The sequence below is a fragment of the Camelina sativa genome, chromosome 8 (genome assembly GCF_030686135.1).
Source record: "Camelina sativa cultivar CO46 ecotype springtype chromosome 8, ASM3068613v1".
NCBI classification, from domain to species: domain Eukaryota; kingdom Viridiplantae; phylum Streptophyta; class Magnoliopsida; order Brassicales; family Brassicaceae; genus Camelina; species Camelina sativa.
This window is the reverse complement of record NC_141887.1, coordinates 13,626,331-13,770,509: the sequence shown is the minus strand read 5'-3', so window position 1 is coordinate 13,770,509 and position 144,179 is coordinate 13,626,331.

Below are 144,179 nucleotides of genomic sequence, written 5' to 3'. Positions count from 1 at the left end.
TACGGCCTAATGGCCTAACGACCTGGCCTGTACGGACGCTTGTATGGACGTTCGTACGGACGGCCTTATTATCAAGTCCTCGATCAATAGAAAACATTGATTCAAAGCAGTAAACAGCTATGTTACTGTTTCTAGGGTCAGAATGTGAGTTTGGGTTGAACTTGGAGTGTTTAGACAACAGTTATACTCATTTTGTCCCAAAACAGGCTAAAACCGAGAAAACATGGATTCGAAGCAGTAAACAGCTTTGTTACTGTTTCTAGTGTCAGAATCTGTGACATCCCATTGCATTTGACTAATTTTAAGAGTTTAGGATGAATTTGGAGTGTTTAGACAACACATAAACCTGTTTAATCCTAAAACTTGCTTAAAACGAGAAAACAGGCTAAAACCGAGAAAACATTGATTTGAAGTAGCAAGGAACTTTGTTATTGTTTCTAGGGTCAAAATATGTAACAATCCAATGCATTGGACTAATTTTAAGAGTTTGGATTGAATTTGGAGTGTTTAGAAAACACTTATACCCATTTTGTCCCGAAAAAGGCTAAAACCGAGAAAACATTGATTCGAAGAAGTAAACAGATTTGTTACTGTTTCTAGGGTCAGTATGTGTGACAATCCAATGCATTTTACTAATTGTAAGAGTTTGGGATGAATTTGTGGTGTTTAGACAACACTTAAACCTGTTTTATCCCAAAACAGGCTAAACCCGAGAAAACAGGCTAAATCCGAGAAAACATTGATTCGAAGCAGTAAATAGCGTTGTTACTGTTTCGAGGATCAATATATGTAGCAATCCAATGCATTTGACTAATTATAAGAATTTGGGTTGAATTTAGACAGCACTTATACCCATTTTGTCCCGAAACAGGCTAAAACCAAGAAAACATTGTTTCAAAGCAGTAAACAGCTATGTTACTGTTTCTAGGGTCAGAATGTGTGAGATTTCAATGCATTTGACTAATTGTAAGAGTTTGGATGAATTTGGAGTGTTTAGACAACACTTAAACCTGTTTTATTCCAAAACAGGCTTAAACTGAGAAAACATTGATTCGAAGCAGTAAACAGCTTTGTTACTGTTTCTAGGGTCAAAATATGTAACAATCCAATGCATTTGACTAATAATAAGAGTTTGGGTTGAACTTGGAGTGTTTAGACAACAGTTATACCCATTTTGTCCCAAAACAGGCTAAAACCGAGAAAACATGGATTCGAAGCAGTAAACAGCTTTGTTACTGTTTCTAGTGTCAGAATCTGTGACAACCCATTGTATTTGACTAGTTTTAAGAGTTTAGGATGAATTTGGCGTGTTTAGACAACACTTAAACCTGTTTGATCCTAAAACTTGCTTAAAACGAGAAAACAGGCTAAAACCGAGAAAACATTGATTTGAAGCAGTAAGGAACTTTGTTATTGTTTCTAGGGTCAAAATTTGTAACAGTCCAATGCATTGGACTAATTTTAAGAGTTTGGGTTGAATTTGGAGTGTTTAGATAACACTTATACCCATTTTGTCCCGAAAAAGGCTAAAACCGAGAAAACATTGATTCGAAGAAGTAAACAGCTTTGTTACTGTTTCTAGGGTCAGTATGTGTGACAATCCAATGCATTTTACTAATTGTAAGAGTTTGGGATGAATTTGTGGTGTTTAGACAACACTTAAACCTGTTTTATCCCAAAACAGGCTAAACCCGAGAAAACAGGCTAAATCCGAGAAAACATTGATTCAAAGCAGTAAATAGCATTTTTACTGTTTCGAGGATCAATATATGTAACAATCCAATGCATTTGACTAATTATAAGAATTCGGGTTGAATTTGGAGTGTTTAAACAGCACTTATACCCATTTTGTCCCGAAACAGGCTAAAACCAAGAAAACATTGATTCAAAGCAGTAAACAGCTTTGTTACTGTTTCTTGTGTCAGAATCTGTGACAATCCATTGTATTTGACTAATTATAAGAGTTTAGGATGAATTTGGAGTGTTTAGACAACACTTAAACCTGTTTTATCCCAAAACATGTTAAAACGAGAAAACAGGCTAAAACCGCGAAAACATTGATTCGAAGCAGTAAGGAACTTTGTTATTGTTTCTAGGGTCAAAATATGTAACAATCCAATGCATTGGACCAATTTTAAGTGTTTGGGTTGAATTTGGAGTGTTTAGACAACACTTATACCCATTTTGTCCCGAAACAGGCTAAAACCGAGAAAACATTGATTCGAAGCAGTAAAAAGCGTTGTTACTGTTTCTATTGTCAGAATCTGTGACAATCCAGTGCATTTGACTAATTTTAAGAGTTTAGGATGAATTTGGAGTGTTTAGACAACACTTAAACCTGTTTTATCCCAAAACATGCTAAACCCGAGAAAACAGGCTAAATCCGAGAAAACATTGATTCGAAGCAGTAAACAGCTTTGTTACTGTCCTTAGGGTCAGTATGTGTGAAAATCCAATGCATTTGCTAATTGTAAGAGTTTGGGATGAATTTGGAGTGTTTAGACAACACTTAAACTTTTTTTGTCCAAAAACAGGCTTAAACCGAGAGAACATTGATTCAAAGCAGTAAACAGCTATGTTACCATTTCTAGGATCAGAATGTGTGACAGTTCAATGCATTCGACTAATTGTAAGATTTTGGGATGAATTTGGAGTGTTTAGACAACACATAAACCTGTTTTATCCAAAACAGGCTTAAACCGAGAAAACATTGATTTGAAGCAGTAAACAGCTTTGTTACTATTTATAGGGTCAATATATGTAACAATCCAATGCATTTGACTAATGATAAGAGTTTGGGTTGAACTTGGAGTGTTTAGACAACGCTTATACCCCTTTTGTCCCAAAACAAGCTAAAACGGAGAAAACATTGATTCGAAGCAGTAAACAGCTTTGTTACTGTTTCTAGTGTCAGAATCTGTGATAATCCATTGCATATGACTAATTTAAAGAGTTTAGGATGAATTTGGAGTGTTTAGACAACACTTAAACCTGTTTTATCCCAAAACATGCTTAAAACGAGAAAATAGGCTAAAACCGAGAAAACATTGATTCGAAGCAGTAAGGAATTTTGTTATTGTTTCTAGAGTCAAAATATGTAACAATCCAATGCATTGGACTAAATTTAAGTGTTTGGGTTGAAATTGGAGTGTTTAGACAACACTTATACCCATTTCGTCCCGAAACAGGCTAAAACCGAGAAAACATTGATTCGAAGAAGTAAACAGCTTTGTTACTGTTTCTAGGGTCAGTATGTGTGACAATCCAATGCATTTTACTAATTGTAAGAGTTTGGGATGAATTTGTGGTGTTTAGACAACACTTAAACCTGTTTTATCCCAAAACAGGCTAAACCCGAGAAAACATTGATTCGAAGCAGTAAATAGCGTTGTTACTGTTTCGAGGATCAATATATATAACAATCCAATGCATTTGACTAATAATAAGAATTCGGGTTGAATTTGGAGTGTTTAGACAGCACTTATACCCATTTTGTCCCGAAACAGGCTAAAACCAAGAAAACATTGATTCAAAGCATTAAACAGCTATGTTACTGTTTCTAGGTTCAGAATGTGTGAGATTTCAATGCATTTGACTAATTGTAAGAGTTTGGATGAATTTGGAGTGTTTAGACAACACTTAAACCTGTTTTATTCCAAAACAGGCTTAAACCGATAAAACATTGATTCGAAGCAGTAAACAGCTTTGTTACTATTTCTAGGGTCAAAATATGTAACAATCCAATGCATTTGACTAATGATAAGAGTTTGGGTTGAACTTGGAGTGTTTAGACAACAGTTATACCCATTTTGTCCCAAAACAGGCTAAAACCGAGAAAACATGGATTCGAAGCAGTAAACAGCTTTGTTACTGTTTCTAGTGTAAGAATCTGTGACAACCCATTTCATTTGACTAATTTTAAGAGTTTAGGATGAATTTGGAGTGTTTAGACAACACTTAAACCTGTTTTATCCTAAAACTTGCTTAAAACGAGAAAACAGGCTAAAACCGAAAAAAAAAAATTTGAAGCAGTAAGGAACTTTGTTATTGTTTCTAGGGTCAAAATATGTAACAATCCAATGCATTGGACTAATTTTAAGAGTTTGGGTTGAATTTGGAGTGTTTAGACAACACTTATACCCATTTTGTCCCGAAAAAGGCTAAAACCAAGAAAACATTGATTCGAAGAAGTAAACAGCTTTGTTACTGTTTCTAGGGTCAGTATGTGTGACAATCCAATGCATTTTACTAATTGTAAGAGTTTGGGATGAATTTGTGGTGTTTAGACAACACTTAAACCTGTTTTATCCCAAAACAGGCTAAACCCAAGAAAACAGGCTAAATCCGAGAAAACATTGATTCGAAGCAGTAAATAGCATTGTTACTGTTTTGAGGATAAATATATGTAACAATCCAATGCATTTGACTAATTATAAGAATTCGGGTTGAATTTGGAGTGTTTAAACAGCACTTATACCCATTTTGTCCCGAAACAGGCTAAAACCAAGAAAACATTGATTCAAAGCAGTAAACAGCTTTGTTACTGTTTCTTGTGTCAGAATCTGTGAAAATCCATTGTATTTGACTAATTATAAGAGTTTAGGATGAATTTGGAGTGTTTAGACAACACTTAAACCTGTTTTATCCCAAAACAGGCTTAAACCGAGAAAACATTGATTCGTAGCAGTAAACAGCTTTGTTACTGTTTGTAGGGTAAAAATATGTAACAATCCAATGCATTTGACTAATGATAAGAGTTTGGATTGAACTTGGAGTGTTTAGACAACAGTTATACCCATTTTGTCCCAAAACAGGCTAAAACCGAGAAAACATGGATTCGAAGCAGTAAACAGCTTTGTTACTGTTTCTAGTGTCAGAATCTGTGACAACCCATTGCATTTGACTAATTTTAAGAGTTTAGGATGAATTTGGAGTGTTTAGACAACACTTAAACCTGTTTGATCCTAAAACTTGCTTAAAACGAGAAAACAGGTTAAAACCGAGAAAACATTGATTTGAAGCAGTAAGGAACTTTGTTATTGTTTCTAGGGTCAAAATATGTAACAATCCAATGCATTGGACTAATTTTAAGAGTTTGGGTTGAATTTGGAGTGTTTAGACAACACTTATACCCATTTTGTCCCGAAAAAGGCTAAAACCGAGAAAACATTGATTCGAAGAAGTAAACAGCTTTGTTACTGTTTCTAGGGTCAGTATGTGTGACCATCTAATGCATTTTACTAATTGTAAGAGTTATTGATCTAGAGCTTGAGAACAAGACCAGCCGTACGAGTGTCCGTACGAGTGTCCGTACGAGTGTCCGTACGAGCGTCCGTACAGCTTAGGCCTTTAGGACATGGTTCGGTTTGATAAATAAGAAGAGAAGGCCTTGATCAATATTGAAGCCCATGGAAAGAAGGATTTAGAGGAGAGGAGAGCAAAATATCTAGGAAGTCACATGTCTACCTTGGGAGCAAGTGGAAGCGAGTCGACCAAGGGAAGGAGATGTCACTTTCATCATTAAGGCCGATTGTACTATGAACTCTCTCCTTCCTTTTATATCACCAACGGCTACATACACAATGTTCCTATATATATAGTTATGTAACAAACATATGAACGATTCTAATTAAGCCTTTTGAATTCACATTCTCTTTTATCTCTTATTCTCTTATTTCTCTCCATTCTTCCTTTGCTCATTCCGCAATTCTAACAAGAGTTTGGGATGAATTTGTGGTGTTTAGACAACACTTAAACCTGTTTTATCCCAAAACAGGCTAAACCCGAGAAAACATGCTTAATCCGAGAAAACATTGATTCGAAGCAGTAAATAGCGTTGTAACTGTTTCGAGGATCAATATATGTAACAATCCAATGCATTTGACTAATTATAAGAATTCGGGTTGAATTTGGAGTGTTTAGACAGCACTTATACCCATTTTGTCCCGAAAGAGGCTAAAACCAAGAAAACATTGATTCAAAGCAGTAAACAACTATGTTACTGTTTCTATGGTCAGAATGTGTGAGAATTTAATGCATTTGACTAATTGTAAGAGCTTGGATGAATTTGGAGGGTTTAGACAACACTTAAACCTGTTTTATTCCAAAACATGCTTAAACCTAGAAAACATTGATTCGAAGTAGTAAACAGCTTTGTTACTGTTTCTAGGGTCAAAATTTGTAATAATCCAATGCATTTGACTAATGATAAGAGTTTGGGTTGAACTTGGAGTGTTTAGACAACAGTTATACCCATTTTGTCCCGAAACAGCCAAAACCGAGAAAACATTGATTCAAAGCAGTAAACAGCTTTGTTACTGTTTCTTGTGTCAGAATCTGTGACAATCCATTGTATTTGACTAATTATAAGAGTTTAGGATGAATTTGGAGTGTTTAGACAACACTTAAACCTGTTTTATCCCAAAACATGCTTAAACCGAGAAAACATTGATTCAAAGCAGTAAACAGCTTTGTTACTGTTTCTAGGGTCAAAATCTGTAACAATCCAATGCATTGGGCCAATTTTAAGTGTTTGGGTTGAATTTGGAGTGTTTAGACAACACTTATACCCATTTTGTCCCGAAACAGCCAAAACCGAGAAAACATTGATTCGAAGCAGTAAACAGCTTTGTTACTGTTTCTAGTGTCAGAATCTGTGACAATCCATTGCATTTGTCTAATTTTAAGAGTTTAGGATGAATTTGGAGTGTTTAGACAACACTTAAACCTGTTTTATCCCAAAACATGCTAAACCCGAGAAAATAGGCTAAATCCGCGAGAACATTGATTCGAAGCAGTAAACAGATTTGTTACTGTCTCTAGGGTCAGTATGGGTGAAAATCCAATCCCATTTGCTAATTGTAAGAGTTTGGGATGAATTTGGAGTGTTTAGACAACACTTAAACTTTTTTTGTCCCAAAACAGGCTTAAACCGAGACAACAGGCTAAAACCGATAAAACATTGATTCAAAGCAGTAAACAGCTATGTTACTGTTTCTAGGATCAGAATGTGTGACAGTTCAATGCATTCGACTAATTGTAAGAGTTTGGGATGAATTTGGAGTGTTTAGACAACACATAAACCTGTTTTATCGCAAAACAGGCTTAAACCATGAAAACATTGATTTGAAGCAGTAAACAGCTTTGTTACTATTTATAGGGTCAATATATGTAACAATTCAATGCATTTGACTAATGATAGGAGTTTGGGTTGAACTTGGAGTGTTTAGACAACGCTTATACCCCTTTTGTCCCAAAACAGGCTGAAACGGAGAAAACATTGATTCGAAGCAGTAAACAGATTTGTTACTGTTTCTAGTGTCAGAATCTGTGACAATCCATTGCATATGACTAATTTAAAGAGTTTAGGATGAATTTGGAGTGTTTAGACAACACTAAAACCTGTTTTATCCCAAAACATGCTTAAAACGGGAAAACAGGCTAAAACCGAGAAAACATTGATTCGAAGCAGTAAGGAACTTTGTTATTGTTTCTAGGGTCAAAATATGTAACAATCCAATGCATTGGACTAATTTTAAGTGGTTGGGTTTAATTTGGAGTGTTTAGACAACACTTATACCCATTTTGTCCGAAACAGGCTAAATCCGAGAAAACATTGATTTGAAGCAGTAAATAGCGTTGTTACTGTTTCGAGGATCAATATATGTGACAATCCAATGCATTTGACTAATTATACGAATTCGGGATTAATTTGGAGTGTTTAGACAGCACTTATACCCATTTTGTCCCGAAACAGGCTAAAACCGAGAAAACATTAATTCAAAGCAGTAAACAGTTATGTTACTGTTTCTAGGGTCAGAATGTATGAGATTTCAATGCATTTGACTAATTGTAAGAGTTTGGATGAATTTGGAGTGTTTAGACAACACTTAAACCTGTTTTATTCCAAAACAGACTTAAACCGAGAAAACATTGATTCGAAGCAGTAAACAGCTTTGTTACTGTTTCTAGGGCCAAAATATGTAAGAATCCAATGCATTTGACTAATGATAAGAGTTTGGGTTGAACTTGGAGTGTTTAGACAACAGTTATACCCATTTTGTCCCAAAACAGGCTAAAACCGAGAAAACATGAATTCGAAGCAGTAAACAGCTTTGTTACTGTTTCTAGTGTCAGAATCTGTGACAACCCATTGCATTTGACTAATTTTAAGAGTTTAGGATGAATTTGGACTGTTTAGACAACAGTTAAACCTGTTTAATCCTAAAACTTGCTTAAAACGAGAAAACAGGCTAAAACCAAGAAAACATTGATTTGAAGCAGTAAGGAACTTTGTTATTGTTTCTAGGGTCAAAACATGTAACAATCCAATGCATTGGAGTAATTTTAAGAGTTTGGATTGAATTTGGAGTGTTTAGACAACACTTATACCCATTTTGTCCCGAAAAAGGCTAAAACCGAGAAAACATTGACTCGAAGAAGTAAACAGATTTGTTACTGTTTCTAGGGTCAGTATGTGTGACAATCCAATGCATTTTACTAATTGTAAGAGTTTGGGATGAATTTGTGGTGTTTAGACAACAATTAAACATGTTTTATCCCAAAACAGGCTAAAGCCGAGAAAACAGGCTAAATCCGAGAAAACATTGAGTCGAAGCAGTAAATAGCGTTGTTACTGTTTCGAGGATCAATATTTGTAACAATCCAATGCATTTGACTAATTATAAGAATTCGGGTTGAATTTGGAGTGTTTAGACAGCACTTATACCCATTTTGTCCCGAAACAGGCTAAAACCAAGAAAACATTGATTCAAAGCAGTGAACAGCTATGTTACTGTTTCTATGGTCAGAATGTGTGAGAATTTAATGCATTTGACTAATTGTAAGAGTTTGGATGAATTTGGAGTGTTTAGACAACACTTAAACCTGTTTTATTCCAAAACATGCTTAAACCGAGAAAACATTGATTCGAAGCAGTAAACAGCTTTGTTACTGTTTCTAGGGTCAAAATTTGTAACAATCCAATGCATTTGACTAATGATAAGAGTTTGGGTTGAACTTGGAGTGTTTAGACAACAGTTATACCCATTTTGTCCCAAAACAGGCTAAAACCGAGAAAACATTGATTCAAAGCAGTAAACAGCTTTGTTACTGTTTCTTGTGTCAGAATCTGTGACAATCCATTGTATTTGACTAATTATAAGAGTTTAGGATGAATTTGGAGTGTTTAGACAACACTTAAACCTGTTTTATCCCAAAACATGTTAAAACGAGAAAACCGGCTAAAACCGAGAAAACATTGATTCGAAGCAGTAAGGAACTTTGTTATTGTTTCTAGGGTCAAAATCTGTAACAATCCAATGCATTGGGCCAATTTTAAGTGTTTGGGTTGAATTTGGAGTGTTTAGACAACACTTATACCCATTTTGTCCCGAAACAGCCAAAACCGAGAAAACATTGATTCGAAGCAGTAAACAGCTTTGTTACTGTTTCTAGTGTCAGAATCTGTGACAATCCATTGCATTTGTCTAATTTTAAGAGTTTAGGATGAATTTGGAGTGTTTAGACAACACTTAAACCTGTTTTATCCCAAAACATGCTAAACCCGAGAAAACAGGCTAAATCCGCGAAAACATTGATTCGAAGCAGTAAACAGATTTGTTACTGTCTCTAGGGTCAGTATGGGTGAAAATCCAATCCCATTTGCTAATTGTAAGAGTTTGGGATGAATTTGGAGTGTTTAGACAACACTTAAACTTTTTTTTGTCCCAAAACAGGCTTAAACCGAGACAACAGGCTAAAACCGATAAAACATTGATTCAAAGCAGTAAACAGCTATGTTACCGTTTCTAGGATCAGAATGTGTGACAGTTCAATGCATTCGACTAATTGTAAGAGTTTGGGATGAATTTGGAGTGTTTAGACAACACATAAACCTGTTTTATCGCAAAACAGGCTTAAACCATGAAAACATTGATTTGAAGCAGTAAACAGCTTTGTTACTATTTATAGGGTCAATATATGTAACAATCCAATGCATTTGACTAATGATAAGAGTTTGGGTTGAACTTGGAGTGTTTAGACAACGCTTATACCCCTTTTGTCCCAAAACAGGCTAAAACGGAGAAAACATTGATTCGAAGCAGTAAACAGATTTGCTACTGTTTCTAGTGTCAGAATCTGTGACAATCCATTGCATATGACTAATTTAAAGAGTTTAGGATGAATTTGGAGTGTTTAGACAACACTAAAACCTGTTTTATCCCAAAACATGCTTAAAACGGGAAAACAGGCTAAAACCGAGAAAACATTGATTCGAAGCAGTAAGGAACTTTGTTATTGTTTCTAGGGTCAAAATATGTAACAATCCAATGCATTGGACTAATTTTAAGTGGTTGGGTTTAATTTGGAGTGTTTAGACAACACTTATACCCATTTTGTCCGAAACAGGCTAAAACCGAGAAAACATTGATTCGAAGAAGTAAACAGCTTTGCTACAGTTTCTAGGGTCAGTATGTGTGACAATCCAATGCATTTTACTAATTGTAAGAGTTTGGGATTAATTTGTAGTGTTTAGACAACACTTAAACCTGTTTTATCCCAAAACAGGCTAAACCCGAGAAAACAGGCTAAATCCTAGAAAACATTGATTTGAAGCAGTAAATAGCGTTGTTACTGTTTCGAGGATCAATATATGTAACAATCCAATGCATTTGACTAATTATACGAATTCGGGTTGAATTTGGAGTGTTTAGACAGCACTTATACCCATTTTGTCCCGAAACAGGCTAAAACCGAGAAAACATTAATTCAAAGCAGTAAACAGTTATGTTACTGTTTCTAGGGTCAGAATGTATGAGATTTAAATGCATTTGACTAATTCTAAGAGTTTGGATGAATTTGGAGTGTTTAGACAACACTTAAACCTGTTTTATTCCAAAACAGACTTAAACCGAGAAAACATTGATTCGAAGCAGTAAACAGCTTTGTTACTGTTTCTAGGGTCAAAATATGTAAGAATCCAATGCATTTGACTAATGATAAGAGTTTGGGTTGAACTTGGACTGTTTAGACAACAGTTAAACCTGTTTAATCCTAAAACTTGCTTAAAACGAGAAAACAGGCTAAAACCAAGAAAACATTGATTTGAAGCAGTAAGGAACTTTGTTATTGTTTCTAGGGTCAAAACATGTAACAATCCAATGCATTGGACTAATTTTAAGAGTTTGGATTGAATTTGGAGTGTTTAGACAACACTTATACCCATTTTGTCCCGAAAAAGGCTAAAACCGAGAAAACATTGACTCGAAGAAGTAAACAGATTTGTTACTGTTTCTAGGGTCAGTATGTGTGACAATCCAATGCATTTTACTAATTGTAAGAGTTTGGGATGAATTTGTGGTGTTTAGACAACACTTAAACCTGTTTTATCCCAAAACAGGCTAAAGCCGAGAAAACAGGCTAAATCCGAGAAAACATTGAGTCGAAGCAGTAAATAGCGTTGTTACTGTTTCGAGGATCAATATTTGTAACAATCCAATGCATTCGACTAATTATAAGAATTCGGGTTGAATTTGGAGTGTTTAGACAGCACTTATACCCATTTTGTCCCGAAACAGGCTAAAACCAAGAAAACATTGATTCAAAGCAGTGAACAGCTATGTTACTGTTTCTATGGTCAGAATGTGTGAGAATTTAATGCATTTGACTAATTGTAAGAGTTTGGATGAATTTGGAGTGTTTAGACAACACTTAAACCTGTTTTATTCCAAAACATGCTTAAACCGAGAAAACATTGATTCGAAGCAGTAAACAGCTTTGTTACTGTTTCTAGGGTCAAAATTTGTAACAATCCAATGCATTTGACTAATGATAAGAGTTTGGGTTGAACTTGGAGTGTTTAGACAACAGTTATACCCATTTTGTCCCAAAACAGGCTAAAACCGAGAAAACATTGATTCAAAGCAGTAAACAGCTTTGTTACTGTTTCTTGTGTCAGAATCTGTGACAATCCATTGTATTTGACTAATTATAAGAGTTTAGGATGAATTTGGAGTGTTTAGACAACACTTAAACCTGTTTTATCCCAAAACATGTTAAAACGAGAAAACCGGCTAAAACCGAGAAAACATTGATTCGAAGCAGTAAGGAACTTTGTTATTGTTTCTAGGGTCAAAATCTGTAACAATCCAATGCATTGGGCCAATTTTAAGTGTTTGGGTTGAATTTGGAGTGTTTAGACAACACTTATACCCATTTTGTCCCGAAACAGCCAAAACCGAGAAAACATTGATTCGAAGCAGTAAACAGCTTTGTTACTGTTTCTAGTGTCAGAATCTGTGACAATCCATTGCATTTGTCTAATTTTAAGAGTTTAGGATGAATTTGGAGTGTTTAGACAACACTTAAACCTGTTTTATCCCAAAACATGCTAAACCCGAGAAAACAGGCTAAATCCGCGAAAACATTGATTCGAAGCAGTAAACAGATTTGTTACTGTCTCTAGGGTCAGTATGGGTGAAAATCCAATCCCATTTGCTAATTGTAAGAGTTTGGGATGAATTTGGAGTGTTTAGACAACACTTAAACTTTTTTTGTCCCAAAACAGGCTTAAACCGAGACAACAGGCTAAAACCGATAAAACATTGATTCAAAGCAGTAAACAACTATGTTACCGTTTCTAGGATCAGAATGTGTGACAGTTCAATGCATTCGACTAATTGTAAGAGTTTGGGATGAATTTGGAGTGTTTAGACAACACATAAACCTGTTTTATCGCAAAACAGGCTTAAACCATGAAAACATTGATTTGAAGCAGTAAACAGCTTTGTTACTATTTATAGGGTCAATATATGTAACAATCCAATGCATTTGACTAATGATAAGAGTTTGGGTTGAACTTGGAGTGTTTAGACAACGCTTATACCCCTTTTGTCCCAAAACAGGCTGAAACGGAGAAAACATTGATTCGAAGCAGTAAACAGATTTGCTACTGTTTCTAGTGTCAGAATCTGTGACAATCCATTGCATATGACTAATTTAAAGAGTTTAGGATGAATTTGGAGTGTTTAGACAACACTAAAACCTGTTTTATCCCAAAACATGCTTAAAACGGGAAAACAGGCTAAAACCGAGAAAACATTGATTCGAAGCAGTAAGGAACTTTGTTATTGTTTCTAGGGTCAAAATATGTAACAATCCAATGCATTGGACTAATTTTAAGTGGTTGGGTTTAATTTGGAGTGTTTAGACAACACTTATACCCATTTTGTCCGAAACAGGCTAAAACCAAGAAAACATTGATTCGAAGAAGTAAACAGCTTTGCTACAGTTTCTAGGGTCAGTATGTGTGACAATCCAATGCATTTTACTAATTGTAAGAGTTTGGGATTAATTTGTAGTGTTTAGACAACACTTAAACCTGTTTTATCCCAAAACAGGCTAAACCCGAGAAAACAGGCTAAATCCTAGAAAACATTGATTTGAAGCAGTAAATAGCGTTGTTACTGTTTCGAGGATCAATATATGTAACAATCCAATGCATTTGACTAATTATACGAATTCGGGTTGAATTTGGAGTGTTTAGACAGCACTTATACCCATTTTGTCCCGAAACAGGCTAAAACCGAGAAAACATTAATTCAAAGCAGTAAACAGTTATGTTACTGTTTCTAGGGTCAGAATGTATGAGATTTCAATGCATTTGACTAATTGTAAGAGTTTGGATGAATTTGGAGAGTTTAGACAACACTTAAACCTGTTTTATTACAAAACAGACTTAAACCGAGAAAACATTGATTCGAAGCAGTAAGGAACTTTGTTATTGTTTCTAGGGTCAAAATATGTAACAATCCAATGCATTGGACTAATTTTAAGTGGTTGGGTTTAATTTGGAGTGTTTAGACAACACTTATACCCATTTTGTCCGAAACAGGCTAAAACCAAGAAAACATTGATTCGAAGAAGTAAACAGCTTTGCTACAGTTTCTAGGGTCAGTATGTGTGACAATCCAATGCATTTTACTAATTGTAAGAGTTTGGGATTAATTTGTAGTGTTTAGACAACACTTAAACCTGTTTTATCCCAAAACAGGCTAAACCCAAGAAAACAGGCTAAATCTGAGAAAACATTGATTTGAAGCTGTAAATAGCGTTGTTACTGTTTCGAGGATCAATATATGTAACAATCCAATGCATTTGACTAATTATACGAATTCGGGTTGAATTTGGAGTGTTTAGACAGCACTTATACCCATTTTGTCCCGAAACAGGCTAAAACCGAGAAAACATTAATTCAAAGCAGTAAAAAGTTATGTTACTGTTTCTAGGGTCAGAATGTATGAGATTTCAATGCATTTGACTAATTGTAAGAGTTTGGATGAATTTGGAGAGTTTAGACAACACTTAAACCTGTTTTATTACAAAACAGACTTAAACCGAGAAAACATTGATTCGAAGCAGTAAACAGCTTTGTTACTGTTTCTAGGGTCAAAATATGTAAGAATCCAATGCATTTGACTAATGATAAGAGTTTGGGTTGAACTTGGAGTGTTTAGACAACAGTTATACCCATTTTGTCCCAAAACAGGCTAAAACCGAGAAAACATGAATTCGAAGCAGTAAACAGCTTTGTTACTGTTTTTAGTGTCAGAATCTGTGACAATCCATTGCATTTGACTAATTTTAAGAGTTTAGGATGAATTTGGACTGTTTAGACAACAGTTAAACCTGTTTAATCCTAAAACTTGCTTAAAACGAGAAAACAGGCTAAAACCAAGAAAACATTGATTTGAAGCAGTAAGGAACTTTGTTATTGTTTCTAGGGTCAAAACATGTAACAATCCAATGCATTGGACTAATTTTAAGAGTTTGGATTGAATTTGGAGTGTTTAGACAACACTTATACCCATTTTGTCCCGAAAAAGGCTAAAACCGAGAAAACATTGACTCGAAAAAGTAAACAGATTTGTTACTGTTTCTAGGGTCAGTATGTGTGACAATCCAATGCATTTTACTAATTGTAAGAGTTTGGGATGAATTTGTGGTGTTTAGACAACACTTAAACCTGTTTTATCCCAAAACAGGCTAAAGCCGAGAAAACAGGCTAAATCCGAGAAAACATTGAGTCGAAGCAGTAAATAGCGTTGTTACTGTTTCGAGGATCAATATTTGTAACAATCCAATGCATTTGACTAATTATAAGAATTCGGGTTGAATTTGGAGTGTTTAGACAGCACTTATACCCATTTTGTCCCGAAACAGGCTAAAACCAAGAAAACATTGATTCAAAGCAGTGAACAGCTATGTTACTGTTTCTATGGTCAGAATGTGTGAGAATTTAATGCATTTGACTAATTGTAAGAGTTTGGATGAATTTGGAGTGTTTAGACAACACTTAAACCTGTTTTATTCCAAAACATGCTTAAACCGAGAAAACATTGATTCGAAGCAGTAAACAGCTTTGTTACTGTTTCTAGGGTCAAAATTTGTAACAATCCAATGCATTTGACTAATGATAAGAGTTTGTGTTGAACTTGGAGTGTTTAGACAACAGTTATACCCATTTTGTCCCAAAACAGGCTAAAACCGAGAAAACATTGATTCAAAGCAGTAAACAGCTTTGTTACTGTTTCTTGTGTCAGAATCTGTGACAATCCATTGTATTTGACTAATTATAAGAGTTTAGGATGAATTTGGAGTGTTTAGAAAACACTTAAACCTGTTTTATCCCAAAACATGTTAAAATGAGAAAACCGGCTAAAACGGAGAAAACATTGATTCGAAGCGGTAAGGAACTTTGTTATTGTTTCTAGGGTCAAAATCTGTAACAATCCAATGCATTGGGCCAATTTTAAGTGTTTGGGTTGAATTTGGAGTGTTTAGAAAACACTTATACCCATTTTGTCCCGAAACAGCCAAAACCGAGAAAACATTGATTCGAAGCAGTAAACAGCTTTGTTACTGTTTCTAGTGTCAGAATCTGTGACAATCCATTGCATTTGTCTAATTTTAAGAGTTTAGGATGAATTTGGAGTGTTTAGACAACACTTAAACCTGTTTTATCCCAAAACATGCTAAACCCGAGAAAACAGGCTAAATCCGCGAAAACATTGATTCGAAGCAGTAAACAGATTTGTTACTGTCTCTAGGGTCAGTATGGGTGAAAATCCAATCCCATTTGCTAATTGTAAGAGTTTGGGATGAATTTGGAGTGTTTAGACAACACTTAAACTTTTTTTGTCCCAAAACAGGCTTAAACCGAGACAACAGGCTAAAACCGATAAAACATTGATTCAAAGCAGTAAACAGCTATGTTACCGTTTCTAGGATCAGAATGTGTGACAGTTCAATGCATTCGACTAATTGTAAGAGTTTGGGATGAATTTGGAGTGTTTAGACAACACATAAACCTGTTTTATCGCAAAACAGGCTTAAACCATGAAAACATTGATTTGAAGCAGTAAACAGCTTTGTTACTATTTATAGGGTCAATATATGTAACAATCCAATGCATTTGACTAATGATAAGAGTTTGGGTTGAACTTGGAGTGTTTAGACAACGCTTATACCCCTTTTGTCCCAAAACAGGCTGAAACGGAGAAAACATTGATTCGAAGAAGTAAACAGCTTTGCTACAGTTTCTAGGGTCAGTATGTGTGACAATCCAATGCATTTTACTAATTGTAAGAGTTTGGGATTAATTTGTAGTGTTTAGACAACACTTAAACCTGTTTTATCCCAAAACAGGCTAAACCCGAGAAAACAGGCTAAATCCGAGAAAACATTGATTTGAAGCAGTAAATAGCGTTGTTACTGTTTCGAGGATCAATATATGTAACAATCCGATGCATTTGACTAATTATACGAATTCGGGTTGAATTTGGAGTGTTTACACAGCACTTATACCCATTTTGTCCCGAAACAGGCTAAAACCGAGAAAACATTAATTCAAAGCAGTAAACAGTTATGTTACTGTTTCTAGGGTCAGAATGTATGAGATTTCAATGCATTTGACTAATTGTAAGAGTTTGGATGAATTTGGAGTGTTTAGACAACACTTAAACCTGTTTTATTCCAAAACAGACTTAAACCGAGAAAACATTGATTCGAAGCAGTAAACAGCTTTGTTACTGTTTCTAGGGTCAAAATATGTAAGAATCCAATGCATTTGACTAATGATAAGAGTTTGGGTTGAACTTGGAGTGTTTAGACAACAGTTATACCCATTTTGTCCCAAAACAGGCTAAAACCGAGAAAACATGAATTCGAAGCAGTAAACAGCTTTGCTACTGTTTCTAGTGTTAGAATCTGTGACAACCCATTGCATTTGACTAATTTTAAGAGTTTAGGATGAATTTGGACTGTTTAGACAACACTTAAACCTATTTAATCCTAAAACTTGCTTAAAACGAGAAAACAGGCTAAAACCGAGAAAACATTGATTTGAAGCAGTAAGGAACTTTGTTATTGTTTCTAGAGTCAAAATATGTAACAATCCAATGCATTGGACTAATTTTAAGAGTTTGGATTGAATTTGGAGTGTTTAGACAACACTTATACCCATTTTGTCCCGAAAAAGGCTAAAACCGAGAAAACATTGACTCGAAGAAGTAAATAGATTTGTTACTGTTTCTAGGGTCAGTATGTGTGACAATCCAATGCATTTTACTAATTGTAAGAGTTTGGGATGAATTTGTGGTGTTTAGACAACACTTAAACCTGTTTTATCCCAAAACAGGCTAAAACCGAGAAAACAGGCTAAATCCGAGAAAACATTGATTCGAAGCAGTAAATAGCGTTGTTACTGTTTCGAGGATCAATATATGTAACAATCCAATGCATTTGACTAATTATAAGAATTCGGGTTGAATTTGGAGTGTTTAGACAGCACTTATACCCATTTTGTCCAGAAACAGGCTAAAACCAAGAAAACATTGATTCAAAGCAGTGAACAGCTATGTTACTATTTCTATGGTCAGAATGTGTGAGAATTTAATGCATTTGACTAATTGTAAGAGTTTGGATGAATTTGGAGTGTTTAGACAACACTTAAACCTGTTTTATTCCAAAACATGCTTAAACCGAGAAAACATTGATTCGAAGCAGTAAACAGCTTTGTTACTGTTTCTAGGGTCAAAATTTGTAACAATCCAATGCATTTGACTAATGATAAGAGTTTGGGTTGAACTTGGAGTGTTTAGACAACAGTTATACCCATTTTGTCCCAAAACAGGCTAAAACCGAGAAAACATTGATTCGAAACAGTAAACAGCTTTGTTACTGTTTCTTGTGTCAGAATCTGTGACAATCCATTGTATTTGACTAATTATAAGAGTTTAGGATGAATTTGGAGTGTTTAGAAAACACTTAAACCTGTTTTATCCCAAAACATGTTAAAACGAGAAAACCGGCTAAAACCGAGAAAACATTGATTCGAAGAAGTACGGAACTTTGCTATTGTTTCTAGGGTCAAAATTTGTAACAGTCCAATGCATTGGACTAATTTTAAGAGTTTGGGTTGAATTTGGAGTATTTAGACAACACTAATACCCATTTTGTCCCGAAAAAGGCTAAAACCGAGAAAACATTGATTCGAAGAAGTAAACAGCTTTGTTACTGTTTCTAGTGTCAGTATGTGTGACAATCCAATGCATTTTACTAATTGTAAGAGTTTGGGATGAATTTGTGGTGTTTAGACAACACTTAAACCTGTTTTATCCCAAAACAGGCTAAACCCGAGAAAACTGGCTAAATCCGAGAAAACATTGATTCGAAGCAGTAAATAGCGTTGTTACTGTTTCGAGGATCAATATATGTAACAATCCAATGCGTTTGACTAATTATAAGAATTCGGGTTGAATTTGGAGTGTTTAGACAGCACTTATACCCATTTTGTCCCAAAACAGGCTAAAACCAAGAAAACATTGATTCAAAGGAGTGACCAGCTATGTTACTGTTTCTATGGTCAGAATGTGTGAGAATTTAATGCATTTGACTAATTGTAAGAGTTTGGATGAATTTGGAGTGTTTAGACAACACTTAAACCTGTTTTATTCCAAAACATGCTTAAACCGAGAAAACATTGATTCGAAGCAGTAAACAGCTTTGTTACTGTTTCTAGGGTCAAAATTTGTAACAATCCAATGCATTTGACTAATGATAAGAGTTTGGGTTGAACTTGGAGTGTTTAGACAACAGTTATACCCATTTTGTCCCAAAAGAGGCTAAAACCGAGAAAACATTGATTCGAAGCAGTAAACAGCTTTGTTACTGTTTCTTGTGTCAGAATCTGTGACAATCCATTGTATTTGACTAATTATAAGAGTTTAGGATGAATTTGGAGTGTTTAGAAAACACTTAAACCTGTTTTATCCCAAAACATGTTAAAACGAGAAAACCGGCTAAAACTGAGAAAACATTGATTCGAAGAAGTAAGGAACTTTGCTATTGTTTCTAGGGTCAAAATTTGTAACAGTCCAATGCATTGGACTAATTTTAAGAGTTTGGGTTGAATTTGGAGTATTTAGACAACACTAATACCCATTTTGTCCCGAAAAAGGCTAAAACCGAGAAAACATTGATTCGAAGAAGTAAACAGCTTTGTTACTGTTTCTAGTGTCAGTATGTGTGACAATCCAATGCATTTTACTAATTGTAAGAGTTTGGGATGAATTTGTGGTGTTTAGACAACACTTAAACCTGTTTTATCCCAAAACAGGCTAAACCCGAGAAAACAGGCTAAATCCGAGAAAACATTGATTCGAAGCAGTAAATAGCGTTGTTACTGTTTCGAGGATCAATATATGTAACAATCCAATGCGTTTGACTAATTATAAGAATTCGGGTTGAATTTGGAGTGTTTAGACAGCACTTATACCCATTTTGTCCCAAAACAGGCTAAAACCAAGAAAACATTGATTCAAAGGAGTGACCAGCTATGTTACTGTTTCTATGGTCAGAATGTGTGAGAATTTAATGCATTTGACTAATTGTAAGAGTTTGGATGAATTTGGAGTGTTTAGACAACACTTAAACCTGTTTTATTCCAAAACATGCTTAAACCGAGAAAACATTGATTCGAAGCAGTAAACAGCTTTGTTACTGTTTCTAGGGTCAAAATTTGTAACAATCCAATGCATTTGACTAATGATAAGAGTTTGGGTTGAACTTGGAGTGTTTAGACAACAGTTATACCCATTTTGTCCCAAAACAGGCTAAAACCGAGAAAACATTGATTCAAAGCAGTAAACAGCTTTGTTACTGTTTCTTGTGTCAGAATCTGTGACAATCCATTGTATTTGACTAATTATAAGAGTTTAGGACGAATTTGGAGTGTTTAGATAACACTTAAACCTGTTTTATCCCAAAACATGTTAAAACGAGAAAACCGGCTAAAACCGAGAAAACATTGATTCGAAGAAGTAAGGAACTTTGTTATTGTTTCTAGGGTCAAAATATGTAACAATCCAATGCATTGGACCAATTTTAAGTGTTTGGGTTGAATTTGGAGTGTTTAGACAACACTTATACCCATTTTGTCCCGAAACAGCCAAAACCGAGAAAACATTGATTCGAATCAGTAAACAGCTTTGTTACTGTTTCCAGTGTCAGAATCTGTGACAATCCATTGCATTTGACTAATTTTAAGAGTTTAGGATGAATTTGGAGTGTTTAGACAACACTTAAACCTGTTTTATCCCAAAACATGCTAAACCCGAGAAAACAGGCTAAATCCGAGAAAACATTGATTCGAAGCAGTAAACAGATTTGTTACTGTCTCTAGGGTCAGTATGTGTGAAAATCCAATGCATTTGCTAATTGTAAGAGTTTGGGATGAATTTGGAGTGTTTAGACAGCACTTATACCCATTTTGTCCCGAAACAGGCTAAAACCGATAAAACATTGATTCAAAGCAGTAAACAGCTATGTTACCGTTTCTAGGATCAGAATGTGTGACAGTTCAATGCATTCAACTAATTGTAAGAGTTTGGGATGAATTTGGAGTGTTTAGACAACACATAAACCTGTTTTATCCCAAAACAGGCTTAAACCGAGAAAACATTGATTTGAAGCAGTAAACAGCTTTGTTACTATTTATAGGGTCAATATATGTAACAATCCAATGCATTTGACTAATGATAAGAGTTTGGGTTGAACTTGGAGTGTTTAGACAACGCTTATACCCCTTTTGTCCCAAAACAGGCTGAAACGGAGAAAACATTGATTCGAAGCAGTAAACAGCTTTGTTACTATTTCTCGTGTCAGAATCTGTGACAACCCATTGCATTTGACTAATTTTAAGAGTTTAGGATAAATTTGGAGTGTTTAGACAACATTAAAACCTGTTTTATCCCAAAACTTGCTTAAAACGAGAAAACAGGCTAAAACCGATAAAATATTGATTTGAAGCAGTACGGAACTTTGTTATTGTTTCTAGGGTCAAAATATGTAACAATCCAAAGCATTGGACTAATTTTAAGAGTTTGGGTTGAATTTGGAGTGTTTAGACAACATTTATACCCATTTTGTCCCGAAAAAGGCTAAAACCGAGAAAAAAATGATTCGAAGAAGTAAACAGCTTTGTTACTGTTTCTAGGGTCAATATGTGTGACAATCCAATGCATTTTACTAATTGTAAGAGTTTGGGATGAATTTGTGGTGTTTAGACAACACTTAAACCTGTTTTATCCCAAAACAGGCTAAACCCGAGAAAACAGGCTAAATCCGAGAAAACATTGATTCGAAGCAGTAAATAGCGTTGTTACTGTTTCGAGGATCAATATATGTAACAATCCAATGCATTTGACTAATTATAAGAATTCAGGTTGAATTTGGAGTGTTTAGACAGCACTTATACCCAATTTGTCCCGAAACAGGCTAAAACCAAGAAAACATTGATTCAAAGCAGTAAACAGCTATGTTACTGTTTCTAGGGTCAGAATGTGAGTTCGGGTTGAACTTGGAGTGTTTAGACAACAGTTATACCCATTTTGTCCCAAAACAGGCTAAATCCGAGAAAACATTGATTCCAAGCAGTAAACAGCTTTGTTACTGTTTCTTGTGTCAGAATCTGTGACAATCCATTGTATTTGACTAATTATAAGAGTTTAGGATGAATTTGGAGTGTTTAGACAACACTTAAACCTGTTTTATCCCAAAACATGTTAAAACGAGAAAACAGGCTAAATCCGCGAAAACATTGATTCGAAGCAGTAAACAGATTTGTTACTGTCTCTAGGGTCAGTATGGGTGAAAATCCAATCCCATTTGCTAATTGTAAGAGTTTGGGATGAATTTGGAGTGTTTAGACAACACTTAAACTTTTTTTGTCCCAAAACAGGCTTAAACCGAGACAACAGGCTAAAACCGATAAAACATTGATTCAAAGCAGTAAACAGCTATGTTACCGTTTCTAGGATCAGAATGTGTGACAGTTCAATGCATTCGACTAATTGTAAGAGTTTGGGATGAATTTGGAGTGTTTAGACAACACATAAACCTGTTTTATCGCAAAACAGGCTTAAACCATGAAAACATTGATTTGAAGCAGTAAACAGCTTTGTTACTATTTATAGGGTCAATATATGTAACAATCCAATGCATTTGACTAATGATAAGAGTTTGGGTTGAACTTGGAGTGTTTAGACAACGCTTATACCCCTTTTGTCCCAAAACAGGCTGAAACGGAGAAAACATTGATTCGAAGAAGTAAACAGCTTTGCTACAGTTTCTAGGGTCAGTTTGTGTGACAATCCAATGCATTTTACTAATTGTAAGAGTTTGGGATTAATTTGTAGTGTTTAGACAACACTTAAACCTGTTTTATCCCAAAACAGGCTAAACCCGAGAAAACAGGCTAAATCCGAGAAAACATTGATTTGAAGCAGTAAATAGCGTTGTTACTGTTTCGAGGATCAATATATGTAACAATCCGATGCATTTGACTAATTATACGAATTCGGGTTGAATTTGGAGTGTTTAGACAGCACTTATACCCATTTTGTCCCGAAACAGGCTAAAACCGAGAAAACATTAATTCAAAGCAGTAAACAGTTATGTTACTGTTTCTAGGGTCAGAATGTATGAGATTTCAATGCATTTGACTAATTGTAAGAGTTTGGATGAATTTGGAGTGTTTAGACAACACTTAAACCTGTTTTATTCCAAAACAGACTTAAACCGAGAAAACATTGATTCGAAGCAGTAAACAGCTTTGTTACTGTTTCTAGGGTCAAAATATGTAAGAATCCAATGCATTTGACTAATGATAAGAGTTTGGGTTGAACTTGGAGTGTTTAGACAACAGTTATACCCATTTTGTCCCAAAACAGGCTAAAACCGAGAAAACATGAATTCGAAGCAGTAAACAGCTTTGTTACTGTTTCTAGTGTTAGAATCTGTGACAACCCATTGCATTTGACTAATTTTAAGAGTTTAGGATGAATTTGGACTGTTTAGACAACACTTAAACCTGTTTAATCCTAAAACTTGCTTAAAACGAGAAAAGAGGCTAAAACCGAGAAAACATTGATTTGAAGCAGTAAGGAACTTTGTTATTGTTTCTAGAGTCAAAATATGTAACAATCCAATGCATTGGACTAATTTTAAGAGTTTGGATTGAATTTGGAGTGTTTAGACAACACTTATACCCATTTTGTCCCGAAAAAGGCTAAAACCGAGAAAACATTGACTCGAAGAAGTAAACAGATTTGTTACTGTTTCTAGGGTCAGTATGTGTGACAATCCAATGCATTTTACTAATTGTAAGAGTTTGGGATGAATTTGTGGTGTTTAGACAACACTTAAACCTGTTTTATCCCAAAACAGGCTAAAGCCGAGAAAACAGGCTAAATCCGAGAAAACATTGATTCGAAGCAGTAAATAGCGTTGTTACTGTTTCGAGGATCAATATATGTAACAATCCAATGCATTTGACTAATTATAAGAATTCGGGTTGAATTTGGAGTGTTTAGACAGCACTTATACCCATTTTGTCCAGAAACAGGCTAAAACCAAGAAAACATTGATTCAAAGCAGTGAACAGCTATGTTACTATTTCTATGGTCAGAATGTGTGAGAATTTAATGCATTTGACTAATTGTAAGAGTTTGGATGAATTTGGAGTGTTTAGACAACACTTAAACCTGTTTTATTCCAAAACATGCTTAAACCGAGAAAACATTGATTCGAAGCAGTAAACAGCTTTGTTACTGTTTCTAGGGTCAAAATTTGTAACAATCCAATGCATTTGACTAATGATAAGAGTTTGGGTTGAACTTGGAGTGTTTAGACAACAGTTATACCCATTTTGTCCCAAAACAGGCTAAAACCGAGAAAACATTGATTCAAAGCAGTAAACAGCTTTGTTACTGTTTTTTGTGTCACAATCTGTGACAATCCATTGCATTTGACTAATTATAAGAGTTTAGGATGAATTTGGAGTGTTTAGATAACACTTAAACCTGTTTTATCCCAAAACATGTTAAAACGAGAAAACCGGCTAAAACCGAGAAAACATTGATTCGAAGAAGTAAGGAACTTTGTTATTGTTTCTAGGGTCAAAATTTGTAACAGTCCAATGCATTGGACTAATTTTAAGAGTTTGGGTTGAATTTGGAGTATTTAGACAACACTAATACCCATTTTGTCCCGAAAAAGGCTAAAACCGAGAAAACATTGATTCGAAGAAGTAAACAGCTTTGTTACTGTTTCTAGTGTCAGTATGTGTGACAATCCAATGCATTTTACTAATTGTAAGAGTTTGGGATGAATTTGTGGTGTTTAGACGACACTTAAACCTGTTTTATCCCAAAACAGGCTAAACCCGAGAAAACAGGCTAAATCCGAGAAAACATTGTTTCGAAGCAGTAAATAGCGTTGTTACTGTTTCGAGGATCAATATATGTAACAATCCAATGCGTTTGACTAATTATAAGAATTCGGGTTGAATTTGGAGTGTTTAGACAGCACTTATACCCATTTTGTCCCGAAACAGGCTAAAACCAAGAAAACATTGATTCAAAGGAGTGACCAGCTATGTTACTGTTTCTATGGTCAGAATGTGTGAGAATTTAATGCATTTGACTAATTGTAAGAGTTTGGATGAATTTGGAGTGTTTAGACAACACTTAAACCTGTTTTATTCCAAAACATGCTTAAACCGAGAAAACATTGATTCGAAGCAGTAAACAGCTTTGTTACTGTTTCTAGGGTCAAAATTTGTAACAATCCAATGCATTTGACTAATGATAAGAGTTTGGGTTGAACTTGGAGTGTTTAGACAACAGTTATACCCATTTTGTCCCAAAACAGGCTAAAACCGAGAAAACATTGGTTCAAAGCAGTAAACAGCTTTGTTACTGTTTCTTGTGTCAGAATCTGTGACAATCCATTGTATTTGACTAATTATAAGAGTTTAGGATGAATTTGGAGTGTTTAGATAACACTTAAATTTGTTTTATCCCAAAACATGTTAAAACGAGAAAACCGGCTAAAACCGAGAAAACATTGATTCGAAGAAGTAAGGAACTTTGTTATTGTTTCTAGGGTCAAAATATGTAACAATCCAATGCATTGGACCAATTTTAAGTGTTTGGGTTGAATTTGGAGTGTTTAGACAACACTTATACCCATTTTGTCCCGAAACAGCCAAAACCGAGAAAACATTGATTCGAAGCAGTAAACAGCTTTGTTACTGTTTCCAGTGTCAGAATCTGTGACAATCCATTGCATTTGACTAATTTTAAGAGTTTAGGATGAATTTGGAGTGTTTAGACAACACTTAAACCTGTTTTATCCCAAAACATGCTAAACCCGAGAAAACAGGCTAAATCCGAGAAAACATTGATTCGAAGCAGTAAACAGATTTGTTACTGTCTCTAGGGTCAGTATGTGTGAAAATCCAATGCATTTGCTAATTGTAAGAGTTTGGGATGAATTTGGAGTGTTTAGACAGCACTTATACCCATTTTGTCCCGAAACAGGCTAAAACCAAGAAAACATTGATTCAAAGCAGTGAACAGCTATGTTACTGTTTCTATGGTCAGAATGTGTGAGAATTTAATGCATTTGACTAATTGTAAGAGTTTGGATGAATTTGGAGTGTTTAGATAACACTTAAACCTGTTTTATTCCAAAACATGCTTAAACCGAGAAAACATTGATTCGAAGCAGTAAACAGCTTTGTTACTGTTTCTAGGGTCAAAATTTGTAACAATCCAATGCATTTGACTAATGATAAGAGTTTGGGTTGAACTTGGAGTGTTTAGCCAACAGTTATACCCATTTTGTCCCAAAACAGGCTAAAACTGAGAAAACATTGATTCAAAGCAGTAAACAGCTTTATTACTGTTTCTTGTGTCAGAATCTGTGACAATCCATTGTATTTGACTAATTATAAGAGTTTAGAATGAATTTGGAGTGTTTAGACAACACTTAAACCTGTTTTATCCCAAAACATGTTAAAACGAGAAAACCGGCTAAAACCGAGAAAACATTGATTCGAAGAAGTAAGGAACTTTGTTATTGTTTCTAGGGTCAAAATATGTAACAATCCAATGCATTGGACCAATTTTAAGTGTTTGGGTTGAATTTGGAGTGTTTAGACAACACTTATACCCATTTTGTCCCGAAACAGCCAAAACCGAGAAAACATTGATTCGAAGCAGTAAACAGCTTTGTTACTGTTTCTAGTGTCAGAATCTGTGATAATCCATTGCATTTGACTAATTTTAAGAGTTTAGGATGAATTTGGAGTGTTTAGACAACACTTAAACCTGTTTTATCCCAAAACATGCTAAACCCGAGAAAACAGGCTAAATCCGAGAAAACATTGATTCGAAGCAGTAAACAGATTTGTTACTGTCTCTAGGGTCAGTATGTGTGAAAATCCAATGCATTTGCTAATTGTAAGAGTTTGGGATGAATTTGGAGTGTTTAGACAGCACTTATACCCATTTTGTCCCGAAACAGGCTAAAACCAAGAAAACATTGATTCAAAGCAGTAAACAGCTATGTTACCGTTTCTGGGATCAGAATGTGTGACAGTTCAATGCATTCAACTAATTGTAAGAGTTTGGGATGAATTTGGAGTGTTTAGACAACACATAAACCTGTTTTATCCCAAAACAGGCTTAAACCGAGAAAACATTGATTTGAAGCAGTAAACAGCTTTGTTACTATTTATAGGGTCAATATATGTAACAATCCAATGCATTTGACTAATGATAAGAGTTTGGGTTGAACTTGGAGTGTTTAGACAACACTTATACCCATTTTGTCCCGAAACAGCCAAAACCGAGAAAACATTGATTCGAAGCAGTAAACAGCTTTGTTACTGTTTCTAGTGTCAGAATCTGTGATAATCCATTGCATTTGACTAATTTTAAGAGTTTAGGATGAATTTGGAGTGTTTAGACAACACTTAAACCTGTTTTATCCCAAAACATGCTAAACCCGAGAAAACAGGCTAAATCCGAGAAAACATTGATTCGAAGCAGTAAACAGATTTGTTACTGTCTCTAGGGTCAGTATGTGTGAAAATCCAATGCATTTGCTAATTGTATGAGTTTGGGATGAATTTGGAGTGTTTAGACAGCACTTATACCCATTTTGTCCCGAAACAGGCTAAAACCGATAAAACATTGATTCAAAGCAGTAAACAGCTATGTTACCGTTTCTGGGATCAGAATGTGTGACAGTTCAATGCATTCAACTAATTGTAAGAGTTTGGGATGAATTTGGAGTGTTTAGACAACACATAAACCTGTTTTATCCCAAAACAGGCTTAAACCGAGAAAACATTGATTTGAAGCAGTAAACAGCTTTGTTACTATTTATAGGGTCAATATATGTAACAATCCAATGCATTTGACTAATGATAAGAGTTTGGGTTGAACTTGGAGTGTTTAGACAACGCTTATACCCCTTTTGTCCCAAAACAGGCTGAAACGGAGAAAACATTGATTCGAAGCAGTAAACAGCTTTGTTACTATTTCTCGTGTCAGAATCTGTGACAACCCATTGCATTTGACTAATTTTAAGAGTTTAGGATAAATTTGGAGTGTTTAGACAACATTTAAACCTGTTTTATCCCAAAACTTGCTTAAAACGAGAAAACAGGCTAAAACCGAGAAAATATTGATTTGAAGCAGTACGGAACTTTGTTATTGTTTCTAGGGTCAAAATATGTAACAATCCAAAGCATTGGACTAATTTTAAGAGTTTGGGTTGAATTTGGAGTGTTTAGACAACATTTATACCCATTTTGTCCCGAAAAAGGCTAAAACCGAGAAAACAATGATTCGAAGAAATAAACAGCTTTGTTACTGTTTCTAGGGTCAATATGTGTGACAATCCAATGCATTTTACTAATTGTAAGAGTTTGGGATGAATTTGTGGTGTTTAGACAACACTTAAACCTGTTTTATCCCAAAACAGGCTAAACCCGAGAAAACAGGCTAAATCCGAGAAAACATTGATTCGAAGCAGTAAATAGCGTTGTTACTGTTTCGAGGATCAATATATGTAACAATCCAATGCATTTGACTAATTATAAGAATTCAGGTTGAATTTGGAGTGTTTAGACAGCACTTATACCCAATTTGTCCCGAAACAGGCTAAAACCAAGAAAACATTGATTCAAAGCAGTAAACAGCTATGTTACTGTTTCTAGGGTCAGAATGTGAGTTCGGGTTGAACTTGGAGTGTTTAGACAACAGTTATACCCATTTTGTCCCAAAACAGGCTAAATCCGAGAAAACATTGATTCCAAGCAGTAAACAGCTTTGTTACTGTTTCTTGTGTCAGAATCTGTGACAATCCATTGTATTTGACTAATTATAAGAGTTTAGGATGAATTTGGAGTGTTTAGACAACACTTAAACCTGTTTTATCCCAAAACATGTTAAAACGAGAAAACAGGCTAAAACCGAGAAAACATTGATTCGAAGCAGTAAGGAACTTTGTTATTGTTTCTAGGGTCAAAATATGTAACAATCCAATGGATTGGACTAACTTTAAGTGTTTGGGTTTAATTTGGAGTGTTTAGATAACACTTATACCCATTTTGTCTCGAAACAGGCTAAAACCAAGAAAACATTGATTCGAAGAAGTAAACAGCTTTGTTTACAGTTTCTAGGGTCAGTATGTGTGACAATCCAATGCATTTTACTAATTGTAAGAGTTTGGGATGAATTTGTAGTGTTTAGACAACACTTAAACCTGTTTTATCCCAAAACAGGCTAAACCCGAGAAAACAGGCTAAATCCGAGAAAACACTGATTTGAAGCAGTAAATAGCATTGTTACTGTTTCGAGGATCAATATATGTAACAATCCAATGCATTTGACTAATTATACGAATTCGGGTTGAATTTGGAGTGTTTAGACAGCACTTATACCCATTTTGTCCCGAAACAGGCTAAAACCAAGAAAACATTGATTCAAAGCAGTAAACAGTTATGTTACTGTTTCTAGGGTCAGAATGTATGAGATTTCAATGCATTTGACTAATTTTAAGAGTTTGGATGAATTTGGAGTGTTTAGACAACACTTAAACCTGTTTTATTCCAAAACAGGCTTAAACCGAGAAAACATTGATTTGAAGCAGTAAACAGCTTTGTTACTGTTTCTAGGGTCAAAATATGTAACAATCCAATGCATTTGACTAATGATAAGAGTTTGGGTTGAACTTGGAGTGTTTAGACAACAGTTATACCCATTTTGTCCCAAAACAGGCTAAAACCGAGAAAACATGGATTCGAAGCAGTAAACAGCTTTGTTGCTGTTTCTAGTGTCAGAATCTGTGACAACCCATTGCATTTGACTAATTTTAAGAGTTTAGGATGAATTTGGAGTGTTTAGACAACACTTAAACCTGTTTGATCCTAAAACTTGCTTAAAACAAGAAAACAGGCTAAAACCGAGAAAACATTTATTCGAGGCAGTAAGGAACTTTGTTATTGTTTCTAGTGTCAAAATATGTAACAATCCAATGGATTGGACTAATTTTAAGTGTTTGGGTTTAATTTGGAGTGTTTAGACAACACTTATACCCATTTTGTCCCGAAACAGGCTAAAACCAAGAAAACATTGATTCGAAGAAGTAAACAGCTTTGTTACAGTTTCTAGGGTCAGTATGTGTGACAATCCAATGCATTTTACTAATTGTAAGAGTTTGGGATGAATTTGTAGTGTTTAGACAACACTTAAACCTGTTTTATCCCAAAACAGGCTAAACCCGAGAAAACAGGCTAAATCCGAGAAAACACTGATTTGAAGCAGTAAATAGCATTGTTACTGTTTCGAGGATCAATATATGTAACAATCCAATGCATTTGACTAATTATACGAATTCGGGTTGAATTTGGAGTGTTTAGACAGCACTTATACCCATTTTGTCCCGAAACAGGCTAAAACCAAGAAAACATTGATTCAAAGCAGTAAACAGTTATGTTACTGTTTCTAGATTCAGAATGTATGAGATTTCAATGCATTTGACTAATTTTAAGAGTTTGGATGAATTTGGAGTGTTTAGACAACACTTAAACCTGTTTTATTCCAAAACAGGCTTAAACCGAGAAAACATTGATTCGAAGCAGTAAACAGCTTTGTTACTGTTTCTAGGGTCAAAATATGTAACAATCCAATGCATTTGACTAATGATAAGAGTTTGGGTTGAACTTGGAGTGTTTAGACAACAGTTATACCCATTTTGTCCCAAAACAGGCTAAAACCGAGAAAACATGGATTCGAAGCAGTAAACAGCTTTGTTACTGTTTCTAGTGTCAGAATCTGTGACAACCCATTGCATTTGACTAATTTTAAGAGTTTAGGATGAATTTGGAGTGTTTACACAACACTTAAACCTGTTTGATCCTAAAACTTGCTTAAAATGAGAAAACAGGCTGAAACCGAGAAAACATTGATTTGAAGCAGTAAGGAACTTTGTTATTGTTTCTAGGGTCAAAATATGTAACAGTCCAATGCATTGGACTAATTTTAAGAGTTTGGGTTGAATTTGGAGTGTTTAGACAACACTTATACCCATTTTGTCCCGAAAAAGGCTAAAACCGAGAAAACATTGATTCGAAGAATTAAACAGCTTTGTTACTGTTTCTAGGGTCAGTATGTGTGACAATCCAATGCATTTTACTAATTGTAAGAGTTTGGGATGAATTTGTGGTGTTTAGACAACACTTAAACCTGTTTATCCCAAAACAGGCTAAACCCGAGAAAAAAGGCTAAATCCGAGAAAACATTGATTCGAAGCAGTAAATAGCGTTGTTACTGTTTCGAGGATCAATATATGTAACAATCCAATGCATTTGACTAATTATAAGAATTCAGGTTGAATTTGGAGTGTTTAGACAACACTTATACCCAATTTGTCCCGAAACAGGCTAAAACCAAGAAAACATTGATTCAAAGCAGTAAACAGCTATGTTACTGTTTCTAGGGTCAGAATGTGAGTTCGGGTTGAACTTGGAGTGTTTAGACAACAGTTATACCCATTTTGTCCCAAAACAGGCTAAATCCGAGAAAACATTGATTCCAAGCAGTAAACAGCTTTGTTACTGTTTCTTGTGTCAGAATCTGTGACAATCCATTGTATTTGACTAATTATAAGAGTTTAGGATGAATTTGGAGTGTTTAGACAACACTTAAACCTGTTTTATCCCAAAACATGTTAAAACGAGAAAACAGGCTAAAACCGAGAAAACATTGATTCGAAGCAGTAAGGAACTTTGTTATTGTTTCTAGGGTCAAAATATGTAACAATCCAATGGATTGGACTAACTTTAAGTGTTTGGGTTTAATTTGGAGTGTTTAGATAACACATACCCATTTTGTCTCGAAACAGGCTAAAACCAAGAAAACATTGATTCGAAGAAGTAAACAGCTTTGTTACAGTTTCTAGGGTCAGTATGTGTGACAATCCAATGCATTTTACTAATTGTAAGAGTTTGGGATGAATTTGTAGTGTTTAGACAACACTTAAACCTGTTTTATCCCAAAACAGGCTAATCCCGAGAAAACAGGCTAAATCCGAGAAAACACTGATTTGAAGCAGTAAATAGCATTGTTACTATTTCGAGGATCAATATATGTAACAATCCAATGCATTTGACTAATTATACGAATTCGGGTTGAATTTGGAGTGTTTAGACAGCACTTATACCCATTTTGTCCCGAAACAGGCTAAAACCAAGAAAACATTGATTCAAAGCAGTAAACAGTTATGTTACTGTTTCTAGATTCAGAATGTATGAGATTTCAATGCATTTGACTAATTTTAAGAGTTTGGATGAATTTGGAGTGTTTAGACAACACTTAAACCTGTTTTATTCCAAAACAGGCTTAAACCGAGAAAACATTGATTCGAAGCAGTAAACAGCTTTGTTACTGTTTCTAGGGTCAAAATATGTAACAATCCAATGCATTTGACTAATGATAAGAGTTTGGGTTGAACTTGGAGTGTTTAGACAACAGTTATACCCATTTTGTCCCAAAACAGGCTAAAACCGAGAAAACATGGATTCGAAGCAGTAAACAGCTTTGTTACTGTTTCTAGTGTCAGAATCTGTGACAACCCATTGCATTTGACTAATTTTAAGAGTTTAGGATGAATTTGGAGTGTTTACACAACACTTAAACCTGTTTGATCCTAAAACTTGCTTAAAATGAGAAAACATGGATTCGAAGCAGTAAACAGCTTTGTTACTGTTTCTAGTGTCAGAATCTGTGACAACCCATTGCATTTGAGTAATTTTAAGAGTTTGGATTGAATTTGGAGTGTTTAGACAACACTTAAACCTGTTTGATCCTAAAACTTGCTTAAAACGAGAAAACAGGCTAAAACCGAGAAAACATTGATTTGAAGCAGTAAGGAACTTTGTTATTGTTTCTAGGGTCAAAATATGTAACAGTCCAATGCATTGGACTAATTTTAAGAGTTTGGGTTGAATTTGGAGTGTTTAGACAACACTTATACCCATTTTGTCCCGAAAAAGGCTAAAACCGAGAAAACATTCATTCGAAGAATTAAACAGCTTTGTTACTGTTTCTAGGGTCAGTATGTGTGACAATCCAATGCATTTTACTAATTGTAAGAGTTTGGGATGAATTTGTGGTGTTTAGACAACACTTAAACCTGTTTTATCCCAAAACAGGCTAAACCCGAGAAAACAGGCTAAATCCGAGAAAACATTGATTCGAAGCAGTAAATAGCGTTGTTACTGTTTCGAGGATCAATATATGTAACAATCCAATGCATTTGACTAATTATAAGAATTCAGGTTGAATTTGGAGTGTTTAGACAGCACTTATACCCAATTTGTCCCGAAACAGGCTAAAACCAAGAAAACATTGATTCAAAGCAGTAAACAGCTATGTTACTGTTTCTAGGGTCAGAATGTGAGTTCGGGTTGAACTTGGAGTGTTTAGACAACAGTTATACCCATTTTGTCCCAAAACAGGCTAAAACCGAGAAAACATTGATTCCAAGCAGTAAACAGCTTTGTTACTGTTTCTTGTGTCAGAATCTGTGACAATCCATTGTATTTGACTAATTTTAAGAGTTTAGGATGAATTTGGAGTGTTTAGACAACACTTAAACCTGTTTTATCCTAAAACATGTTAAAACGAGAAAACAGGCTAAATCCGAGAAAACATTGATTCGAAGCAGTAAGGAACTTTGTTATTGTTTCTAGGGTCAAAATATGTAACAATCCAATGCATTGGACCAATTTTAAGTGTTTGGGTTGAATTTGGGGTGTTTAGACAACACTTATACCTATTTTGTCCCAAAACAGGCTAAAACCGAGAAAACATTGATTCGAAGCAGTAAACAGCGTTATTACTGTTTCTAGTGTCAGAATCTGTGACAATCCATTGCATTTGACTAATTTTAAGAGTTGAGGATGAATTTAGAGTGTTTAGACAACACTTAATCCTGTTTTATCCCAAAACATGCTAAACCCGAGAAAACATTGATTCGAAGCAGTAAACAGCTTTGTTACTGTTTCTAGGGTCAGTATGTGTGAAAATCCAATGCATTTGCTAATTGTAAGAGTTTGGGATGAATTTGGAGTGTTTAGACAACACTTAAACTTTTTTTTGTCCCAAAACAGGCTTAAACCGAGAAAACAGGCTAAAACCGAGAAAACATTGATTCAAAGCAGTAAACAGCTATGTTACCGTTTCTAGGATCAGAATGTGAGTTCGGGTTGAACTTGGAGTGTTTAGGCAACAGTTATACCCATTTTGCCCCAAAACAGGCTAAAACCGAGAAAACATTGATTCAGAGTAGTAAACATCTTTGTTACTGTTTCTTGTGTCAGAATCTGTGACAATCCATTGTATTTGACTAGTTTTAAGAGTATAGGATGAATTTGGAGTGTTTAGACAACACGTAAACCTGTTTTATCCCAAAACATGTTAAAACGAGAAAACAGGCTAAAACCGAGAAAACATTGATTCGAAGCAGTAAGGAACTTTGTTATTGTTTCTAGGGTCAAAATATGTAACAATCCAATGCATTGGACCAATTTTAAGTGTTTGGGTTTAATTTGGAGTGTTTAGACAACACTTATACCCATTTTGTCCCGAAAGAGGCTAAAACCGAGAAAACATTGATTCGAAGCAGTAAACAGCTTTGTTACTGTTTCTAGTGTCAGAATCTGTGACAATCCATTGCATTTGACTAATTTTAAGAGTTGAGGATGAATTTGGAGTGTTTAGACAACACTTAAATCTGTTTTATTCCAAAACATGCTAAACCCGAGAAAACAGGCTAAATCCGAGAAAACATTGATTCGAAGCAGTAAACAGCTTTGTTACTGTTTCTAGGGTCAGTATGTGTGAAAATCCAATGTATTTGCTAATTGTAAGAGTTTGGGATGAATTTGGAGTGTTTAGACAACACTTAAACTTTTTTTTGTCCCATAATAGGCTTAAACCGAGAAAACCGGCTAAAACCGAGAAAACATTGATTCAAAGCAGTAAACAGCTATGTTACTGTTTCTAGGGTCAGAATGTGAGTTCGGGTTGAACTTGGAGTGTTTAGACAACAGTTATACCCATTTTGTCCCAAAACAGGCTAAAACCGAGAAAACTTTGATTCAAAGCAGTAAACATTTTTGTTACTGTTTCTTGTGTCAGAATCTGTGACAATCCATTGTATTTGACTAATTTTAAGAGTTTAGGATGAATTTGGAGTGTTTAGAAAACACTTAAACCTGTTTTATCCCAAAACATGTTAAAACGAGAAAAAAGGCTAAAACCGAGAAAACATTGATTCGAAGCAGTAAGGAACTTTGTTATTGTTTCTAGGGTCAAAATATGTAACAATCCAATGCATTGGACCAATTTTAAGTGTTTGGGTTTAATTTGGAGTGTTTAGACAACACTTATACCCATTTTGTCCCGAAACAGGCTAAAACCGAGAAAACATTGATTCGAAGCAGTAAACCGCTTTGTTACTGTTTCTAGTGTCAGAATCTGTGACAATCCATTGCATTTGACTAATTTTAAGAGTTGAGGATGAATTTGGAGTGTTTAGACAACACTTAAACCTGTTTTATTCCAAAACATGCTAAACCCGAGAAAACAGGCTAAATCCGACAAAACATTGATTCGAAACAGTAAACAGCTTTGTTACTGTTTCTAGGGTCAGTATGTGTGAAAATCCAATGTATTTGCTAATTGTAAGAGTTTGGGATGAATTTGGAGTGTTTAGACAACACTTAAACTTTTTTTTGTCCCAAAACAGGCTTAAACCGAGAAAACAGGCTAAAACCGAGAAAACAGGCTAAAACCGAGAAAACAGGCTAAATCCGAGAAAACATTGATTCAAAGCAGTAAACAGCTATGTTACTGTTTCTAGGGTCAGAATGTGAGTTCGGGTTGAACTTGGAGTGTTTAGACAACAGTTATACCCATTTTGTCCCAAAACAGGCTAAAACCGAGAAAACATTGATTCAAAGCAGTAAACAGCTTTGTTACTGTTTCTTGTGTCAGAATCTGTGACAATCCATTGTATTTGACTAATTTTAAGAGTTTAGGATGAATTTGGAGTGTTTAGAAAACACTTAAACCTGTTTTATCCCAAAACATGTTAAAACGAGAAAAAAGGCTAAAACCGAGAAAACATTGATTCGAAGCAGTAAGGAACATTGTTATTGTTTCTAGGGTCAAAATATGTAACAATCCAATGCATTGGACCAATTTTTAGTGTTTGGGTTTAATTTGGAGTGTTTAGACAACACTTATACCCAGTTTGTCCCGAAAAAGTCTAAAACCGTGAAAACATTGATTCGAAGAAGTAAACAGCTTTGTTACTGTTTCTAGGGTCAGTATGTGTGACAATCCAATGCATTTTACTAATTGTAAGAGTTTGGGATGAATTTGTGGTGTTTAGACAACACTTAAACCTGTTTTATCCCAAAATCATGCTAAACCCGAGAAAACAGGCTAAATCCGAGAAAACATTGATTCGAAGCAGTAAACAGATTTGTTACTGACTCTAGGGTCAGTATGTGTGAAAATCCAATGCATTTGCTAATTGTAAGAGTTTGGGATGAATTTGGAGTGTTAGGACAACACTTAAACTTTTTTTGTCCCAAAACAGGCTTAAACCGAGAAAACAGGCTAAAACCGATAAAACAATGATTCAAAGCAGTAAACAGCTATGTTACCATTTCTAGTATCAGAATGTGTGACAGTTCAATGCATTCAACTAATTGTAAGAGTTTGGGAAGAATTTGGAGTGTTTAGACAACACATAAACCTGTTTTATCCCAAAACAGGCTTAAACCGAGAAAACATTGATTTGAAGCAGTAAACAGCTTTGTTACTATTTATAGGGTCAATATATGTAACAATCCAATGCATTTGACTAATGATAAGAGTTTGGGTTGAACTTGGAGTGTTTAGACAATGCTTATACCCCTTTTGTCCCAAAACAGGCTGAAACGGAGAAAACATTGATTCGAAGCAGTAAACAGCTTTGTTACTGTTGCTAGTGTCCGAATCTGTGACAATCCATTGCATTTGACTAATTTTAAGAGTTGAGGATGAATTTGGAGTGTTTAGACAACACTTAAACCTGTTTTATCACAAAACATGCTAAACCCGAGAAAACAGGCTAAAACCGAGAAAACATTGATTCAAAGCAGTAAACAGCTATGTTACCGTTTCTAGGATCAGAATGTGTGACAGTTCAATGCATTCGACTAATTGTAAGAGTTTGGGATGAATTTGGAGTGTTTAGACAACACATAAACCTGTTTTATCCCCAAACAGGCTTAAATCGAGAAAACATTGATTTGAAGCAGTAAACAGGTTTGTTACTATTTCTAGGGTCAAAATATGTAACAATCCAATGCATTTGACTAATGATAAGAGTTCGGGTTGAACTTGGAGTGTTTAGACAACGCTTATACCCTTTTTGTCCCAAAACAGGCTAAAACGGAGAAAACATTGATTCGAAGCAGTAAACAGCTTTGTTACTGTTTCTAGTGTCAGAATCTGTGACAATCCATTGCATATTACTAATTTAAAGAGTTTAGGATGAATTTGGAGTGTTTAGACAACACTTAAACCTGTTTTATCCCAAAACATGCTTAAAAGGAGAAAACAGGCTAAAACCGAGAAAAAATTGATTCGAAGCAGTAAGGAACTTTGTTATTGTTTCTAGGGTCAAAATATGTAACAATCCAATGCATTGGACTAATTTTAGGTGTTTGGGTTTAATTTGGAGTGTTTAGACAACACTGATACCCATTTTGTCCCGAAACAGGCTAAAACCAAGAAAACATTGATTCGAAGAAGTAAACAGCTTTGTTACTGTTTCTAGGGTCAGTATGTGTGAGAATCCAATGCATTTTACTAATTGTAAGAGTTTGGGATGAATTTGTAGTGTTTAGACAACACTTAAACCTGTTTTATCCCAAAACAGGCTAAACCCGAGAAAACAGGCTCAATCCGAGAAAACATTGATTTGAAGCAGTAAATAGCATTGTTACTGTTTCGAGGATCAATATATGTAACAATCCAATGCATTTGACTAATTATACGAATTCGGGTTGAATTTGGAGTGTTTAGACAACACTTATACCCATTTTGTCCCGAAACAGGCTAAAACTAAGAAAACATTGATTCAAAGCAGTAAAAAGCTATGTTACTGTTTCTAGGGTCAGAATGTGTGAGATTTCAATGCATTTGACTAATTGTAAGAGTTTGGATGAATTTGGAGTGTTTAGACAACACTTAAACCTGTTTTATTCCAAAACAGGCTTAAACCGAGAAAACATTGATTAGAAGCAGTAAACAGATTTGTTACTGTTTCTAGGGTCAAAATATGTAACAATCCTATGCATTTGACTAATGATAACAGTTTGGGTTGAACTTGGAGTGTTTAGACAACAATTATACCCATTTTGTCCCAAAACAGGCTAAAACCGAGAAAACATGGATTCGAAGCAGTAAACAGCTTTGTTACTGTTTCTAGTGTCAGAATCTGTGACAACCCATTGCATTTGACTAATTTTAAGAGTTTAGGATGAATTTGGAATGTTTAGACAACACTTAAACCTGTTTTATCCCAAAACTTGCTTAAAACGAGAAAACAGGCTAAAATCGAGAAAACATTGATTCAAAGCAGTAAGGAACTTTGTCACTGTTTCTATGGTCAAAATATGTAACAATCCAATGCATTTGACTAATGATAAGAGTTCGTGTTGAACTTGGAGTGTTTAGACAACGCTTATACCCATTTTGTCCCAAAACAGGCTAAAACCGAGAAAACATTGATTCGAAGCAGTAAAGAGCTCTGTTACTGTTTTTAGTGTTAGAATCTGTGACAATCCATTGCATTTGACCAATGTTAAGAGTTTAGGATGAATTTGGAGTGTTTAGAAAACACTTAAACCTGTTTTATTTCAAAACATGCTTAAAACGAGAAAAAAAGCCAAAACCGAGAAAACATTGATTCGAAGCAGTAAGGAACTTTGTTACTGTTTCTAGTGTCAGAATCTGTGACAATCCATTGCATTTGACTAATTTTAATAGTTTAGGATGAATTTGGAGTGTTTAGACAACACTTAAACCTGTTTTATCCCAAAACATGCTAAACCCGAGAAAACAGGCTAAATCCAAGAAAACGTTAATTCGAAGCAGTAAACAGCTTTGTTACTGTATATAGGGTCAGTATGTGTGACAATCCAATGCATTTGCTAATTGTAAGAATTTGGCATGAATTTGGAGTGTTTAGACAACACTTAAACTTTTTTTGTCCCAAAACAGGCTTAAACCGAGAAAACAGGCTAAAACAGAGAAAACATTGATTCAAAGCAGTAAACAGCTATGTTACCGTTTCTAGGATCAGAATGTGTGACAGTTCAATGCATTCGACTAATTGTAAGAGTTTGGGATGAATTTGGAGTGTTTAGACAACACATAAACCTGTTTTATCCCAAAACAAGCTTAAACCGAGAAAACATTGATTTGAAGCAGTAAACAGTTTTGTTACTATTTATAGGGTCAAAATATGTAACAATCCAATGCAGTTGCCTAATGATAAGAGTTCGGGTTGAACTTGGAGTGTTTAGACAACGCTTATACCCCTTTCGTCCCAAAAAAGGCTAAAACCGAGAAATTATTGATTAAACAACTTTGTTACTGTTTCTAGTATCAGAATCTGTGACAATCCATTGCATTTGACTAATTTAAAGAGTTTAGGATGAATTTGGAGTGTTTAAACAACACTTAAACCTGTCGTATCCCAAAACATGCTTAAAACGATAAAACAGGCTAAAACCAAGAAAACATTGATTCGAAGCAGTAAGGAAATTTGTTATTGTTTCTAGGGTCAAAATATGTAACAATCCAATGCATTGGACTAATTTTAAGTGTTTGGGTTGAATTTGGAGTGTTTAGACAACACTTATACCCATTTTGTCCTGAAACAGGCTAAAACCGAGAAAACATTGATTCGAAGAAGTGAACAGCTTTGTTACTGATTCTAGGGTCAGTATGTGTGACAATCCAATGCATTTTACTAATTGTAAGAGTTTGGGATGAATTTGTAGTGTTTAGACAACACTTAAACCTGTTTTATCCCAAAACAGGCTAAACCCGAGAAAACAGGCTAAATCCGAGAAAAAATTGATTCGAAGCAGTAACTAGCAGTGTTACTGTTTCGAGGATCAATTAATGTAACAATCCAATGCATTTGACTAATTATAAGAATTCGGGTTGAATTTGGAGTGTTTAGACAGCATTTATACCCATTTTGTCCCGAAAAAGGCTAAAACCAAGAAAACATTGATTCAGAGCAGTAAACAGCTATGTTACTGTTTCTAGGGTCAGAATGTGTGAGATTTCAATGCATTTGACTAATTGTCAGAGTTTGGATGAATTTGGAGTGTTTAGACAACACTTAAACCTGTTTTATTCCAAAACAGGCTTAAACCGAGAAAACATTGATTCGAAGTAGTAAACAGCTTTGTTACTGTTTCTAGGGTCAAAATATGTAACAATCCAATGCATTTGACTAATGATAAGAGTTCGGGTTGAACTTGGAGTGGTTAGACAACAATTTTACCCATTTTGTCCCAAAACAGGCTAAAACCGAGAAAACATGGATTCGAAGCAGTAAACAGCTTTGTTACTGTTTCTAGTGTCAGAATCTGTGACAATCCATTGCATTTGACTAATTTTAAGAGTTTAGGATTAATTAGGAGTGTTTAGACAACACTTAAACCTGTTTTATCCCTAAACATGCTTAAAACGAGAAAACAGGCTAAAACCAAGAAAACATTGATTTGAAGCAGTAAGGAACTTTGTTATTGTTTCTAGGGTCAAAATATGTAACAATCCAATGGATTGGAGTAATTTTAAGAGTTTGGATTGAATTTGGAGTGTTTAGACAACACTTATACCCATTTTGTCCCAAAACAGGCTAAAACCGAGAAAACATTGATTCGAAGCAGTAAACTGCTTTGTTACTGTTTCTAGTGTCAGAATCTGTGACAATCCAATGCATTTGACTAATTTTAAGAGTTTAGGATGAATTTGGAGTGTTTAGACAACACTTAAACCTGTTTTATCTAAAACCTTGCTAAACCCGAGAAAACTGGCTAAAACCAAGAAAACATTGATTCGAAGCAGTAAACAGCGTTGTTACAGTTTGTAGGGTCAAAATATGTAACAATCCAAGGTATTTGACTAATTATAACAGTTTGGGATGAATTTGGAGTGTTTAGACAACTCTTATACCCATTTTGTCCCAAAACAGGCTAAAACCGAGAAAACATTGATTCAAAGCAGTAAACAGCTATGTTACCATTTCTAGGATCAGAATGTGTGACAGTTCAATGCATTTGACTAATTGTAAGAGTTTGGGATAAATTTGGAGTGTTTAGACAACACTTAAACCTGTTTTATCCCAAAACAGCTTTAAACCGAGAAAACATTGATTCAAAGCAGTAAACAGCTATGTTACTGTTTTTAGGGTCAAAATATGTAACAATCCAATGCATTTGACTAATGATAAGAGTTCGTGTTGAACTTGGAGTGTGTAGACAACACTTATACCCATATTGTCCCAAAACAGGCTAAAACCAAGAAAACATTGATTCGAAGCAGTAAAGAGCTTTGCTACTGTTTCTAGTGTCAGAATCTGTGACAATCCATTGCATTTGACTAATTTTAAGAGTTTAGGATGAATTTGGAGTGTTTAGAAAACACTTAAACCTGTTTTATCCCAAAACATGCTTAAAACGAGAAAACAGGCCAAAACCGAGAAAACATTGATTCGAAGCAGTAAGGAACTTTGTTACTGTTTCTAGTGTCAGAATCTGTGACAATCCATTGCATATGACTAATTTTAAGAGTTTATGATGAATTGGGAGTGTTTAGACAACGCTTAAACCTGTGTTATCCCAAAACATGCTAAACCCGAGAAAACAGGCTAAATCCGAGAAAACATTGATTCGAAGCAGTAAACAGCTTTGTTACTGTTTCTAGGGTCAGTATGTGTGACAATCCAATGCATTTGCTAATTGTAAGAGTTTGGGATGAATTTGGAGTGTTTAGACAACACTTAAACTTTTTTTTGTCCCAAAACAGGCTTAAACCGAGAAAACAGGCTAAAACCGAGAAAACATTGATTCAAAGCAGTAAACAGCTATGTTACCATTTCTAGGATCAGAATGTGTGACAGTTCAATGCATTCGACTAATTGTAAGAGTTTGGAATGAATTTGGAGTGTTTAGACAACACATAAACCTGTTTTATCCCAAAATAGGCTTAAACCGAGAAAACATTGATTTGAAGCAGTAAACAGCTTTGTTACTATTTATAGGGTCAAAATATGTAACAATCCAATGCATTTGACTAATGATAAGAGTTCGGGTTGAACTTGGAGTGTTTAGACAACGCTTATACCCCTTTTGTCCCAAAACAGGCTAAAACCAAGAAAACATTGATTCGAAGCAGTAAAGAGCTTTGCTACTGTTTCTAGTGTCAGAATCTGTGACAATCCATTGCATTTGACTAATTTTAAGAGTTTAGGATGAATTTGGAGTGTTTAGAAAACACTTAAACCTGTTTTATCCCAAAACATGCTTAAAACGAGAAAACAGGCCAAAACCGAGAAAACATTGATTCTAAGCAGTAAGGAACTTTGTTACTGTTTCTAGTGTCAGAATCTGTGATAATCCATTGCATTTGACTAATTTTAAGATTTTATGATGAATTTGGAGTATTTAGACAACGCTTAAACCTGTTTTATCCCAAAACATGCTAAACCCGAGAAAACAGGCTAAATCCGAGAAAACATTGATTCGAAGCAGTAAACAGCTTTGTTACTGTTTCTAGGGTCAGTATGTGTGACAATCCAATGCATTTGCTAATTGTAAGAGTTTGGGATGAATTTGGAGTGTTTAGACAACACTTAAACTTTTTTTTGTCCCAAAACAGGCTTAAACCGAGAAAACAGGCTAAAACCGAGAAAACATTGATTCAAAGCAGTAAACAACTATGTTACCGTTTCTAGGATCAGAATGTGTGACAGTTCAATGCATTCGACCAATTGTAGGAGTTTGGGATGAATTTGGAGTGTTTAGACAACACATAAACCTGTTTATCCCAAAATAGGCTTAAACCGAGAAAACATTGATTTGAAGCAGTAAACAGCTTTGTTACTATTTATAGGGTCAAAATATGTAACAATCCAATGCATTTGACTAATGATAAGAGTTCGGGTTGAACTTGGAGTGTTTAGACAACGCTTATACCCCTTTTGTCCCAAAACAGGCTAAAACGGAGAAAACATTGATTCGAAGCAGTAAACAGGTTTGTTACTGTTTCTATTGATCAAGGTTGTGTCCGAGGCTCGATCGTACGGACGTACGTACAGGTTCACAATAAGGCCGAATTCTCTACCTAAGACATAAGAGCAAGGGAGGAAAGGAAGCTAGGTCCATCAAGCCCATTAAGTGTTCTAGAACACTCTAATCTAGCCGTTGGAGATCGGTGAGAAGAAGGAAGAGTCACGTGTGCACAAGTTGACTTAGGAGATGTCACTATCGCTTGGAAAACGCTCCTTCCTCTCTCTTAATGTCGACATCCTATGTTTCTATTCTTGTAAAAAGGGGTTGCCCTATTTTAGTTCTCTATTTAAGGTTGTAGACATAAGTTGTAAGAACTAATTCTAGTGGAACCGATTCTTCTTCTTCTTATTCTCTTTGTTCACCTAAACTCTCTCTCTCTCTCGATTCTATTCTTCTAAACTCTCAAGTCTTTCGCTAATTCTAACATGGTATCAGAGCTAGGTTGTTGTTCTTGACAATCTAACTCCACTATTCTCTTATTCTCCAACTCTTCTTACTTGACTTCTCATTGGTACCGTTTTTATTCTCCGGGTAAACGTTTTATCCAACGGTCCATAGCATTCAAACCATGGAAAACGCTAAGCCCATTGTTACACCGGTTGTTCTTAAGGGAACAAACTACTTGCTGTGGACAAGAACCACACGAACCGCCCTTGGAGGCCGTGGTCTTCTGAGTCACGTCGAAACCGACTATGTTCCGAAGCAAAACCTCAAAGGAGAAGATGAAGGCGCTTCCAAGGTGGAAGTAGAGGAAGAGAGCGAGAGGAAGGCCAAGTGGTTTCAAGAAGACCAAGTTGTCCTATCTATTCTCCAGAACTCTCTCGATACGCCAATCCTTGAAGCCTACTCCTATTGCGAGACGGCCAAGGAGCTTTGGGAAACGCTTAAAAGCGTGTATGGTAATGTCTCTAACTTGACCCGAGTCTTTGAAGTTAAGAGAGCCATCAACAGCCTGAGCCAAGATGACTTGGAGTTTACTAAGCACCTTGGTAAGTTCAGGGCCCTTTGGTCGGAGCTTGAGGCCTTACGGCCAAGTTCCCTAGACCCGATGGTCCTTAATGAGAGGAAAGAGCAAGATAAGATCTTTGGTCTCCTACTCACGCTCAACCCAGCCTTTAACGATCTCATGAAGCACATTCTAAGAGGAGACAAGCTTCCTAGCTTTGAAGAAGTGTGTTCCCAAGTTCAAAAGGAACAAGGCTCACTCGATCTATTTAGCGGTAAGGGGGAACTAGTCACGGCAAATAAGGGAGTGTCCAAGCAGGAAGATAGGAAGGTCTGGGTGTGTGACCACTGGAAGAAGAAGGGTCACATGAAGGACAAATGCTGGATTCTTCACCCCCACCTTAAACCAGCAAAGTTCAAAGCAAATCTCTCCAAGGAAGCGGTAGGTGAAAAAGGGGTCGGGCCATCGAGGCAAGGAGAAGAGACGGTCATGACTGCGTCCTATGGGGAGGTGGTGAGGAAGTCTGATATAGAGGCCCTTATTCGTTCCATTGCCTCACTCAAAGAATCCGGTAACTCGTTTCTTGCTTCTAAACCAAGTAGGTCTCTTGTTGTTGACTCGGGTGCCTCTCACCACATGATTAGTAACCCTAGTCTAATTAACAACATAAAACCGGCTTTAGGGAGTGTTATTATTGCTAATGGAGAACAAATACCTGTGAAAGGAATAGGGGACTTGAAACTGTTTGATAAAGACTCAAAAGCTTTGTTTATGCCTACCTTCACTTCTAATCTTTTATCGGTTAAGCGGGCCACTAATGATTTGAATTGCTATGCTATCTTCGGTCCTAATAGTGTTCATTTTCAGGATATTGAGACTGGGAAAGTTCTTGGAGAAGGACAAGGGAGTGGAGATCTCTATGTCCTAGAGAAAACTTCACCAAACTTATCTACATCTATTAAATCTTGTTTTGTTGTTAATTCGAATATGGTGTGACATGCTAGGCTAGGTCATCCACATTCTCGTGCTCTTGGTTTAATGTTTCCTAGTGTTTCTTTTGATAACTCAAGTTGTGAGTCTTGTATCCTTGGAAAACATTGCAAGTCTATTTTTCCAAAGTCAACTACTAATTATGAGCATTGCTTTGATTTAGTTCATTCGGATGTATGGACATCACCATGCCTATCTAGGGATAATAACAAGTATTTTGTGACATTTATTGATGAAAAATCGAAATATACTTGGGTCACATTATTACCATCTAAAGATAGGGTGTTTGATGCCTTTGTTAATTTTCAAAATTATGTTACTAATCACTTCAATGCTAAACTTAAAGTGCTAAGGTCGGATAATGGTGGGGAATACACAAGTCACAAGTTCAAAGAACATCTATCTAGGCATGGTATTCTCCAACAAACTAGTTGTCCCTATACGCCTCATCAAAACGGTGTGGCCGAGAGGAAGAACCGACACCTCATGGAAGTTGCACGATCAATGATGTTCCATTCACATGTTACAAAGAGATATTGGGGGGATGCTGTGATGACTGCATGTTACTTGATCAACCGGATACCAACCAAAGTTCTAAATGATTTGTCACCATTCGAGGTATTAAACAAATTTAAACCATCTCTCGATCAATTATGCGTTTTTGGTTGTGTTTGTTTTGTGTTAGTTCCTGGAGAGCAGCGAAGTAAACTGGATGCGAAAAGCACAAAGTGTATGTTCATCGGTTATTCAACGACTCAAAAGGGGTACAAGTGCTATGACCCAGCCACCAGTCGGTTATATGTCTCTCGAGATGTTCGGTTCATGGAGAATATTGGCTACTTCGATAACAAGGACTGGAACAGCCTTAAGGATCTCTCACATTCACCAAATGACCGGGCCTCCAGCTTAAAGTTTCTTCTAGATCATCTTGGTCAACCATCTCCACCGACAGGCCCTATCCGGTACGCGCCCCGTCCGCCACCTACTGAAGGGAGGCAGGATCATGCTACTGTCCCAGAGGATGACTCCCTTTCAGACCACATTATTCCTGAGCCGAGCCCACCCTTAGCTGGCGACCATGGTACCCCTGCCCCTATGCCGCCTACCGCAGAACCCTTGGCCGGTACCGAGGGTCACTCGGATGGGGCCACTACGGACAGAGGCAGTATTGGGTCCCCTGGCGTCGCGCTGCCTACGCAACCAGCCCTACGAAGGAGTGACCGTGTTAAATCTCATCCGTCCACCTGGAGAGACAAGCGCGTCTACTACAACAGCCAAGCCGTTGCCCATCCTATCCAGGCCGTCTAATCACTTGAGCTGCTCCCACGTGATCACCAAGCTTTCTTTGGCCAAGTTGACGCTCACTGGGTACCTCAAACCTATGACGAGGCTAAGAACCACAAGGAATGGTTAGAGGCTTTCGACGACGAAACTGGTGCCATGATCCGGAACCACACGTGGGACGAAGCCGACCTTCCCAAAGGAAAAAAGGCCGTGAGCTCCAAATGGGTTTTCACCATCAAGTTCCTAAGCACCGGCGCCATTGAACGACATAAAGCTCGGCTGGTCGCACGTGGCTTCACCCAAACGTATGGTGCCGACTACACGGAGACGTTTGCACCGGTGGCCAAACTCCACACGGTTCGGGTCGTGCTTTCCCTTGTAGTCAACCTCTCATGGGATTTATGGCAGATGGATGTCAAGAACGCGTTTCTTCAAGGCGAGTTAGACGAAAAAGTTTATATGACGCCTCCTCCGGGCCTTGAAGACTTGGTTGCTCCCGGGAAAGTCTTGCGGCTTCGTAAGGCCATCTATGGACTCAAACAGTCTCCGCGTGCCTGGTATCACAAACGGAGCTCCACCCTCAAGACTCAAGGTTTTCGCCGATCGGAGGCCGATCACACTCTTTTTACACTTCAAACCTCTCTTGGCCTTGTGGTGGTGCTTATCTATGTCGACGACATCATTGTGACTGGTGATGATAAGGCTGGTATTGAAGACACGAAACAGTCCCTCAAATCTGCCTTTGATAGTAAGGACCTAGGGGAACTCAAATACTTCCTTGGCATTGAAATCTGTCGATCTCCGGAGGGGTTCTTCCTTTCTCAACGCAAATATACTCTTGATTTATTGGCTGAAACGGGCAAGCTTGGCGTGTCTCCGGCTCCTACACCACTTGATGAGGACTACCAGCTCAAGCAAAAGGGGGAGAGCATTCGGGCAAAAGAAGGTCAACCAAGGGAACCCATGGACGAGCCGTTCCCGGACGTCACGCGCTATCGCCGGCTTGTAGGTAAGTTGATATATCTTACCATCACGCGACCTGACATATGTTATGCTGTGAATCAGGTCAGTCAACACATGAAGGCTCCAACCAAGTATCAATGGAGCATGGTCGAGAGGATTCTCAGCTATCTCAAGGGCAGTCCGGGTCAAGGCATATGGATGGGCAAGAATGATAACACAGAGATAGTGGGCTACTGTGATGCGGACTACAATGGAGATACCTTGGATAGGAGGTCAACCACTGGATATTGTACTTTCATTGGTGGAAATCTAGTTACATGGAAGTCGAAGAAGCAAAAGGTGGTATCTTGTTCAAGCGCTGAGGCCGAGTATCGAGCGATGCGGAAGCTAACAAACGAGTTGACTTGGTTAAAGGGGCTGCTCAAGGATCTTGGTATTGAATCAAAGCAACCGATCACTATGCGTTATGACAATGAGGCTGCAATACACATAGACATTAACTCTGTCTTTCATGAGAGAACCAAGCACATTGAAAGCGATTGTCACAAAGTTCGGGAAAAGATTGAAGAAGGAGTGGTCTTACCGTGTCACACTTGGAGTCAAGATCAGTTTGGCTGATATATTCACCAAGTCTGGAAGTCCTAAGGTTTGTGACTACATTCATAACAAACTAGGGCTTGTAGACATCACAAGACCTTGATCGACTTCTCTACTCCGTGGACAGCACACTCATTTTCCCTTGGCTTAGTTTTGTCCCATGAGGTTTTCTAAGTCAAGGTTTTTAATGAGGTGCTGCTTCACGGGGTCCAAGCTTAGCCATTGCATTCGACTCAGCTTGAGGGGGAGTATTGATCAAGGTTGTGTCCGAGGCTCGACCGTACGGACGTCCGTACAGGTTCACAATAAGGCCGAGTTCTCTACCTAAGACATAAGAGCAAGGGAGGAAAGGAAGCTAGGTCCATCAAGCCCATTAAGTGTTCTAGAACACTTTAATCTAGCCGTTGGAGATAGGTGAGAAGAAGGAAGAGTCACGGGTGCACAAGTTGACTTAGGAGATGTCACTATCGCTTGGGAAACGCTCCTTCCTCACTCTTAATGTCGACATCCTATGTTTCTATTCTTGTAAAAAGGGGTTGCCCTATTTTAGTTCTCTATTTAAGGTTGTAGACATAAGTTGTAAGAACTAATTCTAGTGGAACCGATTCTTCTTCTTCTTATTCTCTTTGTTCACCTAAACTCTCCCTCTCTCTCTCTCGATTCTATTCTTCTAAACTCTCAAGTATTTCGCTAATTCTAACATAATTGTTGTCTAAACACTTCAAATTCAACCCGAAGTCTTATAATTAGTCAAATTTATTGGATTGTTACATATTTTGACCCTAGAAACAGTAACAAAGCTGTTTACTGCTTCGAATCAATGTTTTCCTGGTTTAAGCCTGTTTTCTCGGTTTAAGCTTGTTTTGGGATAAAACAGGTTTAAGTGTTGTCTAAACACTTCAAATTCATCCAAAACACTTACAATTAGTCAAATGCATTCGATTGTCACACATTCAGACCCTAGAAACAGTAACAAAGCTGTTTACTGCTTCGAATCAATGTTTTCTACGTTTTAGCCTGTTTCGGGACAAAATGGGTATAAGTGTTGTCTAAACAATTCGAATTCAACCCAAACTCTTCTAATTAGTCAAATGCTTTGGATTGTTACATATTTTGACCCTATAAACATTAACAAAGCTGTTTACTGATTCGAATCAATGTTTTCCTTGTTTTAGCATGTTTTCTCAATTTAAGTCTCTTTTGGGATAAAACGGGTTTAAGTGATGTCTAAACAGTCCAAATTCATCACGAACTATTACAATTAGTCAAACCAATTGGATTGTCACACATTCTCACCCAGAAACATTAACAAAGCTTTTTACTACTTCAAATCAATGTTTTCTCGGTTTTACACTGTTTCAGGACAAAATGGGTATAATTGTTGTCTAAACATTCCAAATTCAACCCGAACTCTTATAATTAGTCAAATGCATTGGATTGCTACATATTTTGACCCTATAAACATTAATAAAGCTGTTTACTGATTCAAATCAATATTTTCCTTTTTTTAACAAGTTTTCTCAATTTAAGTCTCTTTTGGGATAAAACGTGTTTAAGTGATGTCTATACAGTCCAAATTCATCACGAACTATTACAATTAGTCAAATGAATTGGATTGTCACACATTGATATGATCATGAGACCATCCAAGACGACCCTTGAGTCTTGCTCAACACGAACGAAGTCAAAGATCAAATCTTCCTACCAAACTGCTATTTGGGATGCATTCTTACCGCATCTAGAGCATATCTCGAAGTTGAATCAGTCCAATCAGAGTTTAGGTGAAGGAGTTATTCATTTTACAAATCAGGTGAACTCATGGCTACGCGACTTAGACCTACGAGCATTCAAAGGAGGATTCCGACCAAGCCAGAAGTACTCAAGCTATGAATAAAACTGTTCTGAAATATTGATCCATCCTAGAACGACTGAGAATTGGAAGCACGTTAAAATCAGTTCATACTTGAAAGATATGGATATTTCAAGTCAGTGGATCTGTCCTAGTTCCATTTTCGCGTCTGAGCCAAAGATCGTGTTACACAGACCAACTCAGAATCAATTTGGACACGAAATCAACTGGAGGATGTCAATGGATCTCTTATGTTTCCAACAAGCTCAAGAACACAAGATTAGGCCAACAAACCACAAAGTTACGTCCCATTTGCCAAAGGAGGTGGATCTATTTCTTAACTTGATGAGTTTTAGGTCCAGTTGGTTTAAGAGCTTCCAGAATTATGTTTGGCAACCAGGAGTTGTTTTCTACTAAGTCCAAGATGAAGAAATGATACAGCCCATGTTGTTTCTCATCAGCAAATTGGATCAAGGAGTCAAAGAGAGTTAAAAAGATCAAGGACGTACTTAATGGGCTAATACAAGAACTTATGGCAAAAGAGAGCATGGAAAATTATTTTGGGGATGATACCTATCAAGTCCAGCCCAGTTTGAGCCTAATTCAAGTCCTAAATAATCACTTTATTTTGTGGTCAAAGAGAAGTGACGAAAATTGGAGTTCAACTCACCTTGGGAAGGAAACCTTGGGAAGACAAAATTCAAGAGTTGAATCTTCATTCAACTATCTATCTTTATTGTTTGTAGTTTCAAGAATAATATTTGGCTTTGTTACCAAGTTTTCTTATCTTATATAAACTCATGTAAGAGTAAAGAAATAATCAACAATCCAACTTTTTATCAAAACCTTTTCTTTTTTAGAGTGATTCTCTTCTGTTCTTTGTGAACAAAACCGATTGCTTGGTGTGATTCCAACAATCAAAACCGACTACTTGGTGTGATTCCGATAGTCAAAACCCCGATCTCTTTGGTGCGAGGCTCAGAGATCCGATCTTTTTGGTACGAGGCTGAAAGATCAAACCGGTATATCAAGAGTCTTTCCACAACTCTTGTGCGACCATTCATTCCACCATCCTTATTCTTGAGGCTTTGTCGTCTTTAGAATCAAGGTGTCTCTATCAACCAACTCGAAGGTGCCGAATCCTTGGGAGGATCATATCACACATTATCACCCAGAAACATTAACAAAGCTTTTTACCACTTCAAATCAATGTTTTCTCGGGTTTTACCCTGTTTCGGGACAAAATGGGTATAATTGTTGTCTAAACACTTCAAATTCAACTCGAACTCTTATAATTAGTCAAATTCATTGGATTGTTACATATTTTGACCCTAGAAACAGTAACAAAGCTGTTTATTGCTTTGAATCAATGTTTTCCTTGTTTTAGCCTGTTATCTCGGTTTAAGCCTGTTTTGGGATAAAACAGGTTTAAGTGTTGTCTAAACACTCCAAATTCATCCCAAACATTTACAATTAGTCAAATGCATTCGATTGTCACACATTCTGACCCTAGAAACAGTAACAAAGCTGTTTACTGCTTCGAATCAATGTTTTCTCGGTTTTAGCCTCTTTCGGGACAAAATTGGTATAAGTGTTGTCTAAACAATTCAAATTCAACCCGAACTCTTCTAATTAGTCAAATGCTTTGGATTGTTACATATTTTAACACTATAAACATTAACAAAGCTGTTTACTGATTCGAATCAATGTTTTCCTTGTTTTAGCCTGTTATCTCGGTTTAAGCTTGTTTTGGGATAAAACGGGTTTAAGTGATGTCTAAACACTCCAAATTCATTACGAACTCTTAGAATTAGTCAAATGAATTGGATTGTTACACATTCTCACCCATAAACATTAACAAAGCTTTTTACTACTTCAAATCAATGTTTTCTTGGTTTTACCCTGTTTCGGGACAAAATGGGTATAATTGTTTTCTAAGCATTCCAAATTCAATCCGAACTCTTATAATTAGTCAAATACATTGGATTGCTACATATTTTGACCCTATAAACATTAACAAAGCTGTTTACTGATTCGAATCAATGTTTTCCTTTTTTTAACATGTTTTCTCAATTTAAGTCTCTTTTGGGATAAAACGGGTTTAAGTGATGTCTATACAGTCCAAATTCATCACGAACTATTACAATTAGTCAAATGAATTGGATTGTCACACATTATCACCCAGAAACATTAACAAAGCTTTTTACAACTTCAAATCAATGTTTTCTCGGTTTTACCCTGTTTCGGGACAAAATGGGTATAATTGTTGTCTAAACACTTCAAATTCAACTCGAACTCTTATAATTAGTCAAATTCATTGGATTGTTACATATTTTGACCCTAGAAACAGTAACAAAGCTGTTTATTGCTTCAAATCAATGTTTTCCCGGTTTAAGCCTGTTTTCTCGGTTTAAGCTTGTTTTGGGATAAAACAGGTTTAAGTGTTGTCTAAACACTCCAAATTCATCCCAAACATTTACAATTAGTCAAATGCATTCGATTGTCACACATTCTGACCCTAGAAACAGTAACAAAGCTGTTTACTGCTTCGAATCAATGTTTTCTCGGTTTTAGCCTCTTTTGGGACAAAATGGGTATAAGTGTTGTCTAAACAATTCAAATTCAACCCGAACTCTTCTAATTAGTCAAATGCTTTGGATTGTTACATATTTTAACACTATAAACATTAACAAAGCTGTTTACTGTTTCGAATCAATGTTTTCCTTGTTTTAGCCTGTTATCTTGGTTTAAGCCTGTTTTGGGATAAAACGGGTTTAAGTGATCTCTAAACACTCCAAATTCATTACGAACTCTTAGAATTAGTCAAATGAATTGGATTGTCACACATTCTCACCCATAAACATTAACAAAGCTTTTTACTACTTCAAATCAATGTTTTCTTGGTTTTACCCTGTTTCGGGACAAAATGGGTATAAGTGTTGTCTAAGCATTCCAAATTCAACCCGAACTCTTATAATTAGTCAAATGCATTGGATTGCTACATATTTTGACCCTATAAACAGTAACAAAGCTTGTTACTGCTTCGAATCAATGGTTTCTCGGTTTTAGCTTGTTTCGGGACAAAATGGGTATAAGTGTTTTCTAAACAATTAAAATTCAACCCGAACTCTTGTAATTAGTCAAATTCTTTGGAAGGTTACATAGTTTGACCCTATAAACAATAACAAAGCTGTTTACTTATTCGAATCAATGTTTTCCTTGTTTTAGCCTGTTTTCTCGGTTTAAGCCTCTTTTAGGATAAAACGGGTTTAAGTGATGTCTAAACAGTCCAAATTTATCACGAACTATTACAATTAGTCAAATGAATTCGATTGTCACACATTCTCACCCAAAAACATTAACAAAGCTCTTTACTACTTCAAATCAATGTTTTTTCGGTTTTACCTTGTTCCGGGACAAAATGGGTATAATTGTTGTCTAAACACTTCTAATTCAACCCGAACTCTTATAATTAGTCAAACGCATTGCATTGTTATATATTTTGACCCTAGAAACAGTAACAAAGCTGTTTACTGCTTCGAATCACTGTTTTCCCGGTTTAAGCCTATTTTCCCAGTTTAAGCCTGTTTTGGGATAAAACAGGTTTAAGTGTTGTCTAAACACTCCAAATTCATCCCAAACACTTACAATTAGTCAAATACATTCGATTGTCACACATTCTGACCCTAGAAACAGTAACAAAGCTGTTTACTGCTTCGAATCAATGTTTTCTCGGTTTTAGCCTGTTTCGGGACAAAATGGGTATAATTGTTGTCTAAACAATTCGAATTCAACCCAAACTCTTCTAATTAGTCAAATGCTTTGGATTGTTACATATTTTGACCCTATAAACATTAACAAAGCTGTTTACTGATTCGAATCAATGTTTTCCTTCTTTTAGCATGTTTTCTCTATTTAAGTATGTTTTGGGATAAAACAGGTTTAAGTGATGTCTAAACAGTCCAAATTCATCCCGAACTATTACAATTAGTCAAATCAGTTGGATTGTCACACATTCTCACCCAGAAACATTAACAAAGCTTTTTACTACTTCAAATCAATGTTTTCTCGGTTTTACCCTGTTTCGGGACAAAATGGGTATAATTGTTGTCTAAACACTTCAAATTCAACCCGAAGTCTTATAATTAGTCAAATTTATTGGATTGTTACATATTTTGACCCTAGAAATAGTAACAAAGCTGTTTACTGCTTCGAATCACTGTTTTCCCGGTTTAAGCCTGTTTTCCCAGTTTAAGCCTGTTTTGGGATAAAACAGGTTTAAGTGTTGTCTAAACACTCCAAATTCATCCCAAACACATACCATTAGTCAAATACATTCGATTGTCACACATTCTGACCCTAGAAACAGTAACAAAGCTGTTTACTGCTTCGAATCAATGTTTTCTCGGTTTTAGCCTCTTTCGGGACAAAATGGGTATAAGTGTTGTGTAAACAATTCGAATTCAACCCAAACTCTTCTAATTAGTCAAATGCTTTGGATTGTTAAATATTTTTACACTATAAACATTAACATAGCTGTTTACTGATTCGAATCAATGTTTTCCTTGTTTTAGTCTGCTTTCTCGGTTTAAGCCTGCTTCGGGATAAAACGGGTTTAAGTGATGTCTAAACACTCCAAATTCATTACGAACTCCTACAATTAGTCAAATGAATTGGATTGTCACACATTCTCACCCAGAAACATTAACAAAGCTTTTTACTACTTCAAATCAATGTTTTCTCGGTTTTACCCTGTTTCAGGACAAAATGGGTATAATTGTTGTCTAAACACTTCAAATTCAACCCAAAGTCTTATAATTAGTCAAATTCATTGGATTATTACATATTTTGACCCTAGAAACAGTAACAAAGCTGTGTACTGCTTCGAATCAATGTTTTCCTGGTTTAAGCCTGTTTTCTCGGTTTAAGCCTGTTTTGGGATAAAACAGGTTTAAGTGTTGTCTAAACACTCTAAATTCATCCCAAACACTTACAATTAGTCAAATACATTCGATTGTCACACATTCTGACCTAGAAACAGTAACAAAGCTGTTTACTGCTTTGAATCAATGTTTTCTCAGGTTTAGCCTGTTTCGGGACAAAATGGGTATAAGTGTTGTCTAAACAATTCGAATTCAACCCAAACTCTTCTAATTAGTCAAATGCTTTGGATTGTTACATATTTTAACACTATAAACATTAACAAAGCTGTTTACTGATTCGAATCAATGTTTTCCTTCTTTTAGCATGTTTTCTCTATTTAAGTATGTTTTGGGATAAAACAGGTTTAAGTGATGTCTAAACAGTCCAAATTCATCCCGAACTATTACAATTAGTCAAATCAGTTGGATTGTCACACATTCTCACCCAGAAACATTAACAAAGCTTTTTACTACTTCAAATCAATGTTTTCTCGGTTTTACCCTGTTTCGGGACAAAATGGGTATAATTGTTGTCTAAACACTTCAAATTCAACCCGAAGTCTTATAATTAGTCAAATTTATTGGATTGTTACATATTTTGACCCTAGAAATAGTAACAAAGCTGTTTACTGCTTCGAATCACTGTTTTCCCGGTTTAAGCCTGTTTTCCCAGTTTAAGCCTGTTTTGGGATAAAACAGGTTTAAGTGTTGTCTAAACACTCCAAATTCATCCCAAACACTTACCATTAGTTAAATACATTCGATTGTCACACATTCTGACCCTAGAAACAGTAACAAAGCTGTTTACTGCTTCGAATCAATATTTTCTCGGTTTTAGCCTCTTTCGGGACAAAATGGGTATAAGTGTTGTGTAAACAATTCGAATTCAACCCAAACTCTTCTAATTAGTCAAATGCTTTGGATTGTTAAATATTTTTACACTATAAACATTAACATAGCTGTTTACTGATTCGAATCAATGTTTTCCTTGTTTTAGTTTGTTTTCTCGGTTTAAGCCTGCTTCGGGATAAAACGGGTTTAAGTGATGTCTAAACACTCCAAATTCATTACGAACTCCTACAATTAGTCAAATGAATTGGATTGTCACACATTCTCACCCAGAAACATTAACAAAGCTTTTTACTACTTCAAATCAATGTTTTCTCGGTTTTACCCTGTTTCAGGACAAAATGGGTATAATTGTTGTCTAAACACTTCAAATTCAACCCAAAGTCTTATAATTAGTCAAATTCATTGGATTATTACATATTTTGACCCTAGAAACAGTAACAAAGCTGTGTACTGCTTCGAATCAATGTTTTCCTGGTTTAAGCCTGTTTTCTCGGTTTAAGCCTGTTTTGGGATAAAACAGGTTTAAGTGTTGTCTAAACACTCTAAATTCATCCCAAACCCTTACAATTAGTCAAATACATTCGATTGTCACACATTCTGACCTAGAAACAGTAACAAAGCTGTTTACTGCTTCGAATCAATGTTTTCTCGGTTTTAGCCTGTTTCGGGACAAAATGGGTATAATTGTTGTCTAAACAATTCGAATTCAACCCAAACTCTTCTAATTAGTCAAATGCTTTGGATTGTTACATATTTTGACCCTATAAACATTAACAAAGCTGTTTACTGATTCGAATCAATGTTTTCCTTCTTTTAGCATGTTTTCTCTATTTAAGTATGTTTTGGGATAAAACAGGTTTAAGTGATGTCTAAACAGTCCAAATTCATCCCGAACTATTACAATTAGTCAAATCAGTTGGATTGTCACACATTCTCACCCAGAAACATTAACAAAGCTTTTTACTACTTCAAATCAATGTTTTCTCGGTTTTACCCTGTTTCGGGACAAAATGGGTATAATTGTTGTCTAAACACTTCAAATTCAACCCGAAGTCTTATAATTAGTCAAATTTATTGGATTGTTACATATTTTGACCCTAGAAATAGTAACAAAGCTGTTTACTGCTTCGAATCACTGTTTTCCCGGTTTAAGCCTGTTTTCCCAGTTTAAGCCTGTTTTGGGATAAAACAGGTTTAAGTGTTGTCTAAACACTCCAAATTCATCCCAAACACTTACCATTAGTCAAATACATTCGATTGTCACACATTCTGACCCTAGAAACAGTAACAAAGCTGTTTACTGCTTCGAATCAATGTTTTCTCGGTTTTAGCCTCTTTCGGGACAAAATGGGTATAAGTGTTGTGTAAACAATTCGAATTCAACCCAAACTCTTCTAATTAGTCAAATGCTTTGGATTGTTAAATATTTTTACACTATAAACATTAACATAGCTGTTTACTGATTCGAATCAATGTTTTCCTTGTTTTAGTCTGTTTTCTCGGTTTAAGCCTGCTTCGGGATAAAACGGGTTTAAGTGATGTCTAAACACTCCAAATTCATTACGAACTCCTACAATTAGTCAAATGAATTGGATTGTCACACATTCTCACCCAGAAACATTAACAAAAATTTTTACTACTTCAAATCAATGTTTTCTCGGTTTTACCCTGTTTCAGGACAAAATGGGTATAATTGTTGTCTAAACACTTCAAATTCAACCCAAAGTCTTATAATTAGTCAAATTCATTGGATTATTACATATTTTGACCCTAGAAACAGTAACAAAGCTGTGTACTGCTTCGAATCAATGTTTTCCTGGTTTAAGCCTGTTTTCTCGGTTTAAGCCTGTTTTGGGATAAAACAGGTTTAAGTGTTATCTAAACACTCTAAATTCATCCCAAACACTTACAATTAGTCAAATACATTCGATTGTCACACATTCTGACCTAGAAACAGTAACAAAGCTGTTTACTGCTTTGAATCAATGTTTTCTCAGGGTTAGCCTGTTTCGGGACAAAATGGGTATAAGTGTTGTCTAAACAATTCGAATTCAACCCAAACTCTTCTAATTAGTCAAATGCTTTGGATTGTTACATATTTTAACACTATAAACATTAACAAAGCTGTTTACTGATTCGAATCAATGTTTTCCTTGTTTTAGCCTGTTATCTCGGTTTAAGCCTGTTTTGGGATAAAACGGGTTTAAGTGATGTCTAAACACTCCAAATTCATTACGAACTCTTAGAATTAGTCAAATGAATTGGATTGTTACATATTCTCACCCATAAACATTAACAAAGCTTTTTACTACTTCAAATCATTGTTTTCTTGGTTTTACCCTGTTATCGGGACAAAATGGGTATAAGTGTTGTCTAAGCATTCCAAATTCAACCCGAACTCTTATAATTAGTCAAATGCATTGGATTGCTACATATTTTGACCCTATAAATAGTAACAAAGCTTGTTACTGCTTTGAATCAATGGTTTCTTGGTTTTAGCCTGTTTCGGGCAAAATGGGTATAAGTGTTGTCTAAGCATTCCAAATTCAACCCGAACTCTTATAATTAGTCAAATGCATTGGATTGCTACATATTTTGACCCTATAAACAGTAACAAAGCTTGTTACTGCTTCGAATCAATGGTTTCTCGGTTTTAGCCTGTTTCGGGACAAAATGGGTGTATAAGTCTTTTCTAAACAATTAAAATTCAACCCGAACTCTTGTAATTAGTCAAATGCTTTGGATGGTTACATAGTTTGACCCTATAAACAATAACAAAGCTGTTTACTTATTCAAATCAATGTTTTCCTTGTTTTAGTCTGTTTTCTCGGTTTAAGCCTCTTTTAGGATAAAACGGGTTTAAGTGATGTCTAAACAGTCCAAATTCATCACGAACTATTACAATTAGTCAAATGAATTCGATTGTCACACATTCTCACCCAAAAACATTAACAAAGCTTTTTACTACTTCAAATCAATGTTTTTTCGGTTTTACCTTGTTCCGGGACAAAATGGGTATAATTGTTGTCTAAACACTTCTAATTCAACCCGAACTCTTATAATTAATCAAACGCATTGCATTGTTACATATTTTGACCCTAGAAATAGTAACAAAGCTCTTTACTGCTTCAAATCAATGTTTTCTCGGTTTAAGCATGTTTTGGGATAGAACAGGTTTAAGTGATGTCTAAACAGTCCAAATTCATCACGAACTATTACAATTAGTCAAATGAATTCGATTGTCACACATTCTCACCCAAAAACATTAACAAAGCTTTTTACTACTTCAAATCAATGTTTTTTCGGTTTTACCCTGTTCCGGGACAAAATGGGTATAATTGTTGTCTAAACACTTCTAATTCAACCCGAACTCTTATAATTAGTCAAACGCATTGCATTGTTACATATTTTGACCCTAGAAACAGTAACAAAGCTGTTTACTGCTTTGAATCACTGTTTTCCCGGTTTAAGCCTGTTTTCCCAGTTTAAGCCTGTTTTGGGATAAAACAGGTTTAAGTGTTGTCTAAACACTCTAAATTCATCCCAAACACTTACAATTAGTCAAATACATTCGATTGTCACACATTCTGACCCTAGAAACAGTAACAAAGCTGTTTACTGCTTCGAATCAATGTTTTCTCGGTTTTAGCCTCTTTCGGGACAAAATGGGTATAATTGTTGTCTAAACACTTCTAATTCAACCCGAACTCTTATAATTAGTCAAACGCATTGCATTGTTACATATTTTGACCCTAGAAACAGTAACAAAGCTGTTTACTGCTTCGAATCACTGTTTTCCCGGTTTAAGCCTGTTTTCCCAGTTTAAGCCTGTTTTGGGATAAAACAGGTTTAAGTGTTGTCTAAACACTCTAAATTCATCCCAAACACTTACAATTAGTCAAATACATTCGATTGTCACACATTCTGACCCTAGAAACAGTAACAAAGCTGTTAACTGCTTCGAATCAATGTTTTCTCGATTTTAGCCTATTTCGGGACAAAATGGGTATAATTGTTGTCTAAACAATTCGAATTCAACCCAAACTCTTCTAATTAGTCAAATGCTTTGGATTGTTACATATTTTGATCCTATAAACATTAACAAAGCTGTTTACTGATTCGAATCAAAGTTTTCCTTCTTTTAGCATGTTTTCTTAATTTAAGTATGTTTTGGGATAAAACGGGTTTAAGTGATGTCTAAACAGTCCAAATTCATCCCGAACTATTACAATTAGTCAAATCATTTGGATTGTCACACATTCTCACCCAGAAACATTAACAAAGCTTTTTACTACTTCAAATCAATGTTTTCTCGGTTTTACCCTGTTTTGGGACAAAATGGGTATAATTGTTGTCTAAACACTTCAAATTCAACCCGAAGTCTTATAATTAGTCAAATTTATTGGTTTGTTACATATTTTGACCCTAGAAACAGTAACAAAGCTGTTTACTGCTTCGAATCAATGTTTTCCCGGTTTAAGCCTGTTTTCTCGGTTTAAGCTTGTTTTGGGATAAAACAGGTTTAAGTGTTGTCTAAACACTCCAAATTCATCCCAAACACTTACAATTAGTCAAATGCATTCGATTGTCACACATTCAGACCCTAGAAACAGTAACAAAGCTGTTTACTGCTTCGAATCAATGTTTTCTCGGATTTAGCCTGTTTCGGGACAAAATGGGTATAATTGTTGTCTAAACAATTCGAATTCAACCTAAACTCTTCTAATTAGTCAAATGCTTTGGATTGTTACATATTTTGACCCTATAAACATTAAAAAAGCTGTTTACTGATTCGAATCAATGTTTTCCTTGTTTTAGCATGTTTTCTCAAATTAAGTCTCTTTTGGGATAAAACGGGTTTAAGTGATGTCTAAACAGTCCAAATTCATCACGAACTATTACAATTAGTCAAACCAATTGGATTGTCACACATTCTCACCCAGAAACATTAACAAAGCTTTTTACTACTTCAAATCAATGTTTTCTCGGTTTTACACTGTTTCAGGACAAAATGGGTATAATTGTTGTCTAAACATTCCAAATTCAACCCGAACTCTTATAATTAGTCAAATGCATTGGATTGCTACATATTTTGACCCTATAAACATTAACAAAGCTGTTTACTGATTCGAATCAATGTTTTCCTTTTTTTAACATGTTTTCTCAATTTAAGTCTCTTTTGGGATAAAACGGGTTTAAGTGATGTCTATACAGTCCAAATTCATCACGAACTATTACAATTAGTCAAATGAATTGGATTGTCACACATTGATATGATCATGAGACCATCCAAGACGACCCTTGAGTCTTGCTCAACACGAACGAAGTCAAAGATCAAATCTTCCTACCAAACTGCTATTTGGGATGCATTCTTACCGCATCTAGAGCATATCTCGAAGTTGAATCAGTCCAATCAGAGTTTAGGTGAAGGAGTTATTCATTTTACAAATCAGGTAAACTCATGGCTACGCGACTTAGACCTACGAGCATTCAAAGGAGGATTCCGACCAAGCCAGAAGTACTCAAGCTATGAACAAAACTGTTCTGAAATATTGATCCATCCTAGAACCACTGAGAATTGGAAGCACGTTAAAATCTGTTCATACTTGAAAGATATGGATATTTCAAGTCAGTGGATCTGTCCTAGTTCCATTTTCGCGTCTGAGCCAAAGATCGTGTTACACAGACCAACTCAGAATCAATTTGGACACGAAATCAACTGGAGGATGTCAATGGATCTCTTATGTTTCCAACAAGCTCAAGAACACAAGATTAGGCCAACAAACCACAGAGTTACGTCCCATTTGCCAAAGGAGGTGGATCTATTTCTTAACTTGATGAGTTTTAGGTCCAGTTGGTTTAAGAGCTTCCAGAATTATGTTTGGCAACCAGGAGTTGTTTTCTACTAAGTCCAAGATGAAGAAATGATACAGCCCATTCTGTTTCTCATCAGCAAATTGGATCAAGGAGTCAAAGAGAGTTAAAAAGATCAAAGAGGTACTTAATGGGCTAATACAAGAACTTATGGCAAAAGAGAGCATGGGAAATTATTTTGGGGATGATACCTATCAAGTCCAGCCCAATTTGAGCCTAATTCAAGTCCAAGAAAGCCCAAAATAATCACTTTATTTTGTGGTCAAAGAGAAGTGACGAAAATTGGAGTTCAACTCACCTTGGGAAGGAAACCTTGGGAAGACAAAATTCAAGAGTTGAATCTTCATTCAACTATCTATCTTTATTGTTTGTAGTTTCAAGAATAATACTTGGCTTTGTTACCAAGTTTTCTTATCTTATATAAACTCATGTAAGAGTAAAGAAATAATCAACAATCCAACTTTTTATCAAAACCTTTTCTTTTTGAGAGTGATTCTCTTCTGTTCTTTGTGAACAAAACCGATTGCTTGGTGTGATTCCAACAATCAAAACCGACTACTTGGTGTGATTCCGATAGTCAAAACCCCGATCTCTTTGGTGCGAGGCTGAGAGATCCGATCTTTTTGGTACGAGGCTGAAAGATCAAACCGGTATATCAAGAGTCTTTCCACAACTCTTGTGCGACCATTCATTCCACCATCCTTATTCTTGAGGCTTGGTCGTCTTTAGAATCAAGGTGTCTCTATCAACCAACTCGAAGGTGCCGAATCCTTGGGAGGATCATATCACACATTATCACCCAGAAACATTACCAAAGCTTTTTACAACTTCAAATCAATGTTTTCTCAGTTTTACCCTGTTTCGGGACAAAATGGGTATAATTGTTGTCTAAACACTTCAAATTCAACTCGAACTCTTATAATTAGTCAAATTCATTGAATTGTTACATATTTTGACCCTAGAAACAGTAACAAAGCTGGTTATTGCTTTGAATCAATGTTTTCCCGGTTTAAGCCTGTTTTGGGATAAAACAGGTTTAAGTGTTGTCTAAACACTCAAAATTCATCCCAAACATTTACAATTAGTCAAATGCATTCGATTGTCACACATTCTGACCCTAGAAACAGTAACAAAGCTGTTTACTGCTTCGAATCAATATTTTCTCGGTTTTAGCCTCTTTCGGGACAAAATGGGTATAAGTGTTGTCTAAACAATTCAAATTCAACCCGAACTCTTCTAATTAGTCAAATGCTTTGGATTGTTACATATTTTGACCCTAGAAACAGTAACAAAGCTGTTTACTGCTTCGAATCACCGTTTTCCCGGTTTAAGCCTGTTTTCCCAGTTTAAGCCTGTTTTGGGATAAAACAGGTTTAAGTGTTGTCTAAACACTCTAAATTCATCCCAAACACTAACAATTAGTCAAATACATTCGATTGTCACACATTCTGACCTAGAAACAGTAACAAAGCTGTTTACTGCTTCGAATCAATGTTTTCTCAGTTTTAGCCTGTTTCGGGACAAAATGGGTATAAGTGTTGTCTAAACAATTCGAATTCAACCCAAACTCTTCTAATTAGTCAAATGCTTTGGATTGTTACATATTTTAACACTATAAACATTAACAAAGCTGTTTACTGATTCGAATCAATGTTTTCCTTAATTTAGCCTGTTATCTCGGTTTAAGCCTGTTTTGGGATAAAACAGGTTTAAGTGTTGTCTAAACACTCCAAATTCATCCCAAACATTTACAATTAGTCAAATGCATTCGATTGTCATACATTCTAACCCTAGAAACAGTAACAAAGCTGTTTACTGCTTCGAATCAATGTTTTCTCGGTTTTAGCCTCTTTCGGGACAAAATGGGTATAAGTGTTGTCTAAGCATTCCAAATTCAACCCGAACTCTTATAATTAGTCAAATGCATTGGATTGCTACATATTTTGACCCTATAAACATTAACAAAGCTGTTTACTGATTCGAATCAATGTTTTCCTTGTTTTAGCCTGTTATCTCGGTTTAAGCCTGTTTTGGGATAAAACGGGTTTAAGTGATGTCTAAACACTCCAAATTCATTACGAACTCTTAGAATTAGTCAAATGAATTGGGTTGTCACACATTCTCACCCATAACCATTAACAAAGCTTTTTACTACTTCAAATCAATGTTTTCTTGGTTTTACCCTGTTTAGGGACAAAATGGGTATAAGTGTTGTCTAAGCATTCCAAATTCAACCTGAACTCTTATAATTAGTCAAATGCATTGGATTGCTACATATTTTGACCCTATAAACAGTAACAAAGCTTGTTACTGCTTCGAATCAATGGTTTCTCGGTTTTAGCCTGTTTCGGGACAAAATGGGTATAAGTGTTTTCTAAACAATTAAAATTCAACCCGAACTCTTGTAATTAGTCAAATTCTTTGGATGGTTACATAGTTTGACCCTATAAACAATAACAAAGCTGTTTACTTATTCAAATCAATGTTTTCCTTTTTTTAGCCTGTTTTCTCGGTTTAAGCCTCTTTTAGGATAAAACGGGTTTAAGTGATGTCTAAACAGTCCAAATTCATCACGAACTATTACAATTAGTCAAATGAATTCGATTGTCACACATTCTCACCCAAAAACATTAACAAAGCTTTTTACTACTTCAAATCAATGTTTTTTCGGTTTTACCCTGTTCCGGGACAAAATGGGTATAATTGTTGTCTAAACACTTCAAATTCAACCCGAAGTCTTATAATTAGTCAAATTTATTGGATTGTTACATATTTTGACCCTAGAAACAGTAACAAAGCTGTTTACTACTTCGAATCACTATTTTCCCGGTTTAAGCCTGTTTTCCCAGTTTAAGCCTGTTTTGGGATAAAACAGGTTTAAGTGTTGTCTAAACACTCCAAATTCATCCCAAACACTTACCATTAGTCAAATACATTCGATTGTCACACATTCTGACCCTAGAAACAGTAACAAAGCTGTTTACTGCTTCGAATCAATGTTTTCTCGGTTTTAGCCTCTTTCGGGACAAAATGGGTATAAGTGTTGTGTAAACAATTCGAATTCAACCCAAACTCTTCTAATTAGTCAAATGCTTTGGATTGTTAAATATTTTTACACTATCAACATTAACATAGCTGTTGGCTGATTCGAATCAATGTTTTCCTTGTTTTAGTCTGTTTTCTCGGTTTAAGCCTGCTTTGGGATAAAACGGGTTTAAGTGATGTCTAAACACGCCAAATTCATTACGAACTCCTACAATTAGTCAAATGAATTGGATTATCACACATTCTCACCCAGAAACATTAACAAAGCTTTTTACTACTTCAAATCAATGTTTTCTCGGTTTTACCCTGTTTCAGGACAAAATGGGTATAATTGTTGTCTAAACACTTCAAATTCAACCCGAAGTCTTATAATTAGTTAAATTCATTGGATTATTACATATTTTGACCCTAGAAACAGTAACAAAGCTGTTTACTGCTTTGAATCAATGTTTTCCTGGTTTAAGCCTGTTTTCTCGGTTGAAGCCTGTTTTGGGATAAAACAGGTTTAAGTGTTGTCTAAACACTCTAAATTCATCCCAAACACTTACAATTAGTCAAATACATTCGATTGTCACACATTCTGACCTAGAAACAGTAACAAAGCTGTTTACTGCTTCGAATCAATGTTTTCTCAGTTTTAGCCTGTTTCGGGACCAAATGGGTATAAGTGTTGTCTAAACAATTCGAATTCAACCCTAACTCTTCTAATTAGTCAAATGCTTTGGATTGTTACATATTTTAACACTATAAACATTAACAAAGCTGTTTACTGATTCGAATCAATGTTTTCCTTGTTTTAGCCTGTTATCTCGGTTTAAGCCTGTTTTGGGATAAAACAGGTTTAAGTGTTGTCTAAACACTCCAAATTCATCCCAAAAATTTACAATTAGTCAAATGCATTCGATTGTCACACATTCTGACCCTAGAAACAGTAACAAAGCTGTTTACTGCTTCGAATCAATGTTTTCTCCGTTTTAGCCTCTTTCGGGACAAAATGGGTATAAGTGTTGTCTAAGCATTCCAAATTCAACCCGAACTCTTATAATTAGTCAAATGCATTGGATTGCTACATATTTTGACCCTATAAACATTAACAAAGCTGTTTACTGATTCGAATCAATGTTTTCCTTTTTTTAACATGTTTTCTCAATTTAAGTCTCTTTTGGGATAAAACGGGTTTAAGTGATGTCTATACAGTCCAAATTCATCACGAACTATTACAATTAGTCAAATGAATTGGATTGTCACACATTATCACCCAGAAACATTAACAAAGCTTTTTACAACTTCAAATCAATGTTTTCTCGGTTTTACCCTGTTTCGGGACAAAATGGGTATAATTGTTGTCTAAACACTTCAAATTCAACTCGAACTCTTATAATTAGTCAAATTCATTGGATTGTTACATATTTTGACTCTAGAAACAGTAACAAAGCTGTTTATTGATTTGAATCAATGTTTTCCCGGTTTAAGCCTGTTTTGGGATAAAACAGGTTTAAGTGTTGTCTAAACACTCCAAATTCATCCCAAACATTTACAATTAGTCAAATGCATTCGATTGTCACACATTCTGACCCTAGAAACAGTAACAAAGCTGTTTACTGCTTCGAATCAATGTTTTCTCGGTTTTAGCCTCTTTCGGGACAAAATAAGTATAAGTGTTGTCTAAACAATTCAAATTCAACCCGAACTCTTCTAATTAGTCAAATGCTTTGGATTGTTATATATTTTAACCCTATAAACATTAACAAAGCTGTTTACTGATTCGAATCAATGTTTTCCTTGTTTTAGCCTGTTATCTCGGTTTAAGCCTGTTTTGGGATAAAACGGGTTTAAGTGATGTCTAAACACTCCAAATTCATTACGAACTCTTAGAATTAGTCAAATGAATTGGATTGTCACACATTCTCACCCATAAACATTAACAAAGCTTTTTACTACTTCAAATCAATGTTTTCTTGGTTTTACCCTGTTTCGGGACAAAATGGGTATAAGTGTTGTCTAAGCATTCCAAATTCAACCCGAACTCTTATAATTAGTCAAATGCATTGGATTACTACATATTTTGACCCTATAAACAGTAACAATGCTTGTTACTGCTTCGAATCAATGGTTTCTCGGTTTTAGCCTGTTTCGGGACAAAATGGGTATAAGTGTTTTCTAAACAATTAAAATTCAACCCGAACTCTTGTAATTAGTCAAATTCTTTGGATGGTTACATTGTTTGACCCTATAAACAATAACAAAGCTGTTTACTTATTCAAATCAATGTTTTCCTTGTTTTAGCCTGTTTTCTCGGTTTAAGCCTCTTTTAGGATAAAACGGGTTTAAGTGATGTCTAAACAGTCCAAATTCATCACGAACTATTACAATTAGTCAAATGAATACGATTGTCACACATTCTCACCCAAAAACATTAACAAAGCTTTTTACTACTTCAAATCAATGTTTTTTCGGTTTTACCCTGTTCCGGGACAAAATGGTTATAATTGTTGTCTAAACACTTCTAATTCAACCCGAACTCTTATAATTAGTCAAACGCATTGCATTGTTACATATTTTGACCCTAGAAATAGTAACAAAGCTCTTTACTGCTTCAAATCAATGTTTTCTCGGTTTAAGCCTGTTTTGGGATAGAACAGGTTTAAGTGATGTCTAAACAGTCCAAATTCATCACGAACTATTACAATTAATCAAATGAATTCGATTGTCACACATTCTCACCCAAAAACATTAACAAAGCTTTTTACTACTTCAAATCAATGTTTTTTCGGTTTTACCCTGTTCCGGGACAAAATGGGTATAATTGTTGTCTAAACACTTCTAATTCAACCCGAACTCTTATAATTAGTCAAACGCATTGCATTGTTACATATTTTGACCCTAGAAACAGTAACAAAGCTGTTTACTGCTTCGAATCACTGTTTTCCCGGTTTAAGCCTGTTTTCCCAGTTTAAGCCTGTTTTGGGATAAAACAGGTTTAAGTGTTGTCTAAACACTCCAAATTCATCCCAAACACTTACAATTAGTCAAATACATTCGATTGTCACACATTCTGACCCTAGAAACAGTAACAAAGCTGTTTACTGCTTCAAATCAATGTTTTCTCGGTTTTAGCCTGTTTCGGGACAAAATGGGTATAATTGTTGTCTAAACAATTCGAATTCAACCCAAACTCTTCTAATTAGTCAAATGCTTTGGATTGTTACATATTTTGACCCTATAAACATTAACAAAGCTGTTTACTGATTCGAATCAATGTTTTCCTTCTTTTAGCATGTTTTCTCAATTTAAGTATGTTTCGGGATAAAACGGGTTTAAGTGATGTCTAAACTGTCCAAATTCATCCCGAACTATTACAATTAGTCAAATCAATTGGAATGTCACACATTCTCAGCCAGAAACATTAACAAAGCTTTTTACTACTTCAAATCAATGTTTTCTCGGGTTTACCCTCTTTCGGGACAAAATGGGTATAATTGTTGTCTAAACACTTCAAATTCAACCCGAAGTCTTATAATTAGTCAAATTTATTGGATTGTTACATATTTTGACCCTAGAAACAGTAACAAAGCTGTTTACTGCTTCGAAACACTGTTTTCCCGGTTTAAGCCTGTTTTCCCAGTTTAAGCCTGTTTTGGGATAAAACAGGTTTAAGTGTTGTCTAAACACTCCAAATTCATCCCAAACACTTACCATTAGTCAAATACATTCGATTGTCACACATTCTGACCCTAGAAATAGTAACAAAGCTGTTTACTGCTTTGAATCAATGTTTTCTCGGTTTTAGCCTCTTTCGGGACAAAATGGGTATAAGTGTTGTGTAAACAATTCCAATTCAACCCGAACTCTTCTAATTAGTCAAATGCTTTGGATTGTTACATATTTTGACCCAATAAACATTAACAAAGCTGTTTACTGATTCGAATCAATGTTTTCCTTGTTTTAGCCTGTTATCTCGGTTTAAGCCTGTTTTGGGATAAAACGGGTTTAAGTGATGTCTAAACACTCCAAATTCATTACGAACTCTTAGATTAGTCAAATGAATTGGATTGTCACACATTCTCACCCAGAAACATTAACAAAGCTTTTTACTACTTCAAATCAATGTTTTTTCGGTTTTACCCTGTTCCGGGACAAAATGGGTATAATTGTTGTCTAAACACTTCAAATTCAACCCGAAGTCTTATAATTAGTCAAATTCATTGGATTATTACATATTTTGACCCTAGAAACAGTAACAAAGCTGTTTACTGCTTCGAATCAATGTTTTCCTGGTTTAAGCCTGTCTTCTCGGTTTAAGCTTGTTGTGGGATAAAACAGGTTTAAGTGTTGTCTAAACACTCTAAATTCAACCCAAACACTTATAATTAGTCAAATACATTCGATTGTCACACATTCTGACCTAGAAACAGTAACAAAGCTGTTTACTGCTTCGAATCAATGTTTTCTCAGTTTTAGCCTGTTTCGGGACAAAATGGGTATAAGTGTTGTCTAAACAATTCGAATTCAACCCAAACTCTTCTAATTAATCAAATGCTTTGGATTGTTACATATTTTAACACTATAAACATTAACAAAGCTGTTTACTGATTCGAATCAATGTTTTCCTTGTTTTGGCCTGTTATCTCGGTTTAAGCCTGTTTTGGGATAAAACGGGTTTAAGTGATGTCTAAATACTCCAAATTCATTACGAACTCTTAGAATTAGTCAAATGAATTGGATTGTTACACATTCTCACCCATAAACATTAACAAAACTTTTACTACTTCAAATCAATGTTTTCTTGGTTTTACCCTGTTTCGGGACAAAATGGGTATAAGTGTTGTCTAAGCATTCCAAATTCAACCCGAACTCTTATAATTAGTCAAATGCATTGGATTGCTACATATTTTGACCCTATAAACAGTAACAAAGCTTGTTACTGCTTCGAATCAATGGTTTCTTAGTTTTAGCCTGTTTCGGGACAAAATGGGTATAAGTGTTTTCTAAACAATTAAAATTCAACCCAAACTCTAGTAATTAGTCAAATTCTTTGGATGGTTACATAGTTTGACCCTATAAACAATAACAAAGCTGTTTACTTATTCGAATCAATGTTTTCCTTGTTTTAGCCTGTTTTCTCGGTTTAAGCCTCTTTTAGGATAAAACGGGTTCAAGTGATGTCTAAACAGTCCAAATTCATCACGAACTATTACAATTAGTCAAATGAATTCGATTGTCACACATTCTCACCCAAAAACATTAACAAAGCTTTTTACTACTTCAAATCAATGTTTTTTCGGTTTTACCCTGTTCCGGGACAAAATGGGTATAATTGTTGTCTAAACACTTCTAATTCAACTCGAACTCTTATAATTAGTCAAACGCATTGCATTGTTACATATTTTGACCCTAGAAACAGTAACAAAGCTGTTTACTGCTTCGAATCACTGTTTTCCCGGTTTAAGCCTATTTTCCCAGTTTAAGCCTGATTTGGGATAAAACAGGTTTAAGTGTTGTCTAAACACTCCAAATTCATCCCAAACACTTACAATTAGTCAAATACATTCGATTGTCACACATTCTGACCCTAGAAACAGTAACAAAGCTGTTTACTGCTTCGAATCAATGTTTTCTCGGTTTTAGCCTGTTTCGGGACAAAATGGGTATAATTGTTGTCTAAACAATTCGAATTCAACCCAAACTCTTCTAATTAGTCAAATGCTTTGGATTGTTACATATTTTGACCCTATAAACATTAACAAAGCTGTTTACTGATTCGAATCAATGTTTTCCTTGTTTTAGCCTGTTATCTCGGTTTAAGCCTGTTTTGGGATAAAACGGGTTTAAGTGATGTCTAAACACTCCAAATTCATTACGAACTCTTAGAATTAGTCAAATGAATTGGATTGTCACACATTCTCACCCAGAAACATTAACAAAGCTTTTTACTACTTCCAATCAATGTTTTTTCGGTTTTACCCTGTTCCGGGACAAAATGGGTATAATTGTTGTCTAAACACTTCAAATTCAACCCGAAGTCTTATAATTAGTCAAATTCATTGGATTATTACATATTTTGACCCTAGAAACAGTAACAAAGCTGTTTACTGCTTCGAATCAATGTTTTCCTGGTTTAAGCCTGTCTTCTCGGTTTAAGCTTGTTTTGGGATAAAACAGGTTTAAGTGTTGTCTAAACACTCTAAATTCAACCCAAACACTTATAATTAGTCAAATACATTCGATTGTCACACATTCTGACCTAGAAACAGTAACAAAGCTGTTTACTGCTTCGAATCAATGTTTTCCCGGTTTTAGCCTGTTTCGGGACAAAATGGGTATAATTGTTGTCTAAACAATTCGAATTCAACCCAAACTCTTCTAATTAGTCAAATGCTTTGGATTGTTACATATTTTGACCCTATAAACATTAACAAAGCTGTTACTGATTCGAATCAATGTTTTCCTTGTTTTAGCTTGTTATCTCGGTTTAAGCCTGTTTTGGGATAAAACGGGTTTAAGTGATGTCTAAACACTCCAAATTCATTACGAACTCTTAGAATTAGTCAAATGAATTGGATTGTCACACATTCTCACCCAGAAACATTAACAAAGCTTTTTACTACTTCAAATCAATGTTTTTTCGGTTTTACCCTGTTCCGGGACAAAATGGGTATAATTGTTGTCTAAACACTTCAAATTCAACCCGAAGTCTTATAATTAGTCAAATTCATTGGATTATTACATATTTTGACCCTAGAAACAGTAACAAAGCTGTTTACTGCTTCGAATCAATGTTTTCCTGGTTTAAGCCTGTCTTCTCGGTTTAAGTTTGTTTTGGGATAAAACAGGTTTAAGTGTTGTCTAAACACTCTAAATTCAACCCAAACACTTATAATTAGTCAAATACATTCGATTGTCACACATTCTGACCTAGAAACAGTAACAAAGCTGTTTACTGCTTCGAATCAATGTTTTCTCAGTTTTAGCCTGTTTCGGGACAAAATGGGTATAAGTGTTGTCTAAACAATTCGAATTCAACCCAAACTCTTCTAATTAATCAAATGCTTTGGATTGTTACATATTTTAACACTATAAGCATTAACAAAGCTGTTTACTGATTCGAATCAATGTTTTCCTTGTTTTGGCCTGTTATCTCGGTTTAAGCCTGTTTTGGGATAAAACGGGTTTAAGTGATGTCTAAATACTCCAAATTCATTACGAACTCTTAGAATTAGTCAAATGAATTGGATTGTTACACATTCTCACCCATAAACATTAACAAAGCTTTTTACTACTTCAAATCAATGTTTTCTTGGTTTTACCCTGTTTCGGGACAAAATGGGTATAAGTGTTGTCTAAGCATTCCAAATTCAACCCGAACTCTTATAATTAGTCAAATGCATTGGATTGCTACATATTTTGACCCTATAAACAGTAACAAAGCTTGTTACTGCTTCGAATCAATGGTTTCTTAGTTTTAGCCTGTTTCGGGACAAAATGGGTATAAGTGTTTTCTAAACAATTAAAATTCAACCCAAACTCTTATAATTAGTCAAATTCTTTGGACGGTTACGTAGTTTGACCCCATAAACAATAACAAAGCTGTTTACTTATTCAAATCAATGTTTTCCTTGTTTTAGCCTGTTTTCTCGGTTTAAGCCTCTTTTAAGATAAAACGGGTTTAAGTGATGTCTAAACAGTCCAAATTCATCACGAAATATTACAATTAGTCAAATGAATTCGATTGTCACACATTCTCACCCAAAAACATTAACAAAACTTTTTACTACTTCAAATCAATGTTTTTTCGGTTTTACCCTGTTCCGGGACAAAATGGGTATAATTGTTGTCTAAACACTTCTAATTCAACCCGAACTCTTATAATTAGTCAAACGCATTGCATTGTTACATATTTTGACCCTAGAAACAGTAACAAAGCTGTTTACTGCTTCGAATCACTGTTTTCCCGGTTTAAGCCTATTTTCCCAGTTTAAGCCTGATTTGGGATAAAACAGGTTTAAGTGTTGTCTAAACACTCCAAATTCATCCCAAACACTTACAATTAGTCAAATACATTCGATTGCCACACATTCTGACCCTAGAAACAGTAACAAAGCTGTTTACTGCTTCGAATCAATGTTTTCTCGGTTTTAGCCTGTTTCGGGACAAAATGGGTATAATTGTTGTCTAAACAATTCGAATTCAACCCAAACTCTTCTAATTAGTCAAATGCTTTGGATGGCTACATATTTTGACCCTATAAACATTAACAAAGCTGTTTACTGATTCGAATCAATGTTTTCCTTGTTTTAGCCTGTTATCTCGGTTTAAGCCTGTTTTGGGATAAAACGGGTTTAAGTGATGTCTAAACACTCCAAATTCATTACGAACTCTTAGAATTAGTCAAATGAATTGGATTGTTACACATTCTCACCCATAAACATTAACAAAGCTTTTTACTACTTCAAATCAATGTTTTCTTGGTTTTACCCTGTTTCAGGACAAAATGGGTATAAGTGTTGTCTAAGCATTCCAAATTCAACCCGAACTCTTATAATTAGTCAAATGCATTGGATTGCTACATATTTTGACCCTATAAACAGTAACAAAGCTTGTTACTGCTTCGAATCAATGGTTTCTTGGTTTTAGCCTGTTTCGGGACAAAATGGGTATAAGTGTTTTCTAAACAATTAAAATTCAACCCAAACTCTAGTAATTAGTCAAATTCTTTGGATGGTTACATAGTTTGACCCTATAAACAATAACAAAGTTGTTTACTTATTCGAATCAATGTTTTCCTTGTTTTAGCCTGTTTTCTCGGTTTAAGCCTCTTTTAGGATAAAACGGGTTCAAGTGATGTCTAAACAGTCCAAATTCATCACGAACTATTACAATTAGTCAAATGAATTCGATTGTCACACATTCTCACCCAAAAACATTAACAAAGCTTTTTACTACTTCAAATCAATGTTTTTTCGGTTTTACCCTGTTCCGGGACAAAATGGGTATAATTGTTGTCTAAACACTTCTAATTCTACTCGAACTCTTATAATTAGTCAAACGCATTGCATTGTTACATATTTTGACCCTAGAAACAGTAACAAAGCTGTTTACTGCTTCGAATCACTGTTTTCCCGGTTTAAGCCTATTTTCCCAGTTTAAGCCTGTTTTGGGATAAAAGAGGTTTAAGTGTTGTCTAAACACTCTAAATTCATCCCAAACACTTATAATTAGTCAAATACATTCGATTGTCACACATTCTGACCTAGAAACAGTAACAAAGCTGTTTACTGCTTCGAATCAATGTTTTCTCGGTTTTAGCATGTTTCGGGACAAAACGGGTATAAGTGTTGTCTAAACAATTCGAATTCAACCCAAACTCTTCTAATTAATCAAATGCTTTGGATTGTTACATATTTTAACACTATAAACATTAACAAAGCTGTTTACTGATTCGAATCAAATTTTTTCCTTGTTTTAGCCTGTTATCTCGGTTTAAGCCTGTTTTGGGATAAAACGGGTTTAAGTGATGTCTAAACACTCCAAATTCATTACGAACTCTTAGAATTAGTCAAATGAATTGGATTGTCACACATTCTCACCCATAAACATTAACAAAGCTTTTTACTACTTCAAATCAATGTTTTCTTGGTTTTACCCTGTTTCGGGACAAAATGGGTATAAGTGTTGTCTAAGCATTCCAAATTCAACCCGAACTCTTATAATTAGTCAAATGCATTGGATTGCTACATATTTTGACCCTATAAACAGTAACAAAGCTTGTTACTGCTTCGAATCAATGGTTTCTCGGTTTTAGCCTGTTTCGGGACAAAATGGGTATAAGTGTTTTCTAAACAATTAAAATTCAACCCAAACTCTTGTAATTAGTCAAATTCTTTGGATGGTTACATAGTTTGACCCTATAAACAATAACAAAGCTGTTTACTGATTCGAATCAATGTTTTCCTTTTTTTAACATGTTTTCTCAATTTAAGTCTCTTTTGGGATAAAACGGGTTTAAGTGATGTCTATACAGTCCAAATTCATCACGAACTATTACAATTAGTCAAATGAATTGGATTGTTACACATTATCACCCAGAAACATTAACAAAGCTTTTTACAACTTCAAATCAATGTTTTCTCAGTTTTACCCTGTTTCGGGACAAAATGGGTATAATTGTTGTCTAAACACTTCAAATTCAACTCGAACTCTTATAATTAGTCAAATTCATTGGATTGTTACATATTTTGACCCTAGAAACAGTAACAAATCTGTTTATTGCTTTGAATCAATGTTTTCTCGGTTTAAGCCTGTTTTGGGATAAAACAGGTTTAAGTGTTGTCTAAACACTCCAAATTCATCCCAAACATTTACAATTAGTCAAATGCATTCGATTGTCACACATTCTGACCTTAGAAACAGTAACAAAGCTGTTTACTGCTTCGAATCAATGTTTTCTCGGTTTTAGCCTGTTTCGGGACAAAATGGGTATAATTGTTGTCTAAACAATTCGAATTCAACCCAAACTCTTCTAATTAGTCAAATGCTTTGGATTGTTACATATTTTGACCCTATAAACATTAACAAAGCTGTTTACTGATTGGAATCAATGTTTTCCTTGTTTTAGCCTGTTATCTCGGTTTAAGCCTGTTTTGGGCTAAAACGGGTTTAAGTGATGTCTAAACACTCCAAATTCATTACGAACTCTTAGAATTAATCAAATGAATTCGATTGTCACACATTCTCACCCAAAAACATTAACAAAGCTTTTTACTACTTCAAATCAATGTTTTTTCGGTTTTACCCTGTTCCGGGACAAAATGGGTATAATTGTTGTCTAAACACTTCTAATTCTACTCGAACTCTTATAATTAGTCAAACGCAATGCATTGTTACATATTTTGACCCTAGAAACAGTAACAAAGCTGTTTACTGCTTCGAATCACTGTTTTCCCGGTTTAAGCCTATTTTCCCAGTTTAAGCCTGTTTTGGGATAAAAGAGGTTTAAGTGTTGTCTAAACACTCTAAATTCATCCCAAACACTTATAATTAGTCAAATACATTCGATTGTCACACATTCTGACCTAGAAACAGTAACAAAGCTGTTTACTGCTTCGAATCAATGTTTTCTCGGTTTTAGCATGTTTCGGGACAAAACGGGTATAAGTGTTGTCTAAACAATTCGAATTCAACCCAAACTCTTCTAATTAATCAAATGCTTTGGATTGTTACATATTTTAACACTAAAAACATTAACAAAGCTGTTTACTGATTCGAATCAAATTTTTTCCTTGTTTTAGCCTGTTATCTCGGTTTAAGCCTGTTTTGGGATAAAACGGGTTTAAGTGATGTCTAAACACTCCAAATTCATTACGAACTCTTAGAATTAGTCAAATGAATTGGATTGTCACACATTCTCACCCATAAACATTAACAAAGCTTTTTACTACTTCAAATCAATGTTTTCTTGGTTTTACCCTGTTTTGGGACAAAATGGGTATAAGTGTTGTCTAAGCATTCCAAATTCAACCCGAACTCTTATAATTAGTCAAATGCATTGGATTGCTACATATTTTGACCCTATAAACAGTAACAAAGCTTGTTACTGCTTCGAATCAATGGTTTCTCGGTTTTAGCCTGTTTCGGGACAAAATGGGTATAAGTGTTTTCTAAACAATTAAAATTCAACCCAAACTCTTGTAATTAGTCAAATTCTTTGGATGGTTACATAGTTTGACCCTATAAACAATAACAAAGCTGTTTACTGATTCGAATCAATGTTTTCCTTTTTTTAACATGTTTTCTCAATTTAAGTCTCTTTTGGGATAAAACGGGTTTAAGTGATGTCTATACAGTCCAAATTCATCACGAACTATTACAATTAGTCAAATGAATTGGATTGTTACACATTATCACCCAGAAACATTAACAAAGCTTTTTACAACTTCAAATCAATGTTTTCTCAGTTTTACCCTGTTTCGGGACAAAATGGGTATAATTGTTGTCTAAACACTTCAAATTCAACTCGAACTCTTATAATTAGTCAAATTCATTGGATTGTTACATATTTTGACCCTAGAAACAGTAACAAATCTGTTTATTGCTTTGAATCAATGTTTTCTCGGTTTAAGCCTGTTTTGGGATAAAACAGGTTTAAGTGTTGTCTAAACACTCCAAATTCATCCCAAACATTTACAATTAGTCAAATGCATTCGATTGTCACACATTCTGACCTTAGAAACAGTAACAAAGCTGTTTACTGCTTCGAATCAATGTTTTCTCGGTTTTAGCCTGTTTCGGGACAAAATGGGTATAATTGTTGTCTAAACAATTCGAATTCAACCCAAACTCTTCTAATTAGTCAAATGCTTTGGATTGTTACATATTTTGACCCTATAAACATTAACAAAGCTGTTTACTGATTGGAATCAATGTTTTCCTTGTTTTAGCCTGTTATCTCGGTTTAAGCCTGTTTTGGGATAAAACGGGTTTAAGTGATGTCTAAACACTCCAAATTCATTACGAACTCTTAGAATTAGTCAAATTAATTGGATTGTCACACATTCTCACCCATAAACATTAACAAAGCTTTTTACTACTTCAAATCAATGTTTTCTTGGTTTTACCCTGTTTCGGGACAAAATGGGTATAAGTGTTGTCTAAGCATTCCAAATTCAACCCGAACTCTTATAATTAGTCAAATGCATTGGATTGCTACATATTTTGACCCTATAAACAGTAACAATGCTTGTTACTGCTTCGAATCAATGGTTTCTTGGTTTTAGCCTGTTTCGGGACAAAATGGGTATAAGTGTTTTCTAAACAATTAAAATTCAACCCAAACTCTTGTAATTAGTCATATTCTTTGGATGGTTACGTAGTTTGACCCTATAAACAATAACAAAGCTGTTTACTTATTCAAATCAATGTTTTCCTTGTTTTAGCCTGTTTTCTCGGTTTAAGCCTCTTTTAAGATAAAACGGGTTTAAGTGGTGTCTAAACAGTCCAAATTCATCACGAAATATTACAATTAGTCAAATGAATTCGATTGTCACACATTCTCACCCAAAAACATTAACAAAGCTTTTTACTACTTCAAATCAATGTTTTTTCGGTTTTACCCTGTTCCGGGACAAAATGGGTATAATTGTTGTCTAAACACTTCTAATTCAACCCGAACTCTTATAATTAGTCAAACGCATTGCATTGTTACATATTTTGACCCTAGAAACAGTAACAAAGCTGTTTACTGCTTCGAATCACTGTTTTCCCGGTTTAAGCCTATTTTCCCAGTTTAAGCCTGATTTGGGATAAAACAGGTTTAAGTGTTGTCTAAACACTCCAAATTCATCCCAAACACTTACAATTAGTCAAATACATTCGATTGCCACACATTCTGACCCTAGAAACAGTAACAAAGCTGTTTACTGCTTCGAATCAATGTTTTCTCGGTTTTAGCCTGTTTCGGGACAAAATGGGTATAATTGTTGTCTAAACAATTCGAATTCAACCCAAACTCTTCTAATTAGTCAAATGCTTTGGATGGCTACATATTTTGACCCTATAAACATTAACAAAGCTGTTTACTGATTCGAATCAATGTTTTCCTTGTTTTAGCCTGTTATCTCGGTTTAAGCCTGTTTTGGGATAAAACGGGTTTAAGTGATGTCTAAACACTCCAAATTCATTACGAACTCTTAGAATTAGTCAAATGAATTGGATTGTTACACATTCTCACCCATAAACATTAACAAAGCTTTTTACTACTTCAAATCAATGTTTTCTTGGTTTTACCCTGTTTCAGGACAAAATGGGTATAAGTGTTGTCTAAGCATTCCAAATTCAACCCGAACTCTTATAATTAGTCAAATGCATTGGATTGCTACATATTTTGACCCTATAAACAGTAACAAAGCTTGTTACTGCTTCGAATCAATGGTTTCTTGGTTTTAGCCTGTTTCGGGACAAAATGGGTATAAGTGTTTTCTAAACAATTAAAATTCAACCCAAACTCTAGTAATTAGTCAAATTCTTTGGATGGTTACATAGTTTGACCCTATAAACAATAACAAAGTTGTTTACTTATTCGAATCAATGTTTTCCTTGTTTTAGCCTGTTTTCTCGGTTTAAGCCTCTTTTAGGATAAAACGGGTTCAAGTGATGTCTAAACAGTCCAAATTCATCACGAACTATTACAATTAGTCAAATGAATTCGATTGTCACACATTCTCACCCAAAAACATTAACAAAGCTTTTTACTACTTCAAATCAATGTTTTTTCGGTTTTACCCTGTTCCGGGACAAAATGGGTATAATTGTTGTCTAAACACTTCTAATTCTACTCGAACTCTTATAATTAGTCAAACGCATTGCATTGTTACATATTTTGACCCTAGAAACAGTAACAAAGCTGTTTACTGCTTCGAATCACTGTTTTCCCGGTTTAAGCCTATTTTCCCAGTTTAAGCCTGTTTTGGGATAAAAGAGGTTTAAGTGTTGTCTAAACACTCTAAATTCATCCCAAACACTTATAATTAGTCAAATACATTCGATTGTCACACATTCTGACCTAGAAACAGTAACAAAGCTGTTTACTGCTTCGAATCAATGTTTTCTCGGTTTTAGCATGTTTCGGGACAAAACGGGTATAAGTGTTGTCTAAACAATTCGAATTCAACCCAAACTCTTCTAATTAATCAAATGCTTTGGATTGTTACATATTTTAACACTATAAACATTAACAAAGCTGTTTACTGATTCGAATCAAATTTTTTCCTTGTTTTAGCCTGTTATCTCGGTTTAAGCCTGTTTTGGGATAAAACGGGTTTAAGTGATGTCTAAACACTCCAAATTCATTACGAACTCTTAGAATTAGTCAAATGAATTGGATTGTCACACATTCTCACCCATAAACATTAACAAAGCTTTTTACTACTTCAAATCAATGTTTTCTTGGTTTTACCCTGTTTCGGGACAAAATGGGTATAAGTGTTGTCTAAGCATTCCAAATTCAACCCGAACTCTTATAATTAGTCAAATGCATTGGATTGCTACATATTTTGACCCTATAAACAGTAACAAAGCTTGTTACTGCTTCGAATCAATGGTTTCTCGGTTTTAGCCTGTTTCGGGACAAAATGGGTATAAGTGTTTTCTAAACAATTAAAATTCAACCCAAACTCTTGTAATTAGTCAAATTCTTTGGATGGTTACATAGTTTGACCCTATAAACAATAACAAAGCTGTTTACTGATTCGAATCAATGTTTTCCTTTTTTTAACATGTTTTCTCAATTTAAGTCTCTTTTGGGATAAAACGGGTTTAAGTGATGTCTATACAGTCCAAATTCATCACGAACTATTACAATTAGTCAAATGAATTGGATTGTTACACATTATCACCCAGAAACATTAACAAAGCTTTTTACAACTTCAAATCAATGTTTTCTCAGTTTTACCCTGTTTCGGGACAAAATGGGTATAATTGTTGTCTAAACACTTCAAATTCAACTCGAACTCTTATAATTAGTCAAATTCATTGGATTGTTACATATTTTGACCCTAGAAACAGTAACAAATCTGTTTATTGCTTTGAATCAATGTTTTCTCGGTTTAAGCCTGTTTTGGGATAAAACAGGTTTAAGTGTTGTCTAAACACTCCAAATTCATCCCAAACATTTACAATTAGTCAAATGCATTCGATTGTCACACATTCTGACCTTAGAAACAGTAACAAAGCTGTTTACTGCTTCGAATCAATGTTTTCTCGGTTTTAGCCTGTTTCGGGACAAAATGGGTATAATTGTTGTCTAAACAATTCGAATTCAACCCAAACTCTTCTAATTAGTCAAATGCTTTGGATTGTTACATATTTTGACCCTATAAACATTAACAAAGCTGTTTACTGATTGGAATCAATGTTTTCCTTGTTTTAGCCTGTTATCTCGGTTTAAGCCTGTTTTGGGCTAAAACGGGTTTAAGTGATGTCTAAACACTCCAAATTCATTACGAACTCTTAGAATTAATCAAATGAATTCGATTGTCACACATTCTCACCCAAAAACATTAACAAAGCTTTTTACTACTTCAAATCAATGTTTTTTCGGTTTTACCCTGTTCCGGGACAAAATGGGTATAATTGTTGTCTAAACACTTCTAATTCTACTCGAACTCTTATAATTAGTCAAACGCATTGCATTGTTACATATTTTGACCCTAGAAACAGTAACAAAGCTGTTTACTGCTTCGAATCACTGTTTTCCCGGTTTAAGCCTATTTTCCCAGTTTAAGCCTGTTTTGGGATAAAAGAGGTTTAAGTGTTGTCTAAACACTCTAAATTCATCCCAAACACTTATAATTAGTCAAATACATTCGATTGTCACACATTCTGACCTAGAAACAGTAACAAAGCTGTTTACTGCTTCGAATCAATGTTTTCTCGGTTTTAGCATGTTTCGGGACAAAACGGGTATAAGTGTTGTCTAAACAATTCGAATTCAACCCAAACTCTTCTAATTAATCAAATGCTTTGGATTGTTACATATTTTAACACTATAAACATTAACAAAGCTGTTTACTGATTCGAATCAAATTTTTTCCTTGTTTTAGCCTGTTATCTCGGTTTAAGCCTGTTTTGGGATAAAACGGGTTTAAGTGATGTCTAAACACTCCAAATTCATTACGAAATCTTAGAATTAGTCAAATGAATTGGATTGTCACACATTCTCACCCATAAACATTAACAAAGCTTTTTACTACTTCAAATCAATGTTTTCTTGGTTTTACCCTGTTTCGGGACAAAATGGGTATAAGTGTTGTCTAAGCATTCCAAATTCAACCCGAACTCTTATAATTAGTCAAATGCATTGGATTGCTACATATTTTGACCCTATAAACAGTAACAAAGCTTGTTACTGCTTCGAATCAATGGTTTCTCGGTTTTAGCCTGTTTCGGGACAAAATGGGTATAAGTGTTTTCTAAACAATTAAAATTCAACCCAAACTCTTGTAATTAGTCAAATTCTTTGGATGGTTACATAGTTTGACCCTATAAACAATAACAAAGCTGTTTACTGATTCGAATCAATGTTTTCCTTTTTTTAACATGTTTTCTCAATTTAAGTCTCTTTTGGGATAAAACGGGTTTAAGTGATGTCTATACAGTCCAAATTCATCACGAACTATTACAATTAGTCAAATGAATTGGATTGTTACACATTATCACCCAGAAACATTAACAAAGCTTTTTACAACTTCAAATCAATGTTTTCTCAGTTTTACCCTGTTTCGGGACAAAATGGGTATAATTGTTGTCTAAACACTTCAAATTCAACTCGAACTCTTATAATTAGTCAAATTCATTGGATTGTTACATATTTTGACCCTAGAAACAGTAACAAATCTGTTTATTGCTTTGAATCAATGTTTTCTCGGTTTAAGCCTGTTTTGGGATAAAACAGGTTTAAGTGTTGTCTAAACACTCCAAATTCATCCCAAACATTTACAATTAGTCAAATGCATTCGATTGTCACACATTCTGACCTTAGAAACAGTAACAAAGCTGTTTACTGCTTCGAATCAATGTTTTCTCGGTTTTAGCCTGTTTCGGGACAAAATGGGTATAATTGTTGTCTAAACAATTCGAATTCAACCCAAACTCTTCTAATTAGTCAAATGCTTTGGATTGTTACATATTTTGACCCTATAAACATTAACAAAGCTGTTTACTGATTGGAATCAATGTTTTCCTTGTTTTAGCCTGTTATCTCGGTTTAAGCCTGTTTTGGGATAAAACGGGTTTAAGTGATGTCTAAACACTCCAAATTCATTACGAACTCTTAGAATTAGTCAAATTAATTGGATTGTCACACATTCTCACCCATAAACATTAACAAAGCTTTTTACTACTTCAAATCAATGTTTTCTTGGTTTTACCCTGTTTCGGGACAAAATGGGTATAAGTGTTGTCTAAGCATTCCAAATTCAACCCGAACTCTTATAATTAGTCAAATGCATTGGATTGCTACATATTTTGACCCTATAAACAGTAACAATGCTTGTTACTGCTTCGAATCAATGGTTTCTTGGTTTTAGCCTGTTTCGGGACAAAATGGGTATAAGTGTTTTCTAAACAATTAAAATTCAACCCAAACTCTTGTAATTAGTCATATTCTTTGGATGGTTACGTAGTTTGACCCTATAAACAATAACAAAGCTGTTTACTTATTCAAATCAATGTTTTCCTTGTTTTAGCCTGTTTTCTCGGTTTAAGCCTCTTTTAAGATAAAACGGGTTTAAGTGGTGTCTAAACAGTCCAAATTCATCACGAAATATTACAATTAGTCAAATGAATTCGATTGTCACACATTCTCACCCAAAAACATTAACAAAGCTTTTTACTACTTCAAATCAATGTTTTTTCGGTTTTACCCTGTTCCGGGACAAAATGGGTATAATTGTTGTCTAAACACTTCTAATTCAACTCGAACTCTTATAATTAGTCAAACGCATTGCATTGTTACATATTTTGACCCTAGAAACAGTAACAAAGCTGTTTACTGCTTCGAATCACTGTTTTCCCGGTTTAAGCCTATTTTCCCAGTTTAAGCCTGATTTGGGATAAAACAGGTTTAAGTGTTGTCTAAACACTCCAAATTCATCCCAAACACTTACAATTAGTCAAATACATTCGATTGTCACACATTCTGACCCTAGAAACAGTAACAAAGCTGTTTACTGCTTCGAATCAATGTTTTCTCGGTTTTAGCCTGTTTCGGGACAAAATGGGTATAATTGTTGTCTAAACAATTCGAATTCAACCCAAACACTTCTAATTAGTCAAATGCTTTGGATTGTTACATATTTTGACCCTATAAACATTAACAAAGCTGTTTACTGATTCGAATCAATGTTTTCCTTGTTTTAGCCTGTTATCTCGGTTTAAGCCTGTTTTGGGATAAAACGGGTTTAAGTGATGTCTAAACACTCCAAATTCATTACGAACTCTTAGAATTAGTCAAATCAATTGGAATGTCACACATTCTCAGCCAGAAACATTAACAAAGCTTTTTACTACTTCAAATCAATGTTTTCTCGGTTTTACCCTGTTTCAGGACAAAATGGGTATAAGTGTTGTCTAAGCATTCCAAATTCAACCCGAACTCTTATAATTAGTCAAATGCATTGGATTGCTACATATTTTGACCCTATAAACAGTAACAAAGCTTGTTACTGCTTCGAATCAATGGTTTCTTGGTTTTAGCCTGTTTCGGGACAAAATGGGTATAAGTGTTTTCTAAACAATTAAAATTCAACCCAAACTCTAGTAATTAGTCAAATTCTTTGGATGGTTACATAGTTTGACCCTATAAACAATAACAAAGCTGTTTACTTATTCGAATCAATGTTTTCCTTGTTTTAGCCTGTTTTCTCGGTTTAAGCCTCTTTTAGGATAAAACGTGTTCAAGTGATGTCTAAACAGTCCAAATTCATCACGAACTATTACAATTAGTCAAATGAATTCGATTGTCACACATTCTCACCCAAAAACATTAACAAAGCTTTTTACTACTTCAAATCAATGTTTTTTCGGTTTTACCCTGTTCCGGGACAAAATGGGTATAATTGTTGTCTAAACACTTCTAATTCTACTCGAACTCTTATAATTAGTCAAACGCATTGCATTGTTACATATTTTGACCCTAGAAACAGTAACAAAGCTGTTTACTGCTTCGAATCACTGTTTTCCCGGTTTAAGCCTATTTTCCCAGTTTAAGCCTGTTTTGGGATAAAAGAGGTTTAAGTGTTGTCTAAACACTCTAAATTCATCCCAAACACTTATAATTAGTCAAATACATTCGATTGTCACACATTCTGACCTAGAAACAGTAACAAAGCTGTTTACTGCTTCGAATCAATGTTTTCTCGGTTTTAGCATGTTTCGGGACAAAATGGGTATAAGTGTTGTCTAAACAATTCGAATTCAACCCAAACTCTTCTAATTAATCAAATGCTTTGGATTGTTACATATTTTAACACTATAAACATTAACAAAGCTGTTTACTGATTCGAATCAAATTTTTTCCTTGTTTTAGCCTGTTATCTCGGTTTAAGCCTGTTTTGGGATAAAACGGGTTTAAGTGATGTCTAAACACTCCAAATTCATTACGAACTCTTAGAATTAGTCAAACGAATTGGATTGTCACACATTCTCACCCATAAACATTAACAAAGCTTTTTACTACTTCAAATCAATGTTTTCTTGGTTTTACCCTGTTTCGGGACAAAATGGGTATAAGTGTTGTCTAAGCATTCCAAATTCAACCCGAACTCTTATAATTAGTCAAATGCATTGGATTGCTACATATTTTGACCCTAGAAACAGTAACAAAGCTTGTTACTGCTTCGAATCAATGGTTTCTCGGTTTTAGCCTGTTTCGGGACAAAATGGGTATAAGTGTTTTCTAAACAATTAAAATTCAACCCAAACTCTTGTAATTAGTCAAATTCTTTGGATGGTTACATAGTTTGACCCTATAAACAATAACAAAGCTGTTTACTGATTCGAATCAATGTTTTCCTTTTTTTAACATGTTTTCTCAATTTAAGTCTCTTTTGGGATAAAACGGGTTTAAGTGATGTCTATACAGTCCAAATTCATCACGAACTATTACAATTAGTCAAATGAATTGGATTGTTACACATTATCACCCAGAAACATTAACAAAGCTTTTTACAACTTCAAATCAATGTTTTCTCAGTTTTACGCTGTTTCGGGACAAAATGGGTATAATTGTTGTCTAAACACTTCAAATTCAACTCGAACTCTTATAATTAGTCAAATTCATTGGATTGTTACATATTTTGACCCTAGAAACAGTAACAAATCTGTTTATTGCTTTGAATCAATGTTTTCTCGGTTTAAGCCTGTTTTGGGATAAAACAGGTTTAAGTGTTGTCTAAACACTCCAAATTCATCCCAAACATTTACAATTAGTCAAATGCATTCGATTGTCACACATTCTGACCTTAGAAACAGTAACAAAGCTGTTTACTGCTTCGAATCAATGTTTTCTCGGTTTTAGCCTGTTTCGGGACAAAATGGGTATAATTGTTGTCTAAACAATTCGAATTCAACCCAAACTCTTCTAATTAGTCAAATGCTTTGGATTGTTACATATTTTGACCCTATAAACATTAACAAAGCTGTTTACTGATTGGAATCAATGTTTTCCTTGTTTTAGCCTGTTATCTCGGTTTAAGCCTGTTTTGGGATAAAACGGGTTTAAGTGATGTCTAAACACTCCAAATTCATTACGAACTCTTAGAATTAGTCAAATTAATTGGATTGTCACACATTCTCACCCATAAACATTAACAAAGCTTTTTACTACTTCAAATCAATGTTTTCTTGGTTTTACCCTGTTTCGGGACAAAATGGGTATAAGTGTTGTCTAAGCATTCCAAATTCAACCCGAACTCTTATAATTAGTCAAATGCATTGGATTGCTACATATTTTGACCCTATAAACAGTAACAATGCTTGTTACTGCTTCGAATCAATGGTTTCTTGGTTTTAGCCTGTTTCGGGACAAAATGGGTATAAGTGTTTTCTAAACAATTAAAATTCAACCGAAACTCTTATAATTAGTCAAATTCTTTGGACGGTTACGTAGTTTGACCCCATAAACAATAACAAAGCTGTTTACTTATTCAAATCAATGTTTTCCTTGTTTTAGCCTGTTTTCTCGGTTTAAGCCTCTTTTAAGATAAAACGGGTTTAAGTGATGTCTAAACAGTCCAAATTCATCACGAAATATTACAATTAGTCAAATGAATTCGATTGTCACACATTCTCACCCAAAAACATTAACAAAACTTTTTACTACTTCAAATCAATGTTTTTTCGGTTTTACCCTGTTCCGGGACAAAATGGGTATAATTGTTGTCTAAACACTTCTAATTCAACCCGAACTCTTATAATTAGTCAAACGCATTGCATTGTTACATATTTTGACCCTAGAAATAGTAACAAAGCTCTTTACTGCTTCAAATCAATGTTTTCTCGGTTTAAGCCTGTTTTGGGATAGAACAGGTTTAAGTGATGTCTAAACAGTCCAAATTCATCACGAACTATTACAATTAGTCAAATGAATTCGATTGTCACACATTCTCACCCAAAAACATTAACAAAGCTTTTTACTACTTCAAATCAATGTTTTTTCGGTTTTACCCTGATCCGGGACAAAATGGGTATAATTGTTGTCTAAACACTTCTAATTCAACCCGAACTCTTATAATTAGTCAAACGCATTGCATTGTTACATAATTTGACCCTAGAAACAGTAACAAAGCTGTTTACTGCTTCGAATCACTGTTTTCCCTGTTTAAGCCTGTTTTCCCAGTTTAAGCCTGTTTTGGGATAAAACAGGTTTAAGTGTTGTCTAAACACTCTAAATTCATCCCAAACACTTACAATTCGTCAAATACATTCGATTGTCACACATTCTGACCCTAGAAACAGTAACAAAGCTGTTTACTGCTTCGAATCAATGTTTTCTCGGTTTTAGCCTGTTTCGGGACAAAATGGGTATAATTGTTGTCTAAACAATTCGAATTCAACCCAAACTCTTCTAATTAGTCAAATGCTTTGGATTGTTACATATTTTGACCCTATAAACGTTAACAAAGCTGTTTACTGATTCGAATCAAAGTTTTCCTTCTTTTAGCATGTTTTCTCAATTTAAGTATGTTTTGGGATAAAACAGGTTTAAGTGATGTCTAAACAGTCCAAATTCATCCCGAACTATTACAATTAGTCAAATCAATTGGATTGTCACACATTCTCAGCCAGAAACATTAACAAAGCTTTTTACTACTTCAAATCAATGTTTTCTCGGTTTTACCCTGTTTCGGGACAAAATGGGTATAATTGTTGTCTAAACACTTCAAATTCAACCCGAAGTCTTATAATTAGTCAAATTTATTGGATTGTTACATATTTTGACCCTAGAAACTGTAACAAAGCTGTTTACTGCTTCGAATCACTGTTTTCCCGGTTTAAGCCTGTTTTCCCAGTTTAAGCCTGTTTTGGGATAAAACAGGTTTAAGTGTTGTCTAAACACTCCAAATTCATCCCAAACACTTACCATTAGTCAAATACATTCGATTGTCACACATTCTGACCCTAGAAACAGTAACAAAGCTGTTTACTGCTTTGAATCAATGTTTTCTCGGTTTTTGCCTCTTTCGGGACAAAATGGGTATAAGTGTTGTATAAACAATTCCAATTCAACCCGAACTCTTCTAATTAGTCAAATGCTTTGGATTGTTACATATTTTGACACTATAAACATTAACATAGCTGTTTACTGATTCGAATCAATGTTTTCCTTGTTTTAGCCTGTTATCTTGGTTTAAGCCTGTTTTGGGATAAAACGGGTTTAAGTGATGTCTAAACACTCCAAATTCATTACGAACTCTTAGAATTAATCAAATGAATTGGATTGTCACACATTCTCACCCATAAACATTAACAAAGCTTTTTACTACTTCAAATCAATGTTTTTTTGGTTTTACCCTGTTTCGGGACAAAATGGGTATAAGTGTTGTCTAAGCATTCTAAATTCAACCCGAACTCTTATAATTAGTCAAATGCATTGGATTGCTACATATTTTGACCCTATAAACAGTAACAAAGCTTGTTACTGCTTCGAATCAATGGTTTCTCGGTTTTAGCCTGTTTCGGGACAAAATGGGTATAAGTGTTTTCTAAACAACTAAAATTCAACCCAAACTCTTGTAATTAGTCAAATTCTTTGGATGGTTACATAGTTTGACCCTATAAACAATAACAAAGCTGTTTACTTATTCAAATCAATGTTTTCCTTCTTTTAGCCTGTTTTCTCGGTTTAAGCCTCTTTTATGATAAAACGGGTTTAAGTGATGTCTAAACAGTCCAAATTCATCACGAACTATTACAATTAGTCAAATGAATTCAATTGTCACACATTCTCACCCAAAAACATTAACAAAACTTTTTACTACTTCAAATCAATGTTTTTTCGGTTTTACCCTGTTCCGGGACAAAATGGGTATAATTGTTGTCTAAACACTTCTAATTCAACCCGAACTCTTATAATTAGTCAAACGCATTGCATTGTTACATATTTTGACCCTAGAAATAGTAACAAAGCTCTTTACTGCTTCAAATCAATGTTTTCTCGGTTTAAGCCTGTTTTGGGATAGAACAGGTTTAAGTGATGTTTAAACAGTCCAAATTCATCACGAACTATTACAATTAGTCAAATGAATTCGATTGTCACACATTCTCACCCAAAAACCTTAACAAAGCTTTTTACTACTTCAAATCAATGTTTTTTCGGTTTTACCCTGTTCCGGGACAAAATGGGTATAATTGTTGTCTAAACACTTCTAATTCAACCCGAACTCTTATAATTAGTCAAACGCATTGCATTGTTACATAATTTGACCCTAGAAACAGTAACAAAGCTGTTTACTGCTTCGAATCACTGTTTTCCCTGTTTAAGCCTGTTTTCCCAGTTTAAGCCTGTTTTGGGATAAAACAGGTTTAAGTGTTGTCTAAACACTCTAAATTCATCCCAAACACTTACAATTCGTCAAATACATTCGATTGTCACACATTCTGACCCTAGAAACAGTAACAAAGCTGTTTACTGCTTCGAATCAATGTTTTCTCGGTTTTAGCCTGTTTCGGGACAAAATGGGTATAATTGTTGTCTAAACAATTCGAATTCAACCCAAACTCTTCTAATTAGTCAAATGCTTTGGATTGTTACATATTTTGACCCTATAAACGTTAACAAAGCTGTTTACTGATTCGAATCAAAGTTTTCCTTCTTTTAGCATGTTTTCTCAATTTAAGTATGTTTTGGGATAAAACAGGTTTAAGTGATGTCTAAACAGTCCAAATTCATCCCGAACTATTACAATTAGTCAAATCAATTGGATTGTCACACATTCTCAGCCAGAAACATTAACAAAGCTTTTTACTACTTCAAATCAATGTTTTCTCGGTTTTACCCTGTTTCGGGACAAAATGGGTATAATTGTTGTCTAAACACTTCAAATTCAACCCGAAGTCTTATAATTAGTCAAATTTATTGGATTGTTACATATTTTGACCCTAGAAACTGTAACTAAGCTGTTTACTGCTTCGAATCACTGTTTTCCCGGTTTAAGCCTGTTTTCCCAGTTTAAGCCTGTTTTGGGATAAAACAGGTTTAAGTGTTGTCTAAACACTCCAAATTCATCCCAAACACTTACCATTAGTCAAATACATTCGATTGTCACACATTCTGACCCTAGAAACAGTAACAAAGCTGTTTACTGCTTTGAATCAATGTTTTCTCGGTTTTTGCCTCTTTCGGGACAAAATGGGTATAAGTGTTGTATAAACAATTCCAATTCAACCCGAACTCTTCTAATTAGTCAAATGCTTTGGATTGTTACATATTTTGACACTATAAACATTAACATAGCTGTTTACTGATTCGAATCAATGTTTTCCTTGTTTTAGCCTGTTATCTTGGTTTAAGCCTGTTTTGGGATAAAACGGGTTTAAGTGATGTCTAAACACTCCAAATTCATTACGAACTCTTAGAATTAATCAAATGAATTGGATTGTCACACATTCTCACCCGTAAACATTAACAAAGCTTTTTACTACTTCAAATCAATGTTTTCTTGGTTTTACCCTGTTTCGGGACAAAATGGGTATAAGTGTTGTCTAAGCATTCTAAATTCAACCCGAACTCTTATAATTAGTCAAATGCATTGGATTGCTACATATTTTGACCCTATAAACAGTAACAAAGCTTGTTACTGCTTCGAATCAATGGTTTCTCGGTTTTAGCCTGTTTCGGGACAAAATGGGTATAAGTGTTTTCTAAACAATTAAAATTCAACCCAAACTCTTGTAATTAGTCAAATTCTTTGGATGGTTACATAGTTTGACCCTATAAACAATAACAAAGCTGTTTACTTATTCAAATCAATGTTTTCCTTCTTTTAGCCTGTTTTCTCGGTTTAAGCCTCTTTTATGATAAAACGGGTTTAAGTGATGTCTAAACAGTCCAAATTCATCACGAACTATTACAATTAGTCAAATGAATTCGATTGTCACACATTCTCACCCAAAAACATTAACAAAGCTTTTTACTACTTCAAATCAATGTTTTTTCGGTTTTACCCTGTTCCGGGACAAAATAGGTATAATTGTTGTCTAAACACTTCTAATTCAACCCGAACTCTTATAATTAGTCAAACACATTGCATTGTTACATATTTTGACCCTAGAAATAGTAACAAAGCTCTTTAGTGCTTCAAATCAATGTTTTCTCGGTTTAAGCTTGTTTTGGGATAAAACTGGTTTAAGTGTTGTCTAAACACTCCAAATTCATCCCAAACATTTACAATTAGTCAAATGCATTCGATTGTCACACATTCTGATCCTATAAACAGTAACAAAGCTGTTAACTGCTTCGAATCAATGTTTTCTTGGTTTTAGCCTCTTTCGGGACAAAATGGGTATAAGTGTTGTCTAAACAATTCAAATTCAACGTGAACTCTTAGAATTAGTCAAATGCTTTGGATTGTTACATATTTTGAAAATATAAACATTAACGAAGCTGTTTACTGAGTTGACTCAATGTTTTCCTTGTTTTAGCCTGTGTTCTCGGTTTAAGCATGTTTTGGGATAAAACGGGTTTAAGTGATGTCTAAACACTCCAAATTCAATAAGAACTCTTACAATTAGTCAAATGAATTGGATTGTCACACATTCTCACCCAGAAACAGTAACAAAGCTTTTTACTACTTCAAATCAATGTTTTCTCGGTTTTAGCCTCTTTCGGGACAAAATGGGTATAATTTCTGTCTAAACACTTCAAATTCAAGCCAAACTCTTATAATTAGTCAAATGCATTAGATTGTTACATATTTTGACCCTGGAAACAGTAACAAAGCTGTTTATTGCTTCGAATCAATATTTTCCCGGTTTAAGCCTGTTTTGGGATAAAACAGGTTTAAGTGTTGTCTAAACACTCCAAATTCATCCCAAACATTTACAATTAGTCAAATGCATTCGATTGTCACACATTCTAACCCTAGAAACAGTAACAAAGATGTTTACTTCTTCGAATCAATGTTTTCTCGGTTTTAGCCTCTTTCGGGACAAAATGGGTATAAGTGTTGTCTAAACAATTCAAATTCAACCCGAACTCTTGTAATTAGTCAAATTCATTGGATTGTTACATATTTTGACACTATAAACATTAACAAAGCTGTTTACTGATTCGAATCAATGTTTTCCTTGTTTTAGCCTGTTTTGGGATAAAACGGGCTTAAGTGATGTCTAAACACTCCAAATTCATTATGAACTCCTACAATTAGTCAAATGAATTGGATTGTCACACATTCTCACCCATAAACATTAACAAGCTTTTTACTACTTCAAATCAATGTTTTCTCGGTTTTAGCCTGTTTCGGGACAAAATGGGTATAATTGTTGTCTAAACACTTCAAATTCAACCCGAAGTCTTATAATTAGACAAATTCATTGGATTGTTATATATTTTGACCCTAGAAACAGTAACAAAGCTTTTTACTGCTTCGAGTCAATGTTTTCCCGGTTTAAGCCTGTTTTCTCGGTTTAAGCCTATTTTGGGATAAATAGGTTTAAGTGTTGTGTAAACACTCCAAATTCATCCCAAACACTTACAATTAGTCAAATGCATTCGATTGTCACACATTCGGACCCTAGAAACAGTAAAAAAGCTGTTTACTGCTTCGAATCAATGTTTTCTCAGTTTTAGCCTATTTCGGGATAAAATTGGGTATAAGTGTTGTCTAAACAATTCGAATTCAACCCAAACTCTTCTAATTAGTCAAATGCTTTGGATTGTTAAATATTTTGACCCTATAAAAATTAACAAAGCTGTTTACTGATTCGAATCAATGTTTTCCTTGTTTTAGCATTTTTTCTCAATTTAAGTCTCTTTTGGGATAAAACGGGTTTAAGTAATGTCTAAACAGTCCAAATTCATCCCGAACTATTACAATTAGTCAAATCAATTGGATTGTCACACATTCTCAGCCAGAAACATTAACAAAGCTTTTTACTACTTCAAATCAATGTTTTCTCGGTTTTACCCTGTTTCGGGACAAAATGGGTATAATTGTTGTCTAAACACTTCAAATTCAACCCGAAGTCTTATAATTAGTCAAATTTATTGGATTGTTACATATTTTGACCCTAGAAACTGTAACAAAGCTGTTTACTGCTTCGAATCACTGTTTTCCCGGTTTAAGCCTGTTTTCCCAGTTTAAGCCTGTTTTGGGATAAAACAGGTTTAAGTGTTGTCTAAACACTCCAAATTCATCCCAAACACTTACAATTCGTCAAATACATTCGATTGTCACACATTCTGACCCTAGAAACAGTAACAAAGCTGTTTACTGCTTCGAATCAATGTTTTCTCGGTTTTTGCCTCTTTCGGGACAAAATGGGTATAAGTGTTGTATAAACAATTCCAATTCAACCCGAACTCTTCTAATTAGTCAAATGCTTTGGATTGTTACATATTTTGACCCTATAAACGTTAACAAAGCTGTTTACTGATTCGAATCAAAGTTTTCCTTCTTTTAGCATGTTTTCTCAATTTAAGTCTCTTTTGGGATAAAACGGGTTTAAGTAATGTCTAAACAGTCCAAATTCATCCCGAACTATTACAATTAGTCAAATCAATTGGATTGTCACACATTCTCAGCCAGAAACATTAACAAAGCTTTTTACTACTTCAAATCAATGTTTTCTCGGTTTTACCCTGTTTCGGGACAAAATGGGTATAATTGTTGTCTAAACACTTCAAATTCAACCCGAAGTCTTATAATTAGTCAAATTTATTGGATTGTTACATATTTTGACCCTAGAAACTGTAACAAAGCTGTTTACTGCTTCGAATCACTGTTTTCCCGGTTTAAGCCTGTTTTCCCAGTTTAAGCCTGTTTTGGGATAAAACAGGTTTAAGTGTTGTCTAAACACTCCAAATTCATCCCAAACACTTACAATTCGTCAAATACATTCGATTGTCACACATTCTGACCCTAGAAACAGTAACAAAGCTGTTTACTGCTTCGAATCAATGTTTTCTCGGTTTTTGCCTCTTTCGGGACAAAATGGGTATAAGTGTTGTATAAACAATTCCAATTCAACCCGAACTCTTCTAATTAGTCAAATGCTTTGGATTGTTACATATTTTGACACTATAAACATTAACATAGCTGTTTACTGATTCGAATCAATGTTTTCCTTGTTTTAGCCTGTTATCTTGGTTTAAGCCTGTTTTGGGATAAAACGGGTTTAAGTGATGTCTAAACACTCCAAATTCATTACGAACTCTTAGAATTAATCAAATGAATTGGATTGTCACACATTCTCACCCGTAAACATTAACAAAGCTTTTTACTACTTCAAATCAATGTTTTCTTGGTTTTACCCTGTTTCGGGACAAAATGGGTATAAGTGTTGTCTAAGCATTCTAAATTCAACCCGAACTCTTATAATTAGTCAAATGCATTGGATTGCTACATATTTTGACCCTATAAACAGTAACAAAGCTTGTTACTGCTTCGAATCAATGGTTTCTCGGTTTTAGCCTGTTTCGGGACAAAATGGGTATATGTGTTTTCTAAACAATTAAAATTCAACCCAAACTCTTGTAATTAGTCAAATTCTTTGGATGGTTACATAGTTTGACCCTATAAACAATAACAAAGCTGTTTACTTATTCAAATCAATGTTTTCCTTCTTTTAGCCTGTTTTCTCGGTTTAAGCCTCTTTTATGATAAAACGGGTTTAAGTGATGTCTAAACAGTCCAAATTCATCACGAACTATTACAATTAGTCAAATGAATTCGATTGTCACACATTCTCACCCAAAAACATTAACAAAGCTTTTTACTACTTCAAATCAATGTTTTTTCGGTTTTACCCTGTTCCGGGACAAAATAGGTATAATTGTTGTCTAAACACTTCTAATTCAACCCGAACTCTTATAATTAGTCAAACACATTGCATTGTTACATATTTTGACCCTAGAAATAGTAACAAAGCTCTTTAGTGCTTCAAATCAATGTTTTCTCGGTTTAAGCTTGTTTTGGGATAAAACTGGTTTAAGTGTTGTCTAAACACTCCAAATTCATCCCAAACATTTACAATTAGTCAAATGCATTCGATTGTCACACATTCTGATCCTATAAACAGTAACAAAGCTGTTAACTGCTTCGAATCAATGTTTTCTCGGTTTTAGCCTCTTTCGGGACAAAATGGGTATAAGTGTTGTCTAAACAATTCAAATTCAACGTGAACTCTTAGAATTAGTCAAATGCTTTGGATTGTTACATATTTTGAAAATATAAACATTAACGAAGCTGTTTACTGAGTTGACTCAATGTTTTCCTTGTTTTAGCCTGTGTTCTCGGTTTAAGCATGTTTTGGGATAAAACGGGTTTAAGTGATGTCTAAACACTCCAAATTCAATAAGAACTCTTACAATTAGTCAAATGAATTGGATTGTCACACATTCTCACCCAGAAACAGTAACAAAGCTTTTTACTACTTCAAATCAATGTTTTCTCGGTTTTAGCCTCTTTCGGGACAAAATGGGTATAATTTCTGTCTAAACACTTCAAATTCAAGCCAAACTCTTATAATTAGTCAAATGCATTAGATTGTTACATATTTTGACCCTGGAAACAGTAACAAAGCTGTTTATTGCTTCGAATCAATATTTTCCCGGTTTAAGCCTGTTTTGGGATAAAACAGGTTTAAGTGTTGTCTAAACACTCCAAATTCATCCCAAACATTTACAATTAGTCAAATGCATTCGATTGTCACACATTCGGACCCTAGAAACAGTAAAAAAGCTGTTTACTGCTTCGAATCAATGTTTTCTCAGTTTTAGCCTATTTCGGGATAAAATTGGGTATAAGTGTTGTCTAAACAATTCAAATTCAACCCAAACTCTTCTAATTAGTCAAATGCTTTGGATTGTTAAATATTTTGACCCTATAAAAATTAACAAAGCTGTTTACTGATTCGAATCAATGTTTTCCTTGTTTTAGCATTTTTTCTCAATTTAAGTCTCTTTTGGGATAAAACGGGTTTAAGTAATGTCTAAACAGTCCAAATTCATCACGAACTATTACAATTAGTCAAATGAATTGGATTGTCACACATTCTCACCCAGAAACATTAACAAAGCTTTTTACTACTTCAAATCAATGTTTTCTCGGTTTTACCTGTTTCGGGACAAAATGGGTATAATTGTTGTCTAAACACTTCAAATTCAACCCAAACTCTTATAATTAGTCAAATTCATTGGATTGTTACATATTTTGACCCTAGAAACAGTAACAAAGCTGTTTATTGCTTCGAATCAATGTTTTCCCGGTTGAAGCCTGTTTTGGGATAAAACAGGTTTAAGTGTTGTCTAAACACTCCAAATTCATCCCAAACATTTACAATTAGTCAAATGCATTCGATTGTCACACATTCTGACCTTAGAAACAGTAACAAAGATGTTTACTTCTTCGAATCAATGTTTTCTTGGATTTAGCCTCTTTCTGGACAAAATGGGTATAAGTGTTGTCTAAACAATTCGAATTCAACCCGAACTCTTCTAATAAGTCTAATGCTTTGGATTCTTACATATTTTGACACTGTAAACATTAACAAAGCTGTTTACTGATTCGAATCAATGTTTTCCTTGTTTTAGCCTGTTTTCTCGGTTTAAGCCTGTTCTGGGATAAAATGGGTTTAAGTGATGTCTAAACACTCCAAATTCATTAGGAACTCTTACAATTAGTCAAATGAATTGGATTGTCACACATTCTCACCCATAAACATTAACAAAGCTTTTTACTATCTCAAATCAATGTTTTCTTAATTTTACCCTGTTTCGGGACAAAATGGGTATAAGTGTTCTCTAAGCATTCCAAATTCAACCCAAACTCTTATAATTAGTCAAATGTATTGGATTGCTACATATTTTGACCCTATAAACAGTAACAAAGCTGGTTACTGCTTCGAATCAATGTTTTCTCGGTTTTAGCCTGTTTCGGGACAAAATGGGTATAAGTGTTTTCTAAACAATTCAAATTCAACCCGAACTCTTGTAATTAGTCAAATTCTTTGGATGGTTACATATTTTGACCCTATAAACTATAACAAAGCTGTTTACTGATTCGAATCAATGTTTTCCTAGTTTTAGCCTGTTTTCTCGGTTTAAGCCTCTTTTAGGATAAAACGGGTTTAAGTGATGTCTAAACAGTTCAAATTCATCACGAACTATTACAATTAGTCAAATGAATTGGATTGTCACACATTCTCACCCAGAAACAGTAACAAAGCTTTTTACTACTTCAAATCAATGTTTTCTCGGTTTTAGCTTCTTTCGGGACAAAATGGGTATAATTGCTGTCTAAACAATTCAAATTCAAGCCAAACTCTTATAATTAGTCAAATGCATTGGATTGTTACATATTTTGACCCTAGAAACAATAACAAAGCTGTTTATTGCTTCGAATCAATATTTTCCCGGTTTAAGCCTGTTTTGGGATAAAACAGGTGTAAGTGTTGTCTAAACACTCCAAATTCATCCCAAACATTTACAATTAGTCAAATGCATTCGATTGTCACACATTCTGACCCTGGAAACAGTAACAAAGCTGTTTACTGCTTCGAATCAATGTTTTCTCGGTTTTAGCCTCTTTCGGGACAAAATGCGTATAAGTGTCGTCTAAACAATTCAAATTCAACCCGAACTCTTCTAATTAGTCAAATGCTTTGGATTGTTACATATTTTGACACTATAAACATTAACAAAGATGTTTACTGATTCGAATCAATGTTTTCCTTGTTTTTGTTAGTTTAGGCGGAATGAGATTGTTGGTTTAGATTAGTTTGGAGAAGAGAAAGAAATTGAGAGAATTAGTGATGAACAAGAACAAAGAAAATGAAGAGAAGAGATTCTATATTAGAATAGTCTCCATACAATGTCGGCTGTAGGCCTTAAATAGAAATAAAACTAGGGCTACTCTTATTACAAACTTGATAACGACATAAGGAGAGAGAAGGGGTGTGTCCCTATGGTGATAGCGACCTCTTGTTGCTTCTCTTAGGGGAACATGTGTTCTCTAACGGCTCTTTGCCATCTTCTCGATCCTTCTCTTCCTCATGGGCCTTTGTAGAACACTATCAGCCCTTTATTCACATCATTTGTGGTCGGCCTCACCAAACCGTACGGACGGCCCTAACACATAACCGTACGGACGGCCCTGTTGCATAACCGTATAGACGGCCGATTACACTCAAGGTTATCTTGATCAATACTCCCCCTCAAGTTTAGTCGAATGAAATGACTAAACTTGGAACCCATGAAGCATCACCTCATTAAAAAAACCTTGACATAGAAAACCTCATGGGACAAAACTATGTCAAGGGAAAAAGAGTGTGATGTCCATGGATTAGGTGAGGTGATCAAGGGCTAGTGATGTCTACAAGTCCAAGTCTGCTATGAATATATTCACAAACCTTGGAGCTTGCAGCTTTGGTGAAAATGTCTGCCAGTTGGTCTTGACTCCGAGTATGACACGGTAGGATGACCCCTTCTTCTATCTTCTCTCTAACTTGTGGCAGTCAACCTCAATGTGTTTGGTTCTCTCATGAAACACTGAATTAGTAGCAATGTGAATCGCAGCCTCATTGTCGCAGTGGATGGTGATTGGTTTCTTTGAATCAATGTCGAGGTCCTTGAGGAGTGCCTTCAACCAGGTCAGTTCATTTGTTAGCTTCCGCATTGCTCTATACTCGGCTTCAGCACTAGAGCATGAGACCACCTTCTGCTTCTTTGACTTTCATGTGACCAAGTTCCCACTGACAAATGTACAATACCCGGTAGTTGACTTCTTGTCCAATGTATCTCCAGCGTAATCAGCATCACAATAGCCCACTATCTCCGTGTTTGAATTCCTGCCCATCCATATGCCTTGACCCGGGCTTCCTTTAAGATAGCTAAGGATCCTCTCTACAATGCTCCAGTGATACTTAGTCGGAGCCTGCATGTATTGACTTGCCTGGTTGACTGCATAACAAATGTCAGGCCGCGTGATCGTGAGATATATGAGCTTCCCCACAAGTCGCCGGTATCTTGTAACGTCCTCATATGGTTCATCCATTGGATCTTGCGGTTGTCCCTCCATGGCCCGAATGCTCTCCCCCTTTCGCTTGTACCTCCTTTGAGAGAGAAATAGGCCGCCCGTCGAGCGAGAGATCTCTATACCAAGGAAGTAACGAAGCTCGCCGAGGTCTTTTATGTCGAACGCAGAGTGAAGAAAAACCTTGGTGGCCTGAACGCCCTCTTGATCATCACCGGTGATGATAAGATCATCAACATAGATGAGGACGACGACTAGACCACCGGGAGAACGACGAGTGAAGAGGGTGTGGTTTGGTTCACAACGTTTGAAGCCTTGATCTTTGAGCGTAGAGCTCAACTTGTGATACCAGGCTCGAGGAGACTGCTTGAGACCGTAAATGGCCTTGGGAAGTCGGAGAACCTTGCCGGGTGCAACCATGTCTTCTAGCCCTGGGGGAGGGTGCATATAGACCTCCTCTTGAAGCTCCCCCTGAAGAAATGCATTCTTGACATCCATTTGCCAATGATCCCAAGATGGGTTAGTGGCAACGGAGAGCACCACCCTAACAGTATGAAGCTTGGCGACCGGGGCGAAGGTTTCCGTATAATCCGACCCATATGTCTGAGTAAAGCCATGAGCCACAAGGTGAGCTTTGTACCGTTCGATCTCACCAGTGCTTAAATACTTGATGGTAAAGACCCATCGCGAACTGACAGCCTTCTTGCCTCTAGGCAGGTCGGCTTCATCCCAAGTGTGGTTGCGAACCATGGCACCAGTCTCATCGGATACGGCATCTCGCCACACTTGATGATCTTTGGCCTCATCGTATGTCTGGGGTATATAATTAGCGTTAATAGACCCTAGGAATGTTGCATGATCAGGCGGCAACACGGCAAGCGAACAAACGGCCTGAATCGGATGGGCAACCGCTTGATTATTGTAATACACACGCTTGTTCTTCCAGGTAGATGGATGAGACTTGACACGTTCGCTCCGACTGAGTGGTATTAGAGGTGTGGATGATGCTGGCTGACTTGGCTCGGCGGTAGTAGCAGCATCTCGTACCAGCTCGGCGGTGGAAGGTGTAGGCTCGGCGGGAGGAGGTGTGGGAACGACTCCTTCGGATATGTCCTCTCTCGGCTGAGGAAGTTGTTCCTCAGGACGTGGAGATGTATCATGATCCTCTGGGGGCTCTGCCAGCTGTGTAGATTCATTTGGAGCTACTGGCGGTAACTGTGCCCCGGGACAAGATTGTTGCATAACACCAAGATGATCTAGTAGGAACCGTAAGTTGGTCGCACGGTCAGTGGTGGAGTGAGATAGGTCCTTAAGGCTGTTCCAGTCTTTTGTCTCATAGTAGCCTTGATCTTCCAGAAACTTGACGTCTCTAGACACGTACATGCGGCCGTTGACCGGATCATAGCACTTGTAGCCTTTTTGTGTGGTTGAGTAGCCAATAAACATGCTTTTGGTACTCTTTGCATCTAGTTTACTCCTCTGCTCTCCTGGAATCAAGGCAAAAACCACACAGCCAAATACTCGTAAATGGTATAATGATGGTTTAGTTTTAGTAAGAATTTCAAAAGGGGTTAGGTCGCTAAGGATTTTTGTTGGCGTTCGGTTGATAAGATAGCAGGCTGTCATGACCGCATCTCCCCAAAAACGTTTTGGCACATTCATATGGAACATCATTGACCGCGCCACCTCCATAAGGTGCTTGTTCTTTCTCTCCGCCACACCATTTTGTTGTGGAGTGTACGGGCAGCTCGTTTGTTGTAGGATGCCATGTTTGGATAGGTGTTCTCTAAGCTTGTGACTAGTGTATTCTCCTCCATTGTCTGACCTAAGCACTTTGATCTTGGCATTAAAGTGATTAGTGACATAGTTTTGGAAATTTATAAATGCATCATACACACGGTCTTTAGAGGGTAACAAAGTTATCCAAGTATATTTCGACTTTTCATCAATAAAGGTCACAAAGTACTTGTTGTTATCTCTAGACAAGCATGATGACGTCCAAACATCAGAATGAACCAAATCAAAGCAATTTTCATAAATGGTAGAAGATTTAGGAAACACAGTTCTACAATGTTTCCCAAGGATACAAGACTCACACCTAGAACTACTAAAAGAAACATTAGGCAATAACAACTCAAGAGCACGAGAGTGGGGATGGCCTAGTCTAGCATGCCACAATGCATCATTATCATTCTTATTAGACAGGAAACAAGAGGTAAGTGAAACAGAATTAGAAGGACATTGTGAAGTCTTCTCTAAAGTATAAAGGTCTCCGGTTCCATTTCCTTCCCCAAGTATCTTTCCAGTCTTAATATCCTGAAAATGAACACTATTAGGACCAAAAACAACATAGCAATTCAAATCATTAGTTGCTTTCTTTACTGATAGGAGGTTAGACGTGAATGATGGCATGTAAAACGCTTTAGAGTTATGTTCAAGCAGTTTTAAATTACCAACACCTTTTACAGGGATACGATCACCATTAGCAATAACCACATTACCTAGAGCTGGTTCTATATTGTCTAGTAGACTCGGGTTGCTAATCATATGGTGAGAAGCCCCCGAGTCAATGACAAGCATTTTAGAAGGTTTAGTGGCAAAGAATGTGGTACCAGATTCTTTTAGTGCGGCGATGGACTTAATGAGATCCTCCAAGTCAGATTTTCTCACATAGTCTCCATAGGACGTAGCCATCGCCGTTGTCTCCCCCTGGCTCACCGTTCCGGGTGCTTGACTGCTTGTACCTTCATGAGACAGATTTGCTTTGAACTTAGTTGGCTTGAGATGTGGGTGAAGGATCCAACACTTGTCCCTCACGTGACCTTTCTTCTTACAGTGGTCACACACCATCGTCTTCCTCTCGTCCGGCCTGTAGACCCCCTTGTTAGCCGTAACCAGCTTGCCCTTCCCACTAAAGAGACCGAGAGACCCTTGTTCCTTTTGAACCTGAGCACATACGTCGTCGAGAGTAGGCAGCTTGTCACCACGAAGTATGTGTTTGATGAGGTCGTTGAAGGCAGGGTTGAGGGTAAGGAGCAAGCCAAAGACTTTGTCTTGCTCCTTCCTTTCGTTCAGAATCGCCGGATCGATGGTGCTTGGCCGGAGCATCTCTAGTTCGGCCCACAATGACCGAAACTTCCCAAAGTTCTTGGTAAACTCCAAGTCTTCTTGATGGAGGTTGTTAATGGCCTTCTTGACTTCAAACACACGGGTTAGGTTCGTGACATTCTCTCACACATTAGCTAGCGTGTCCCATAGTTCCTTCGCCGTCTCACAATATGAGTAGGCTTCTAAGATGGGCGCGTCCAGCGAGTTTTGGAGGATAGCAAGCACGGTCTGATCCTCTTGGAACCATTTTATTTCCTTTTCGAGTTCAGCCTCCTTGTCTTCCTCTGTTTCTTCTTTGCTGTCCTCTTTGTTGGCTTTCTTGGGGAGTTGGTTTGTTTCCACATGAATCCAGAGTCCCCGGCCACTAAGAGCAGTCTTTGTGGTTCTTTTCCACAAGAGGTAGTTGGCGCCTTTGAGTACCACCGGAGTAACTATCGGTTTTGCAGTTTCCATGGCGAGAGAGAGAGTATAGTTTTCTAGAAGGTAGAGAAGTAGACTAAAGAGTGAGTTTAGAGAGTGGTAGATCGAGAAACTTGCTCTGATACCATGTTAGTTTAGGCAGAATGAGATTGTTGGTTTAGATTAGTTTGGAGAAGAGAAAGAAATTGAGAGAATTAGTGATAAACAAGAACAAAGAGAATGAAGAGAAGAGATTCTATATTAGAATAGTCTCCATACAATGTCGGCTGTAGGCCTTAAATAGAAATAAAACTAGGGCTACTCTTATTACAAACTTGATAACGACATAAGGAGAGAGAAGGGGTGTGTCCCGATGGTGATAGCGACCTCTTGTTGCTTCTCTTAGGGGAACATGTGAGATCTAACGGCTCTTTGCCATCTTCTTGATCCTTCTCTTCGTCATGGGCCTTTGTAGAACACTATCAGCCCTTTATTCACATCATTTGTGGTCAGCCTCACCAAACCGTACAGACGGCCCTAACACATAACCGTACGGACAGCCTTGTTGCATAACCATACGGACGGCCCTGTTGCATAACCGTACGGACGGCCGATTACACTCAAGGTTATCTTGATCAATAGTTTTAGCCTGTTTTCTCGGTTTAAGCCTGTTTTGGAATAAAACGGGTTTAAGTGATGTCTAAACACTCCAAATTCATTACGAACTCTTACAATTAGTCAAATAAATTGGATTGTGACACATTCTCACCCATAAACATTAACAAAGCTTTTTACTACTTCAAATCTATGTTTTCTTGGTTTTACCCTGTTTCGGGACAAAATGGGTATAAGTGTTGTCTAAGCATTCCAAATTCAAACCGAACTCTTATAATTAGTCAAATGCATTGGATTGCTACATATTTTGACCCTATAAACAGTAACAAAGCTGGTTACTGCTTCGAATCAATGGTTTCTCGGTTTTAGCCTGTTTCGGGACAAAATGGGTATAAGTGTTTTCTAAACAATTCAAATTCAACCCGAACTCTTGTAATTAGTCAAATTCTTTGGATGGTTACATATTTTGACCCTATAAACAATAACAAAGCTGTTTACTGATTCGAATCAATGTTTTCCTAGTTTTAGCATGTTTTCTCGGTTTAAGCCTCTTTTAGGATAAAATGGGTTTAAGTGATGTCTAAACAGTCCAAATTTATCACGAACTATTACAATTAGTCAAATGAATTCGATTGTCACACATTCTCACCCGAAAACATTAACAAAGCTTTTTACTAATTCAAATCAATGTTTTTTCAGTTTACCCTGTTTCGGGACAAAATGGGTATAAGTGTTTTCTAAACACTTCAAATTCAACCTGAACTCTTATAATTAGTCAAACGCATTGCATTGTTACATATTTTGACCCTAGAAACAGTAACAAAGCTGTTTATTGCTTTGAATCAATGTTTTCCCGGTTTAAGCCTGTTTTGGGGTAAAACAGGTTTAAGTGTTGTCTAAACACTCCAAATTCATCCCAAACACTTACAATTAGTCAAATACATTCTATTGTCACACATTCTGACCCTAGAAACAGTAACAAAGCTGTTTACTACTTCGAATCAATGTTTTCTCGGTTTTAGCCTGTTTCGGGACAAAATGGGTATAATTGTTGTCTAAACAAATCGAATTCAACCCAAACTCTTCTAATTAGTCAAATGCTTTGGATTGTTACATATTTTGACCCTATAAACATTAACAGAGCTGTTTACTGATTCGAATCAATGTTTTCCTTCTTTTAGCATGTTTTCTCAATTTAAGTATGTTTTGGGATAAAACGGGTTTAAGTGATGTCTAAACAGTCCAAATTCATCACGAACTATTACAATTAGCCAAATCAATTGGATTGTCACACATTCTCACCCAGAAACATTAACAAAGCTTTTTACTACTTCAAATCAATGTTTTCTCGGTTTTACCCTGTTTCGGGACAAAATGGGTATAATTGTTGTCTAAACACTTCAAATTCAACCCGAAGTCTTATAATTAGTCTAATTCATTGGATTGTTACATATTTTGACCCTAGAAACAGTAACAAAGCTGTTTACTGCTTCGAATCAATGTTTTCCCGGTTTAAGCCTGTTTTCTCGGTTTAAGCCTGTTTTGGGATAAAACATGTTTAAGTGTTGTCTAAAAACTCCAAATTCATCCTAAACACTTACAATTAGTCAAATGCATTCGATTGTCACACATTCTGACCCTAGAAACAATAACAACGCTGTTTACTGCTTCGAATCAATGTTTTCTCAGTTTTTGCCTGTTTCGGGACAAAATGGGTATAAGTGTTGTCTAAACAATTTAAATTCAACCCAAACTCTTCTAATTAGTCAAATACTTTGGATTGTTACATATTTTGACCCTATAAACATTAACAAAGCTTTTTACTGATTCGAATCAATGTTTTCCTTCTTTTAGAATGTTTTCTCAATTTAAGTATGTTTTGGAATAAAACGGGTTTAAGTGATGTCTAAAAACTCCAAATTCATCACGAACTATTACAATTAGTCAAATGAATTGGATTGTCACACATTCTCACCCATAAACATTAACAAAGCTTTTTACTACTTTAAATCAATGTTTTCTTGGTTTTACCCTGTTTTGGGACAAAATGGGTATAAGTGTTGTCTAAGCATTCAAAATTCAACCCGAACTCTTATAATTAGTCAAATGCATTGGATTGCTACATATTTTGACCCTATAAAAAGTAACAAAGCTGGTTACTGGTTCGAATCAATGGTTTCTCGGTTATAGCCTGTTTCGGGACAAAATGGGTATAAGTGTTTTCTAAACAATTCAAATTCAACCCGAACTCTTGTAATTAGTCAAATTCTTTGGATGGTTACATATTTTGATCCTATAAACAATTACAAAGCTGTTTACTGATTCGAATCAATGTTTTCCTAGTTTTAGCATGTTTTCTCGGTTTAAGCCTCTTTTAGGATAAAACGGGTTTAAGTGATGTCTAAACAGTCCAAATTTATCACGAACTATTACAATTAGTCAAATGAATTTGATTGTCACACATTCTCACCCAAAAACATTAACAAAGCTTTTTACTACTTCAAATCAATGTTTTTTCAGTTTTACCCTGTTTCGGGACAAAATGGGTATAATTGTTGGCTAAACACTTCAAATTCAACCCGAACTCTTATAATTAGTCAAACGCATTGCATTGTTACATATTTTGACCCTAGAAACAGTAACAAAGCTGTTTATTGCTTTGAATTAATGTTTTCCCGGTTTAAGCCTGTTTTGGGGTAAAACAGGTTTAAGTGTTGTCTAAACACTCCAAATTCATCCCAAACACTTACAATTAGTCAAATACATTCTATTGTCACACATTCTGACCCTAGAAACAGTAACAAAGCTGTTTACTGCTTCGAATCAATGTTTTCTCGGTTTTAGCCTGTTTCGGGACAAAATGGGTATAATTGTTGTCTAAACAAATCGAATTCAACCCAAACTCTTCTAATTAGTCAAATGCTTTGGATTGTTACATATTTTGACCCTATAAACATTAACAGAGCTGTTTACTGATTCAAATCAATGTTTTCCTTCTTTTAGCATGTTTTCTCAATTTAAGTATGTTTTGGGATAAAACGGGTTTAAGTGATGTCTAAACAGTCCAAATTCATCACGAACTATTACAATTAGCCAAATCAATTGGATTGTCACACATTCTCACCGAGAAACATTAACAAAGCTTTTTACTACTTCAAATCAATGTTTTCTCGGTTTTACCCTGTTTCGGGACAAAATGGGTATAATTGTTGTCTAAACACTTCAAATTCAACCCGAAGTCTTATAAATAGTCTAATTCATTGGATTGTTACATATTTTGACCCTAGAAACAGTAACAAAGCTGTTTACTGCTTCGAATCAATGTTTTCCCGGTTTAAGCCTGTTTTCTCGGTTTAAGCCTGTTTTGGTATAAAACATGTTTAAGTGTTGTCTAAACACTCCAAATTCATCCTAAACACTTACAATTAGTCAAATGCATTCGATTGTCACACATTCTGACCCTAGAAACAGTAACAACGCTGTTTACTGCTTCGAATCAATGTTTTCTCAGTTTTTGCCTGTTTCGGGACAAAAATGGGTATAAGTGCTGTCTAAACAATTCGAATTCAACCCAAACTCTTCTAATTAGTCAAATACTTTGGATTGTTACATATTTTGACCTTATAAACATTAACAAAGCTTTTTACTGATTCGAATCAATGTTTTCCTTCTTTTAGAATGTTTTCTCAATTTAAGTATGTTTTGGAATAAAACGGGTTTAAGTGATGTCTAAAAACTCCAAATTCATCACGAACTATTACAATTAGTCAAATGAATTGGATTGTCACACATTCTCACCCATAAACATTAACAAAGCTTTTTACTACTTTAAATCAATGTTTTCTTGGTTTTACCCTGTTTCGGGACAAAATGGGTATAAGTGTTGTCTAGCATTCCAAATTCAACCCGAACTCTTATAATTAGTCAGATGCATTGGATTGCTACATATATTGACCCTATAAACAGTAACAAAGCTGGTTACTGCTTCGAATCAATGGTTTCTCGGTTTTAGCCTGTTTCGGGACAAAATGGGTATAAGTGTTTTCTAAACAATTCAAATTCAACCCGAACTCTTGTAATGAGTCAAATTCTTTGGATAGTTACATATTTTGACCCTATAAACAATTACAAAGCTGTTTACTGATTCGAATCAATGTTTTCCTAGTTTTAGCATGTTTTCTCGGTTTAAGCCTCTTTTAGGATAAAACGGGTTTAAGTGATGTCTAAACAGTCCAAATTCATCACGAACTATTACAATTAGTCAAATGAATTTGATTGTCACACATTCTCACACAAAAACATTAACAAAGCTTTTTACTACTTCAAATCAATGTTTTTCGGTTTTACCCTGTTTCGGGACAAAATGGGTATAATTGTTGTCTAAACACTTCAAATTCAACCCCAACTCTTATAAGTAGTCAAACGCATTACATTGTTACATATTTTGACCCTAGAAATAGTAACAAAGCTCTTTACTGCTTCAAATCAATGTTTTCTCGGTTTAAGCCTGTTTTGGGATAGAACAGGTTTAAGTGTTGTCTAAACACTCCAAATTCATCCCAAACACTTACAATTAGTCAAATACATTCGATTGTCACACATTCTGACCCTAGAAACAGTAATAAAGCTATTTACTGCTTCGAATCAATGTTTTCTCGGTTTTAGCCTGTTTCGGGACAAAATGGGTATAATTGTTGTCTAAACAAATCGAATTCAACCCAAACTCTTCTAATTAGTCAAATGCTTTGGATTGTTACATATTTTGACCCTATAAACATTAACAGAGCTGTTTACTGATTCGAATCAATGTTTTCCTTCTTTTAGCATGTTTTCTCAATTTAAGTATGTTTTGGGATAAAACGGGTTTAAGTGATGTCTAAACAGTCCAAATTCATCACGAACTATTACAATTAGCCAAATCAATTGGATTGTCACACATTCTCACCCAGAAACATTAACAAAGCTTTTTACTACTTCAAATCAATGTTTTCTCGGTTTTACCCTGTTTCGGGACAAAATGGGTATAATTGTTGTCTAAACACTTCAAATTCAACCCGAACTCTTATAAGTAGTCAAACGCATTGCATTGTTACATATTTTGACCCTAGAAATAGTAACAAAGCTCTTTACTGCTTCAAATCAATGTTTTCTCGGTTTAAGCCTGTTTTGGGATAGAACAGGTTTAAGTGTTGTCTAAACACTCCAAATTCATCCCAAACACTTACAATTAGTCAAATACATTCGATTGTCACACATCCTGACCCTAGAAACAGTAATAAAGCTATTTACTGCTTCGAATCAATGTTTTCTCGGTTTTAGCCTGTTTCGGGACAAAATGGGTATAATTGTTGTCTGAACAATTCGAATTCAACCCAAACTCTTCTAGTTAGTCAGATGCTTTGGATTGTTACATATTTTGACCCTATAAACATTAACAAAGCTGTTTACTGATTCAAATCAATGTTTTCCTTCTTTTAGCATGTTTTCTCAATTTAAGTATGTTTTGGGATAAAACGGGTTTAAGTGATGTCTAAACAGTCCAAATTCATCACGAACTATTAGAATTAGTCAAATCAATTGGATTGTCACACATTCTCGCCCAGAAACATTAACAAAGCTTTTTACTACTTCAAATCAATGTTTTCTCGGTTTTACCCTGTTTCGGGACAAAATGGGTATAATTGTTGTCTAAACACTTCAAATTCAACCCGAAGTCTTATAATTAGTCAAATTCATTGGATTGTTACATATTTTGACACAAGAAACAGTAACAAAGCTGTTTACTGCTTCGAATCAATGTTTTCCCGGTTTAAGCTTGTTTTCTCGGTTTAAGCCTGTTTTGGGATAAAACAGGTTGAAGTGTTGTCTAAACACTCCAAATTCATCCCAAACACTTACAATTAGTCAAATGCATTCGATTGTCACACATTGTGACCCTAGATATAGTAACAAAGCTGTTTACTGCTTCGAATCAATGTTTTCTCAGTTTTAGCCTGTTTTGGGACAAAATGGGTATAAGTGTTGTCTAAACAATTCGAATTCAACCCATACTCTTCTAATTAGTCAAATGCTTTCGATTGCTACATATTTTGACCCTATAAACATTAACAAAGCTGTTTACTGATTCGAATCAATGTTTTCCTTGTTTTAGCATGTTTTCTCAATTTAAGTCTGGTTTAGGATAAAACGGGTTTAAGTGATGTCTAAACAGTCGAAATTCATCACGAACTATAACAATTAGTCAAATGAATTGGATTGTCACACATTATCACCGAGAAACATTAACAAAGCTTTTTACTACTTCAAATCAATGTTTTCTCGGTTTTACCCTGTTTCGGGACAAAATGGGTATAATTGTTGTCTAAACACTTCAAACTCAACCCTAACTCTTATCATTAGTCAAATTAATTGGATTATTACATATTTTGACCCTAGAAACAGTAACAAAGCTGTTTATTGGTTCGAATCAATGTTTTCCCGGTTTAAGCCTGTTTTGGGGTAAAACAGGTTTAAGTGTTGTCTAAACACTCCAAATTCATCCCAAACACTTACAATTAGTCAAAAAAATTCTATTGTCACACATTCTGACCCTAGAAACAGTAACAAAGCTGTTTACTGCTTCGAATCAATGTTTTCTCGGTTTTAGCCTGTTTCGGGACAAAATGGGTATAATTGTTGTCTAAACAAATCGAATTCAACCCAAACTCTTCTAATTAGTCAAATTCTTTGGATTGCTACATATTTTGACCCTATAAACATTAACAAAGCTGTTTACTGATTCAAATCAATATTTTCCTTGTTTTAGCCTGTTTTCTCGGTTTAAGCCTCTTTTGGGATAAAACGGGTTTAAGTGATGTCTAAACACTCCAAATTCATCCCAAACACTTACAATTAGTCAAATGCATACGATTGTCACATATTCTGACCCTAGAAACAGTAACAAAGCTGTTTACTGCTTCGAATCAATGTTTGCTCGGTTTTAGCCTCTTTCGGGACAAAATGGGTATAAGTGTTGTCTAAACTGTTCAAATTCAACCCGAACTCTTGTAATTAGTCAAATGCTTTGGATTGTTACATATTTTGACCCTATAAACATTAACAAAGCTGTTTACTGATTCGAATCAATGTTTTCCTTGTTTTAGCATGTTTTCTCAATTTAAGTCTGGTTTAGGATAAAACGGGTTTAAGTGATGTCTAAACAGTCGAAATTCATCACGAACTATAACAATTAGTCAAATGAATTGGATTGTCACACATTATCACCGAGAAACATTAACAAAGCTTTTTACTACTTCAAATCAATGTTTTCTCGGTTTTACCCTGTTTCGGGACAAAATGGGTATAATTGTTGTCTAAACACTTCAAACTCAACCCTAACTCTTATCATTAGTCAAATTAATTGGATTATTACATATTTTGACCCTAGAAACAGTAACAAAGCTGTTTATTGGTTCGAATCAATGTTTTCCCGGTTTAAGCCTGTTTTGGGGTAAAACAGGTTTAAGTGTTGTCTAAACACTCCAAATTCATCCCAAACACTTACAATTAGTCAAAAAAATTCTATTGTCACACATTCTGACCCTAGAAACAGTAACAAAGCTGTTTACTGCTTCGAATCAATGTTTTCTCGGTTTTAGCCTGTTTCGGGACAAAATGGGTATAATTGTTGTCTAAACAAATCGAATTCAACCCAAACTCTTCTAATTAGTCAAATTCTTTGGATTGCTACATATTTTGACCCTATAAACATTAACAAAGCTGTTTACTGATTCAAATCAATATTTTCCTTGTTTTAGCCTGTTTTCTCGGTTTAAGCCTCTTTTGGGATAAAACGGGTTTAAGTGATGTCTAAACACTCCAAATTCATCCCAAACACTTACAATTAGTCAAATGCATACGATTGTCACATATTCTGACCCTAGAAACAGTAACAAAGCTGTTTACTGCTTCGAATCAATGTTTGCTCGGTTTTAGCCTCTTTCGGGACAAAATGGGTATAAGTGTTGTCTAAACAGTTCAAATTCAACCCGAACTCTTGTAATTAGTCAAATGCTTTGGATTGTTACATATTTTGACCCTATAAACATTAACAAAGCTGTTTACTGATTCGAATCAATGTTTTCCTTGTTTTAGCATGTTTTCTCAATTTAAGTCTCTTTTGGGATAAACGGGTTTAAGTGATGTCTATACAGTCTTAATTCATCACGAACTATTACAATTAGTCAAATGAATTTGATTGTCACACATTCTGACCCTAGAAACAGTAACAAAGCTGTTTACTGCTTCGAATCAATGTTTGCTCGGTTTTACCCTCTTTCGGGACAAAATGGGTATAAGTGTTGGCTAAACATTCCAAATTCAACCCGAACTCTGATAATTAGTCAACTGCATTGGATTGTTACATTTTTCAACCTATAAACATTAACAAAGCTGTTTACTGATTCGAATCAATGTTTTCCTTGTTTTAGCATGTTTTCTCAATTGAAGTCTGTTTTGGGATAAAACGGTTTAAGTGATGTCTAAACAGTCCAAATTCATCACGAACTATTACAAGTAGACAAATGTATTGGATTATCACACATTCTCACACAGAAACATTAACAAAGCTTTTTACTACTTCAAATCAATGTTTTCTTGGTTTTACCCTCTTTCGGGACAAAATGGGTATAATTGTTGTCTAAACACTTCAAATTCAACATGAACTCTTAAAATTAGTCAAATTCATTGGATTGTTACATATTTGGCCCTAGAAACTGTAACAAAGCTGTTTACTGCTTAGAATCAATGTTTTCTTGGTTTAAGCCTATTTTGCGATAAAACAGGTTTAAGTGTTGTCTATACACTCCAAATTCATCCCAAAGACTTACAATAAGTAAAATGCATTCGATTGTCAAACATTCTAACCCTAGAAACAGTAACAAAGCTGTTTACTGCTTCAAATCAAAGTTTTCTCGGTTTTAGCTTCTCTCGGGACAAAATGGGTATAAGTGTTGTCTAAACAATTCAAATTCAACCTGAACTCTTCTAATTAGTCAAATGCTTTGGATTGTTACATATATGACACTATGAACTTTAAAAAGGCTGTTTACTAATTCGAATCAATGTTTTCCTTCTTTTAGCATGTTTTCTCAATTTAACTCTGTTTTGGGATAAAACGGGTTTAAGTGATGTCTAAACAGTCCAAATTCAGCACGAACTATTACAATTAGTCAAATGAATTGGATTGTCACACATTCTCACCCAGAAACATTAACAAAGCTTTTTACTACTTCAAATCAATGTTTTCTCGGTTTTACCCTGTTTCGGGACAAAATGGGTATAATTGTTGTCTAACCACTTCAAATTCAACCCGAACTCTTATAATTAGTCAAATTCATTGGATTGTTACATATTTTGACCCTAGAAACATTAACAAAGCTGTTTAGTGCTTCGAATCAATGTTTTCTCGGTTTTAGCCTGTTTCGGGATAGAACAGGTTTAAGTGTTGTCTAAACACTCCAAATTCATCCCAAACATTTACAATTAGTCAAATGCATTCGATTGTCACACATTCTGACCCTAGAAACAGTAACAAAACTGTTTACTGCTTCGAATCAATGTTTTCTCAGTTTTAGCCTGTTTCGGTACAAAATGGGTATAAGTGTTGTCTAAACAATTCAAATTCAACCCAAACTCTTCTAATTAGTCAAATGCATTGGATTGTTACATATTTTGACCCTATAAATATTAACAAAGCTGTTTACTGATTCGAATCAATGTTTTCCTTGTTTTAGCATGTTTTCTCAATTTAAGTCTCTTTTAGGATAAAACGGGTTTAAGTGATGTCTAAACACTCCAAATTCATCACGAACTATTACAATTAGTCAAATGAATTGGATTGTCACACATTATCACCCAGAAACATTAACAAAGCTTTTTACAACTTCAAATCAATGTTTTCTCGGTTTTACCCTGTTTCAGGACAAAATGGGTATAATTGTTGTCTAAACACTTCAAATTCAACCCGAACTCTTATAATTAGTCAAATTCATTGGATTGTTACATATTTTGACCCTAGAAACAGTAACATAGCTGTTTACTGCTTCAAATCAATGTTTTCCTGGTTTAAGCCTGTTTTGGGATAGAACAGGTTTAAGTGTTGTCTAAACACTCCAAATTCATCCCAAACATTTACAATTAGTCAAATGCATTCGATTGTCACACATTCTGACCCTAGAAACAGTAACAAAGCTGTTTACTGCTTCGAATCAATGTTTTCTCGGTTTTAGCTTTTTTTGGGATAATATGGGTATAAGTGTTGTCTAAACAGTTCAAATTCAACCCGAACTCTTGTAATTAGTCAAATGCTTTGGATTGTTACATATTTTGACCCTATAAACATTAACAAAGCTGTTTACTGCTTCGAATCAATGTTTTCTCAGTTTTAGCCTTTTTTGGGATAATATGGGTATAAGTGTTGTCTAAACAGTTCAAATTCAACCCGAACTCTTGTAATTAGTCAAATGCTTTGGATTGTTACATATTTTGACCCTATAAACATTAACAAAGCTGTTTACTGATTCGAATCAATGTTTTCCTTGTTTTAGCCTGTTTTCTCGGTTTAAGCATGTTTTAGGATAAAACGGGTTTAAGTGATGTCTAAACACTCCAAATTCATCATGAACTCTTACAATTACTCAAATGAATTGGATTGTCACCAAAGCCTTTTACTACTTCAAATCAATGTTTTTTCGGTTTTACTCTATTTCGGGACAAAATGGGTATAATTGTTGTCTAAGCACTTCAAATTCAACTCGAACTCTTATAATTAGTCAAATTCATTGGATTGTTACATATTTTGACCCTAGCAACAGTAACAAAGCTGTTTACTGCTTCGAATCAATGTTTTCCCGGTTTAAGCCTGTTTTGGGATAGAACAGGTTTAAGTGTTGTCTAAACACTCCAAATTCATCCCAAACACTTACAATTAGTCAAATGCATTCGATTGTCACACATTCTGACCCTAGAAACAGTAACAAAGCTGTTTACTGCTTCGAATCAATATTTTCTCGGTTTTAGCCTGTTTCGGTACAAAATGGGTATAATTGTTGTCTAAACACTTCAAATTCAACATGAACTCTTAAAATTAGTCAAATTCATTGGATTGTTACATATTTGGACCCTAGAAACTGTAACAAAGCTGTTTACTGCTTAGAATCAATGTTTTCTTGGTTTAAGCCTATTTTGCGATAAAACAGGTTTAAGTGTTGTCTATACACTCCAAATTCATCCCAAAGACTTACAATAAGTCAAATGCATTCGATTGTCAAACATTCTAACCCTAGAAACAGTAACAAAGCTGTTTACTGCTTCAAATCAAAGTTTTCTCGGTTTTAGCTTCTCTCGGGACAAAATGGGTATAAGTGTTGTCTAAACAATTCAAATTCAACCTGAACTCTTCTAATTAGTCAAATGCTTTGGATTGTTACATATATGACACTATGAACTTTAAAAAGGCTGTTTACTAATTCGAATCAATGTTTTCCTTCTTTTAGCATGTTTTCTCAATTTAACTCTGTTTTGGGATAAAACGGGTTTAAGTGATGTCTAAACAGTCCAAATTCAGCACGAACTATTACAATTAGTCAAATGAATTGGATTGTCACACATTCTCACCCAGAAACATTAACAAAGCTTTTTACTACTTCAAATCAATGTTTTCTCGGTTTTACCCTGTTTCGGGACAAAATGGGTATAATTGTTGTCTAACCACTTCAAATTCAACCCGAACTCTTATAATTAGTCAAATTCATTGGATTGTTACATATTTTGACCCTAGAAACATTAACAAAGCTGTTTAGTGCTTCGAATCAATGTTTTCTCGGTTTTAGCCTGTTTCGGGATAGAACAGGTTTAAGTGTTGTCTAAACACTCCAAATTCATCCCAAACATTTACAATTAGTCAAATGCATTCGATTGTCACACATTCTGACCCTAGAAACAGTAACAAAACTGTTTACTGCTTCGAATCAATGTTTTCTCAGTTTTAGCCTGTTTCGGTACAAAATGGGTATAAGTGTTGTCTAAACAATTCAAATTCAACCCAAACTTTTCTAATTAGTCAAATGCATTGGATTGTTACATATTTTGACCCTATAAACATTAACAAAGCTGTTTACTGATTCGAATCAATGTTTTCCTTGTTTTAGCATGTTTTCTCAATTTAAGTCTATTTTGGGATAAACGGGTTTAAGTGATGTCTATACAGTCTTAATTCATCACGAACTATTACAATTAGTCAAATGAATTTGATTGTCACACATTATCACCCAGAAACATTAACAAAGCTTTTTACAACTTCAAATCAATGTTTTCTCGGTTTTACCCTGTTTCGGGACAAAATGGGTATAATTGTTGTCTAGACAGTTTAAATTCAACCCGAACTCTTGTAATTAGTCAAATGCTTTGGATTGTTACATATTTTGACCCTATAAATATTAACAAAGCTGTTTACTGCTTCGAATCAATGTTTTCCCGGTTAAAGCCTGTTTTGGGATAAAACAGGTTTAAATGTTGTCTAAACACTGCAAATTCATCCCAAACATTTACAATTAGTCAAATGCATTCGATTGTCACACATTCTGACCCTAGAAACAGTAACAAAGCTGTTTACTGCTTAGAATCAATGTTTTCTCGGTTTTAGCCTTTTTCAGGATAAAATGGGTATAAGTGTTGTCTAAACAATTCAAATTCAACCCGAACTCTTCTAATTAGTCAAATGCTTTCGATTGCTACATATTTTGACACTATAAACATTAAAAAAGCTGTTTACTAATTCGAATGTATGTTTTCCTTCTTTTAGCATTTTTTCTCAATTTAAGTCTGTTTTGGGATAAAACGGGTTTAAGTGATGTCTAAACAGTCCAAATTCATCACGAACTATTACAATTAGTCAAATAAATTGAATTGTCACACATTCTCACCCAGAAACATTAACAAAGCTTTTTACTACTTCAAATCAATGTTTTCTCGGTTTTACGCTGTTTCGGGACAAAACGGGTATAATTGTTGTCTAACCACTTCAAATTCAACCCAAAGTCTTATAATTAGTCAATTTTATTGGATTGTTACGTATTTTGACCCTAGAAACAGTAACAAAGCTGTTTACTGCTTCGAATCAATGTTTTCCCGGTTTAAGCCTGTTTTCTCGGTTTAAGCCTGTTTTGGGATAAAACAGGTTTAAGTGTTGTCTAAACACTCCGAATTCATCCCAAACACTTACAATTAGTCAAATGGATTCGATTGTCACACATTCTGACCCTAGAAACAGTAACAAAGCTGTTTACTGCTCCGAATCAATGTTTTCTCAGTTTTAGCCTGTTTCGGGACAAAATGGGTATAATTATTGTCTAAACAATTCGAATTCAACCCAAACTCTTCTAATTAGTCAAATGCTTTGGATTGTTACATATTTTGATCCTATAAACCTTAACAAAGCTGTTTACTGATTCGAATCAATGTTTTCCTTGTTTTAACATGTTTTCTCAATTTAAGTCTCTTTTGGGATAAAACGGGTTTAAGTGATGTCTATACAGTCCAAATTCATCACGAACTATTACAATTAGTCAAATGAATTGGATTGTCACACATTATCACCCAGAAACATTAACAAAGCTTTTTACTACTTCAAATCAATGTTTTCTCGGTTTTACCCTATTTCAGGACAAAATGGGTATAATTGTTGTCTAAACACTTCTAATTTAACCCGAACTCTTATAATTTGTCAAACGCATTGCATTGTTACATATTTTGACCCTAGAATTAGTAACAAAGCTCTTTACTGCTTCAAATCAATGTTTTCTCGGTTTAAGCCTGTTTTGGGATAAAACAGGTTTAAGTGTTGTGTAAACACTCCAAATTCATCCCAAACACTTACAATTAGTCAAATACATTCGATTGTCACACATTCTGACCCTAGAAACAGTAACAAAGCTGTTTACTGCTTCGAATCAATGTTTTCTCGGTTTTAGCCTGTTTCGGGACAAAATGGGTATAATTGTTGTCCAAACAATTCGAATTCAACCAAAACTCTTCTAATTAGTCAAATGCTTTGGATTGTTACATATTTTGACCCTATAAACATTAACAAAGCTGTTTACTGATTTGAATAAATGTTTTCCATCTTTTAGCATGTTTTCCCAATTTAAGTATGTTTTGGGATAAAACGGGTTTAAGTGATGTCTAAACAGTCCAAATTCATCCCGAACTATTACAATTAGTCAAATCAATTGGATTGTCACACATTCTCACCCAGAAACATTAACAAAGCTTTTTACTACTTCAAATCAATGTTTTCTCGGTTTTACCCTGTTTCGGGACAAAATGGGTATAATTGTTGTCTAAACACTTCAAATTCAACCCGAAACAGAAACAAAGCTGTTTACTGCTTCGAATCAATGTTTTCCCGGTTTAAGCCTGTTTTCCCGGTTTAAGCCTGTTTTTGGATAAAACAGGTTTAAGTGTTGTCTAAACACTCCAAATTCATCCCAAACACTTACAATTAGTCAAATACATTCGATTGTCACACATTCTGACCTAGAAACAGTAACAAAGCTGTTTACTGCTTCAAATCAATGTTTTCTCAGTTTTAGCCTCTTTCGGGACAAAATGGGTATAAGTGTTGTCTAAACAATTCGAATTCAACCCAAACTCTTCTAATTAGACAAATGCTTTGGATTGTTAAATATTTTGACCCTATAAACATTAACAAAGCTGTTTATTGATTTGAATCAATGTTTTCCTTCTTTTAGCATGTTTTCTCAATTTAAGTCTCTTTTGGGATAAAACGGGTTTAAGTGATGTCTAAACAGTCCAAATTCATCACGAACTTTTACAATTAGTCAAATGAATTGGATTGTCACACATTATCACCCAGAAACATTAAAAAAGCCTTTTACTACTTCAAATCAATGTTTTCTCGGTTTTACCTGTTTCGGGACAAAATGGGTACAATTGTTGTCTAAACACTTCAAATTCAACCCGAACTCTTATAATTAGTCAAATGCATTGGATTGTCACATATTTTGACCCTAGAAACTGTAAAAAAGCTGTTTATTGCCTCGAATCAATGTTTTCCCGGTTTAAGCCTGTTTTGGGATAAAACAGGTTTAAGTGTTGTCTAAACACTTCAAATTCATCCCAAACATTTACAATTAGTCAAATGCATTCGATTGTCACAAATTCTGACCCTCGAAACAGTAACAAAGCTGTTTACTGCTTCGGATCAATGTATTCTCGGTTTTAGCCTCTTTCGGGACAAAATGGGTATAAGTGTTCTCTAAACAATTCAAATTCAACGTGAACTCTTCTAAATAGTCAAATGAATTGGATTGTCACATATTTTGACACTATAAACAGTTACAAAGCTTTTTACTACTTCAAATCAATGTTTTCTCGGTTTTAGCCTCTTTCGGGACAAAATGGGTATAAGTGTTGTCTAAGCATTCCAAATTCAAGCCGAACTCTTATAATTAGTCAAATGCAATTGATTGCTACATATTTTGACCCTATAAACAGTAACAAAGCTTGTTACTGCTTCGAATCAATGTTTTCTCGGTTTAAGCCTGTTTTGGGATAAAACAGGTATAAGTGTTTTCTAAACAATTCAAATTCAACCCGAACTCTTGTAATTAGTCAAATTCTTTGGATGGTTACATAGTTTGACCTTATAAACAATAACAAAGCTGTTTACTGATTCGAATCAATGTTTTCCTTGTTTTAGCCTGTTTTCTCGGTTTAAGCCTCTTTTAGGATAAAACGGGTTTAGGTGATGTCTAAACAGTCCAAATTCATCACGAACTATTACAATTAGTCAAATGAATTCGATTGTCACACATTCTCACCCAAAAACATTAACAAAGCTTTTTACTACTTCAAATCAATGTTTTTTCGGTTTTACCCTGTTTCGGGACAAAATGGGTATAATTGTTGTCTAAACACTTCTAATTCAACCCAAACTCTTATAATTAGTCATACGCATTGCATTGTTACATATTTTGACCCTAGAAATAGTAACAAAGCTCTTTACTGCTTCAAATCAATGTTTTCTCGGTTTAAGCCTGTTTTGGGATAGAACAGGTTTAAGTGTTGTCTAAACACTCCAAATTCATCCCAAACACTTACAATTAGTCAAATACATTCGATTGTCACACATTCTAACCCTAGAAACAGTAACAAAGCTGTTTACTGCTTCGAATCAATGTTTTCTCGGTTTTAGCCTGTTTTGGGACAAAATTGGTATAATTGTTGTCTAAACAATTTGAATTCAACCCAAACTCTTCTAATTAGTCAAATGCTTTGGATTCTTACATATTTTGACCCTATAAACATTAACAAAGCTGTTTACTGATTCGAATCAATGTTTTCCAAATTCATCCCGAAATATTACAATTAGTCAAATCAATTGGATTGTCACAAGTTCTCACCCAGAAACATTAACAAAGCTTTTTCCTACTTCAAATTAATGTTTTCTCGGTTTTACCCTGTTTCGGGACAAAATGGGTATAATTGTTGTCTTAACACTTCAAATTCAACCCAAAGTCTTATAATTAGTCAAATTTATTGGATTGTTACATATTTTGACCCTAGAAACAGTAACAAAGCTGTTTACTGCTTCGAATCAATGTTTTCCCGGTTTAAGCCTGTTTTCCCGGTTTAAGCCTGTTTTTGGATAAAACAGGTTTAAGTATTGTCTAAACACTCCAAATTCATCCCAAACACTTACAATTAGTCAAATACATTTGATTGTCACACATTCTGACCCTAGAAACAGTAACAAATCTGTTTACTGCTTCGAATCAATGTTTTCTCGGTTTTAGCCTCTTTCGGGACAAAATGGGTATAAGTGTTGTCTAAGCATTCCAAATTCAAGTCGAACCCTTATAATTAGTCAAATGCATTGGATTGCTACATATTTTGACCCTATAAACAGTAACAAAGCTTGTTACTGCTTCGAATCAATGTTTTCTCGGTTTTAGCCTCTTTCGGGATAAAAAAGGTATAAGTGTTTTCTAAACAATTCAAATTCAACCCGAACTCTTCTAATTAGTCAAATGCTTTGGATTGTTACATATTTTGACACTATAAACATTAACAAAGCTGTTTACTGATTATAATCAATGTTTTCCTTGTTTAAGCCTGTTTTCTCGGTTTAAGCCTATTTTGGGATAAAACGGGTTTAAGTGATGTCTAAACACTCCAAATTCATTACGAACTCCTACAATTAGTCAAATGAATTGGATTGTCACACATTCTCACCCATAAACATTAACAAATCTTTTTACTACTTCAAATCAATGTTTTCTCGGTTTTACCCTGTTTCGGGACAAAATGGGTATAATTGTTGTCTAAACACTTCAAATTCAACCCGAAGTCTTATAATTAGTCAAATTCATTGGATTATTATATATTTTGACCCTAGAAACAGTAACAAAACTGTTTACTGCTTCGAATCAATGTTTTCCCGGTTTAAGCCTTTTTTCTCGGTTTTAAGCCTGTTTTGCGATAAAACAGGTTTAAGTGTTGTCTAAACACTCCAAATTCATCCCAAACACTTACAATTAGTCAAATACATTCGATTGTCACATATTCCGACCTAGAAACAGTAACAAAGCTGTTTACTGCTTCGAATCAATGTTTTCTCAGTTTTAGTCTGTTTCAGGACAAAATGGGTATAAGTGTTGTCTAAACAATTCGAATTCAACCCAAACTCTTCTAATTAGTCAAATGCTTTGGATTGGTAAATATTTTGACCCTATAAACATTAACAAAGCTGTTTACTGATTTGAATCAATGTTTTCCTTGTTTTAGCATGTTTTCTCAATTTAAGTCTCTTCTGGGATAAAACGGGTTTAAGTGATGTCTAAACAGTCCAAATTCATCACGAACTATTACAATTAGTCAAATGAATTGGATTGTCACACATTATCACCCAGAAACATTAACAAAGCTTTTTACTACTTGAAATCAATGTTTTCTCGGTTTTACCTGTTTTGGGACAAAATGGGTACAATTGTTGTCTAAACACTTCAAATTCAACCCGAACTCTTGTAATTAGTCAAATGCGTTGGATTGTTACATATTTTGACCCTAGAAACAGTAACAAAGCTGTTTATTGCTTCAAATCAATGTTTTCCTGGTTTAAGCCTGTTTTGGGATAAAACAGGTTTAAGTGTTGTCTAAACACTCCAAATTCATCCCAAACATTTACAATTAGTCAAATACATTCGATTGTCACACATTCTGACCCTAGAAACAGTAACAAAGCTGTTTACTGCTTCGAATCAATGTGTTCTCGGTTTTAGCCTCTTCCGGGACAAAATGGGTATAAGTGTTGTCTAAACAATTCAAATTCAACGTGAACTCTTCTAATTAGTCAAATGCTTTGGATTGTTACATATTTTGACACTATAAACATTAACAAAGCTGTTTACTGAGTCGAATCAATGTTTTCCTTGTTTTAGCCTGTTTTCTCGGTTTAAGCATGTTTTGGGATAAAACGGGTTTAAGATATGTCTAAACACTCCAAATTCATTAGGACATCTTACAATTAGTCAAATGAATTGGATTGTCACACATTCTCACCCAGAAACAGTAACAAAGCGTTTTACTACTTCAAATCAATGTTTTCTCGGTTTTAGCCTCTTTCGGGACAAAATGGGTATAATTGCTGTCTAAACACTTCATATTCAAGCCGAACTCTTATCATTAGTCAAATGCATTGGATTGTTACATATTTTGACCCTAGAAACAGTAACGGCGCCAAATTGAAACTGACTTTCTTTGTGGTGTGGTGAATGATTGATGTATGGAATGATGATGTATGGAATGAATAGAAGTTAGGGTGTTTCAATTCCCCTTATGCAGTTGCAGTATAAGAGGTATCAATCCTATCTGAGTGATTGTGAACAATTAAGATGTGCATATGAGTCTAAGTCAAGCCAATTGTAAAGATTGTTTGTCACTAACAATCCTATAATGAGATATGAAATGCAGAAAGTAAAACCAACTAGAACAAGATACTAAATGCAAACAGAACAGACAAATTAAAGCTATAATGAAACTAGAACAGAAGTAGACACTATGCTGATGAACTAATGCAAGACAAGTAATGAATAGAAGACTAAGTGAATGCAATGGAAATGAAACAGGAATGAAACAAGACAATTACAAATCATAAACACAAGTTCTGGGGACGAACTCGAGCAGCACTCGACCGAGTGTAGGTCGAGTACAGGATCGAGCTAGACTAAAAGTGAAAACAGAGCAACCCAAGAAAAACAGAGCAATGCAAAAACGAATCAAACAACAAGCAAGCAATGATATTTAGACTAAGATATTAATAAACAAAGAAGGCCTTGAGGAGGGATTCATGGGCTGAGCTAATCATTGTGGTTATCTAACTTGGTCAACAAATCTCAAGCAAACTTTGAGCTGATCTCTAGACATACTATTCTAAGACATGTTTAATCCACTCTCATGGCAAGAAACAATCAAACCTATGCATTTCTAGACTTGTTCTCACAAAGTAAAGAATCTACACAAGCAGGCATTAAGCAATACATCTCAAACCAAACAAGACTTCTAATCTCTTAGCAAGCCTAATGGTAAGCTCTAGATCTAGCCTTATCTATGCTCCTTAAACATTGGTGTGATGCTAAGATGCTTGAAATCAAACCCTACCTTGATCAGCATTAAGATCATCTAGCCTAGAAGAGATCTACAACAATCAATCTTGACCAAATCAAATAAACCACAAGATCAACCCAGCCTAACCCATCCTCAAGGTCCTAAGCAAACTACTCACAAGAACACATGGTGAAATAAGTCAAAAACCCAGAAAATATTGAAACTTGCATCATTAGAAAGATGAAACAGAGATCTACAATGTTGATGAAGAAATAAAACTCGAAATCTTAATATTTTGAAAGTTATGAAACAAACAAAATACAAGAATCTAGTCTTTCTTTCTTAAACAAGTACAAAATCTAAAATAAAAGAAACTGCAAAAGGAATAAAATCTAAAAAAGGTAAAAACTAGGTTTTAGACTCTCTAAAAAGCTGGACTCTTTGGTGGCTGCAGGTACAAGGGCCTTATATAGGAGGTGAGGTGGAAGCCCTAAAAATACAAAAAGTCAAAGCAGTCAATGGCTCGGTCAACTCGATCAGTGCTCGGTCGAGTGGCTGGTCGAGCTGGCTTCTCTCGTGCATTCTCCACTCAGTCGAGTCCTTCTCAGCACACGGTCGAGTGGTGGTCGAGTGTGCGGTCGAGTTGGACTCCGGACCTTGATTCTACAGCCTTAAATCTCTTGTTTTCTCCTCAGGATTGCTTCACTTCTCCTCAGCATTGCTTCCATGCTCCTTAAGCTCCAAAATCACCTGTTTATGCATGGAAAGATGCAAATGCAATGCAACTTTACTCTAATGCATGATTAGTCCTAAAGCTACACAATAATGGCCTAAATGGATAGCAAAAGATGCAAAAGTTGTGAATAAACTAAGGGAAAACAAGGTAAAATATATGAACATCACTGTTTATTGCTTCAAATCAATATTTTCCCGGTTTAAGCCTATTTTGGGATAAAACAGGTTTAAGTGTTGTCTAAACACTACAAATTCATCCCAAACATTTACAATTAGTCAAATGCATTCGATTTTCACACATTCTGACCCTAGAAACAGTAACAAAGATGTTTAGTTCTTCGAATCAATGTTTTCTCGGTTTTAGCCTCTTTCGGGACAAAATGGGTATAAGTGTTGTCTAAACAATTCAAATTCAACCCGAACTCTTCTAATTAGTCAAATTCATTGGATTGTTACATATTTTGACACTATAAACATTAACAAAGCTGTTTACTGATTCGAATCAATGTTTTCCTTGTTTTAGCCTGTTTTCTCGGTTTAAGCCTGTTTTGGGATAAAACGGGTTTAAGTGATGTATTACGAACTCCTACAATTAGTCAAATGAATTGGATTGTCACACATTCTCACCAATAAACATTAACAAGTTTTTTACTACTTCAAATCAATGTTTTCTCGGTTTTACCCTGTTTCGGGACAAAATGGGTATAATTGTTGTCTAAACACTTCAAATTCAACCCGAAGTCTAATAATTAGTCAAATTCATTGGATTGTTACATATCTTGACCCTAGAAACAGTAAGAACGCTGTTTACTGCTTCGAATCAATGTTTTCCCGGTTTAAGCCTGTTTTCTCGGTTTAAGCCTCCTTTGGGATAAAACAGGTTTAAGTGTTGTCTAAACACTCCAAATTCATCCTAAACACTTACAATTAGTCAAATACATTCGATTGTCACACATTCTGACCTAGAAACAGTAACAAAGCTGTTTACTGCTTTCAATCAATGTTTTCTCAGGTTTAGCCTGTTTCAGGACAAAATGGGTATAAGTGTTGTCTAAACAATTCGAATTCAACCCAAACTCTTCTAATTAGTCAAATGCTTTGGATTTTTAAATATTTTGACCCTATAAACATTAACAAAGCTGTTTACTGATTCGAATCAATGTTTTCCTTGTTTTAGCATGTTTTCTCAATTTAAGTCTCTTTTGGGATAAAACGGGTTTAAGTGATGTCTAAACAGTCCAAATTCATCACAAACTATTACAACTAGTCAAATGAATTGGATTGTCACACATTATCACCCAGAAACATTAACAAAGCTTTTTACTACTTGAAATCAATGTTTTCTCGGTTTTACCTGTTTCGGGACAAAATGGGTACAATTGTTGTCTAAACACTTCAAATTCAACCCGAACTCTTATAATTAGTCAAATGAATTGGATTGTTACATATTCTGACCCTAGAAACAGTAACAAAGCTGTTTATTGCTTCGAGTAAATGTTTTCCCGGTTTAAGCCTGTTTTGGGATAAAACAGGTTAAAGTGTTGTCTAAACACACCAAATTCATCCCAAACATTTACAATTAGTCAAATGCATTCGATTGTCACACATGCTGACCCTAGAAACAGTAACAAAGCTGTTTACTGCTTCGAATCAATGTGTTCTCGGTTTTAGCCTCTTTCGGGACAAAATGGGTATAAGTGTTGTCTAAACAATTCAAATTCAACGTGAACTCTTCTAATTAGTCAAATGCTTTGGATTGTTACATATTTTGACACTATAAACATTAACAAAGCTGTTTACTGAGTCGAATCAATGTTTTCCTTGTTTTAGCCTGTTTTCTCGGTTTAAGCCTGTTTTGGGATAAACGGGTTTAAGTGATGTCTAAACACTCCAAATTCATCACGGCCTCTTACAATTAGTCAACTGAATTGGATTGTCACACATTCTCACCCAAAAACACTAACAAATCTTTTTACTACTTCAAATCAATGTTTTCTCGATTTTAGCCAATTTCTGGACAAAATGGGTATAATTGTTGCCTAAACACTTTAAATTCAACCTGAACTCTTATAATTAGTCAAATGCATTGGATTGCTACATATTTTGACCCTAGAAACAGTAACAAAGCTGTTTACTGCTTCGAATCAATGTTTTCTCAGTTTAAGCTTGTTTTGGGATAAAGTAGGTTTAAGTGTTGTCTAAACAATCCAAATTCATCCCAAACACTTATACTTAGTCAAATGCATACGATTGTCACACATTCTGACCCTAGAAACAGTAACAAAGCTGTTTACCGATTCAAATCAATGTTTTCTCGGTTTAGGCTTGTTTTGGGATAAAACAAGTTTAAGTGTTGTCTAAACACTCCAAATTCATAACAAACACTTACAATTAGTCAAATGCATTTGATTGTCACACATTCTGACCCTAGAAACAGGAATGAAACAAGATAATTACAAATCATAAACACAAGTTCTGGGGACGAACTCGAGCAGCACTCGACCGAGTGTAGGTCGAGTACAGGGTCGAGCTAGACTAAACGTGAAAACAAAGCAACACAAGAAAAACAGAGCAATGCAAAAACGAATCAAACAACAAGCAAGCAATGATATTTAGACTAAGATATTAATAAACAAAGAAGGCCTTGAGGAGGGATTCATGGGCTGAGCTAATCATTGTGGTTATCTAACTTGGTCAACAAATCTCAAGCAAACTTTGAGCTGATCTCTAGACATACTATTCTAAGACATGTTTAATCCACTTTCATGGCAAGAAACAATCAAACCTATGCATTTCTAGACTTTTTCTCACAAAGTAAAGAATCTACACAAGCAGGCATTAAGCAATACATCTCAAACCAAACAAGACTTCTAATCTCTTAGCAAGCCTAATGGTAAGCTCTAGATCTAGCCTTATCTATGCTCCTTAAACATTGGTGTGATGCTAAGATGCTTGAAATCAAACCCAACCTTGATCAGCATTAAGATCATCTAGCCTAGAAGAGATCTACAACAATCAAGCTTGACCAAATCAAATAAACCACAAGATCAACCCAGCCTAACCCATCCTCAAGGTCCTAAGCAAACTACTCACAAGAACACATGGTGAAATAAGTCAAAAACCCAGAAAATATTGAAACTTGCATCATTAGAAAGATGAAACAGAGATCTACAATGTTGATGAAGAAATAAAACTTGAAATCTTAATATTTTGAAAGTTATGAAACAAACAAAATACAAGAATCTAGACTTTCTTTCTTAAACAAGTACAAAATCTAAAATAAAAGAAAGTGCAAAAGGAATAAAATCTAAAAAAGGTAAAAACTAGGTTTTAGACTCTCTAAGAAGCTGGACTCTTTGGTGGCTGCAGGTACAAGGGCCTTATATAGGAGGTGAGGTGGAAGCCCTAAAAATACAAAAAGTACAAGCAGTCAACGGCTCGGTCAACTCGATCAGTGCTCGGTCGAGTGGCTGGTCGAGCTGGCTTCTCTCGTGCATTCTCCACTCGGTCGAGTCCTTCTCAGCACACGGTCGAGTGGTGGTCGAGTGTGCGGTCGAGTTGGACTCCGGACCTTGATTCTACAGCCTTAACTCTCTTGTTTTCACCTCATAATTTGCTTCACTTCTCCTCAGCATTGCTTCCATGCTCCTTAAGCTCCAAAATCACCTGTTTATGCATGGAAAAATGCAAATGCAATGCAACTATACTCTAATGCATGATTAGTCCTAAAGCTACACAATAATGGCCTAAATGGATAGCAAAAGATGCAAAAGTTGTGAATAAACTAAGGGAAAACAAGGTAAAATATATGAACATCACTGTTTATTGCTTCGAATCAATATTTTCCCGGTTTAAGCCTATTTTGGGATAAAACAGGTTTACGTGTTGTCTAAACACTCCAAATTTATCCCAAACATTTACAATTAGTCAAATGTATTCGATTTTCACACATTCTGACCCTAGAAACAGTAACAAAGATGTTTACTTCTTCGAATCAATGTTTTCTCGGTTTAAGCCTCTTTCGGGACAAAATGGGTATAAGTGTTTTCTAAACAATTCAAATTCAACCCGAACTCTTCTAATTAGTCAAATGCTTTGGATTGTTACATATTTTGACACTATAAACATTAACAAAGCTGTTTACTGATTATAATCAATGTTTTCCTTGTTTAAGCCTGTTTTCTCGGTTTAAGCCTATTTTGGGATAAAACGGGTTTAAGTGATGTCTAAACACTCCAAATTCATTACGAACTCCTACAATTAGTCAAATGAATTGGATTGTCACAAATTCTCACCCATAAACATTAACAAATCTTTTTACTACTTCAAATCAATGTTTTCTCGGTTTTACCCTGTTTCGGGACAAAATGGGTATAATTGTTGTCTAAACACTTCAAATTCAACCCGAAGTCTTATAATTAGTCAAATTCATTGGATTATTATATATTTTGACCCTAGAAACAGTAACAAAACTGTTTACTGCTTCAAATCAATGTTTTCCCGGTTTAAGCCTTTTTTCTCGGTTTTAAGCCTGTTTTGGGATAAAACCGGTTTAAGTGTTGTCTAAACACTCCAAATTAATCCCAAACACTTACAATTAGTCAAATACATTCGATTGTCACACATTCCGACCTAGAAACAGTAACAAAGCTGTTTACTGCTTCGAATCAATGTTTTCTCAGTTTTAGTCTGTTTCAGGACAAAATGGGTATAAGTGTTGTCTAAACAATTCGAATTCAACACAAACTCTTCTAATTAGTCAAATGCTTTGGATTGTTAAATATTTTGACCCTATAAACATTAACAAAGCTGTTTACTGATTTGAATCAATGTTTTCCTTGTTTTAGCATGTTTTCTCAATTTAAGTCTCTTTTGGGATAAAACGGGTTTAAGTGATGTCTAAACAGTCCAAATTCATCACGAACTATTACAATTAGTCAAATGAATTGGATTGTCACACATTATCACCCAGAAACATTAACAAAGCTTTTTACTACTTGAAATCAATGTTTTCTCGGTTTTACCTGTTTCGGGACAAAATGGGTACAATTGTTGTCTAAACACTTCAAATTCAACCCGAACTCTTATAATTAGTCAAATGCATTGGATTGTTACATATTTTGATCCTAGAAACAGTAACAAAGCTGTTTATTGCTTCAAATCAATGTTTTCCCGGTTTAAGCCTGTTTTGGGATAAAACAGGTTTAAGTGTTGTCTAAACACACCAAATTCATCCCAAACATTTACAATTAGTCAAATGCATTCGATTGTCACACATTCTGACCCTAGAAACAGTAACAAAGCTGTTTACTGCTTCGAATCAATGTGTTCTCGGTTTTAGCCTCTTTCGGGACAAAATGGGTATAAGTGTTGTCTAAACAATTCAAATTCAACGTGAACTCTTCTAATTATTCAAATGCTTTGGATTGTTACATATTTTGACACTATAAACACTAACAAAGCTGTTTACTGAGTCGAATCAATGTTTTCCTTGTTTTAGCCTGTTTTCTCGGTTTAAGCATGTTTTGGGATAAAACGGGTTTAAGTGATGTCTAAACACTCCAAATTCATTACGACATCTTACTATTAGTCAAATGAATTGGATTGTCACACATTCTCACCCAGAAACAGTAACAAAGCTTTTTACTACTTCAAATCAATGTTTTCTCGGTTTTAGCCTCTTTCGGGACAAAATGGGTGTAATTGCTATCTAAACACTTCAAATTCAAGCCGAACTCTTATAATTAGTCAAATGCATTGGATTGTTACATATTTTGACCCTAGAAACAGTAACAAAGCTGTTTATTGCTTCGAATCAATATTTTCCCGGTTTAAGCCTGTTTTGGGATAAAACAAGTTTAAATGTTGTCTAAACACTCCAAATTCATCCCAAACATTTACAATTAGTCAAATGCATTCGATTGTCACACATTCTGACCCTAGAAACAGTAACAAAGATGTTTACTTTTTCGAATCAATGTTTTCTCGGTTTTAGCCTCTTTCGGGACAAAATGGGTATAAGTGTTGTCTAAACAATTCAAATTCAACCCGAACTCTTCTAATTAGTCAAATTGATTGGATTGTTACATATTTTGACACTATAAACATTAACAAAGCTGTTTACTGATTTGAATCAATGTTTTCCTTGTTTTAGCCTGTTTTCTCGGTTTAAGCCCTTTCTGGGATAAAACGGGTTTAAGTGATGTCTCAACACTCCAAATTCATCCCAAACACTTACAATTAGTCAAATGCATTCGACTGTCACACATTCTGACCCTAGAAATAGTAACAAAGCTGTTTACTGCTTCGAATCAATGTTTTCTCAGTTTTAGCCTGTTTTGGGACAAAATGGGTATAAGTGTTGTCTAAACAATTCGAATTCAACCCATACTCTTCTAATTAGTCAAATGCTTTCGATTGCTACATATTTTGACCCTATAAACATTAACAAAGCTGTTTACTGATTCAAATCAATGTTTTCCTTGTTTTAGCATGTTTTCTCAATTTAAGTCTGGTTTGGGATAAAACGGGTTTAAGTGATGTCTAAACAGTCGAAATTCATCACGAACTATAACAATTAGTCAAATGAATTGGATTGTCACACATTATCACCGAGAAACATTAACAAAGCTTTTTACTACTTCAAATCAATGTTTTCTCGGTTTTACCCTGTTTCGGGACAAAATGGGTATAATTGTTGTCTAAACACTTCAAACTCAACCCTAACTCTTATCATTAGTCAAATTCATTGGATTATTACATATTTTGACCCTCGAAACAGTAACAAAGCTGTTTATTGCTTCGAATCAATGTTTTCCCGGTTTAAGCCTGTTTTGGGGTAAAACAGGTTAAAGTGTTGTCTAAACACTCCAAATTCATCCCAAACACTTACAATTAGTCAAATACATTCTATTGTCACACATTCTGACCCTAGAAACAGTAACAAAGCTGTTTACTGCTTCGAATCAATGTTTTCTCGGTTTTAGCCTGTTTCGGGACAAGATGGGTATAATTGTTGTCTAAACAAATCGAATTCAACCCAAACTCTTCTAATTAGTCAAATTCTTTGGATTGCTACATATTTTGACCCTATAAACATTAACAAAGCTGTTTACTGATTCAAATCAATGTTTTCCTTGTTTTAGCCTGTTTTCTCGGTTTAAGCCTCTTTTGGGATAAAACGGATTTAAATGATGTCTAAACACTCCAAATTCATCCCAAACACTTACAATTAGTCAAATGCATATGATTGTCACATATTCTGACCCTAGAAACAGTAACAAAGCTGTTTACTGCTTCGAATCAATGTTTGCTCGGTTTTAGCCTTTTTCGGGACAAAATGGGTATAAGTGTTGGCTAAACATTCCAAATTCAACCCGAACTCTGATAATTAGTCAACTGCATTGGATTGTTACATTTTTCAACCTATAAACATTAACAAAGCTGTTTACTGATTCAAATCAATGTTTTCCTTGTTTTAGCATGTTTTCTCAATTGAAGTCTGTTTTGGGATAAAACGGTTTAAGTGATGTCTAAACAGTCCAAATTCATCATGAACTATTACAAGTAGACAAATGTATTGGATTATCACACATTCTCACACAGAAACATTAACAAAGCTTTTTACTACTTCAAATCAATGTTTTCTTGGTTTTACCCTCTTTCGGGACAAAATGGGTATAATTGTTGTCTAAACACTTCAAATTCAACCTGAACTCTTAAAATTAGTCAAATTCATTGGATTGTTACATATTTGGACCCTAGAAACTGTAACAAAGCTGTTTACTGCTTAGAATCAATGTTTTCTTGGTTTAAGCCTATTTTGCGATAAAACAGGTTTAAGTGTTGTCTATACACTCCAAATTCATCCCAAAGACTTACAATAAGTCAAATGCATTCGATTGTCAAACATTCTAACCCTAAAACAGTAACAAAGCTGTTTACTGCTTCAAATCAAAGTTTTCTCGGTTTTAGCTTCTCTCGGGACAAAATGGGTATAAGTGTTGTCTAAACAATTCAAATTCAACCTGAACTCTTCTAATTAGTCAAATGCTTTGGATTGTTACATATATGACACTATAAACTTTAAAAAGGCTATTTACTAATTCGAATCAATGTTTTCCTTCTTTTAGCATGTTTTCTCAATTTAACTCTGTTTTGGGATAAAACGGGTTTAAGTGATGTCTAAACAGTCCAAATTCAGCACGAACTATTACAATTAGTCAAATGAATTGGATTGTCACACATTCTCACCCAGAAACATTAACAAAGCTTTTTACTACTTCAAATCAATGTTTTCTCGGTTTTACCCTGTTTCGGGATAAAATGGGTATAATTGTTGTCTAACCACTTCAAATTCAACCCGAACTCTTATAATTAGTCAAATTCATTGGATTGTTACATATTTTGACCCTAGAAACATTAACAAATCTGTTTAGTGCTTCGAATCAATGTTTTCTCGGTTTTAGCCTGTTTCGGGATAGAACAGGTTTAAGTGTTGTCTAAACACTCCAAATTCATCCCAAACATTTACAATTAGTCAAATGCATTCGATTGTCACACATTCTGACCCTAGAAACAGTAACAAAGCTGTTTACTGCTTCGAATCAATGTTTTCTCACTTTTAGCCTGTTTCGGTACAAAATGGGTATAAGTGTTGTCTAAACAATTCAAATTCAACCCAAACTCTTCTAATTAGTCAAATGCATTGGATTGTTACATATTTTGACCCTATAAATATTAACAAAGCTGTTTACTGATTCGAATCAATGTTTTCCTTGTTTTAGCATGTTTTCTCAATTTAAGTCTCTTTTAGGATAAAACGGGTTTAAGTGATGTCTAAACACTCCAAATTCATCACGAACTATTACAATTAGTCAAATGAATTGGATTGTCACACATTATCACCCAGAAACATTAACAAAGCTTTTTACAACTTCAAATCAATGTTTTCTCGGTTTTACCCTGTTTCAGGACAAAATGGGTATAATTGTTGTCTAAACACTTCAAATTCAACCCGAACTCTTATAATTAGTCAAATTCATTGGATTGTTACATATTTTGACCCTAGAAACAGTAACAAAGCTGTTTACTGCTTCAAATCAATGTTTTCCCGGTTTAAGCCTGTTTTGGGATAGAACAGGTTTAAGTGTTGTCTAAACACTCCAAATTCATCCCAAACATTTACAATTAGTCAAATGCATTCGATTGTCACACATTCTGACCCTAGAAACAGTAACAAAGCTGTTTACTGCTTCGAATCAATGTTTTCTCAGTTTTAGCCTTTTTTGGGATAATATGGGTATAAGTGTTGTCTAAACAGTTCAAATTCAACTCGAACTCTTGTAATTAGTCAAATGCTTTGGATTGTTACATATTTTGACCCTATAAACATTAACAAAGCTGTTTACTGATTCGAATCAATGTTTTCCTTGTTTTAGCCTGTTTTCTCGGTTTAAGCATGTTTTAGGATAAAACGGGTTTAAGTGATGTCTAAACACTCCAAATTCATCACGAACTCTTACAATTAGTCAAATGAATTAGATTGTCACCAATGCCTTTTACTACTTCAAATCAATGTTTTTTCGGTTTTACCCTATTTCGGGACAAAATGGGTATAATTGTTGTTTAAACACTTCAAATTCAACTCGAGCTCTTATAATTAGTCAAATTCATTGGATTGTTACATATTTTGACCCTAGCAACAATAACAAAGCTGTTTACTGCTTCGAATCAATGTTTTCCCGGTTTAAGCCTGTTTTGGGATAGAACAGGTTTAAGTGTTGTCTAAACACTCCAAATTCATCCCAAACACTTACAATTAGTCAAATGCATTCGATTGTCACACATTCTGACCCTAGAAACAGTAACAAAGCTGTTTACTGCTTCGAATCAATGTTTTCTCGGTTTTAGCCTGTTTCGGTACAAAATGGGTATAAGTGTTGTCTAAACAATTCAAATTCAACCCAAACTCTTCTAATTAGTCAAATGCATTGGATTTTTACATATTTTGACCCTATAAACATTAACAAAGCTGTTTACTGATTCGAATCAATGTTTTCCTTGTTTTAGCATGTTTTCTCAATTTACGTCTCTTTTGGGATAAACGGGTTTAAGTGATGTCTATACAGTCTTAATTCATCACGAACTATTACAATTAGTCAAATGAATTTGATTGTCACACATTATCACCCAGAAACATTAACAAAGCTTTTTACAACTTCAAATCAATGTTTTCTCGGTTTTACCCTGTTTCGGGACAAAATGGGTATAATTGTTGTCTAGACAGTTTAAATTCAACCCGAACTCTTGTAATTAGTCAAATGCTTTGGATTGTTACATATTTTGACCCTATAAACATTAACAAAGCTGTTTACTGCTTCGAATCAATGTTTTCCCGGTTAAAGCCTGTTTTGGGATAAAACAGGTTTAAGTGTTGTCTAAACACTGCAAATTCATCCCAAACATTTACAATTAGTCAAATGCATTCGATTGTCACACATTCTGACCCTAGAAACAGTAACAAAGCTGTTTACTGCTTAGAATCAATGTTTTCTCGGTTTTAGCCTTTTTCAGGATAAAATAGGTATAAGTGTTGTCTAAACAATTCAAATTCAACCTGAACTCTTCTAAATAGTCAAATGCTTTCGATTGCTACATACTTTGACACTATAAACATTAAAAAAGCTGTTTACTAATTCGAATGTATGTTTTCCTTCTTTTTGCATTTTTTCTCAATTTAAGTCTATTTTGGGATAAAACGGGTTTAAGTGATGTCTAAACAGTCCAAATTCATCACAAACTCTTACAATTAGTCAAATGAATTGGATTGTCACACATTCTCACCCAGAAAAAGTAACAAAGCTTTTTACTACTTCAAATCAATGTTTTCTCGGTTTTACCCTGTTTCGGGACAAAATGGGTATAATTATTGTCTAAACACTTCAAACTCAACCCTAAATCTTATAATTAGTCAAATTTATTGCATTGTTACATATTTTGACCCTAGAAACAGTAACAAATCTGTTTATTGCTTCAAATCAATGTTTTCCCGGTTTAAGCCTGTTTTGGGGTAAAACATGTTTAAGTGTTGTCTAAACACTCCAAATTCATCCCAAACATTTACAATTAGTCAAATGCATTCGATTGTCACACATTCTGACCCTAAAAACAGTAACAAAGCTGTTTACTGCTTCGAATCAATGCTTTCTCGGTTTTAGCTTCTTTCGGGACAAAATGGGTATAAGTGTTGTCTAAACAATTCAAATTCAACCTGAACTCTTCTAATTAATCAAATGCTTTGGATTGTTACATATTTGACACTATAAACTTTAAAAAAGCTGTTTACTAATTCGAATCAATGTTTTCCTTCTTTTAGCATTTTTTCTCAATTTAAATCTGTTTTGGGATAAAACGGGTTTAAGTGATGTCTAAACAGTCCAAATTCAACACGAACTATTACAATTAGTCAAATGAATTCGATTGTCACACATTCTCACCCAAAAACATTAACAAAGCTTTTTACTACTTCAAATCAATGTTTTTTCGGTTTTACCCTATTTCGGGACAAAATGGGTATAATTGTTGTCTAAACACTTCAAATTCAACTCGAACTCTTATAATTAGTCAAATTCATTGGATTCTTACATATTTTGACCCTAGAAACAGTAACAAAGCTGTTTACTGCTTCAAATCAATGTTTTCCCGGTTTAAGCCTGTTTTGGGATAAAACAGGTTTAAGTGTTGTCTAAACACTCCAAATTCATCCCAAACACTTACAATTAGTCAAATACATTCGATTGTCACACATGCTGACCCTAGAAACAGTAACAAAGCTGTTTACTGCTTCGAATCAATGTTTTCTCGGTTTTAGCTTGTTTCGGGACAAAATAGGTATAATTGTTGTCTAAACAATTCGAATTCAACCCAAACACTTCTAATTAGTCAAATGCTTTGGATTGTTACATATTTTGACCCTATAAACATTAACAAAGCTGTTTAATGATTCGAATCAATGTTTTCCTTCTTTTAGCATGTTTTCTCAATTTAAGTATGTTTTGGGATAAAACGGGTTTAAGTGATGTCTAAACAGTCCAAATTCATCACGAACTATTACAATTAGTCAAATCAATTGAATTGTCACACATTCTCACCCAGAAACATTAACAAAGCTTTTTACTACTTCAAATCAATGTTTTCTCGGTTTTACACTGTTTCGAGACAAAACGGGTATAATTGTTGTCTAACCACTTCAAATTCAACCCAAAGTCTTATAATTAGTCAAATTTATTGGATTGTTACGTATTTTGACCCTAGAAACAGTAACAAAGCTGTTTACTGCTTCGAATCAATGTTTTCCCGGTTTAAGCCTGTTTTCTCGGTTTAAGCCTGTTTTGGGATAAAACAGGTTTAAGTGTTGTCTAAACACTCCGAATTCATCCCAAACACTTACAATTAGTCAAATGGATTCGATTGTCACACATTCTGACTCTAGAAACAGTAACAAAGCTGTTTACTGCTCCGAATCAATGTTTTCTCAGTTTTAACCTGTTTCGGGACAAAATGGGTATAATTGTTGTCTAAACAATTCGAATTCAACCCAAACTCTTCTAATTAGTCAAATGCTTTGGATTGTTACATATTTTGACCCTATAAACCTTAACAAAGCTGTTTACTGATTCGAATCAATGTTTTACTTGTTTTAACATGTTTTCTCAATTTAAGTCTCTTTTGGGATAAAACGGGTTTAAGTGATGTCTATACAGTCCAAATTCATCACGAACTATTACAATTAGTCAAATGAATTGGATTGTCACACATTATCACCCAGAAACATTAACAAAGCTTTTTACTACTTCAAATCAATGTTTTCTCGGTTTTACCCTATTTCAGGACAAAATGGGTATAATTGTTGTCTAAACACTTCTAATTCAACCCGAACTCTTATAATTTGTCAAACGCATTGCATTGTTACATATTTTGACCCTAGAATTAGTAACAAAGCTCTTTAGTGCTTCAAATCAATGTTTTCTCGGTTTAAGCCTGTTTTGGGATAGAACAGGTTTAAGTGTTGTCTAAACTCTCCAAATTCATCCCAAACACTTACAATTAGTCAAATACATTCGATTGTCACACATTCTGACCCTAGAAACAGTAACAAAGCTGTTTACTGCTTCGAATCAATGTTTTCTCGGTTTTAGCCTGTTTTGGGACAAAATGGGTATAATTGTTGTCTAAACAATTCGAATTCAACCCAAACTCTTCTAATTAGTCAAATGCTTTGGATTGTTACATATTTTGACCTTATAAACATTAACAAAGCTGTTTACTGATTTGAATAAATGTTTTCCATCTTTTAGCATGTTTTCCCAATTTAAGTATGTTTTGGGATAAAACGGGTTTAAGTGATGTCTAAACAGTCCAAATTCATCCCGAACTATTACAATTAGTCAAATCAATTGGATTGTCACACATTCTCACCCAGAAACATTAACAAAGCTTTTTACTACTTCAAATCAATGTTTTCTCGGTTTTACCCTGTTTCGGGACAAAATGGGTATAACTGTTGTCTAAACACTTCAAATTCAACCAGAAACAGTAACAAAGCTGTTTACTGCTTCGAATCAATGTTTTCCCGGTTTAAGCCTGTTTTCCTGGTTTAAGCCTGTTTTGGGATAAAACAGGTTTAAGTGTTGTCTAAACACTCCAAATTCATCCCAAACACTTACAATTAGTCAAATACATTCGATTGTCACACATGCTGACCCTAGAAACAGTAACAAAGCTGTTTACTGCTTCGAATCAATGTTTTCTCGGTTTTAGCCTCTTTCGGGACAAAATGGGTATAAGTGTTGTGTAAACAATTCAAATTCAACCTGAACTCTTCTAATTAGTCAAATGCTTTGGATTGTTACATATTTTGACACTATAAACATTAACAAAGCTGTTTACTGATTATAATCAATGTTTTCCTTGTTTTAGCCTGTTTTCTCGGTTTAAGCCTGTTTTGGGATAAAACGGGTTTAAGTGATGTCTAAACACTCCAAATTCATTACGAAGTCCTACAATTAGTCAAATGAATTGGATTGTCACACATTCTCACCCATAAACATTAACAAAGCTTTTTACTACTTCAAATCAATGTTTTCTCGGTTTTACCCTGTTTCGGGACAAAATGGGTATAATTGTTGTCTAAACACTTCAAATTCAACCCGAAGTCTTATAATTAGTCAAAGTCATTGGATTATTACATATTTTGACCCTAGAAACAGTAACAAAGCTGTTTACTGCTTCGAATCAATGTTTTCCCGGTTTAAGCCTGTTTTCTCGGTTTAAGCCTGTTTTGGGATAAAACAGGTTTAAGTGTTGTCTAAACACTCCAAATTCATCCCAAACACTTACAATTAGTCAAATACATTCGATTGTCACACATGCTGACCCTAGAAACAGTAACAAAGCTGGTTACTGCTTCAAATCAATGTTTTCTCAGTTTTAGCCTGTTTCGGGACAAAATGGGTATAAGTGTTGTCTAAACAATTCGAATTCAACCCAAACTCTTCTAATTAGTCAAATGCTTTGGATTGTTAAATATTTTGACCCTATAAACATTAACAAAGCTGTTTACTGATTTGAATCAATGTTTTCCTTGTTTTAGCATGTTTTCTCAATTTAAGTCTCTTTTGGGATAAAACGGGTTTAAGTGATGTCTAAACAGTCCAAATTCATCACGAACTATTACAATTAGTCAAATGAATTGGATTGTCACACATTATCACCCAGAAACATTAAAAAAGCTTTTTACTACTTCAAATCAATGTTTTCTCGGTTTTACCTGTTTCGGGACAAAATGGGTACAATTGTTGTCTAAACACTTCAAATTCAACCCGAACTCTTATAATTAGTCAAATGCATTGGATTGTTACATATTTTGACCCTAGAAACAGTAAAAAAGCTGTTTATTGCTTCGAATCAATGTTTTCCCGGTTTAAGCCTGTTTTCGGATAAAACAGGTTTAAGTATTGTCTAAACACTCCAAATTCATCCCAAACACTTAAAATTAGTCAAATACATTTGATTGTCACACATTCTGACCCTAGAAACAGTAACAAAGCTGTTTACTGCTTCGAATCAATGTGTTCTCGGTTTTAGCCTCTTTCGGGACAAAATGGGTATAAGTGTTGTCTAAGCATTCCAAATTCAAGTCGAACTCTTATAATTAGTCAAATGAATTGGATTGCTACATATTTTGACCCTATAAACAGTAACAAAGCTTGTTACTGCTTCGAATCAATGTTTTCTCGGTTTAAGCCTGTTTTGGGATAAAACAGGTATAAGTGTTTTCTAAACAATTCAAATTCAACCCGAACTCTTCTAATTAGTCAAATGCTTTGGATTATTACATATTTTGACACTATAAACATTAACAAAGCTGTTTACTGATTATCATCAATGTTTTCCTTGTTTAAGCCTGTGTTCTCGGTTTAAGCCTATTTTGGGATAAAACGGGTTTAAGTGATGTCTAAACACTCCAAATTCATTACGAACTCCTACAATTAGTCAAATGAATTGGATTGTCACACATTCTCACCCATAAACATTAACAAAGCTTTTTACTACTTCAAATCAATGTTTTTTCGGTTTTACCCTGTTTCGGGACAAAATGGGTATAATTGTTGTCTAAACACTTCTAATTCAACCCGAACTCTTATAATTAGTCAAACGCATTGCATTGTTACATATTTTGACCCTAGAAATAGTAACAAAGCTCTTTACTGCTTCAAATCAATGTTTTCTCGGTTTAAGCCTGTTTTGGGATAGAACAGGTTTAAGTGTTGTCTAAACACTCCATATTCATCCCAAACATTTACAATTAGTCAAATGCATTCGATTGTCACACATTCTGACCCTAGAAACAGTAACAAAGCTGTTTGCTGCTTCCAATCAATGTGTTCTCGGTTTTAGCCTCTTTAGGGACAAAATGGGTATAAGTGTTGTCTAAACAATTCAAATACAACGTGAACTCTTCTAATTAGTCAAATGCTTTGGATTGTTACATATTTTGACACTATAAATATTAAAAAAGCTGTTTACTGAGTCGAATCAATGTTTTCCTTGTTTTAGCCTGTTTTCTCGGTTTAAGCATGTTTTGGGATAAAACGGGTTTAAGTGATGTCTAAACACTCCAAATTCATTACGACATCTTACAATTAGTAAAATGAATTGGATTGTCACACATTCTCACCCAGAAACAGTACCAAAGCTTTTTACTACTTCAAATCAATGTTTTCTCGGTTTTAGCCTCTTTCGGGACAAAATGGGTATAATTGCTGTCTAAACACTTCAAATTCAAGCCGAACTCTTATCATTAGTCAAATGCATTGGATTGTTACATATTTTGACCCTAGAAACAGTAACAAAGCTGTTTATTGCTTTGAATCAATATTTTCCCAGTTTAAGCCTGTTTTGGGATAAAACAGGTTTAAGTGTTGTCTAAACACTCCAAATTCATCCCAAACATTTACAATTAGTCAAATGCATTCGATTGTCACACATTCTGACCCTAGAAACAGTAACAAAGATGTTTACTTCTTCGAATCAATGTTTTCTCGGTTTTAGCCTCTTTCGGGACAAAATGGGTATAAGTGTTGTCTAAACAATTCAAATTCAACCCGAACTCTTCTAATTAGTCAAATTGATTGGATTGTTACATATTTTGACACTATAAACATTAACAAAGCTGTTTACTGATTCGAATCAATGTTTTCCTTGTTTTAGCCTGTTTTCTCGGTTTAAGCCTTTTTTGGGATAAAACGGGTTTAAGTGATGTCTAAACACTCCAAATTCATTACGAACTCCTACAATTAGTCAAATGAATTGGATTGTCACACATTCTCACCCATAAACATTAACAAGCTTTTTACTACTTCAAATCAATGTTTTCTCGGTTTTACCCTGTTTCGGGACAAAATGGGTATAATTGTTGTCTAAACACTTCAAATTCAACCCGAAGTCTTATAATTAGTCAAATTCATTGGATTGTTACATATTTTGACCCTAGAAACAGTAAGAAAGCTGTTTACTGCTTCGAATCAATGTTTTCCCGGTTTAAGCTTGTTTTCTCGGTTTAAGCCTGTTTTGGGATAAAACAGGTTTAAGTGTTGTCTAAACACTCGAAATTCATCCCAAACACTTACAATTAGTCAAATACATTCGATTGTCACACATTCTGACCTAGAAACAGTAACAAAGCTGTTTACTGCTTCGAATCAATGTTTTCTCAGTTTTAGTCTGTTTCAGGACAAAATGGGTATAAGTGTTGTCTAAACAATTCGAATTCAACCCAAACTCTTCTAATTAGTCAAATGCTTTGGATTGTTAAATATTTTGACCCTATAAACATTAACAAAGCTGTTAACTGATTCGAATCAATGTTTTCCTTGTTTTAGCATGTTTTCTCAATTTAAGTCTCTTTTGGGATAAAACGGGTTTAAGTGATGTCTAAACAGTCCAAATTCATCACGAACTATTACAATTAGTCAAATGAATTGGCTTGTCACACATTATCACCCAGAAACATTAACAAAGCTTTTTACTACTTGAAATCAATGTTTTCTCGGTTTTACCTGTTTCGGGACAAAATGGGTACAATTGTTGTCTAAACACTTCAAATTCAACCCGAACTCTTATAATTAGTCAAATGCATTGGATTGTTACATATTTTGACCCTAGAAACAGTAAAAAAGCTGTTTATTGCTTCGAATCAATGTTTTCCCGGTTTAAGCCTGTTTTCGGATAAAACAGGTTTAAGTATTGTCTAAACACTCCAAATTCATCCCAAACACTTAAAATTAGTCAAATACATTTGATTGTCACACATTCTGACCCTAGAAACAGTAACAAAGCTGTTTACTGCTTCGAATCAATGTGTTCTCGGTTTTAGCCTCTTTCGGGACAAAATGGGTATAGGTGTTGTCTAAGCATTCCAAATTCAACGTGAACTCTTCTAATTAGTCAAATGCTTTGGATTGTTACATATTTTGACACTATAAACATTAACAAAGCTGTTTACTGAGTCGAATCAATGTTTTCCTTGTTTTAGCCTGTTTTCTCGGTTTAAGCATGTTTTGGGATAAAACGGGTTTAAGATATGTCTAAACACTCCAAATTCATTAGGACATCTTACAATTAGTCAAATGAATTGGATTGTCACACATTCTCACCCAGAAACAGTAACAAAGCTTTTTACTACTTCAAATCAATGTTTTCTCGGTTTTAGCCTCTTTCGGGACAAAATGGGTATAATTGCTGTCTAAACACTTCATATTCAAGCCGAACTCTTATCATTAGTCAAATGCATTGGATTGTTACATATTTTGACCCTAGAAACAGTAACGGCGCCAAATTGAAACTGACTTTCCTTGTGGTGTGGTGAATGATTGATGTATGGAATGATGATGTATGGAATGAATAGAAGTTAGGGTGTTTCAATTCCCCTTATGCAGTTGCAGTATAAGAGGTATCAATCCTATCTGAGTGATTGTGAACAATTAAGATGTGCATATGAGTCTAAGTCAAGCCAATTGTAAAGATTGTTTGTCACTAACAATCCTATAATGAGATATGAAATGCAGAAAGTAAAACCAACTAGAACAAGATACTAAATGCAAACAGAACAGACAAATTAAAGCTATAATGAAACTAGAACAGAAGTAGACACTATGCTGATGAACTAATGCAAGACAAGTAATGAATAGAAGACTAAGTGAATGCAATGGAAATGAAACAGGAATGAAACAAGACAATTACAAATCATAAACACAAGTTCTGGGTACGAACTCGAGCAGCACTCGACCGAGTGTAGGTCGAGTACAGGGTCGAGCTAGACTAAACGTGAAAACAGAGCAACCCAAGAAAAACAGAGCAATGCAAAAACGAATCAAACAACAAGCAAGCAATGATATTTAGACTAAGATATTAATAAACAAAGAAGGCCTTGAGGAGGGATTCATGGGCTGAGCTAATCATTGTGGTTATCTAACTTGGTCAACAAATCTCAAGCAAACTTTGAGCTGATCTCTAGACATACTATTCTAAGACATGTTCAATCCACTCTCATGACAAGAAACAATCAAACCTATGCATTTCTAGACTTGTTCTCACAAAGTAAAGAATCTACACAAGCAGGCATTAAGCAATACATCTCAAACCAAACAAGACTTCTAATCTCTTAGCAAGCCTAATGGTAAGCTCTAGATCTAGCCTTATCTATGCTCCTTAAACATTGGTATGATGCTAAGATGCTTGAAATCAAACCCTACCTTCTCAGATATAGGATCAGCATTAAGATCATCTAGCCTAGAAGAGATCTACAACAATCTAGCTTGACCAAATCAAATAAACCACAAGATCAACCCAGCCTAACCCATCCTCAAGGTCCTAAGCAAACTACTCACAAGAACACAGGGTGAAATAAGTCAAAAACCCAGAAAATATTGAAACTTGCATCATTAGAAAGATGAAACAGAGATCTATAATGTTGATGAAGAAATAAAACTCGAAATCTTAATATTTTGAAAGTTATGAAACAAACAAAATACAAGAATCTAGTCTTTCTTTCTTAAACAAGTACAAAATCTAAAATAAAAGAAAGTGCAAAAGGAATAAAATCTAAAAAAGGTAAAAACTAGATTTTAGACTCTCTAAAAAGCTGGACTCTTTGGTGGCTGTAGGTACAAGGGCCTTATATAGGAGGTGAGGTGGAAGCCCTAAAAATACAAAAAGTTAAAGTAGTCAACGGCTCGGTCAACTCGACCTGTGCTCGGTTGAGTGGCTGGTCGAGCTGGCTTCTCTCGTGCATTCTCCACTCGTTCGAGTCCTTCTCAGCACACGGTCGAGTGGTGGTCGAGTGTGCGGTCGAGTTGGACTCCGGACCTTGATTCTACAGCCTTAACTCTCTTGTTTTCTCCTCAGGATTGCTTCACTTCTCCTCAGCATTGCTTCCATGCTCCTTAAGCTCCAAAATCACCTGTTTATGCATGAAAAGATGCAAATGCAATGCAACTATACTCTAATGCATGATTAGTCCTAAAGCTACACAATAATGGCCTAAATGGATAGCAAAAGATGCAAAAGTTGTGAATAAACTAAGGGAAAACAAGGTAAAATATATGAACATCAACACCCCCAAACTTAGTCTTTGCTTGCCCTCAAGCAAATAATCAAGACAAAAGAAGGTAGGTGAGGTTTGAAAGTGGGATCTCAGCTCCTAAAGCTTGCAAATAGACTATCTAGAATCAATGTCCAAGTTACTAGTACTATGATGCAAGTTGAATGAGCTATACTTAAAGACTTTAGACAAGCATATCACAACCTTTACTGATTTGAGCCTTAGATGTCCACATGCATTCAAATCAAACATTCCCTTTAACATTAATTAATCAAGAATATGAATCAATTATATGCAATGCTTAAACTCATTTGGCTTGGCAGTAAAAGGTTTAGAGACAATGATGGTCTCTCTTTAGAGTGGGGTTTATCAATATCAAGGTTCTCTCATAAAAAATGGATTGAGCTTTAGAAGAATGCTAAAGGTAAGAACACTTAGACACATACAAGAACAAAACCTTGTCTACCCAAAGGCACCCAAAGTGTTTATCCTATCAATCTAAACCCAATTGATCCTAGTGCTACCCTTTAACTTCTTCTCTTCTTTTTCACCCTTTTCTCTTTTGATTTTAAA